Genomic DNA, 144,179 nt, shown 5'->3' with positions numbered 1-144,179 from the left:
TTTCAAGGATTATGCACTCGGGGGAAGATTTCTGCTTAGCATGTATTGGAGGATATTTGAGTGTATAGTGTGTTATCATATTGTTCATCTCCAGCAGCACAATACACAAACAAAATAAATCTATCCTTTTTTCACAGGAACTGTCTCTCTGCATCTTTCATACTCTGTTTTTATGTTGTTTTCTCAGTCTTTCTCTTCTACCCCTGATCTTTTTCTTATTTCTCTATTTATGTGGCTAACACACACTGCTCTCATTACAATATCCATATTACTTCTCTCATTGTAATGTCCATAGTACTACAATTCTTGTTCTCATTCATTCTATTTCAACTCCCCACACCACAAAATTGTCTTTTTTCTGTGTCTCTCCAATGCTTGTGCTGCTCTTGTACAATAATTTTTATCGATACTTTATTGATACTCAACACAAATTTCTACTTTTACTGAAGTCTGTGATACACAGAAAATTGAGGCAACGAATGCTAGTTTGGAGGTACTGCAACATAAGTAATAGAGAACAGGCCGAATATGATGGAGGGACAGTGCTGTGGCCAGAAGAAAGCAATGGGTTCAAGTTGGAGTGTGCAAGGTAGCAGAAAGAGGGGTATCACTTAGTGGGGAAATGCGGCGTTGGAAGCAATGATAGTATGTGGTGGCAGCTACATATTGGCAGCCCAAGTATTGGCCCAAGTCCTGAGTACCTGCTTGAAAGTGGCCAGACCAAGAAAAGAAGAGGCAGCAGCTTTCAGTTTAATGGTGGTGCTGTATTAGAACACAGCAGTGGTATAAGACAGAAGGCACAGGGCAGCGGGCAAGATGCACCACAAAGACAGCACAGTTGAAGAGGACAGTGAAATACTTTTAGCTAGGAAGCAGGCCAGACATGCCTAAGGAGAGTGAGCACAAGTAAAGTGTGGCCACTACATCTCTAGGCAGGGTTAGGTACATCTAAATTAATTGTATTCCCAGCACGGAGCCGGAGGTAAGTTTTTAAGGAGGTTCTCCCTGTGTCCTGTTCAACATTAATCCCTCAACTAACATCACCTAAACAAGTTATCTGGTCATTTATTTCATTGCTGTTCTATTCTATTATGGCAAAAGGTTGACACCTGAAACAATAACATCGCAAAACAAACCAGTCTGGCAAATCCATTTGAATTTTTATTCCAGAACTAAAGGTGCCGAACTTCTCAGAAGGAAATAAGCGGGCTTGTTCCATGGTGATAATAAAATCAAGAAATGCTGGAAATACTCAACAGGTCTGGCAGCATCTGTGGAGAGAGAAGCAGAGTTAAGGTCAGTGACCTTTCCTCAGTATTTTGCTTTTATTATTGTTCCAGAGTGACATCAGAATACAGACTTGTATGAGCTGCATAAGCATACATGCACTCCTGTGCAGCACAGCATATAAACCTAAACTGAGTCATAGTTGGCAGTTCTGTAAAGTTTACGCCCAGCATTCCACTGTAATCTAAAAACAGTTTCCTAGTAGGTAATTCTCAGCACCCCATCCTGATTAGATTACAGGATGAAAACATTACTTACAAAACAATCCAAAAAGGCAACAAGGTACAATCTTTGAACAATTGTTGAGTGACTCATATTACTAATTAACAAAGAAACTTTTGATAACTGCAACCAAACTTAAGATAGATTTTTTGTTAGACGGGTATTATGGGATATGGAAACAAGGGGTAAATGGAGTTAAGATACAGATTAGCCATGAACTAACCAAATGACAGAACAGTCTCGCAGGTTTGAATGGCCTCCTCCTGATCCTATGCCAAAATATTTTGTTTCCCATACATACAAGGGAAAAATATGTAAGTGAAACTGATGGAAAAAATATTTTTTATTTTAATTGTAAAATTCTCTGTTAGATACAGAAAAACAAGTAAACATACTAGATGATAAATTCAATTGCCCTTGAAAATGGGCGTGGGAATCGCAATGCAGGATTAACCTGTACCTGTTGTTCCCAACGATTGCAGCATGCAGCCATCACTAAACATATTGTTGAGTGACTACATGCCTCAGCTGGAGGGGCCAAGATGGTTGGAGGCTAGTATCAGTTAAAGCTAGCCTACATCTCTTAAAGGGGAGGTGCACTGTGGCTGGAGCAGATGCTGGAAGTCATTCTGAAACTGATTCAGAGGGGAAAGACACAAGAATGGCACAACATGGGAGAGCAGGCTCCAAAATTTTCTGATGCTGCACTGGAGGCCTTGGTCGAGGAAGTGCAGAGGAGGAGCGATGTGCTCTATCAACAGGAGACCAGGAACCCCTCCAGACACATGCTCAGTAGGGAAAGGGACCGGAAAGCTGTGGTGGTCAACGGCAGAGGTTTAGCCCTGAGGACCTGGATGCAGTGCCACAAAAAGATCAATGACCTTACACAGTGGTCAAGGTCAGTGAATGTATCTTCAAATGCCATATCCCATCAACTACACCACGAACCCACACACTGCACAATGCAACACACCCCCTACATTCACCTACTAACAATCTCTATCAATACAACTCACACCGAATATTCATAGCTAAACCTCAGCCTTACACATGTAGCACTGCAGCGTCAACCCACATCTCTCAGCCTACATATGCTGCCAGCTATTCAGCCATGGCAGCCACATCACTGACATACCTCCCTCTACCTTCCAGGACAAGGTAGTGTTGCATGTTGTAGTAGAAGTAGCATAGCTAGAGTATTATTCAGAAAGTCTCGGAGTCTGGATAAGGTCAACTAATAACTTATTATTTACACATCTCTATTTACACTCTCCACAAACCTCTCTAGCTAGCATCCTTTGTGCCGCTACTCTCTTCTTCCAAAGCCCATTACCATGTGACTGTTACATGATCATCGCTACAGTGGGAGGGTTTGCTCTCACTGTCTCCAACATTATCCCTTTCAGGTCCTTATACTACATCTCCCCCAAGTCTTCAACCATACATTTTCTTTAAGCTATATACATTCTTGACTTTACCCACTAGCCTTTCACCCCACAAGTCTCTGACTTCACAGATTTAGTCTGTTAGTAGGTTTCACGACTCTCCCTGATATTGTCCTAGTCTGACTGGGATGATCAGTAGTCTTCCTTGTAAGTCTGGATTGTTGACTTGGTTGATTTTTACTAACAGTTGTTGCATTCTGTTTGCTTTGGGTTTCTTAGTTATCATCTGGTTCTTCAAAATAAATGATTGCCTGTTGCTTCTGGGGCAGAAGGATAATGTTTCTCCTATTTCTACATACGTTCCCTTCAGTTGTGTGTACCACATACGATCGCTGGTAGTTTTCATCTCTGGATTACAGTACTTTCCCTTTCTAGGTCCCATATCCATACTCTCTGGCCTTCATTCAGTTTCGGTAAGGCTCTGACACAAAACCTTTTGTTGTAATTTCGAGTTTGTTGCCTTCTATAAGAGCTTTCCTGGTCTCTTACTCCCTCGTAGTCCCAGACATCCAATCCTGGAAGCAATTTTTTAGGCAACATAGGAAATTGCGTTCTTATCTTCCTGCCCAGCAGTAACTCTGCAGGTTATAAACCACACATAAACGGTGTAGATCGATAAATTAGAAGTGACGTTGGAAGGTCTTCATTCTTCTTCAATAAGTACTTTATGGTTCTTACACCTCTTTCCACTTCACCATTCGACTGTGCATAATGTGGTGAACTTGAGATGTCAAAATCCCATTCTTGTCACAAAATGTGTGAAATGTTCATTTGCAAACTGTGGTCTGTTGTCTGACAGTACTTCGTCAAGGTTACCATGTGTGACAAAGATGTCTTGTAGAACTCTTATAACTGTTTCTGTTGTTGTTGAATATAACCTTCTCACTTCTATCCATCTTGAGAAGTAATCAATGATGAGTATGTAGGGCTTTCCGTTGAACATGAATAAATACACACCTAGACGTTCCCATGGTCTGGTCGGAAATTGAGTAGTTATCAGAGATTCATGCTGTGACGCCCTTTGTATTGCACAAATCTGGCAGTTCTGGATCACATTATCGATGCCTTTGGACACCACACTGATGATTGTGTCCTTGCTCCGCATTTCAATATTCCCATGTGGCCTTGATGTAGACCTTCCAAGATATCCAATCTCAGTGAACTGGGAATGACTAGTCTGTCATCATAAACTAGCAAATCGTCAATGATTGTGAAGTATTTTCTATATTCAGAGAAAGTTTTCATTGTCTTCTCACTTGGACATTCTTGTGGCCACCCGTGTGTGCAATACTGCCTTATAAGAATACATTCTAAAATCGCTTTTTTGGAGGTGACGAATTTCTTGCAGTTTCTGTATACTTGTCAGCCATTGTTCTGCAGTATACTGCGAATATGACTGTATCTCATCCACAAAGTTTATATCTTGTTGTGTCGGCTGGTCTACCATTGCTCTTAATAGTGCATCAGCAGATGTTTGCATTTAGCTCTGGACATATACGGTGTAGTACGTATATCTCATCAATCTTAAATGAAATCCTTGGATTCTTGGAGGCATTTATGTGATCTCCTTTTCATCCAACAAAAATACCAAAGGTTTATGGTCTGTCTCAATCCAACGACGTATTCAGAAAATTTCTCACATGCCCATGCGACGGCTAGTGCTACTTTTTCAATTATCAGATATCTTGGATGCGTAGTATATTGGTCTTCGAGAACCATTAGGTTGCTCCTGGAAAAGGACTGCCCTTAACCCCATGGAGGAGGCGTCTGCAGCTATCATTGTTGGTAATGTAGGGTCATAGTGTGCCAAGATGTTTGGCGATATGAGCATTTCCTTAATCTTGCAGAATGCTTGTTCTTGATGTAAACGCCAATACTACACTTGATCTTTTTTGAGAAGTTGTCTTCGCGGTTCTGTTGCCTGCGCTAAATGAGGTAGCAATTTGGCAAACTGATTCACCATTCCAAAGAATCTTTGGAGCTGCTGAACAGCAGGAATAGGGAATTCGGTAATGGCTTGTGTCTTCTCTGGGTCTGCCATTATAGCTTTACTGCTTACTATGTGTCCCAAGAAACGGATTGATGTCTTGGAGAATTTGCACTTCTCATTCAGTTAGCCCCTGCTTCTTGAAGTCGTTGTAAAACTGCTCGAACTCTTTGGTCATGTTCCCCTACTGACCACCATGAATCAGGATGTCATCCATGTGACAAATAATTCCCTTGAGCCCTTCTAAGATGTTAGACATAGACCTTTGGAAGATCCTTGGTGCGGAAGTTATCCCAAAAGTAACTGATTGAGACAAAACCTTCTGAATGGGGTTATAAATGTGGTTAGTAATCTAGAGGTCTTGTCTAAAGGAACCTGCCAAAACCCACTATTGGCATTGCATTTGGTAAACATTATGTTCTGAGACAATTTTACCAAGCTGTCATCCACTGTGGTCATTGGATGCATTTCCCAAGCCACTGCTTTGTTAAGCTGCATTAAATCCACACAGATACGAAAAGTACTATTTGTTTTGGACTGGAACCATAGCTGAATAGCCTTCTGTTGGTTTTGTAACAGGAGAAATGACTCCCAGCCTGGTCATCTCTTCCAGCTCGTCTTAAACTTGGTTCATCAACAGGTATGGTATCTTTCTGGGTGTAAAGATACACACTGGTCTGGCATCTTCTTTAAGTGTGATTCTATACTCTGTCTTCAGTCTTCCTAGACCCGAGAAAAGTTTTGGATAGTCTGCTTGAAAACGACTGTTTACCTGCGGCTGTTTGACTTCATCAATTTTCTGAATCAGATGCAGGTCTAAGCATGCTTTTCTGCTTAGGAGGGAAAATTCTTGGTTTTTCAAGATATATAGGGTTTCCATAATTTGTCTCCTCTATTGGAGAATTGCTTGAAGCTTATCCTTCACTTTCAGTTGGATCTCGCCTGGACTGTGTGTCCGCCAGTTTTAGGCAATGTCTCATAAACCATGGTTCTTGGTCTGACAGAACTGTGAATTAGCACCTGTGTCCAATTTGAAATTCGTTAGGTGTCCATTTATGTAAATATCTGTAGTGGAAGCTCAGACTGAAACTATGCAAGCTCAGGCTGCTGCAATCATGGATGCAGATACCTGTGACCAAACGCGCTTGCAGGGTCTCACAGCAGTCCAGCTATCTGTCCTCCTACTAGGATTGCTGAAGCACCACCCTGGGGAAGGGCAGTGCCTCCATGGAGCACAAACCTGCTGTCCTCTCAGGAGGACAGCTTTCACCCTTCCACCACTGCCTCCACCAGTGTCATGGCTGTTGCCTGTCAGTCAGCCCAGACTACTGCCCGTGTCGAGATGGTGCAGTCCAAAGCTGGGCCTTCTATGCCCAGAGCTGCTCGAGGTCATCCTGCAAGACCATGTGCAATCTCCCCCATAGAAAATCAGCAGTCTTCCACCAGATATGCTGCAGTCACTGGTGTAGCATTGTGTAGAAGCACAAGGACAGGCAAAGGCACATGGAAGACAGGCACTAAGGGAATGCACAAGGGTGACTTTTGTATGGAATATGAAATGATTGGATTTATAAATCTGGTTTGGAACGTTTATTTTTGGGTTTTTTTTTTGCATTGTAGCCAAATCAACACTGTGATGGTCAGTAACAGAGGGAAGGTAAAGTTTGACGAATGGAGAGTTGGGGTTATGTTTATGGGTATCACAGTCGAATGATTTGATCACGGACAACCCGGCAAGCAAGTGACTGCCTAGGTTGCCTCCTCCTTTCCTGCTCCTGCTCCTCAACTGCTCATTCTACAGCTGGTGGCAAGGGCTGTGCTCTCATGATGGTGAGGTACAGCATACAGCAGACCACCAAGAATCTTGACACCCAGGCTGCTAAATACTGCAACGCTCCTCCAGAGCAGTCCAGGCAACAGAAGCATTGTTTTAGCACGCGAATGGTCTGCTCTATCACATTTCATGTTGTGGCATGGCTTTCATTGTATGCCTGGTGCCCACGTGTGTGGGTTGCATACTGGAGTTATCAGCTATGTGGTCAGCAGCTAGCCCTTGTTGTCCAGTAGCCCCCCTTTGTTTTGTTATGGTACTTCTCAGAGTTGACATGTAGAGCCCAGAAAGCAATGTGCATGCTGTCAATGGCACTCTGCACCATAAAGATGTCTGCAGTCCTAGAAAAGCCAGGTGCTCACTCTTCCTGCCACTCTCGGGCAAGAGAGAATGAAATGTAGGTAGCTCTCTCTTAATAGAGAGCATCAGAGACCTACGTTAAGCAACAGCAGACAGTAAATTGCGAGATGCTGTAACTACCTCTAACTCCCATCTAGAAAGAGTCAGATCCATAAAAGTTCATTGCCATGGTCACCTTCACGGCCACTGGCAATGCTGTCCTTGCCCTGTTCTGAGATTGCAGTCATGGCTGCAACCAGTGGCAGATTTCAGTAAGGACTTCCTTGGTGAAGCGCAGACATCTTGCACATTGCTCTTTGCTGAGGTTCAGGTAGGGAAATTGCTCCCTGAACACTCTGGGTGGAAAAGGCCTCCTGGTGAGAGCCCTTCTCTCCACATTCCCCCAGCAGCTTGCCCTGCTCTGCATGACCTCTGTTCATTCGCCCAGTTATGCTGTATTCCAAGGTGAATGCCTACTAGTGCACCCAGGTCTGGGAGCAACTAGTTTTGCAGAAGCCTTGAAGTCAGAACTAACACCTTCAACACCTGCCAAACCACACCCTGTAGACTTTAACAGGTTTAAAGAAATCTAGAAAGCACCAAACACCTGTACAATCGTAGCAGCAGCCAGCAGAAATCAATCAGCAATTGATCTAAAAGTACTAGATGATACCTTTAAATAGTGCTGGTGTCGGGTTATGGTGGGGTCCTTCCTGCTGCTGCTGTATATTCAGCACTACACACTGATTGATGCCTTGTTCTGGCCACTCTGCATACTTCTGGCAGACATTCGCTGTGCATGCACTAACACCTTCACCAATATGTCATCCATCGCAACACACACCAAAAGCGTGCATGCATCCCAATAATGTCATTTTGGGCCTCATCCGTATTTTGTGCTGACTAGCCCCTCAAGATATATGTGAATTTCTGTGCAAGTCAGAATGGTGCAACAAGAAGTTAACTCTAATATGTAACAAAAAGAGTTACCTAATAGTGCTTGGAACAAGCCACTGTTGAAGATATTGGTAACTTTTCCAATCGCCACTCGGAGCTGCTCCTCCTCTGGTTCTGGAAGATTCCTGCAGTACTTTGCAAGTAACTGCACTGCACGTTCAGTATCTACAAAGAAAAATATAAACAAGATGCTCTATCACAGAATCACAGAATAATACAATGCAGAAGAGGCCCTTCGGCCCATCGAGTCTGCACCGATGCATTAAAACACCTGACCTGTCTACCTAATCCCATTTGCCAGCACTTGGCCCATAGCCTTGAATGTTATGATGTGCCAAGTGCTCATCCAGGTACTTTTTAAAGGATGTGAGGCAACCTGCCTCTACCACCCTCCCAGGCAGGGCATTCCAGACTGTCACGACCCTCTGGGTAAAAAAGTTCTTCCTCAAATCCCCCTTAAACCTCCCGCCCCTCACCATAAACTTGTGGCCCCTCGTAACTGACCCTTCAACTAAGGGGAACAGCTGCTCCCTATCCACCCTGTCCATGCCCCTCTAGTTCATTCCATTTGTCCTGTATATTCACAGGATTTTAGGTAGTGGCGAAATGTTCAGAAACAAATCATTATGAGCCAGTCTGGCTCAATTTATCCCAAAAATTCTTTCTGCAACCACTTACTGTGGCAAATTCAGATTTTATCACACATAATTGGAAGACTTTTTTAAAACAGGTTTACAATAATCCTCATTAACAGAATATTGAGCATTGCAATATCAATAGCAGCATCCTTAATCCACAGTCCACTTTTTAAGAAAAGAAACATGTTTGCAGAAATTGTAAAATGAGATTGATTTTTTGGGGAAATTGACTCCAGGTTTGTCAGGGTCTGAAAAGAGAAAAGATGAGTAATCTTGTAACCAGGATGAAGAGCTTGACAAGTTAGGACAAGGGGCAACATGATAGAGGCCTTCAAGATTATACCGTAAATAGTAATAAATTGTTTCCACTGGTCATTGAGACAAATGTAAGAGAAACTAAATGTAAGATAATTACAAGAAGAAATAAATGAGAGTGTAGGAAAAAAATCTTTCTACAGAGACTTACTGGGATGTGGAATGTTGGATCACAAATTGTTATTGAAAGAGAATCCTTAAATTGTTTAAAGGGAATTTAGCCAATTGCTTTAAAAAGGAATATTAGAGGGTATGGAGTCTGAGCAGGAGGAGAATGGGATTAGACGAGGTGGCTTATGTGGAGAAAACTACCAGAACAGGCTTGCTCAGCAAAATGACCTGATCCTGCTTTGTAATGCTCTATTTTCTTTTAAGCGGAAACTGCAGCTCTGATAAAACATCTGCAAGAGAAACGTGTGACGACCTGTTTTCTTTTCAGATACAAACGAACCTGGTGCATTTTTTTTTTGTTTTATTTGGACGCAGTATAATGTCTACAGACTGGATTTAGCCGTGGTTACATTTGGAAAGACATAGGGCTGAATTTTACTGGCCCCTCAACACTGCAGGTCACGGCGTGGCGGCCATTAAAACTTTGTGGGGAGAGGCCTTTCTCGACCCCCAACATCGAGAAGGGCCCGCTGCATATTATCGGCGGCGGGGGGACCTCAGTGCGGTCCCCCTGCCGCCTGGCAGCAGGCCCATCAACTCCATATGAAGATTGCCATTAAATATATTCAAATGAATTTACCTTTTTTTTTATTCATTCACGGGATGTGGGCGTCGCTGGCTAGGCCAGCATTTATTGCCCATCCCTAATTGCCCTTGAGAAGGTGGTGGTGAGCTGCCTTCTTGAACCGCTGCAGTCCATTTGGGGTAGGTACACCCACAGTGCTGTTAGGAAGGGAGTTCCAGGATTTTGACCCAGCGACAGTGAAGGAACGGTGATATAGTTCCAAGTCAGGGTGGTGTGTGACTTGGAGGGGAACTTGCAGGTGGTGGTGTTCCCATGTATTTGCTGCCCTTGTCCTTCTAGTTGGTAGAGGTCGCGGGTTTGGAAGATGCTGTCGAAGGAGCCTTGGTGCATTGCTGCAGTGCATCTTGTAGATGGTACACACTGCTGCCACTGTGCGTCGGTGGTGGAGGGAGTGAATGTTTGTAGATGGGGTGCCAATCAAGCGGGCCGCTTTGTCCTGGATGGTGTCGAGCTTCTTGAGTGTTGTTGGAGCTTCACCCATCCAGGCAAGTGGAGAGTATTCCATCACACTCCTGACTTGTGCCTTGTAGATGGTGGACAGGCTTTGGGGAGGCAGGAGGTGAGTTACTCGCCTCAAAATTCCTAGCCTCTGACCTGCTCTTGTAGCCACGGTATTTATATGGCTACTCCAGTTCAGTTTTCGGTCAATGGTAGCCCCTAGGATGTTGATAGTGGGGGATTCAGCGATGGTAATGCCGTTGAATGTCAAGGGGAGATGGTTAGATTCTCTCTTGTTGGAGATGGTCATTGCCTGGCACTTGTGTGGCGCGAATGTTACTTGCCACTTATCAGCCCAAGCCTGCATATTGTCCAGGTCTTGCTGCATTTCTACACAGACTGCTTCAGTATCTGAGGAGTTGCGAATGGTGCTGAACATTGTGCAATCATCAGCGAACATCCCGACTTCTGACCTTATGATTGAAGGAAGGTCATTGATGAAGCAGCTGAAGATGGTTGGGCCGAGGACACTACCCTGAGATACTCCTGCAGTGATGTCCTGGAGCTCAGATGATTGACCTCCAACAACCACAACTATCTTCCTTTGCGCTAGGTATGACTCCAGCCAGCAGAGGGTTTTCCCCGATTCCCATTGACCTCAGTTTTGCTAGGGCTCCTTGATGCCATACTCGGTCAAATGCTGCCTTGATGTCAAGGGCAGTCACTCTCACATCACCTCTTGAGTTCAGCTCTTTTGTCCATGTTTGAACCAAGGCTGTAATGAGGTCAGGAGCTGAGTGGCCCTGGCGGAACCCAAACTGAGCATCACTGAGCAGGTTGTTGCTAAGCAAGTGCCGCTTGATGGCACTGTTGATGACACCTTCCAACACTTTACTGATGATTGAGAGTAGGCTAATGGGGCGGTAGTTGGCCGGGTTGGATTTGTACTGCTTTTTGTGTACAGGACATACCTGGGCAATTTTCCACATTGCAAGGTGGATGCCAGTGTTGTAGCTGTACTGGAACAGCTTGGCTAGGGGCGCGGCAAGTTCTGGAGCACAGGTCTTCAGTACTATTGCCGGAATATTGTCAGGGCCCATAGCTTTTGCAGTATCTAGTGCCTTCAGTCGTTTCTTGATATCACGTGGAGTGAATCGAATTGGCTGAAGTTTGGCATCTGTGATGCTGGGGACTTCAGGAGGAGGCCGAGATGGATCATCAACTCGGCACTTCTGGCTGAAGATTGTTGCAAATGCTTCAGCCTTATCTTTCGCACTGATGTGCTGGGCTCCCCCATCATTGAGGATGGGGATATTTGTGGAGCCACCTCCTCCTGTTAGTTGTTTAATTGTCCACCACCATTCACGGCTGGATGTGGCAGGACTGCAGAGCTTGGATCTGATCCATTGGTTATGGGATCGCTTAGCTCTGTCTATCGCATGCTGCTTACGCAGTTTGGCATGCAAGTAGTCCTGGGTTGTAGCTTCACCAGGTTGACACCTCATTTTGAAGTATGCCTGGTGCTGCTCCTGGCATGCCCTCCTGCACTCTTCATTGAACCAGGGTTGGTCTCCTGGCTTGATGGTAATGGTCGAGTGGGGGATATGCCAGGCCATGAGGTTACAGATTGTGGTTGAGTACAATACTGCTGCTGCTGATGGCCCACAGCGCCTCATGGATGCCCAGTTTTGCATTGCTAGATCCGTTCAAAATCTATCCCATTCAGCATGGTGATAGTGCCACACAACACGATGGACGGTATCCTCAATGTGAAGGCAGGACTTCGTCTCCACAAGGACTGTGCGGTGGTCACTCCTACCAATACTGTCATGGACAGATGCATCCGCGGCAGGCAGATTGGTGAGGACGAGGTCGAGTATGTTCTTCCGTCGTGTTGGTTCCCCCACCACCTGCCGCAGACTCAGTCTGGCAGCCATGTCCTTTAGGACTCGGCCAGCTCGGTCAGTCGTGGTGCTACCGAGCCACTCATGGTGATGGACATTGAAGTCCCCCACCCAGAGTACATTTTGTGCCCTTGCCACCCTCAGTGCTTCCTCCAAGTGGTGTTCAACGCCGATTTTACGGCCTCTATTCGGCCTTTGCGAGCCTTTGGAACTCTACACGATGTTCTGAGGCGAGAATCTGGTGGGGAGGGGGGAGTTATAAAAATTTCGGGGCAGGAGGGGTGGAGGAACGGGGAAATCAATTTTTATTAGATGTGGGGATGGTGGGAAGGGGTTGAAGGGCAAAAGTTTGATGGTTTGGGGGGGAAGTTCGGGTATTTGAAAAATCAATGGATGGTCATTTCGGGCAATGAAATGACCATTGTGGGATCGGGGAAGGGCCTCCATCACTTAATTTTATATTTAATAAAATCAATAATGTTTTCCTTTAAAAAATAAACTTAATTGTAAGGGCTTAAAGCCCTTTAAAAATGGCGCCTGCGCAGTGGTGCCGGATGCCGTTGCCGGGGACACAGAAGCCGCCCCTACATGTCATCAGAGGTGGGCTCTCCACCCCCACTATTTAAATCAGCCGCCACGCGAAATATCGTAGGGCCTCCTCGGTGGCCGCTGAATGCAGGCATCCTGCTGAGTTCAAAGGGTGCCGCTGCGGAGCGCAGTGTCCAAATAAAATTCAGCCCATAGTAACTGTAATATCACATACTTGGTTTACAAATCAGAACACAGTCATGACAGGTTGTAGACAAAAACTTTCAAAATGGTACATCAGATACATATGCAGGAAATTAAATTCCACCTCAGTAGTTCAATGGGTTGGATTTTGTTGAGCTCCCGGCATCAGGCTCGGTGGTCGAAAGATTGGAGTGGCAGCAGCCCATCATGGAGCCCAATGCCGGGCCCAATCTTCCTGGTGGCGGGGCAGCTCCAAGGCGGGACCCAGATTTCAATATTAAAATCAGCTATTTAAATCATTTAAACGGAAGCCAATCTCTGCAATTGTAGTGAAGTGGGGGTGGGGAAAGGGGTCAACTGTCCATTGTCAGTGTAATTGTGGGGGGGGGGGGGGCGGGGAGGGAAGGGTTGAACTCTGCAATTAGGTCAGTTGTGGGTGGGAGGGGTGAAAGGGGTCAACTCTGCACTTAGTGCTGTTGGGACGGAAAAGGGGTATCCAGGCTTTTCTGTTGGTAGTTGGGGGGTGGGTCAAACTTTATTTTTTTGTTGCAATTGTGGGGGGGAAATGGGGAACGGGATCAACTTTCATCTGTCAATGCACGTCTGGCAGCCCTTCAAAAACGGCACCAGCGCCTGCGCAGAAACAGGCGACGCGTTAATAGCATTGCTGAGGCCACCCTGAAAATTATAACGAGCCGCCGCAAGCTAGATCGTGGCAGCAAGGCAGCGCGTGGTTTTCACAGCGGGAAAATAAAATCCAGCCTAATGTGTGTGCTCGACAATTGTAGAAAGTCACTGGTATATTTGTAGACATACACGAAAGAAAGAGGCGAGGGCAAGTACAGGTGTGGACTTTGGATTGATGAATTAATTCTGCCCACTAGGGAGGCCCCTATGACAAAATGTTTACCTACTGTCACATAGAAGATTAATAGGGGTTGGGGGTAATATATTAGCATGGATAGAGGACTGGTTAACGGACAGGAAGCAACAAGTGAGTATTAAACAGAGCATTTTCAAGTTGGCAGGCAATGGTTAGTGGGGTGCGACAAGGATCAGTGCTGGGGCCTCAGCTATTTACAATTTATAATGACTTAGATGAAGAGATAGAGAGTAATGTATCTAAGTTTGCTGATGATACAAAGGTAAGCTGTGGGGAGGACACAGAGAGGCTGCAAAGAAATACAGACAGGTTAAGTGAGTGGGAAACAAGATGGCAGATGGAATTTAAGGTATGGAAGTTATTCACTTTGGCCGTAAGAATAAAAAGGCAGAATATTTTTTTAAAGGTGTGCAACTTATAGGTGTTGATGTTCAAAGAGACTTGGGTGTGCTTGTACAAGGAACACAGAAAGTTAGCATGCAGGTACAGCAAGCAGTTAGGAAGACAAATGGTATGTTGGCCTTTATTGCAAAGGGATTGGAGTACAGGAATAAAGAAGTCTTGCTACAATCGTGCAGCATTTTGGTGAGACTGGAGTACTGTGTGCAGTTTTGGTCTCCACATTTAAGAAAGAATATACTTGCGGCACAGCGAAGGTTCACTAAATTGGTCCCTGGGATGAGGGGGTTGTGCTATGATGAATGGATGAGTAAATTGGGCCTATATTCTCTGGAGTTTATATGAATGAGAGGCGATTTCATTGAAACATACAAGATTCTGAAGGGGCTGGATAGGATTGATGTTGAGAGATTGTTTCTGCTGGTCGGGAAATCTAAAACACAGGGGCACAGTCTCTGGATAAGGGCCAATCATTTAGGACTGAGATGAGGAGAAATTACTTTACTCAAAGGGTTGTGAATCTTTGGAATTCTCGACCCCAGAGGGTTGTGGATGCTCCATCATTGAATACATTTAAGGCTGGGATAGAGCGATTTTTGGTCTCTTGGGGAATCAAGGGATATGGCGAACAAGCAGGAAAGTGGAATTGAAGCCTAAGATTAACCATGATCGTACTGAATGGCGGGGCAGGATTGATGGGCTATATGGTCTACTCCTGCTCCTATTTCTTGTTTACTGGAAAATTGTCTATGATGATGTCCTGTCAATTCACAGAAAGAGTACTCATATTTGATGAAATTTCAACTGATTCAATTAGACCGTGTGCAAAATTTTCCTTGACTGAACTATTCTTGAACTGTGTGTTTTAATAGTGGATTGTTTACTATTTTTAAAAAACATACATATTCACGAAACAATGCAATACATTATAAAATACATTATAATTTACAATTGAACAAATAATGTCACAATTGTACAGAACTTATCTGCAAGTCCCAAGCAATTTGTAATGCAATTTTCATTCCATAACGCACCATGACCATGGTGTTCCATCCACTTTGATAAATTTCTACTTCCCAGCCCAATGTCCATTCCCTCCAATCCGTCACTCCCATCGCAAATCCAACTCCTTTGGTGGATAGAATTGAACAATTTGCATAACAACACCATCTTGTGGCTAATTGCCTGCACTTACAGCAGGACAGCCAAATGATAATGGAAGGTTTCTCCAGTATAAAATCCTGAGACATGGGGTTTTACTATTAAAAATATTGAAATGAAATGCATGATTCAAAAATCATGGTTCAGGAATTTAGGTCAAAATGGACAGGAAGTGTATGTAAGAATTTCAATATATAACAGATAGATATAGATATATGAATTGTTACATTTGTGTTGCTTCCTAACAGTATTCCATTATTTTCTTTTGGTGCAGAGTGAGCAATACTGAATCCTGGTACTAACACCTGATCCAGGGTATGATTTAGTTGATCTTTTATTTTATTTCCTATCAACAATTTAACCACAATAATAACTATTGTTATTCACTAATGTTTTTCTGTAAGGCGTTTGTAACAGTAAAGTTCATTTATATAATTTCATCACTTGCCTAAAACAAAAGCGTCAAGAATTCAGTCTCCAATTTCATTCAAAGTGTATTGGAAAAAGCAAAGAAACACTTAAATGCTCCCTGGTTTAGTGGACATATCCTTCCATCTTTCTGTTGATAAACAGATTGCATGCTGGAATATTTTGCAAACAATTCATATTCACAATGTGCAGATTGCATGCCGGTAAACTCTGCAAAGCTTTCTCTTAACTATGGTGAACTGAAAACATCGAGTTGAAGCTCAGGCTTTTGAGGCTGGCTTTTTGAAAAAAAAAATTGCTTAAAAAGCTATTTTGGACATTAGAAATTTCAGTTCCTGAGAAAAATGGCAGTGAGAAAATTTTTGGAAAAAAAATTAAGTGATTTAATTGATTCATTAACAAACCATAAAAACTGAATCAGAACTGTAGACATCAAAATGTATTCATACACTTTCCCCAGGTACAATACAAAAAAAACTTGTAGAATGGGCGTGTAATTGCCAAATCAATTTCAATATAACTGTGAGGTGCTGCAATTTGGCAGGAGGAATAAGGGGGCCACATATTCCTTGGAAGGTAAGAATATAAATGGGGTAGAGGAACAAAGGGATCTGGAGGTACAGATACACAAATTAGTAATGTAGAAACATAAGGCCATAAAAAAGCAAACAACTCATTAGAATTCATTTCTAGGGGGATAGAATTGAGAAACAGAATAATGTTAAATGTGTATAGACCTTGGTTATATCATACATTGAGTACTGTCAATAGTCCTGGTCTCCAAATTATAGAAGGATATATAGGCACTGATGAAGGTGCAATGGATGATACCAGAATTGAAAGGTTACACATATCAGGAAAGATTGAATAGGCTGGGGCTTTTTTCTCCAGATGAGAGAAGGCTGAGGTGAGATCTAATAGAAGTCTGTAAGATTATGCAGGGGTTTAATGGGGGTAGACATAAAGATATTTCCACTTGTGGGGGAAACCAAAACTAGAAACCATAAATGTAAAATAGTCACTAATCAATACAATAGGAAATTTCAGAGAAACTTCTTTATCCAGAGAGTGGTTAGAACATGAAACTCATTATCACAAGGAATAGTTGAGGTGAGAAGGCTCGTGTGGAGTACAACACAGGCATGGACTAATTGGGCTGAATGGTCGGTTTCTGTGCTGTACATTCTGTGTAATGCTATGTACCTTGGTTATCGTGCCCATGGAGTCAGTGTGGCTGATCATAGCAGGTATAGAGGTGACTATAGTTGGAATAGAGTTGTCAATATATTGAGCTATCAAGACAAGGGAACTAGCTTTTCTTCTTTAGAAGACTACAGGACTGGAAAGGGAGCTGGGCAGGTGCGTGGCAAGGCTGCACTTCTTGCAGAATGAACAGGTGGACTGGAAGAAAACATCAGTTCAGCACCATAAGACAAGTAAGATGCACAGCACCATCACCGTCAGGATAGTATGATTGCAGTGTGACATTTATATAGTCAATCTCCTATTGTCTGTCAGCAATGAGAACATCAAGGCTTGAGCCTGACAGTATTTGGGAGGGAGGGGTGGAGAGAGGGATTTGGGGAATTCTATGTGTGACAACAATGGTTTGTGACTCAACACTGTATTTGCTATTTTGTGATTCATCCTTCATACATATCCATGTCTGTGTTCATCTGTCTCTCTCTACATTCTGTCTGTTGCTCTCATCATTAAAAGACAATATATATTAAAGTTCTAACTTCTCACAACAAAACACAGGTGACATTTAGAGATTTCAAAATTCCACTTTTTGTTTAATTTAAACCAAATCCAAAGAGAAAAGACATTGTGTTTCACACCTGTTAATAATTAGAATGTTTACATTTTCTCTCAACATACCAGGTGATAACCAGTTAAGATAATTAGAGGCTGTTTGCTTCAAGTGAATTCAATTATGATGAGGAAAAACACCATCTGTCTTTGAGCTTAATGCAGTTTCTGAAGTTTATAGACCAGAAAACAAAAATGAAAACAGCTATGTAATCAGTAGTCTGACTTTCCTCATAAAAATGCTGCTTTAACAAATAAATCAATAGAATTTTTACCTGAATAAAGATTCTTAAATTTGTCCTCTAGCTTTTCTTTACATAATTTGAAGAACAGTTGGGGAGAAACTGCTGGAAAGTTGCTGACTGAATGGAACTGATGCATTCTGGGAAATTAGATAAACTACACATGCCCAGATTGCATAATCCAAATTCAGAACAGGCTTTGGGCAAAAATATCAGTCTAAACCCAAACGTTTGGCTGAAGCTTAGGCTTTCAAGTGAAACCTTTAATGAAGGCAATAAAACCTCTTACATCTATATAGTACCTTCAAAATCAAAAAAACATCCCAGGGCACTGCATAGTAGCAATGACAAAAAGCAACTGAGACAAACGAAGGAGATATTGCAATAAATGACTTTTAAAAATGATCAAAGAGGTGCAACAGGGGAGATGGAGAGGCAGATAGTTTTAGGCAGGGAATTCTAGAACATAGGCTCCAGACAACAGAAGGTACAGCCATCAATGATGGGGTTAAAGGACTAAGTGATGCACAAGACAATTCTCAAAGGTTATACAGCTGCAGAAGGTTACATAAATAGGCAGAGGTGAGGCCATAAAGGGTTTTAAATATGAGGATTGGAATTTTATATTTGAGGCCTTGGGGGTATGGGAACCAATATAAATCAGTGAGTACAGGGCAGATGGGTGAGCAAGATAGGATATGGGCAACAAAGCTTTGGATAAGCTACAATTTATGGAGGGTGAAGAATGGAATGGTGGGCAAGAGAACTTGGAATAGAGAATCTGGAAGTGACAAAGGCATGGATGAGAGTTTCAGCAGCAAATGAGGTGTGGCAGGGCCAGAAACAGGGAATGCAATGAAGTTAGAAAAAGGTAGTCATTATGTTGTTCAAGAATCTTCATTAAATTTATCAAACACAACTTGCCTTTAACAAATCCACGTTGGTTGTCCTTAATTAATCCCTGCATTCCCAATTGCTCATTAATTTTATCTTGAATTATATATTCTGGGAGTTTGCCCAAAATTGATATTAGATTAATCTGCCTTCTTGTACAAAGATGTTAAATTAACGGCCTTCGAATCCCAACAGTGGAATTTGCACATTTAAGGTGGGTTGAAAAATAGTGGCCAGAGAGTCTCATGTGCAGGTTTTCCGGGCCCAGAGACTTGCCCACCTCAATTTCTACACTTCTTTGAAACAAAGAACAAAGAACAGTACAGCACAGCACAGGAACAGGCCATTCGGCCCTCCAAGCCTGCACCGATCTTGATGCCTGCCGAAACTAACACCTTCTGCACTTCCGGGGCCCATAACCCTCTATTCCATACCTATTCATGTATTTGTCAAGATGTCTCTTAAACGTCGCTATCGTATCTGCTTCCACCACCTCCCCTGGCAGCAAGTTCCAGGCACTCACCACCCTCTGTGTAAAAAACTTGCCTCGCACATCCCCTCTAAACTTTGCCCCTCGCACCTTAAACCTATGTCCCCTAGTAACTGACTCTTTCACCCTGGGAAAAAGCTTCTGACTATCCACTCTGTCCATGCCGCTCATAACTTTGTAAACCTCTATCATGTCGCCCCTCCGCCTCCGCCTCCGTCGTTCCAGTGAAAACAATCCGAATTTTTCCAACCTCTCCTCATAGCTAAATTACTTATCTAGTTTTCTCCAACAACAGTTCCAAATCCCTCTCCAGTACACCTAGTCTCACTTCAACCATCAGTTGGAAGAACAGATGCTAAATATTTAATATCTTCACTATACCTTCATCATCTAAAATTAGACATCTCACTGAACAATCCTACTCTCTATCTTTTACTTATATTTTTGTAAAAGCCCCTTTTGTGTTCTTCATATTATCTACAATTTTTTTTCATATTCCTTTTTAACCCTTCCAATGATTTTTTCACCTCCACACTCCACTTTCTATATCCCTATAATTTCCCTTAGTATTGTGAGCCAGTGCATGGTGTAGTGTGTCCTTTTTTTTATGCTTTCATGGGATGTGGGCATTGATGGCAAGGCCTGCATTTGTTGCCCTTCCCTAGTTGCCCTTGACAACTGAGTGGCTTGCTGGGCCATGTCAGACAGCAGTTAAGAGGCAACCACATTGTTGTGGGTCTGGAGTCACATGTAGGCCAGAACAGGTAAGGACAACAGATTTCCTTCTCTAAAGGACATCACTAGTCCAGTAGCATTACCACTACGTCACCGGCTCCCAAATAATCCAACCGGATTGATTTCTGCTGGTAGTTTCCATAACCATTTATACCATTTATAGCACCTTATATTTATTGGGGAGGTCAAACAAGGCAAAGGAATACACGATTAATGGGAAAATACTGAGAGGTGTTGAGGAAGTGAGAGACCTTGGAGTGAATGTTCATCGATCCCTGATGGTAGCAGGACAGGTCGATAAGGTGGTTAAAAAGGCTTATGGAATCCTTTCCTTTATTAGCCGAGGTATAGAATATAAGAGCAGGGAGGTTATGCTGGAACTGTATAACTCATTGGTTAGTCCACAAATTGAGTACTGTGTGCAGTTCTGGTCACCTCATTACGGAAAGGATGTAATTGCACTAGAGAGAGGTCAGAGGAGATTTACGGGGATGTTGCCAAGACTGGAAAAATGCAGCTGTGAGGAAAGATTGGACAGGCTGGGGTTGTTCTCCTTGGAACAGAGAAGGCTGAGGGAGATCTGATTGAAATGTACAAAATTTTGAGGGGCCTGGACAGAGTGGAGGTGAAGGGCCTATTCATCATAGCAGAGAGGTCAGTGACTAGGCGGCATATATTTAAAGTGATTGGTAGAAAAATTAGAGGGGAGATGAGGAAAAACATTTTCACCCAGAGGGTGGTGGGGGTCTGGAACTCACTGTCTGAAAGGGTAGTTGAGGTAGAAACCCTCAACTCATTCAAAAGGAGTCTGGATATGTACTTCAAGTTCCATAATCTGCAGGGCTATGGAACAAATGCTGGAAGGTGGGATTAGAACAGGTGGATCGTTTTTCGGCCAGCACAGACACAATGGGCAAAGTGGCCTCTTTCTGTGCCTTAAACTTTCTATGATTCAATGATCTGATTGGATGCTAAAATAAAAGCAAAATACTGTGGATGCTGGAAATCTGAAATAAAAACAAGAAATGCTGGAACCACTCAGCAGGTCTGGCAGCATCTGTGGAAAGAGAAGCAGTGTTAACGTTTCAGCACTCCCCCTGCTCTCATGCTCACATCTCTGTCCTGGGATTTCTGCAGTGTCCCAGTGAACATCAAAGCAAGCTCGAGGAACAGCATCTCATTTACCGATTAGGCACACTACAGCCTGCCGGACTGAACATTGAGTTCAATCATTTCAGAGCATTACGGGCCCCCCATTTTACTTTTATTTTTAGTTTTTTCTTTCTTTTTTTCTTCTTTACATTTTTTACAATTTTTTTAAATGTTTATTTCATTTCATCTTAGTTTGTTCAGTTTGCTTACCCACTGTTTTTTTTTCATATTTGTACTTGCTGCTGTTCAATCTTCAGTCCGTTAACACCCTATCTGTACTAATGCTTTGTCTTTCAACACACCATTAACATTTTGTTTGCCTTTGCTCCATGACCTTTTGGTCAGCTATGTGGCCTTGTCCAATCTACACCTTCTCCTTTGTTATCTCTTGCCCCACCCCCGCCTCACTTGCTTATAACCTTTGACATTTGTAATATTTGCCAGTTCCGAAGAAGGGTCACTGACCCGAAACGTTAACTCTGCTTCTCTTTCCACAGATGCTGCCAGACCTGAGTGGTTCCAGCATTTCTTGTTTTTATATCTGATTGGATGGTTGGCTGTATGCGGCAGACAGGTTTAGAAGTCCTGTAACCCGTTGTACTGATGAGAACAATTACAGAATTGGCCATTTAGGCCTTCTCCGTATACTCCAACAAACCAGTACGCCATTTCATGTCAGCGATCACCTACTTTGGGCCTGTCCACCTTGGTTGAACCTGCATAGCATAGCTCTGTGTTGGTCATATCCCATTCTGCACTGCGAGGAGGTGTGACCAGTTATCCTACCTGAAAATACAGGTGAAACACCAGCACCCAGTATCATTCCAGCTACCTTCATAATAGATGATGATCCATTCAGTGGATTCAGTCCAACAATACCCTTACTTAGGTATTGTTACAAAAAGTTTTATTTTTGTACTAAAAAATCTTAGACTTCTGTGTGTTTTTAAAAAAAACTGAAAAAAGGATTTTCAGTAGACTTGAACAACTGCAAAGAGCTGGAATTTTTCTGAATGTTGACTTTGTATGCAAGAATATGAGAAGCGAGCAGTTTCAAGGAAATAGAAAGGGATTTGACCTCCCCTTAAGTGACAGAGAAGACACTGTGTCTGGGCATGTGACCATGTTCAGGAAGTGTTTTTTTTCACTTTGGACACTTTTAAAAACCAGAGAGTTGGACAAAGTCATTTTGAAAACTTTGCTTTGACTTGCCTGGAGCAAGAGAGGACCCCCCAGAAAAATGTTACCTCTCTCTGTAAAGGAATCATACATCTCTTGAGAAGAAACCCTGCATTTGAAAGGTGGCACATTCCTATTGCCTCCAGTCTCTGAAGAATTCCTGCCTCAAGTGTGGTTCCTGTTGCCCCCTGTGTTTTGGGAGATTCTGAAATCTCAAGAAAGCTTCTATTACTAGACTGCTGTTTTTAAAAACCCAAGCAGACTGGTTGCTGCATCCCTGTTGAAAGACCTGTGTGATGCCTGCTGCAGACAAATTGCCTTGAATGCCTACTTATCAAAGACTGTTCATCAAACTTGCTTGGAGAGACTTCGAATGGCATCCAACTATTTGACTCTGGGACACCAAAACATCCTACCAGAACGTGATAAACTCTATCATTTTATTTTTTCCTTGTTATTCCTACAACACAGCTGTAAACCAAAAATCCTTTTCTCTGGTTAACCGTTTTTTTTAATGTATTGGTGTGTGCATGAGGGCTAAGGAACTAAGGAGCTTTTCATATATATTGATTTATCTCATTAGTAGTTTTTTTTATTCATTCATGGGTTGTGGCTGTTGCTGGCCAGGCCAACATTTATTGCCCATCCCTAATTACAATTGAATAGCTGTATTCCTTGGGGTGTATGTATACCAACAGTGCTGTTAGGAAGGGAGTTCCAGGATTTTAGCCCAGCAAAAGTGAAGGAATGGCAATATAGTTCCAAGTCAGGACGGTGTGTGGCTTGGAGGAGAACTTGCAGTTGGTGGTGTTTCCATGCTCTGCTGCCCTTGCCCTTCTAGGTAGTAGAGGTCGCGGATTTGGAAGATGCTGTTTAAGGAGCCTTGGTACACTGCTGCAGTGCATCTTGTAGATGGTACACACTGCTGCCACTGTGCGTTAGTAGTGGAGGGAGTGAATGAGTGTCATTGGCAGTATGAAGGAGTTTTATGTTGTCATGCCATCTTGTTTTGGGGTCTGCTTCGTGGTCTGTGTCATGTTGGTGATGAATGCCCTGGCAGGGTCAGACTCAGGATGGCGTATACAATGTCCATATCAGAGGAGGTAGTAATGATCTATTAATCAGGACAGTGGGGGTCGATTAATCAGGTTGTGGTGTCTCAGTTAACATCTTGTCCTGAGTGATCTAGAATCAAACCCATCCATTTGTCAATTCCTTTCTTTGGTGTGGACAAGGTCAACTAATAATGGTGTGTGCCCATGTTTCTGAGTTATATTTAAATATCAATGTTACAAATGTGTGTACAGCTGCACTTTGTGATTGTGACTTATGTTCAATCTCCATATATCTGATAGTTCGCTGCAGAACTCACAAATTTAATGTGCTGACACCAGTCAAAAAAACAATCCCCAATGGAGGAAATCACAATACTGTTATGACCAAGGCGGGAGTAATGCACTACTGCACAGGTCATAGCATATCAAATAAAGTTTCCCACCTAGTGAAGAATAGCCAAATTAAATACTGTATTTGTCCCACAGAATAAAGCAAACCAAACTAGGTTTCTTTAAACAACAACATTAACTACTTATTAGAAAATAAATAATAAGGCTATGGTCCCTGGCAACATTCCAGCAATAGTACTGAAGACCTGTGCTCCAGATCTTGCCGCACTCCTAGCCAAGCTGTTCCAGTACAGCTACATCACAGGCATCTACCTGGCAATGTGCAACATGTGAAAAAACACACTAAGGGATTTGCACACAGCAAAACTTGGGCCACTGCTCCCAATCTTTTATTTGCTTATTGTTTCTCCGCCCTACTATATATTTGCAGCAAGTAGAGACTTACAACATCAACAATCCTACGTTGAAGTATTATGCAGCACGTGTGCACACATCTTTGATAAAGTCTCAAACAGCAAATTTAAAAATCCACAACCATTGTCTGGGTAACTAGCAGCCTCTGTGTATTCCCAGTTGGCTCCCCTTGTGCGTTAAAATGCATCGATAATCACGGCACTAAATACAAGGCGCCCTGCAAAGAATTGACGCAGCGATTTCAGTCCACAAAGTGCAACAAACTCATCAGTTACTCCAAAGGAATACATTTTATCGCAAACTCACAAAGCACACGTGGCACGGAGATCTTTAGAGAACATGCACGACAGGTATTATATAAAAGATGCTGTACTGCACCTTGTCTGTGAACCATTGTTGAATCGCAAACCCCTCCTTTACACTCGACGTTCCGGCTACCCCATTATACCAAGGAGTGACTGCGACCAGCAATCGTAGGGTTTGTGAAAGTGTTCCCTGTTGGTGCTTTGCTGTCGTATCCTCCCTGCTCCGAATGGCGCTGCTACTCCTCTGCTGTTCTGATATTATTCAGTGATTTGGCGAACCCGCAAATGCTGCATTCAGGAGCTCCAGCAAAAACAGAATCAGACTCAGATTGGCATCGCGGAAGTCAGCGATAGTTGGGCAGAGTAAGAAGCAGCGAGAAGCAGAGAGAAGCATTGGGTAAAAGAAAGAGAATCAAGATAGGGAGCAGCAAGCAAGACAAAGAGAGCGGAAAGTGAGGGAAGAACATACTGACAGGTAGAAACAAATGAGACATAACGGACTTAGAAGTGAATTAGGTATAGAGGGCGGTAGCGATAATGAGAAAGAAATAGGAAGAGCAAGAAAGAGATCGAGAGATTGGAAAAGTGAGAACGAAAGACCGATAAAAAGCAAAAGCGTAAAAAGTCAGAGAGAAATAGCCAGGAGAGATAAACAGGCAAGGGGACACAAATGGAGAGACAGAATAGTGAGGGAAAGAAACAGGCACAGACAGGATAAATGAAAAAAAAAACTATGTGCAAAGTGTGAGAAGCAGGAACAGTGAGACAAAGTGAGTGAGAGAGACCATGTGGAACTCGCTACCAGCTGAAGTAGTTGAAGCCAAGAGCATATATGCATTTAAGAGGAAGATACATAAGTACATGAAGGAGAAAGGAATAGAAGGAACAGGAGTAGGCCATTCAGCCCCTTGAGCCTGTTCCGCCATGTCAACTGCATTTGTCTGTCTTTGTTCCATATCCCTTGACACAATTACCTAACAAAAATCTGTTGAAGATCTGATGAAGGGTCACTGACCTGAAACGTTAACTCTGCTTCTCTCTCCGCAGATGCTGCGAGACCTGTTGACTATTTCCGGCATTTCTTCTTATTATTTCAAATTTCCAGCATCTGCAGTGGTACTATACCTGTAAGTTAACACTCGTAGGTGTTTTCAATGTTAAGCTGCCAGTCACAGAGTCACTCACAATGGTGTCACACACAGGTACTGTTTATTCAGTTATACAACATACTTTTACTGAAAGTTTTTCTTTTAAAAGATTCGTTTAAGAATTTTTAATGTTTTCAACCATTTTTGAAAAAAAAATACTAAATTGAATTATCTATCGCAGCTTCAATGAAATCTTGTTTTTCTTCTCCTCCAATTACTGTTCAGGTCAATAGCACTCCCGATCGAGGTTTCAGTCCCCCTACTGCTTCAGGCTATAAAAAAATACAGCAACCAATAGCTGCACATGCCGGATTTGTCTTCCGACAATCAATAATAACTGCACATGCTGGATTTTCCTTGACAACCCATGAGCCGGTCTTGCCTTTCCTTTATTTCATCCAGGAGAGACACCCTCCGCATAATTGTAGGCTCTCTTCCGGCCAACTTTGGACTTGATTTCAGTGGTCAGACACTAGAAAGTCACTGGAAAGGTTTTTGTTATAAGATAGGGAACAACCTGTCTGCCACCTTGAACGCCCACCCCTGGCTGAAGAAAGCGAGTTGGTTATGCTGGAATCACACTGGATAATTTTATTGATTCTTTTGCGATACACAAATGAAGTACATGCAAGCTGGGTGACTCAGATACTCATTTTGATGTAAATTCCCGTCGGCAGGATCGGCCCCAAAACGGGAGTAAATCTTGGCATAACTTGCCTGTTATGCAGTTTCAGGAAATTCTCCCTTCTCTATCCGTTTTGCCTCCCTCCAACTGCTTCTCCACAAATAACTTTCATTTTCTAACTAGTCATTTAATCATTGAAATTTTCAAATTACTTACTATATTTATTCATTTAATATCTTGAAATATACATTTAACATTTCAATTTACACCCTAATTTACATTACCATAAATTTAAAACATTTTAATATGCTTAGTTTCGTTATTATTATATTTTCCTATAACATTTCATAAACCATTTCCCTACTTTACTCAGTAAAATATTAAAAATAATAATGATATTGAATCAGATTGTTAATAGCACAGAAACAGGCAATTCAGCTGAGATAGGCCTGTGCTGCTGTTTATGCTCCATACAACATCCTCCCACCCTTCTTCTTCAAACCTCATCAACATATCCTCCATTCCATTCTCCCTCATGTTTATCTAGCTTCCCCTTAAATACATCTATGCCTGTTATCTCAGCTGCTCCTGTGGTAGTGAGTTCCACATTCTAACCACTCTCTGGGTAAAGTGGTCTCTTTATTGGATTTATTAGGGACCATATAAATTTTATGGCTCCTGGTTCTGGTTTCTCCTACAAATGGAAACATCCTCTCTAGGTTTACCTTATCAAACCCCTTCATAATCTTGAAGATCTCTAGCAGGTCAACCCTCAAATAGGAAGGCAAGAGGAACTATGAAATTAAATTATTAAGGAACAGAAAACAAAAGAATCCTAGGAAGAGATAGCAGAGACATTACTACACATGTTTCTGTATTCGTTCATGGGAGGTGGGCGTCGCTAGCCAGCATTTATTGCCCATCCCTAATTGCCCTTGAGAAAGTGGTGGTGAGCTGCCTTTTGAACCGCTGCAGTCCTTGGGGTGTAGGTACACCCACAGTGCTGTTAGGATGGGAGTTCTAGGATTTTGACCCAGTGACAGTGAAGGAATGGCGATATAGTTCCAAGTCAGGATGGTGTGTGGCTTGGAGGGGAACTTGCAGTTGGTGGTGTTCCCCATTGATTCTTTTCAAATGCTTAGAAGCAATCCATCTGAACCAGGGGTTTTATCCTCTATTAGTTTATTCAATTCTTCTCCTTGTTTATTTTAAACACAATTATCTCATTCCTCATCTCATCACTCTACGTCATGTCTACCTGTTCTATCATCCTGGTAAATACCAAAGCAAAATAATTATTTAATATTTCTGCCATGCATCTACTGCCCTTGTCCATCTAGTTGGTAGAGGCTGTGGGAGCCTTGGTGAGCTGCTGCAGTGCTACTTGTAGATGGTACACACTGCTGCCATTGTGCGTTGGTGGTGGAGGGACCAAATGTTGAAGGTGGTGGATGGGGTACCAATCAAGTGGGCTGCTTTGTCCTGGATGGTGTCAAGCTTCTTGAGTGTTGTTGGAGCTGTACCCATCCAGGCAAGTGGAAAGTATTCCCTCACACTCCTGACTTGTGCCTTGTCGATTGTAGACAGGCACTGGGGAGTCAGGAGGTGAGTTACTCACTGCAGAATTCCCAGCCTCTGACCTGCTCTTCTTGCCACAGTATTTATGTGGCTGCTCCTGTTAATCTGTTAATTATGTATCAATTGTTTCATCATATGCAGGTGGAGGGTGTTAATTGGGTCTTACCTGAGCACTTATAAGCAGGCACTTACAGAGACTGGTGGAGGGGTTTGAATGAGGAGCTACATGTTTGTAATCTTTTACTCTGTACAATAAATGTGAAACTGAGCAAAGATAGGCTCCAGCATTATCCTTCCATAACAAGCTTTCTGGAGTTTAACATGGTAGCAGAGGATGGTTGCCTAAAGCTGAAGATTGGAAACTAGGATTTATTTTTACATAGAAAACTAAAATCTCACAGACTACTGTGGAAAATATGGCAGAATACAAGTGTAAATTGTCAGAGTATGATTACCCTCCGATATTCTCTGAGTCTGAACCATATGACCAGCGGAAGAATGAAGTGGATATGTGCACATGGGTTGCATCTCTACCAAAGAGGAAACAAGATATAGCCTTGGCGTTGTCACTTACTACCAAAAGTAAAATCAGAAGTAAAGTGTTTTGTGAACTGTCAGTTGGATACTGATGAAGGGTTGGATCTTCTGTTAGAATTTTTGGATGAAATTTACATGAAAGTTGACCTGTTGAATGCGTATGAGGCATAGCCAGACTTTGATAGATTTCAGAAAACAGATAGTTATTCAATGGAGGAATATATCATGGGCTGGCCATGTTTGTGTAATAGTCCCCATCTGTGTAGCGGAGCCTGGTGTCCAATCGTTTTGGCCATCCCTGCCATTGGACAAAGACTTTGCTTCGCTCGGACTGTGTGGTAGTCAGTGTGCAATGGCCACCCCACTTTAAAAGAACCCATGCACAGGCATCTTCCACCCCCTCAAAATGATCTTAGGGACCTGGAATATCAGGATTGGACTATTCGGTCACCTAAGGACCTACAACTCTGGAGTGGAAGAAGGTCATCCTCGTTCCCAAGGGACTGCCTAAGAAGAAGATATCATGGACATTAACAGACTGTATAGAAGATTTGGAGATCCTTGGTTCAGTGCTAGCATTTAAATTGCTAGATTATGCTATATCCATATCGCATATGGATAGGCTCTTGGTTCTAACTCGGGTTTGGTTCTTGGACAAAGACTCCTTGTTGGATCAAATAGAGTCATAGAGTTATACAGAACAGAAACAGGCCCTTCGGCCCATCATGTACATGACAGCCATCAAGCACCTATCTATTCTAATCCCATTTTCCACCACTTGGCCCGTAGCCTTGTATGCTTTGGTGTTTCAAGTGCTCATCTAAATACTTCTTAAATGTTGTGAGGTTCCTGCCTCTACCACCCCTTCAGGCAGTGTGTTCCAGATTCCAACCACCTTCTGGTTGAATTTTTTTTCCTTCAAATCCCCTCTAAACTTTCTGCCCCTTATCTTAAATCTATGCCCCCAGGTTATTGACACTTCGGCTAAGGGAAAAAGTTTCTTCCTATCTACCCTATCAATGCCCCTCATAATTTTGTATAGCTCAATCAGGTCCCCCCTCAGCCTTCTCTGCTCCAAGGAAAACAACCCTAGCCTATCCAGTCTCTCTTCATAACTGAAATGTCCAGCCCAGGCAACATCCTGGTGAATCTCCACTGCACCCTCTCCAGTGCAATCAAATCCTTCCTATAGTGTGGCGACCAGAACTGTACACAGTACTCCAGCTGTGGCCAAAAGAAATTCCTAGGGATCTTTCCTGAGGAAACAGTCATTTCCTGTGGCCCTGGTAGAACAAACAGGTGTTCTGCGATGACACAAAGAATGGAGGACTCAATGTTTACTAGATTTCAAAATGGTCCAGATACTGGAAGCAGACATAAGTATAATGGAAGAGTTAAAGACTGGAGGAAAGAGGATGAAAGCACCTGTAGCAGGTCTGACCATTACAGTGGAAGACAGGATTGGAACAGCAATCATAGGTGAATGAATCCCAGGAATGCCCAAGGAACAGTTAATAGGTGCTTCAGATGTGACTCAAAATATCATTATGCAATGAACTGCCCTAAGTAGAGGGGCAGATTCCTCGAAATAACACATGATGCAGAGAATTCAGAGGCAGAAGAGGAAGATACTGATGAATCTGAATGAATTGTACTAGTCACAAGGAGTTTTAGTCCTGTGATGAATATGTTAGTTGCAGATTTGTTCAACTGTGCTGTATTGGATAGTGCTTGCGCACCAACAGTATGTGGAACTACTGGTTACAATGCTATCTGGATTCCCTTAATAGTGAGGATTGATGCAAGGTTAAGGAGTATAAAAGTACTACCAGCTTTAGGTTTGGTGATGCCAACACATTGAAGTCACTGAAGAGAGTGGTAATTCCATGTAAAATCGCTGGAGTAAGCCACTTATAAGTACTGATGTAGTCTCTAGTGAGATATCTTTATTGTTGAGTATGTCTTCAAAGAAAAAGGCACAAATGAAACTTGATATGGAGCATGATAAGGCAATTGTTTTTGGAAAGTCAATGAATTTGCAGTTTACCCAGTCAGGGCGTTATTGTATACCCTTAACTGAACCTGATCTTTCCAGTCAGAGTGTTATAACAGTATAATGCATCAGGTGTTAAGAATCAGAGAGATAAAAAGGAAATTGTCTTAAAATTATCCAGACAATTTGCTCATACTTCTTGTAGAAATTAAAAACCCCACTAAAAGATGCAGGTGTGATTGATGAAGAGTATATGAGGATAATAGAAGAGATTAGTGAAATGTGTGAAATCTGTAAAAAGTATCAGAGGCCACCTTCGCATCCTATTGTCAGCCTTCCATTGGCAGTGACTTTAACAAGGTAGTTGCCATGAATTTAAAGGTGTGGGACAAAGACAAGAATATTTTCATTCTACATTTTATAGCAACTAGATTTAGTCTTTCTACAATAATAAATAGCGAGGACAAAAGGGTGATTATAGACAAAATTATGGAGAAATGGATAGGGCCTGGACTTGGGGCACCAGCTAAGTTTCTGACTGATAATAGAGGGGAATTTGCCAATGATGAGTTCAGAGACATGTGTGAAAACATGTACATTATGGATTATGAATACTGCAGCAGAAAGTCCTTTCAGGAATGGGCTCTGTGAAGGGAATCAGGCAGTTGATGAAATGCTGCATAAAATTTTAGCTGACCAGCCAAACTGCAAGTTGACAACTGCCCTGGATGGGCGGATATAGTCATAGAGAGATACAGCACGGAAACAGGCCCTTCGGCCCACTGAGTCTGTGCCAACCATCAACTTATATTAATCCTACATTAATCCCATATTCCCTACCGCATCCCCACAATTCTCCTACCACCTACCTATACAAGGGGAAATTTACAATGGCCAATTTACCTATCAACCTGCCAGTCTTTGGCTGTGGGAGGAAACCGGAGCACCCGGCCGAAACCCACGCGGTCACAGGGAAAACTTGCAAACTCCACACAGGCAGTACCCAGAACTGAACCCAGGTCGCTGGAGCTGTGAGGCTGCGGTGCTAACCACTGCGCCACTGTGCCATTTCATGCAAAGAATTCACTTCAGGTGGTTGGAGGATATAGTCCCTATCAATTGGTCTATGGGTGGAATCCCAAACTGTCTTCTGTACTGTGCGACAGTCCTTTTGTTCTAGAAGGTACTATAATTGGTTCAATTTTTTCTGCATATTTGAATGCTTTACATGCATGGAGACATGCTTTCATCAAGGATGTGGTCTCTGGGAAAATCCGGAGAGGTCTGAGGCAGAATTTAATTCAGGAGATTTGGTGTATTCTAAAAGCGAGGGTCACAGGGAATGGAAGGGCCCTGGTAAGGTAATAGGTCGTGATCCCAGACTCCTTAAGGAAGTGGCCCTAGAAATAATGAATGCACTGGTGGTCATCTTCCAAGATTCTATAGACTCTGGAACAGTTCCAACAGATTGGAGGGTAGCTAATGTAACCCCACTATTTAAAAAGGGAGGTAGAGAGAAAGCAGGGAATTATAGACCAGTCAGCCTGACTTCGGTAGTGGGGAAAATTCTAGAGTTCATTATCAAAGATTTTGTAGCAGAGCACTTGGAGAACAGTGGTAGAATCGGACAGAGTCAGCATGGATTTACGAAAGGGAAATCATGCTTGACAAATCTACTAGACTTCTTCGAGGATGTAACTAGTAGAGTTGATGAGGGGGAGCCACTAGATGTGGTTTATTTGGACTTTGGGAAGGCTCACGACAAAGTCCCACATAAGAGTTTACACACAGAAAGCAATTGAGGTCAAAACATTGTATGTTTTCAAGAAGGAGCTAGATATAGCTCTTGGATTTAAAGGGATTAAAGGATATGGGGGGGAAAGTGGGAACAGGTTACTGAGTTGGATGATCAGCCATGATCATAATGAATGGCGGAGCAGGCTTGAAGGGCTGAATGGCCTACTCCTGCTCCTATTTTCTATGTTTCTATGATGATAAGACAATATTTATCAAGCATGGAAATCAAACTGTTAAGATTCATTCCTTGCGATTGATCGGGGTTAATTACAAAATCTCAGAATCTGAGCAGTTTATAGAGGGAAACAATGCACCTTGTACCCGAAATACTCATGTGTTTTGTGATGAAGGTCCTGAGGAGCAGAATGAGGTAGAAAATTGGATGTGTTCAACTAAAAGCAGATCTTGCAATGTTTTATTGGTTTCATAAAGGGAAACATTGAGGTTGATGAATTTTTATGGGGTGGTACTGTGGATTTTGAGAAATATGTTATTAAGATTAGGGCAGAATTTAAGATTGGGAGTCAGGTTAGTGGGGCCTTTAAATATTTTTTGTATTCGTTCCTGGGATGTGGGCATCACTGGCTAGGCCAGCATTTATTGCCCAACCCTAATTGCCCTTGAGAAGGTGGTGGTGAGCTTCTTGAACCGCTGAAGTCCCTGTGTGGTAGGTACACCCACAGTGCTGTTAGGAAGGGAGTTCCAGGATTTTGACCCAGTGACGGTGAAGGAATGGTGATATAGTTCCAAGTCACGATGGTGTGTGGCTTGGAGGGGAACCTGCAGGTGGTGATGTTCCCATGCTCTGCTGCCCTTGTCCTTCTAGGTGGTAGAGGTCGCGGGTTTGGAAGGTGTTGTCTAAGGAGCCTTGGTATGTTGCTGCAGTGCTTCTTGTAGATGGTACACACTGCTGCCACTGTGCATCAGTGGTGGAGGGAATGAATGTTGTAGATGGGGTGCCAATCAAGTGGGCTGCTTTGTCCTGGATGGTGTCGAGCTTCTTGAGTGTTGTTGGAGTTGCACCCATCCAGGCAAGTGGAGAGTATTTGATCACACTCCTGACTTGTTCTTTGTAGACGGTGTACAGGCTTTGGGGAGTCAGGAGGTGAGTTACTTGCCGCAGGATTCCTAGCTTCTGACCTGCTATTGTATCCACGGTATTTATACTCCAGTTCAGTTTGAGATGGTCATTGCCTGGCACATATGTGGCACAAATGTTACTTGCCACTTATCAGCCCAAGCCTAGATATTGTCCAGGTCTTGCTGCACTTCTACATAGACTGCTCAGTATCTGAAGAGTCACAAATGGTGCTGACCATTGTGCAATCATCAGCGAACATCCCCACTTATGACCTTATGATTGAAACAGCTGAAGATGGTTGGGCCTAGGACTGAGAAACTCCTTCTGTGATGTCCTGGGACTGAAATGATTGACCTCTAACAACCACAATCATCTTCCTTTGCGCTAGGTATGACTGCAACCAGCGGAGAGTTTTCCCCTTGATTCCCATTAACTCCAGTTTTGCTAGGGCTCCTTGATGCCATACTCGGTCTAACGCTGCCTTACTGTCAAGCGCAGTCACTCTCACCTCATCTCTTGAGTTCAGCTCTTTTGTCCATGTTTGGACAAAGGCTGTAATGAGGTCAAGAGCTGAGTGGCCCTGACGGAATCCAAACTGAGCGACACTGAGCAGGTTATTGCTACGCTATGCCGCTTGATGGCACTGTCAATGGCCCTTTCCATCACTTTCCTGATGATCGAGTGTAGACTGATAGGGTGGTAATTGGCCAAGTTGGATTTGTCCCTTTATTTTGTGTACAGGACATACTTGGGCAATTTTCCACATTGCCGGATAGATGCCAGTGTTGTAGCTGTACTGGAACAGCTTGGTGAGGGGTACAGCTAGTTCTGGAGCACAAGACTTGAGTACTATTGCCAGATTGTTGTCAGGGCCCATAGCCTTTGCAGTATCCAGTGCCTTCTGCTATTTCTTGATATCATGTGGAGTGAATCGGATATGCTGAAAACTGGCATCTGTGATGCTGGGGACCTCGGGATGAGGCCAAGATGGATCATCCACTCAGCTCTTCTGGCTGAAGATGGATGCAAATGCTTCAGCCTCGTCTTTTTCACTGATATCCTGGGCTCCTCGATCGTTGAGGCTGGTGATATTTGTGGAGACTGCTCCTCCTGTTAGTTGTTTAATTGTCCACCACCATTCACGACTGGATGTGGCAGGACTGCAGAGCTTAGATCTGATCCGTTGGTTGTGGATTGCTTAGCTCTCTATCGCATGCTGCTTCCCTAGCTTCAAGTAGTCCTGTGTTGTAGCTTCGCCAGGCTGACACCTCATTTTTAGGTATGCCTGGTGCTGCTCCTGGCATGCCCTCCTGCAGTCTTCATTTAACCAGGGTTAGTCCCCCGGCTTGATGGTAATGGTAGAGTGGGGGATATACCAGGCCATGAGGTTACAGATTGTGGTTGATTACAATTGTGATGCTGCTTTTGGCCCACAGCGCCTCATGGATGCCCAATTTTGATTTGCTAGATCTGTTCGAAATCTATTCCATTTAGCACGGTGGTAGTGCCACACAACACAATGGTGGGTATCCTCAATGTGAAGAAGGGACTTCGTCTCCACAAGGACTGTGCAGTGGTCACTCCTACCAGTACTGTCATGGACAGATGCACCTGCGACAGGTAGCTTTGTGAGGATGAGGTCAAGTATGTTTTTCCCTCTTGTTGGTTCCCTCACCACCTGCTACTGACCCAGTCTAGCAGCTACGCCCTTTATTACTCACCCAGCTCAGTCAGTAGTGGTGCTCCTGAGCCACTCTTGGTGATAGACATTGAAGTCCCCCGCCCAGAGTACATTCTGTGCCCTTGCTATCTTTAGTGCTTCTTCCAATTGGTGTTCAACATGGAGAAGCACTGATTCATCAGCCAAGGGGAGGGGGGGGGGGGTGGTAGTGTTGGCAGTAGGTGGTAATTAGCAGGAGGTTTCGTTGCCCATGTTTGATCTGATGCCCTGAAACTTCGTGCGGTCTGGTGTCATGTTGAGGACTCCCAGGGCAACTCTCTCCCGACCATATACCACTATGCCACTACTTCTGGTGGGTCTGTCCTGCTGGTGGGACAGGACATACCCAGGGATGGTGATGATGATGTCAGGGACATTGTTTGTAAGGTATGATTCCGTGAGTAGAACTGTGTCAGGCTGTTGCTTGACTAGTCTGTGGGACAGCTCTCCCAATTTTGGCACAAGCCCCCAGATGTTAGTAAGGAGGACTTTGCAGGGTCGACAGGGCTGGGTTTGCCATTGTCATTTCCAGTGTCTAGGTTGATGCTGAGTGGTCCATCTGGTTTCATTCCTTTTCTTACACTTTATAGCAGTTTGATACAACTGAGTGGCTTGATAGGCCATTTCAGAGGGCAGTTAACCACATTGATGTGGGTCTGGAGTCACACGTAGGCCAGACCAGGTAAGGATGGCAGATTTCCTTCCCTAAAAGACATTTGTGAACCAGATGGGTTTTATAACAATCGCCAGTGGTTTCATGGTCACCATTAGACTAGCTTTTAATTCCAGATTTATTAACTGAATTCAAATTTCACCATCTGCCGTTGTGGGAGTCGAATCCATGTCCCCAGAGCATTAGTCTAGGTCTCTGGATTATGTCACTGCCTCCCCGATATGTTTAATAATTCATTAGAAAAAGATGTACTGCCAGAGGACTGGTGGATAGCTTACATAATTCTTATATTTAAGATGGGGGACAGAACATGCCCAGGGAATTATAGACCAGTCAGCTTAACGTCGGAGGTAGGAAAAGTAATGGAATCCCTCTAAAGGAGAGAATAGAGAACATCTAGAAAAGAAATATATACATAAGAATGAATAGTCAGCATGAATTTCAAAAGGGAAATTTTTTTTACCAAGTTTATTGAATTTTTTGAGGAGGTACAGAGAGAGTAGACAATGGTAAGGTAATTTATCTGGATTTTCAAAAGACAATAAGGTGCCCAATTATAGACACTCTCTCTCTCTGTCTCTGTCTCTCTCAGCCTTGTACTGGAATTCAAGATAGCTTTTGGGGTTGACCGTGTGGTTGGATAGAGACCAAGCTGATGTTGATGACTTGATGGCTGAGCTGGAAAGACTCCTTTGTTCTTCAAAATGATTACCTTTAAAGGTAAACTCATTAAGTGTTTGTTTTGCCCATGTGACTTTAGGTCTCAGTTCTTGATGGGCTGGTACAATGGCTTTTGATGGCCCCATGTTGATAATATGAGGGCTGTTCACACTCTATTGTGGTGACGGATAGTTGGAGACGTAGAATCTGGGAGTGTCTTTGTTTTAGCTCATTTTGTGTGATATGATGTCTCATTTCCATGTAGACAGGGTTCATTGTCTTTAGTTCTATTGTATACGGATTTATATTGTAGTGCTGGAGGTGGTATTTGTCATGTGATTGTGTCCTCTATTTTGTTGAAAGCAAATGTACCATTCTTCTAAAATGGTTCTAATATTTTAAATCTTCAGTTTATTTTTTGTATTTTCATTGCTGCACTTCTCATGATCATGACAGGATGAACCGACTGGGTCTCTTTTTAAAAAAAAGGCTGAGAGGTGACCTAATAGAAGTCTTTTAAATTATGAAAGGTTTTGATCAAGTGGATACTGAGAAAATGTTTCCACTTGTGAGGAAGAGCATAACTAGAGGCTTTCAAGATAAGATTTTCACTAAGAAATCCAATAGGGAATTCAGAAGAAACTTCTTTACCCAACGAGAAAATGTGGAACTTGCTACCAGAGGGGGCAGTTGAAGCCGGAATGGACGATTTGGGCCGAAGGGCCTGTTTCTGTGCCATATATTCTAAGTATAGAATAAGAAATTTCTATGATTCTATGATCCTATGTAATTCTCTTTTCTAGAGAAAAGAGCTCCATCCTGTGCAATCTTTCCTGATAGGTATAACTTCTTAGTCCTGATTTCATCTAGTAAATCTTTTTGCATCTTCTCCAGTATCTCTATATCCTTTACATAATATGGAGACCCAGAACTGTTCACGTACTGCAAATGTGGTTTAACCAACATTCTATACAAGTTTAACATAACTTCTCTGCTTTTTCATTCCATCCCTCTAGAAATGAATTCCAGTGCTTTGTTCGTTTTTATGAGCTGTTTCACAAGGAACATGGGAACAGGAGTAGGTCATTTAGCCCCTCCAAGCCAGTTCTGCCATTCAATAACATCTTGGCTGCTCTGTGACCCAACTCCATATACCCACCTTTGCCTATGTCCCTTCATACCTTTGGTTTACAAAAATCTATCAATCTCCGTTTTAAAATTGACTGCATCAAATGCCGTTTGCGGAAGAGTTTTCCAGATTTCTACTAACCTTTGAGTAAAGAAATGTTTCTTAATCTCACTTCTGAAAGGTCTGACTCTAATTTTTAGACTGTGCCACCTAATTCTAGACTCCCCAACTAGTGGAAATAGTTTCTCTCTGTCTGCACTATCTGTTTCCTTTAATATTTTGAAAATTTCAGGGAATACATCCCTGGTTTCTTTAATCTCTCATCGTAGCTTAAACTGTGGAGTCCAGGTTTCATTCTGGTAAATCTACACTGCACTTCCTCCAAGGCTAATATAACCTTCCTAAGGTGTGATGCCCAGAACACTCTCAGTTTTCCAGGTGTGGTCTGAACAGGACTTTGGAGAGCTGAGTCATAGAGTTATACAGCACAGAAACAGGCCCTTCAGCCCATCATGTCTGTGCTGGCCATCAAGCACCTATCTATTCTAATCCCATTTTCCAGCATTTGACCCGTAGCCTTGTATGCTATGGCGTTTCAAGTGCTCTTCTAAATACTTCTTAAATGTCGTGAGGGTTCCTGCCTCTCCCATCCCTTCAGGTAGTGTGTTCCAGATGCCAGCCACCCTCTGGGTGAAATTATTTTTCCTCAAATTCCCTCTAACACTCCTGCCCCTCACCTTAAATCTATGCCCCCTGGTTATTTATCCCTCCGCTAAGGGAAAAAGTTTCTTCCTATCTACCCTATCTATGCCTCTCATAATTTTGTATACCTCAATCAGGTCCCCCCTCAGCCTTCTCTGCTCTAAGGAAAACAACCCTAGCCTCTCCAATCTGTCTTCACAGCTGAAATGCTCCAGCCCATGCAAAATCATGGTGAAACAAAAAAGAAATGCTGGAGTCACTCAGCAGGTCTGGCAGCATCTGTGGAAAGAGAAGCAGAGTTAACGTTTCGGGTCAGTGACCCTTCTTCGGAACTGACAAATATTAGAAAAGTCACAGATTATAAGCAAGTGAGGTGGGGGTGGGGCAAGAGATAACAAAGGAGAAGGTGCAGATTGGACCAGGCCACATAGCTGACCAAAAGGTCACGGAGCAAAGGCAAACTATGTGGCCTGGTCCAATCTGCACCTTCTCCTTTGTTATCTCTTGCCCCACCCCCACCTCACTTGCTTATAATCTGTGACATTTCTAATATTTGTCAGTTCCGAAGAAGGGTCACTGACCCGAAACGTTAACTCTGCTTCTCTTTCCACAGATGCTGCCAGACCTGCTGAGTGATTCCAGCATTTCTTGTTTTTGTTTCAGATTTCCAGCATCCGCAGTATTTTGCTTTTAAAATCATGGTGAATCTCCTCTGCACCCTCTACAATGCAATCAAATCCTTTCTATAGTGTGGTGACCAGAACCGTACACAGTACTCCAGCTGCAGTGTTTTATACAGCTCCATCAGAACCTCCCTGCTCTTATATTCTATGCCTCGGCTAATAAAGGCAAGTATCCCATATGCTTTCCTAACCACTACCTGTGCTGTTGCCTTCAGTGATTTATGGACAAGTACACCAAGGTCGCTCTGACCTTCTGTACTTCCTAGGGTCCTACCATCTACTGTATAGGAAGGCGGTGGCGTAGTGGTATTGCCACTGGACTAGTAATCCAGAGACCCAGGGTTTTGCTCTGAGGACAGGGGTTCAAATCCCATCATAGCAGAAGGTGGAATTTGAATTCAATTAATAAATCTGGAATTAAAAAACTAGTCTAATGAAGGCCATGAAACCATTGTCGATTGTTGTAAAAAAACATCCGGTTCACGAATGTCCTTTAGGGATGGAAATCTGCTGTCCTGACCTGGTCTGGCCTACATGTGACTCCAGACCCACAGCAATATGGTTGACTCTTACATGCCCTCTGAAATGGCCTAGCAAACCACTCAGTTGTATCTAACCGCTACAAAGTCAATAAAAAAGAATGAAATTGGACGGACCACCCGGCATCGACCTAGGCACCAGAAACAACAACAGCAAACCCAGCCCTGTCGACCCTGCAACGTCCTCCTTACTAACATCTGGGGGCTTGTGCCAAAGTTGGGAGAGCTGTCCCACAGACTACTCAAGCAACAGCCTGACATACTCATACTCACGGAATAATACCTGACAGACATTGTCCCAGACACTGCCATCACCATCCCCGGGTATGTCCTGCCCAACGGCAGGACAGACCCAGCAGAGGTGGCGGCGGCACAGTGGTATACAGTCGGGAGGGAGTTGCCCTGGGAGTCCTCAACATCGACTCCGAACCCCATGATGTCTCATGGCATCAGGTCAAACATGGACAAGGAAACCTCCTGCTGATTACCACCTACTGCCCCCCCTCAGCTGATGAGTCACTACTCCTCCATGTTGAACAGCACTTGCAGGAAGCACTGATGGGTGGCAAGGGCACAGCATGTACTCTGGGTGGGGGACTTCAATGTCCATCACCAAGAGTGGCTCAGGAGCACCACTACTGACTGAGCTGGGTGAGTAATAAAGGGCATAGCTGCTAGACTGGGAATGTGACAGGTGGTGAGGGAACCAACAAGAGGGAAAAACATACTTGACCTCGTCCTCACCAATCTGCCTGCTGCAGATGCATCTGTCCATGACAGTATTGGTAGGAGTGACCACCGCACAGTCCTTGTGCAGACGAAGTCCCGCCTTCACATTGAGGATACACTCCATCGTGTTGTGTGGCACTACCACCGTGCTAAATGGGATAGATTTCGAACAAATCTAGCAATGCAAAACTGGGCATCCATGAGGCGCTGTGGGGCATCAGCAGCAGCAGAATTGTACTCAACCACAATCTGTAACCTCATGGCCCGGCATATCCACCACTCGACCATTACCATCAAGCCAGGAGACCAACCCTGGTTCAATGAAGAGTGCAGGAGGGCATGTCAGGAGCAGCACCAGGCATATCTCAAAATGAGGTGTCAACCTGGTGAAGCTACAACACAGGACTATCTGCGTATCAAACAGCGTAAGCAGCATCCGATAGACAGAGCTAAGCGATCCATAACCAACGGATCAGATCAAAGCTCTGCAGTCCTGCCACATCCAGCTGTGAATGGTGGTGGACAATTAAACAACTAACTGGAGGAGGTGGCTCCAGAAATATTCCCATCCTCAATGATGGGGGAGCCCAGCACATCAGTGCGAAAGGTAACGCTGAAGCATTTGCAATAATCTTCAGCCAGAAGTGCCGAGTTGATGATCCATCTCGGCCTCCTGCTGAAGTCCCCAGCATCTCAGATGCTAGACTTCAGCCAATTCGATTCACTCCATGTGATATCAAGAAACGACTGAGGGCTCTGGATACTGCAAAGGCTATGGGCCCTGACAATATTCTAGCAATAGTACTGAAGACCTGTGCTCCAGAACTTGCCGCGGCCCGAGCCAAGCTGTTCCAGTACAGCTACAACGCTGGCATCTACCCTGCAATGTGGTAAATTGCCCAATTATGTGCTGTACACAAAAAGCAGGACAAGACCAACCCGGCCAATTACCGCCCCATCAGCCTGCTCTCAATCATCAGTAAAGTGATGGAAGGTGTCATCAACAGTGCCATCAAGCAGCACTTGCTTAGCAATAACCTGCTTAGTGATGCTCAGTTTGGGTTCCGCCAGGGCCACTCAGCTCCTGACCTCATTACAGCCTTGGTTCAAACATGGACAAAAGAGCTGAACTCAAGAGGTGAGGTGAGAGTGACTGCCCTTGACATCAAGGCAGCATTTGACTGAGTATGGCATCAAGGAGCCCTAGCAAAACTGGAGTCAATGGGAATCAGGGGGAAAACTCTCCGCTGGTTGGAGTCATACCTAGCGCAAAGGAAGATGGTTGTGGTTGTTGGAGGTCAATCATCTCAGCTCCAGGATATCATTGCAGGAGTTCCTCAGGGTAGTGTCCTCGGCCCAACCATCTTCAGCTGCTTCATCAATGACCTTCCTTCAATCATAAGGTCAGAAGTGGGGATGTTTGCTGATGATTGCACAATGTTCAGCACCATTTGTGACTCCTCAGATACTGAAGCAGTCCGTGTAGAAATGCAGCAAGACTTGGACAATACCCAGCCTTGGGCTGATAAGTGGCAAGTAACATTCGCGTCACACAAGTGCCAGGCAATGACCATCTCCAACAAGGGAGAATCTAACCATCTCCCCTTGACATTCAACGGCACTACCATTGTTGAATCCCCCACTATCAACATCCTAGGGGCTACCATTGACCAGAAACTGAACTGAAGTAGCCATATAAATACTGTGGGTACAAGAGCAGGTCAGAGGCTAGGAATCCTGAGGCGAGTAACTCACCTCCTGACTCCCCAAAGCCTGTCCACCATCTACAAGGCACAAGTCAGGAGTGTGATGGAATACTCTCCACTTGCATGCATGGGTGCAGCTCCAACAACACTCAAGAAGCTTGACACCAACCAGGACAAAGCAGCCTGCTTGATTGGCATCCCATCCAAAAACATTCACTCCCTCCAGCACCGATGCACAGTTGCAGCAGTGTGTACCATCTACAAGATGCACTGTAGCAACGCACCAAGGCTCCTTCGACCACACATTCCAAACCCGCGACCTCTACCACCTAGAAGGACAAGGGCAGCAAATGCATGGGAACACCACCACCTGCAAGTTCCCCTCCAAGTCACACACCATCCTGACTTGGAACTATATCACCATTCCTTCACTGTCGCTGGTTCAAAATCCTGGAACTCCCTTCCTAACAGCACTGTGGGTGTACCTACCCCACATGGACTGCAGAGTTTCAAGAAGGCAGCTCACCACCATCTTCTTAAGGGCAATTAGGGATGGGCAATAAATGCTGGCCTGCCAGCGACGCCCTCATCCCATGAATGAACTAAAAAAAATATATTTCCTTGCCTTGTTAGTCCTCCCAAAATGCATCATCTCACACTTCTCAGGATTAAATTCCATTTGCCACTGCTCTGTCCATCTTACCAGCCCATCTATATCGTCCTGTAATGTAAGGCTTTCCTCCTCACTATTTACGAAACCACCATTTTTCGTGTCATCTCTGAACAAGGGCTTCTACCCTTGTATTCTAGTCTAGATATAAAGGCCAGCATTCCATTAACCTTTTTGATTAAAATATCATGAACAGGTACAGAAAATAATGATTGAGACCTTTAGGTCTCTTTGGACCTTCACTGTTTCTCGCTTATCACCATTTAGAAAGTACCCTGTTCTATCCTTTTTAGGTCTAAAGTGGATGACCTCAAATTTTTCTACATTGAAATTCATTTGCCACAGTTTGCCCATTCACTTACTTTGTAGTGTTACACTTTCATTTATATTGCTTACTATGCCACCTAAGTTCTGTCTTTGCAAATTTGGATATGTGGCTTTCTATCCCAACATCTAAGTTGTTAATAAATAAGGTGAATAGTTGAGGCCCCAACCACATGGGAAACTACAAGTCACATCCTGCCAATTAGATTACCTGCCATTATCCCTAATCTCTGTCTCCTGCTGCTCAGCTAATTTCCAAACCAACTCAATACTTTGTCTTCAATTCCATGAATTGCAACTTTAGTTAACAGTCTATCTTGAGGGACTTTATCAAATACCTTCTGGAAGTCCATATAAATAATATCCATGGATAATCCCCAGCCCACTTTAGTCATTTCTTAAAAAAATTAAATCAGCTTTGTCAGACATGATCAACTTTTACATGTCCAAAAGAAAAACAGAAAATGCTGGAAATGCTCAGCAGGTCAGACAACATGTGTGGAGAGAAAATGAAAATTAATGTTTCAGGTCTGTGTGACCTTTCATCAGAACTTGGCAAAATTTAAACATGTAATAGAATTTGAGCAAGTGAAAGGGTGGGGTGGGAGGGAAGAGGAACAAAAGGGAAGGTCTGTGATAGGGTGGAGGGCAGGAGAGATTAAATGACAAAAGATATAATGCTACAAAGTCAAATTGGGCAGTAATGGGACAACTGAAGAAACAAGATTCCCCCCGACTGTGGTTGACAGGGGCCTCGACCGTGTCCGACCCTTTTCCTGCACTTCTGCCCTCACCCCTTCCCCTCCCTCCCAGGACCGTGACAGGGTTTCTCTTGTCCTAATTTTCGGCCGCACCAGCCTCCACATCCAAAGGATGATCCTTGGCTATTTCCAGCACCTCCAGCATGATGCCACCACTGAACGCATCTTCCCCTCCTCTGGCAGCATTCCGAAAGGACTGTTCCCTCCAGGCCACCCTGGCCCCCTCCTCCCCGAACACCTCATCCCCTTCCCACAGCACCTTCCCATGCAATTGCAGGAGGTGTAACACCTGCCCTTTTACCTCCTCTCTCCTCACTATCAAAGGCCCCAAAGACTCCTTCCAGGTGAAGCAGCGATTTACTTGTACTTCTTTCAATTTAGTCTGGTGTATTCGCTGCTCACTATGTGGTCTCCTCTACAGTGGGGAGACCAAATGCTGCTTGGGTGACTGCTTTGCAGAACATTTCCACTCAGTCTGCAAGCATGCCCCCGAGCTTCCGGTTGCTTGCCATTTTAATACAGCACCCTGCTCTCATGCTCACATTTCTGTCCTCGGTCTGCTGCAGTGTTCCAGTAAAGCTCAACGTAAGCTCGAGGAACAGCACCAAATCTTCCAATTAGGCACTCTACAGCCCTCTGGACTCAACATTGAGTTCAACAACTTCAGACCATGACTGTCATTTTGATTGTTTTTTTTTAACCAGTCTTAAACTTATTTTTCACGTTTTTGCTTTCAGACAGAGCTGTTCGTTATTCTGCCATTAACACTCTCTCTGGACAAATGCTTTGCCTTCTGTTCCATGACATCTTTGTCATTTAATCTCTTCTGCCCTCCACCCTGTCACACACCTTCCCTTTTGTTCTTCTCCCCCCACCTCTCCCTTCACTTGCTCAAAGCCTATTATATTTCTAACCTTTGCCAGTTCTGATGAAAGGTCAGACCTGAAATGTTAACTCTGTTTCTCTCTCCAGATGCTGCAAGACCTGCTGTGTATTTCCAGCACTTTCTGTTTTATTTCAGATTTCCAGCGTCCACAGTATTTTGCTATTATACAAACAAAAGATGTGTCTGGGTGATGTGTAAATGACAGGATAGCAGCTGTCTGAACACAAAGGGATTAAGAAACAAGGGGTGGGGGAAGAAACAACTAACCAGCAAAAAAAAAACACTAAAAAAAGAGGGAAAAATGGGGCACAGGTTAAGATCTAAAATTATTGAACTCAATGTTGAGTCTGGAAGGCTGTAAAATGCCCAGTCGAAAAATTAGCTTCTGTTCCTCAAGCCTGTGTTGAGCTTCATTGGAACACTGCAGCAGACCAAGGACAAAAAGGTCAGAGTCAGAGCAAGGTGGAGAATTGAAATGACAGGAAGCTCGGGGTTACGCTTGCGGATTGAATGGAGGTGTTATGCAAAGTGGTCACCCAGTCTGTGTTGTGAGCAATGAATACAGTATACTAAATTGAAAGAAGTACAAGTAAATCAATGTTCCACTTGGAAGGAGTGTTTCGGGCCCTGGATTGTGAAAAGGGAGGAGGTAAAACGGCAGTTGTTGCATTGCCTGCGTTTGCATGGAAAGGTGCTGTAGGAAATGGGGAGGTGTTGGGGGTGACTGAGGAGTGGACCAGGGTGTTGCAGAGAGAACAGTCCCTTTGGAATGTTGAAAGGGGAGGGGAAGATGTGTTTGGTGGTGGCATCACGGTGGAAGTGGCAGAAATGACAGAGGATGATCCGTTGAATATGGAGGCTGGTGGGGTAGAAGGTGAGAAGGGGAACCCTATCATGGGAGGGAAAGGGGTGAGAGGAGGTGTGTAAAATAGAACAGAAACAGTCAAGGGCTGTGCCAATCACAGTGGGGGGAAGCATTGGTTGAGGGAAAAAGGAAGACATATTGGAAGCACTAGTATGGAAAGTTGCATCATTCGAACAGATACAATAGAGATGGAGAAATTGGGAAAATGAGAGTCCTTGCAGGAAGTGAGTTGTGAGGAAGTGTAGTCAAGGTAGCTGTGGGGGCTCATGGTCTTAAATTGAATATTGGTAGATAGCCTATCACCAGAAATGGAGAGAGAAGTAGAAGAAGGGAAGGGAAGAGTCAGCGATGGACCATGTGAAGGTGAGAGGAAGGTGGAAATGGGAAACAAAGTCTATGAAATTTTCCAGTTCAGGGCGAGAGGAGGAAGTGGCACCAATGCAGTCATCAATGCACCAGAAGATGGGGTGAGGGAGGGGGCCTGAGCAGGACTGGAATAAGGAATGTTGCACATATCCCACAAAAAGCAGGCATAGCTAGGACCCGTCCGGGTACCCATAGCAACAACTTTTATTTGGAGGAAGTGAGAGGAGTTTGAGAAGTTGTTTAATACATGACCCAGCCAGAGTCCCTTCAATGTCCCCCCCGAGCCCAACCCGACCATCCCTTTACTTACCTTCCAACTGGGAAGCTCCACGAAGCTGCAGTGCATGCATGATGACGTCATAGCGATGTCACTCACTCACTGCACACTCAGTTTCATCCCAGACTCCCAGCTCAGCTAAGTTTTTTTATTTTTAATACTTAACGGCAAAGCGCTCACCGTGTCTGTCCAGCCCGACCCGATCCGAGCACGACCTGGACTTGGCCCGACCCGAGCCCGAAAGCCAGACCCTGAAGAGGGGCCCGAACCAACCCCGACATGTCGTCAGGTCCCGTTGGGTTTGTGTCGGGTAGCAGGCCTTTAGACAGGTTTGCCTATTTTACTGTGGCCAGTCTCTGTCTCATCCCATTGAAGTCAGCCTTGCATAAATTTAGAGTCTTAGTAGGAGTTTCCCATTTCTTCCCTTCAAACTCAATCATATTGTGATTGCTAATAGATAAATGTTCATGCACTGTTAGGCTACTAACTATACGTGGCTCATCACTCATTACTAAATCCAATAATGGCTTGCCCCCTTTTTGGCTCTAGAACATATTGCTGCAGAAAATCCCAGTCACACAAGAAATTCACTACCTTTCTGACGTGTTAGTCAGTTTATCCCGAGCAATATGAAAGTTAAAATATCATTCTTAATCATGATGGCTATTCTTCCCCCTCTACCATGTCATACCCTTCAAGTTGATTTTGCACCTGCAATTCATCCAATTTGTTCCTTTTACTCCGTATATTTATATAAAAGAACGCTTATTTGGGTCACAGACCCGAACCTATGCTTCTGCTCTAGATTTTTACTCTCACATTTCTTATTTCTCTCTCCTGGTTTAAATACTTTACTAAAAATGTTAGTTTTCCCTTTACCTATAATGCCTGCTCTCGTCCCTTTCATTTGTTTTTTAAATATTTAGACTACCTTTTCTATCTGATTCACCACCACCACCACCCCCACCCCTTTACTAATTTAAAGTCCTTGTAACTGCCCTTTGCATCCTTTCTGCTAGGACTCTGGTTCCAGCCTGGTTCAGGAGCAGCCTGTTCCAATGGTACAGTTCCTTCCTGTCCCAATAATGGTGCCAGTGCCCCATGAAATAGAACCCCTCTTTCCCAAAGCACTTCTTCAGCCACATGCTCAACTTCTTAATCTGCTTATTCCTACACCAATCATTATAACCCTCGAGATCCGGTTCTTTAATTTAGCTCCAAGTTCCTGGTACTCTCCAAATAGTACTTCTTCACTACTCTTTCCTATACTGTTGGTCCCAACATTTATCACAGCAACTGAATCCTCCACCTTTCTCCAATATCCTTTCAAAGCAGTTTGAGACATCCATCACCCTGGCACCAGGAAGGCAATGTACCAGGTAGAACTCTTGATTCTTCTTACAGAGGATGTTTGTCTCCTAATTATTGAATCCCCTACAAAATTAAGCTTCTCCTCCTCCTCATTTTGGCTGTCTATCTGACAGTCTTTATCCTTATCCTCACAGATAGCAAGTACATCGTTTGTACATGTTGGATAGGATCAGTTTTTGTGGTCCATTGTTCTGGGTTCCCTTTACTCTCCACACTATCGGTCTTACCAACCCCATTCTGAATCGGCACCTCTGCGAGGGTGGCCAAAGTCTGGAGCAAACTGTCTAGATACTGCTCCCCCTTCTCTTATGTATTGGAATGTCTCCAATTCACACTCCAGCTCATTTACTCTAAGCCAGAGAGATTTGAAACAGAAACATCTACTGCAGATGTGTTTGCTTGGGCTAGTCTCCACACTCTCCCACATACTGCAGTCCAGACACACAACCTTCTCTGCTATATCTTAGTCTAGTTTATTTCTATTATTTATATGTAGTTTGTTGTACGTTTTGTTTTCTTATTCTACACATTAACTTGCACTAAACACTGGCCAAAAATTTTAAATACTTATTGTTTCAAGCTTACGTAAACCGATCAAAGTATTGGAGGCAAAAAAGTAGCACCACCTTCCCTCTCTGCACTCTATTGATGCTGCATTCTTTTCACGGCCACTGTGTGTTAATAGATATTGCTTACTTTATAGAAAAGCAAAATACAGCGGATGCTGGAAGTCTTCTGAAGGGTCATCAACCTGAAACGTTAACTCTGTTTCTCTGTCCACGTTTGCTGCCAAACCTAAGTATTTTCTTCATTTTCTGTTTTTTTCTGCTTACTTTATGCACCTTTTTGAGCCACACCCAAGTTACAAGTACTGACTCAGATTCCTGCACCCAGTAATTAGCACTTATTCAATCACTTATAGCTGATTGACAGTTAATTGCCACTAACAGGCAGTTTCTATTAATCAGTTTCCAGGTTTTAAAGTTTTAAGTTAAATTCAAAATGTTAAACTAAATTTCCAATTTGAGAAGTACTCACCTACACTTATCAGGGAATCCCCACTCTCATTAAATTCCTGACCTTTGCACTCTATTCACACTGCATTCTTTTCACAACCACTGTGTGACCACATTCATTTTAGTGATTTACATCTTTGTGCACTTCTTTCTATGGAACCCAACTTGCTATTGTCATGCTTTTATCACTCTTTATAAGTCAACTTTTGTATTACAAATTCCTATGTCCACTGTTATAACAGAAAATGGCTATGTAAACTTATCACTTTGGCATCCTGACGACTATGCTCCCACAATTCTCAAAATTTCATTGAATGATTGACCTATACTGTAAGATTCTTTCAGTCCATCATGCCAGCGCAGTTCTTTGAAAGAGCTATCCAATAAGCTCCTCTCCTTTTTCTCCATAGCCTCTGCAAACATTTCATTTCAAATATATATCCAATCCCTTTCTCCTTCTTTGCTTGCATCGCGTCACAGACAACACAATTGTGTAACTTTATTTTTTAGAAACTTTGAGAATCTGGGAGTTGTGAAGGGTTTTTATTTACTTCTCAAGCACATCAGAATAAGGCCACTGAGTTTATGGCTTTTCTTCCACCATGTTTTCCTTTCTTTAATATCCAATTAAGTGTTTAAGCAAAATTGAAAATTCATGAAAATTAAATTTAATCACGTTATTGTGCAAAATGTATCTTGAATTGGACCTTTGCAATGTTTAATTTGCAGTTGTGATGCCTTGGATTTATTCAGTAGTGAATTTGGATTGTGCAGTGAGAGCATGAGCAGTGTACCCAATTTCAGGATTTTGAAAAAGGGTCTACATGTTATTACCTTACCCTTTCTTCTAATAGGTTATATTTGTATGTCCTCTTTAGCTCCAATAGATGTTGCCATTTGGGCAGAGGCTACAAAATGACAAATCCCTTGAGAGATATGTTGTTATATGTCTGCCACGAAAGCATTTGTTCAGTTTCTTTTTCAGGCAAGTCCCCCCACCTGCTAAGAATGAGGAAAATTAATTTTGCCACGTGAACATTGATTCTGGACTGTTGAAGAAAGAACTTGCTTTAAAAAACAATTGGAGACTGTGGCTGGAGATACATTAGCATATCAACAGACAGTACTTCAAAGGACAAAGGGGCTATTCCCTGCTCCAATTTAATCCACAATGGACTTTTGATTATCAGACATTGAAGGTGGAAAGGCTAGCATTCCAGGTTAACTGCTAAAATGACCGAATAAACAAACAGATGTGGTCAGACTGGTTTGGGTCACATGACTAACAGAGTTTTTTAAAATTTGAACTCCCAACAAGGAATTTGAAATGAGAAAGCGGTTTTCTCCTGGACTGAGAACACCTCTCTCCTGTCTGCTCTCACCAGCTTTGGAAACCATTGAAGACACATGAACCCCAAGAGAGAAAAATCTCCTACAGTGAACAAAGTTTAAGAATACTGGGCCCCAACGAAAGCAAGACTACTTACAAAAGGACTACAGAGCTCGAAGCACAGTAAACAAGAAACTCTTCTAATATTGCCTCAAACCTCTCCATTTTATTTTTCTTCTCATTTCTGTCCCTATTTGCACGTGTGTATCACGCGTGCATGCTAACATGGGCGTATTAACCATGCTAGAGTTTAAGTTTTAATAAATTTCACTTTTCTTCTTTAAACCTAAGAAAGCCTGTTTGTGCTCATTTCTTTGCCTTATAATTGGAAAGTGGTGAACAAGGATTCACCAAAGGGGGAGCTCAAAACAGTGTTTAAAAATAAAACTCTGCTACAAGACCAGATGAAGACAGTAAAAGACCCCTAGACTCCTTTCTCACCTGGTCGTAACAGAAATTACTCTTCTCATTTTCATTAGTTCCCCCTTATTTTGTCCCCCTACCTAGTTGACTAATTTTTTGCCCTTGAACAGAAGTTTTGGTTGAACAATGTAATGGAGAGCTCCTAGTTCCTGCCTAAAGACGATCTCACATAACCGTTTGTTTTGTCATTGACGCAGTTGAATATTTTGAAAAGGAAAAGCTGAAAATGTGAAGTAATATAAATTACTGGAAGCAAGTCTAATAGCAAGAGAAATGACAGGCTAAAGTTTAAGGTAGCAACCCTTTGTTAGAGCATTAAATTGCATTTTGCTTTACAGAAGTTGGCTGACGTGCTGTGTTTTATCAGCGTTTTCTGCTTAAATTTCAGATTTCCACCATTTGCAGTTTTGTTCTTATTAGATCTGATCCAAGGATACTCAGTGGAATCCAGAGGGCACAAGCACTCCACATCCAGCTTGACTGGCCCTCACTTTGACATGCTGGTGAACACACACGTGACAAACCCATCACAAAATGGCTAAGTGGTGAAATGGCTCATTTTATTGTGTGATACAAGGATGTGACTTTACAACAGGAGGTGGTACCTTAACACAAATATTCTAATAACTAGCTGTAATGACACCATTTTAATTATTGGAATATGAAGACATAAGTATTTTCTTTATTAAATAGTTGATGTGTCAGTGAACAGTTTAGGTGACAGGACATTTATCTTTGCAAAAGACTTTAGACACAGGTACACAGGCTGAGCTAATCTAAGTTGATTAAGGTTACAAACTTCAGTACAGGAGAGTTGGTTAGTGTCTTACTGCCTTTCCAAAGATCTTAATCTAGCAAATGCATACACAGACATGAGGACATTACAACTGTTAAGTATTTACAACAAAAAGACAACTTTTCTAAATATTCAAAAAGAAAAACACACACCACTGATGGAGGAGGCTCCAGTACTTGTCTGCAGATATTTCCATTGTAACAGGCTGTTTTTGAATTATTCAACAGAGTATCCTTCATTACTGGCCTCCACAGGCTGCATTAAAATACCAACAATTATTGTAATCACAAACAGGAAAGTCACACTTGGTATCAGTTGCAACTTCAACCTTGCACACTCATCCTCAAATGAAGCTGATTAGACATGGCAAAGTTCAAATGGAGTACTTCACTGAGCGAAAAACTTGACCCCCCTCACTCATGTTGCTATTCTTCTGAACAAGGGTAAACTGTTTATTTAAAAAGCATGATTAAGTATGCAGGGCATGTTTCAAGTGAGCCACAGTGAATCCTTTTTTAAAAAATTCATTCATGGGATGTGGGCGTCACTGGCTATGCCAGCATTTATTGCCCATCCCTAATTGCCCTTGAGAAGGTGGTGGTGAGCTGCCTTTAGGGATGGGCAATAAATGCTGGCATAGCCAGTGACGCCCACATCCCATGAATGAACAAAAAAAAAATCCCTGCTAGATTTTAGTGAGATTGGTATTGTTTCTGAGAGGACCCAGTAAGAATGTCTTAAAACAGAGCAGTACTTCTCTTAGAACCCTACGCTCCAACCATTTATGCTCAGTTTCTCCATTCTAATCAATTCCCAAATGGAAGAAAAATGACTTTTATGGCATCAAGTAGCCCTGCTTTATCAGTTCTATTAATTGTAGGCTTTTCCAAAAAGGTACAGTGAAATCACATGTACTGAAATTATAGGTACAAGTATACTGCTGAATAAAGAGTTAATTTTAATTTTAAGTCTGCAGAAGAGTTAGCACCAACCATCAAGTTTATTTTAATACCTCCCCATGTGTTTAAAATGTTCACACTAAATGGCAGTTTAAATGACAAACAATATTGCCCAGAGTCTGCTTAATCTGCATCTCTGGGCAGATCTCTGGTACAAAAATACTACCTTAAAGCTTCTACAATCAGCAGTAACACAGCAAATCAATGTGTACTGATGTAATTATGCACATCACATGAACATTTATTCTGTCAGGAATAAGGTCACATCAATTTTTTTTTACAGCAAACACAATTTTATAGCCAATAACTGGTTTAAGCTGTCAGTTCAAAATTGTAAATACATCAAAATGCTGTTCCCAACAAATCCATTTAAGATTTTACGTATTCCATTAAAACAAAAGGGTTCACATATGTTGCTGTGAATTAAGCTTGCTAATGAACACAGATCGGGTGTTCACGAAGCAACAACAAACTTCAATCCCTGCTAAATCCAAAGCACCAGTTACACATCACAGCCTTTATGTAATTGCAAATACAGAGACTATGCAGAGCAGCACAATACCCAGAGGCTTTGAAACGAACTGTGGCTCACCTACAGGACAGTTTCCTGTAAACTGCTAGCTCACGAAGGAGCCTGGTGTAACAAGCTCTAACTACTAGTAATACAAACTCTGTTTATTCACAGATCTAGCACTGCAACTTACTTTTAGCTGCATCAAAATTATTCAGAAACACTCCATTTAGCCTGAAACATAAAGCAATGTGGCTAAATGCACAAAATTGAAATCAAGCATTCCCCAGTTACATGGACATCCTGACCAATGAATAAAATTCTAATGAACTCCTTCACAGTGGTCCCAAACAAAAGATATTCCTCGGCATTTACTGCTGTTTACCAAGACTAACCAGGAAATTACTATTACTTTTCTCATGAGAGTCTGAAAAGGGCCAGCATTTTACAGAATGTAAAAGCACCAATTAATTTTGAACCTGAAGCCTATGGGGACCATATGAAAGGGATACTCTTCTCTGGGATATTGGCCAAACTGACTCAGTAAACAACAACCACCAAAACATGACACTGTACTTATCAGCCATCACATCCTGCACCACAGACTTAAATTACAAAACATGATTCAGTTATTTCAGGGGTATTAACGTTAGATGCTATCTACTCGTGCAAAACCATAATCACTGTCTACTTGGGAAGGAGACTCTGAGGGCTATTCAGAGGAAAATCTTTAGTTACTTTCCCCAATGATGATCAACTGACTTCCAACTTTAAATAAACAGATATTACACCGCTGCACTTGAACTCCACATGGCTGTGCACATGAGTTGAGACACACATCCAGAGAAGGCAAAAGTAATGCAGCTTTAGGAGTTTTCTTCAATGGCAGAAAATCAATCCTGTTCTAGCACCACACAGTAGCAAGAAGGTTTCCCCACCTCATCACAGGCCACCCAAGACAGCGCATTAGGACATCACGCAGAGACACCAGGAGTCTTGTTGGATACATAAGTTGCTTCCCCTTCCTCCCATCATAAAAACATTCTGGTCAAAGCAGCATCAGCACCTCAGCTCATACCCACATAGGACCCATTATAGACAATTTTTCCTGTTTTGAAAATCTGACAGAGCAACATCTTTGCATATTCACACAAACATTTTACATCGTGCACACATTTCTGTACAATGTGGAGGACTGCATCGCTCAGTGTGAGTGCAATACATAACATAATTAAATCAAACTTGATCTGATCTTAAATAAACCATGCAGCTGAAGGAAATGAAATTGAATTTTCTGAATGAAGAAGCTCCTGGTGTAACTGACACCTCAGACAGCAGCACGTTCACACATTACCGAGCCAGCAACCCACCAAGCAGGAGCAAGGTGGCTAGTCAATGACTGTAATGCAGTTGGTGATGCTGGTCAATAGGGAACAGTTTGATTGTGCCAGTATTAGCAGGAGCAGCCACCCTCATTGATTGGTGGTTCTGGTGGTTTCTCCAGCTTGATATCAATCACTGTGCAAATGGAGTTAAGGAAATTTCACCATTTTGAAAGAAAAAGACTTGCATTTAGATAGCATCTTTCATGACATCTCAAAGCGCTTTACAGCCAATTAAGTACTTCTGAAGTGTAGTCACTGTTACAGCCAATTTGTGCACAACAATTTCCCACAAACAGCCATGTGATGATGACCAGATAATCGTTTTTTTATGATGTTGACGGAGGGATAAATATTGGCCAGGGCACCAGGGATGATTCACCCATTGTTCTTCAAACAGTGCCATGGGATCTTTTGACCTGAGAGGTACATGGGGCCTCAGTTTAACGTCTCACATGGCACTCAACTGGACAGAAAACTGCTGCCTGTTTCAAATCTGTCAGTTCACCCATCATCCCTGTAATAGAAAGCTGAGATAAATGGGCATTTTCACATTGGCAAACTGTAACTAGTGGAGTGCCACAGGGATCAGTGCTGGGGCCTCAACTATTTACAATCTATATTAATGACTCAGATGAAGGGGCCGAGTGTATTGTAGCCAAATTTGCAGACGATACAAAGATAGGTAGGAAAACAAGTTGTGAGGAGGACACAATGTGTCTCCAAAAAAATAGATAGGTTAAGTGAGTGGGCAAAAAATTGCCAGATGGAGTACTAAGTGGGAAAATGAGAGGTTGTCCATTTTGGCAGAAAGAACAGAAAAGCAAATTATTTAAAATGAGAGAGACTGCAGAATGCTGTGGTACAAAGGGATCTGGGCGTCCTCCTACATGAATCACAAAAAGTTAGCATGCAGGTACAGCATGGAATTAGTAAGGCAAATGGAATGTTGGCCTTTATTGCGAGGGGAATGGAATATAAAAGTAGGGAAGTCTTGCTACAGCTGTATAGGGTGTTGGTGAGACCGCACCTAAAGTACAGTGTACAGTTTTGGTCTCCTTACTCAAGTAGGGATATTTTTATTTTATTTATTTTTATTTAGAGATACAGCACTGAAACAGGCCCTTCGGCCCACCGAGTCTGTGCCGACCAACAACCACCCATATATACTAACCCTAAAGTAATCCCATATTCCCTACCAGCTACCTATACTAGGGGCAATTTTTAATGGCCAATTTACCTATCATCTGCAAGTCTTTGGCTGTGGGAGGAAACCGGAGCACCCGGCGAAAACCCACGTGGTCACGGGGAGAACTTGCAGAATTGAACTGGAGCTGTGAGGCTGCGGTGCTAACCACTGCGCCGCCCCATTTATATATACTTGCATTGGAAGCAGTTCAGAGAAGGTTCACTAGGCTGATTCCTGGGATGAAGGGGTTGTCTTTACGAGGAAAGGCTGAGCAGGTTGGGCCTTTATTCAATGGAGTTTAGAAGAATGAGAGGTAATCTTATGAAACATATACGATCTGAGGGGGCATGGCAAGATAGATGCCAAGAGGGTGTTTTCCCTCATGAGGGAAACGAGAACTAGGGAGCACAGTTTCAAAATAAGGGATCTCCCTTTTAAGACAGAGATGAGGAGGAATTTCTTCTCTGAGGGTCATTAATCTTTGGAATTCTCTTCCCCAGAGAGCAGTGGAGGCTGGCCATTGAATAGAGTCAAGGCAGAGTTAGACAAACTTTTGATCTACAAGGGAGTCAAGGGTTATGGGAGGCAGACAGGAAAGTGGAGTTAAGGCCACAATCAGATCAGATATGGCGGAGCAGGCTCAAGGGGAGAATGGCCTACTTCTGCTCCTATTTCTTTATGATCTTTGTTTCTACCTTTCGACCTCTATTTCTCTCCCCCCATCCACACTCACACCTTTAATTACTGGTGTCTCAAGTCTCCTCTAAATATCCCAAGGCAACAGGACAGGAAAGGAGAATTGCTTAATTGCTTATTTAGCCCCATCTTCCCCCAAGTAACAGGAATGGGATTGTTGTGCCCATCCTAAATGACAGAATTAATATTGCATGTCTTGGCCCTTTCCCAAATGAGATTAATTTTCCCAAAACTGGGAAGGGAATGGCCCACAATCATTCCCTGCACAGCTCTAATACTTTATGAACATGCAGAAATTACATCACCCCAGTCCAGTTAATCCCAGAACTGTACATGTAAAGGCAACTGCACCTATGTAACATCGTTAACTTGGTAAAATATTCTAATTTTCTTCACAGAAGAATCAAATAACTGAGCAACAAGTCAATATATTGTTTGGAATAAAAAAAACCTAGTCATTCATATACTGTGATGTTTGTTGAATATTTAAATTCGCACTCCACTTGCTCAAATCATGCAAAGGTGGTTATTATGGAGTGTATCCTGACAGATAGTAAAAAGCAAAATTAACAATTTTACCATGACTCTGTGTTGGCTTTACTCTGACTTACAGCTAGATATCTTTAAAAAGCCATAGGGAAGTACAGTGAAGGATACTGTCTTCTTTACTTTTTTCAGGTGCATTGTCCATACCAGGGAGAGCAGCCGCTACACGTCGGAAAAGCTGAAAGAGATGAATTAGAAGCTGGCGACTCAAGACTGACTAGTTCAACAGCAACAGAAGACTAGCTATCAAAACAGAACAGACTCGCTGTGGATAACATATCCGTGTAGGGTTTACAATCTAGACTTGTGCTAATCTGTTATGCAGAGTGCAACAGCAGTAAGAAGGCATTGAAAAAAAAAAGTCTGAAGCTACCAAAGGCATGGATAGTAGTCGTGGGAGTAATGGGGGGCAGCGATCGGCAATGTAGTGGAGGTGGAGTAAACTGTCTTCTTGTTGGATAGGATTATGGGGGTTGAAGCTCATCTCTGGATCAAAAGAACAATGAGGCTATACGCAGATTAACTGAGCAGCTGGGGGTAGAGGAATGAATTTGATGGTACGGGTACAGAGTTTTTGTCAGGAGTTTGAAACTATGGCTTTGGTCTTTCCTATGTTCAATTGGAAGAAATTTTGTGGTTGATGATTAGACACATTATGCTATTTGATAGCAGAGAATAAAATGGTAAATGTTGGTCATAAGAGACTTGCTCTGCTTGTTGAAACAGCAGTCTAGCTGTGAACAGATGTAATTTTGAGAAAAAGCCCAAACTTTAAACAGTGAATTCAATGTCATGAAATTCCAACAAACTTGAGTTCAGAGGAACATTCCAACACACTTGCAAAGAGAGATCTTTGAGAAGTATACTTACACCAACCACCTCCAATCTGCTCAGCATTATTGAAGGTCAGGTCACATAATGACTAACCCAATTGGCATGACAAGAATAGTCACTTCATGATTTTTTTTTTCTACTAAGATTACTCAACTGGTTAAAAAGTCTGGTTAAAAGGTCTGTGAACTGAAACGTTAACTTTTCTTCTCTTTCCACAGATGCTGCCAGACCTGCTGAGTATTTCCAGCACTTTCTGTTTTTGTTTCAGATTTCCAGCATCTGCAGTATTTTGCTTTGTCAAACAAGAATATTCTGGCCAACATTCCTTCCTCACCAAAAATAGGTCATTCATTCATTTGCTGTCTGTGGAACCTCAATGTATGGAAATTGGCAGCAAAGTTTACCCACTTAAAATAACTTTGGGACATCCTTAGGACCTGATGAGCTGCCCAATGTAAGCTCAATTGTTAGTTCAATGAAGATGTGGAAAGCCCCATGGAAAAAAGGCAGTATCGCAATATTTTTCAAGATATGAAGAGTAACATTTTCTTTGCTTGCTATCGTCAAAGAAATTGCTAAAGAAAACGAGAAAATATTTAAAAATTTGAGAATTGTTTAATATTAGTTTTTGTAGGAACATAGGAACAGGAGTAGGCCATTCAGTCTCTTCTACTGTTCCACCAATTAATTAGATCATAGCTGATCTGTATCAACTCCATCTATCCACCTTGGTTCCGTATCCCTTAATACCCTTATCTAACAAAAATCTATCAATCTCAGTATTTAAATTTTCAGTTGACCTAGCCTCAGCTTTTTGGGGGAAGAACAATCCCAATTTCCACACCTTCGTATAAAGAAGTGCTTCCTAACATTATCCCTGAATGGCCTAGCTCTAATTTTAAGGTTATGCACCCTTGTTCCGGACTCCCCCACCAGAGAAAATAGTTTCTTTTCATCTACCCCATCAAATCCTTTAAATCATCTTAAACACTTTAATTAGTTCACCCCTTAATATTGTATACTCAAGGAAATACAAGCCTAGTCTATGTAATCTGTCCTCATAATTTAACCCTTAGCTGAAATCATTTTGGTGCATCTGTGCTGCAGCCCCTCTAAGTCCAATATGTCCTTCCAGAGATGCAGTGCCCTGAACTGAACGCTGTACTCTAAATGGGGGATAACCAGAATTTTAGACAAATGTAATATAACTCCTACCACTTTGTATTTCAGCCCCTTTGGATAAATACCAACATTCTACTAACCTTTTCTATTATTTTTGTGCTTGTCCACTAGCTTTTAGTGATGTGCGGAGTGCAGCTTGGGTACAGTGTATGAAGCTAGGAGTTTGGCGAGTGAGAGAGTTCAGTGAACAGAAGAAGCTGCTTCTTTTAACTTTTTCAGCCTCCAGTAGTTGGTGAGTTTTCTTCCTTTGTCTCCAAGCTAAGGAGTGCAAATTAACTCATAAACTGATTGGTCAATGAGTATCCACTGCAAGGGACTGTGTGTAAATAGCTGAATAGAAAAATGTAAATGTTTTTAAATAACCCTTAACTAACTACAAGAGAAGGAACTGACTGGTGAGTGAGGGTCTGCAAGTCTACATTCTACAAGCAACTAGTTTAGAAGTAAGGTTAAGGCAAGGCAGGACAGCTCAGCCGAGTGGAATGTGCCTCCTGTGGTATTTGGGAAGTCGTGAACACTTCAAGTAACCTTGACAAACATGTCTGCAGGAAATGTACCAGCTGCAGAAACTTAAGCTCTGGGTTTCAGAACTTGAGTGGAGGCTGGAGTCACTGTGGGGCATTTGCGAGGCTGAGAAATATGTGGATAGCACGTTTAGGAAGGTGGTCACACCACAGGTTACGAGTGTGCAGGCAGACAGGAAATGGATGACTACCACAAAGTCTAGAAGGACCAGGCAGGTAGTGCAGGAGTGCTCTGAGTCTATCTTGCTTACTAACTGGTTTTCCATTTTGGACACTGGTGAGGGCGATGGTTCCTCAGAGATGTGTTGCAAGAGCCAAGTTCAGGGCACCATGGGTGGCTCAGCTGCACAGGCGGGAAGGAAGAAGAGTGGAAAAAAAGTCGTGGTAGGGCATTCGATAGTTAGGGGAACAGACAGGCATTTTTAAAAAATTTCATTCATGGGATGTGGGCGTCACTGACCAGGCCAGCATTTATTGCCCATCCTTAATTGCCCTTGAGAAGTTGGTGGTGAGTTGCCTTCTTGAACCGCTGCAGTCTATGTGGGGTAGGTACACACACAGTGCTGTTAGGAAGGGAGTTCCAGGATTTTGACCCAGCGACAGTGAAGGAACAGCGATATAGTTCCAAGTCAGGATGGCGTGTGACTTGCAGGGGAACTAGCAGGTGGTGGTGTTCCCATGTATTTGCTGCCCTTGTCCTTCTAGCCATAGATATGACTCCAAAATGGTATATTGCCTCCCTAGTACTATGGCCAAGGACGTCACAGAGTGGCTGCAGGACATTTTTAAGGGGGACGGTGAACAGCCAGAGTTCATGGTTCACATTGGTACCAACGACATCGGTAAAAAGAGGGATGAGGTCCTGAAAGCAGATTTTAGGGATCTAGGTAAGATATTAAAAATCAGGACCTCAGAGGTAGTAATCTACTGATTACTCCCAGTTTCATGCGTTAGTGAGCATAGAAATAGGTTAGTGCTGATGAATGCGTGGCTGGAGAGATGGTGCTCGTGCACTGCTCGTGCAGTTGGGCAGGGTTTAAACTAGTTTGGCAGGGGGACGGGAACCTGAGTGTAGACTCAGGTGGGGTAAAATCAGAAATGGAAAAGGAAGGCAAGAAGAAACGAAGGATAGAAAATAAAAAAAAGTTAGGCAGTGCTCAAGGGTATCTACTTCAATGCAAGGAGTATAGCAAATAAAGCAGACAAGCTGAGGGGACATTTAGAAATGTGACAGTATGATATAGCTATTACAGAAACAAGACTTAAAGAAGGACAGGAATGGCAGTTCAATGTTTCTGGGTACAGAGTTTTCAGATGGGATACAGAGGGAGATAAAAAAGGGGATGGGGCAATTTTGGTTAGAGAAGCAATTACAGCTGTGAGGAGGGATGATATGTTAGAAGGATCAATCAATTGAGACCATATGGATTGAGCTTAGCAACAAGAAAAAGGGGCAGTCACACCACTTGGGAGTGTACTACAGACTCATGAACAATCATAGGGAGATAGAGGAACAAATGTGTAGGCAAATCTCTGAGAAGTACAAAAAATAGGGCAGTAATAGTAGGGGATTTTAGCTACCCCAATATTAACTGGGATGGAGGGAACAGAATTCTTGAGGTGCATTCAGGAGAATTTTTTGGCCAATGTGTAGCAAGTTCAACAAGAGAGGGTGCAGTTCTGGACTTGGTTTTAGGTAATGAAGCTGAGCAGGTGGAAGGAGTGGCAGTGGCAGAGCATTTTGATGGTAGTGATCATAATTCAGTTGGTTTTAAGATAATTATGGAAAATGACAGAGATAGAACAGGAGTTAAAGTTCTAAATTGGGGTAAGGCCAATTTTACTAAGCTGAGGAATGATTTAGTGAAAGTGAACTGGAAACAACTACTTGAAGGAAAATCAGTGTCAGAGCAGTGGAAGGCATCCAAAGGAGAGATTCAGGGTGTTCAGCGTAAACATGTTCCCACAAAGAGAAAGGCTGGGATGGCCAAATCTAGAGCCTCCTGGACGTCAAGGAGCTTACAGAAAAGGAAAGCTAATATCAGATACCGAGAACTTAATACTACAGAAAGCAGAGAGAATATAGAAAGTGGAGGGATGAAATCAAAAAGGAAAATAGGAAAGCAAAGATAGGGCATGAAAGAATATGGGCAAGTAAAATCAAGGCGAACCCAAAGATGTTTTATCAATACATTAAGATAAGGCTGAAGCATTTGCAACAATCTTCAACTAGAAGTGCCGAGTTGATAATCCATCTCGGCCTCCTCCTGAAGTCCCCAGCATCACAGATGCCACACTCAAGCCAATTCGATTCACTCCGCGTGATATCAAGAAAAGACTGAAAGCACTGGATACTGCAAAGGCTATGGGCCCTGACAATATTCCGGCAACAGTACTGAAGACCTGTGCTCCAGAACTTGCCGCACCCCGAGCCAAGCTGTTCCAGTACACTCACTGCATCTACCTGGCAATGTGGAAAATTGCCCAGGTATGTCCTGTACTCAAAAAGCAGGACAAGTCCAACCCGGCCAATTACTGCCCCATCAGTCTACTCTCAATCATCAGTAAAGTGATGGAAGGTGTCATCAACAGTGCCATCAAGTGGCACTTGCTTAGCAATAACCTGCTCAGTGACGCTCAGTTTGGGTTCCGCCAGAGCCACTCAGCTCCTGACCTCGTTACAGCCTTGGTTCAAACATGGACAAAAGAGCTGAACTCAAGAGGTGAGGTGAGGTGAAAGTGACTGCCCTTGACATCAAGGCAGCATTAGACCGAGTTTGGCATCAAGGAGCCCTAGCAAAACTGAAGTCAATGGAAATCAGGGGGAAAACTCTTCGCTGGTTGGAGCCATACCTAAAACAAAGGAAGACAGTTGTGGTTGTTGGAGGTCAAACATCAGAGCTCCAGGACAGCACTGCAGGAGTTCCTCAGGGTAGTGTCCTAGGCCCAACCATCTTCAGCTGCTTCATCAATGACCTTCCTTCAACCATAAGGTCAGAAGTGGGGATGTTCGTTGATGATTGCACATTGTTCAGCACCATTCGTGACTCCTCAGATACTGAAGCAGTCCGTGCAGAAATGCAGCAAGACCTGGACAATATGCAGGCTTGGGCTGCTAAGTGGCAAGTAACATTCGCGCCACACAAGTGCCAGGCAATGACCATCTCCAACAAGAGAGAACCTAACCATCTCCCTCTAACATTCAATGGCATTACCATTGCCGAATCCCCCACAATCAACATCCTAGGTGCTACCATTGACCAGAAACTGAACTGGAGTAGCCAGTAGACATAAATACTGTGGCTACAAGAGCAGGTTAGAGGCTAGGAATCCTGCGGCGAGTAACTCACCTCCTGACTTCCCAAAGCCTGTCCACCATCTACAAGGCACAAGTCAGGAGTGTGATGGAATACTCTCCACTTGCCCGGATGGGTGCAGCTCCAACAACACTCAAGAAGCTCGACACCATCCAGGAAATAGCAGCCAGCTTGATTGGCGCCCCATCCACAAACATTCACTCCCTCCACCACCGTCGCACAGTGGCAGCAGTGTGTACCATCTACAAGATGCACTGCAGCAATGCACCAAGGCTCCTTAGACAGCAGCTTCCAAACCTGCGACCTCTACCACCTAAAAGGACAAGGGCAGCAAATGCATGGGAACACCACCACCTGCAAGTTCCCCTCCAAGTCACACACCATCCTGACTTGGAACTATCACTGCTCCTTCACTGTCGCTGGGTCAAAATCCTGGAACTCCCTTCCTAACAGCACTGTGGGTGTATCTACCCCACATGGACTGCAGCAGTTCAAGAAGGCAGCTCGCCACCACCTTCTCAAGGGCAATTAAGGATGGGCAATAAATGCTGGCCTTGCCAGCGACGCCCAAATCCCATGAAAGGATGAATAAAAATAAAATTATGAGAAAGGATAACTAAAGAAAGAGTAGGGCCCATAAAAGAGCTATATGTGGAGGCAGAAGATGTCGGTATGGTTCTTAATGAATACTTTGCATCAGTCTTCACAAAAGAAGGGGATGATGCAGACATTGTAGTTAAGGAGGAGGAGTGTGAAGTATTGGATGTGATAAACATAGGGAGAGAGAAAGTATTAAGGGAATTAGCTTCCTTTAAATGGATAAATCACCAGAGTTAGATGAAATGTACCCCCGGCTGTTAAAAGAAGCCAGGGAGGAAATAGCAGAAGGTCTGACCATCATTTCCCAATCCTCACTGGATGCAAAAATAGGCTCAGTGGTAGGAAACAAAGGGCAATTGTTGACAGGTGTTTTTGCAACTAGAAGGCTGTTTCCAGTCGGGTTCTGCAGGGCTCAGTACTAGGTCACCTGCGTTTTGTGGTATACATTAATGATTTGGATGTAAATGTAGCGGGAAGGAAAGGATTAAGAAGTTTGCAGATGGCACAAAAATTGGTTTGATAGTCAGGAGGATAGCTGTAAACTGCAGGAAGATCTCAATGGACTGGTCAGGTGGGCAGATAAGTGGCAAATGGAATTTAATCCAGAGAAATGAGAGGTGATGCATTTGGGGAGATCAAACAAGGCAAAAGAATGCACAATAAATGGGAAGGGAGGGACTTTGGAGTGTATGTCCACAGATCCCTGAAAGTAGCAGGACAGGTTGATAAGGTAGTTGAGAAAGCATATGGAATTCTTTAATAAAAACAAGAAATGCTGGCAATACTCAGCAGGTCTGGCAGCATCTGTGGAGAGAGAAGCAGAGTTAACGTTTCAGGTCAGAAACCCTTCATCAGAACTGCAGCATTTTGCTTTTATTATATGGAATTATTTCCTTTATTAGCCAAGGCATAGAATATAAGAGTAGGGAGGAGATGATGAAACTATATAAAACATTAGTTAGGCCACAACTTGAGTACTGTGTGCAGTTCTCCTCACCTCATTACAGAAGGGATGTAAGGTGGAGGGTGAACAGTCAGTGGTCGTGGTACACATTGGTACTAACGACGTAGGTAAAGGATGAGGTCCTAAAAGCAGAATATCGGGAGTTAGGAAGTAAGTTGAAAAGTAGGACCTCAAAGGTGATCTCAGGATTACTACCAGGGCCACATGCTAGTCAGAGTAGAAATAGCAGGATATATTGGATGAATACGTGGCTGAAGAGATGGTGTGAGGGGGAGGGTTTTAGATTCCTGGGACATTGGGACCGGTTCTGGGGAGGTGGGACCAGTACAAACTGGATGGGTTACACCTGGGCAGGACTGGGACTGATACCCTAGGGGGAGTATTTGCTAGAGTGGTTGGGGAGGGTTTTAAACTAAAATGGCAGGGGGATGGGAACTTTTGCAAGGAGTCAGAGGAGGGGGTGATCAAAGACAAGAACTAAAGACAGTAAGGGGAATAAGAAAATTGATAGGCAAAAAAAATCAAGGGCCAGAATCAAACAGGGCCACAATGAAAAATAGTGGGAAGGGGACAAGTAATGTTAAAAAGACAAGCCTTAAAGCCTTGTGCCTTAACGCACGGGGCATTCGCAATAAAGTGGATGAATTAATCGCGCAAATAGATGTAAACAGGTATGATATCGTCGGGATTACAGAGACATGGCTGCAGGGTGGCCAGGGATGGGAAATGAACATCCAGGGGTATTCAGTATTTAGGAAGGACAGACAAAAAGTAAAAGGCAGTGGAGTTGCATTGCTGGTTAAAGGGGAAATTAACACAATAGTGAGGAAGGATATTAGCTCTGATGATGTGGAATCTGTATGGGTAGAGCTGAGAAACACTAAGGGGCAGAAAATGTTAGCGGGGGTTGTATATAGACCCCCAAACTGTAGTGGTGATGTTGGGAATGGCATTAAACAGGAAATTAGAGATGCATACGATAAAGGAACCTCTGTAATTATGGGTGAATTTAATCAGCATATAGATTGGGCAAATCAAATTAGTCACAATACCGTAGAGGAGGAATTCATGGAGTGTATACGGGATGCTTTTCTGGACCAATACGTTGAGGAACCAAATAGAGAACAGGCCATCCTAGACAGGGTATTGTGTAATGATAGAGGAATAATTGACAATCTAGTTGTGTGAGACCCCTTGGGGACGAGCGACCATAATATGATAGAATTCTTCATCAAGATGGAGAGTGACGTAGCTGATTAAGATTCAGGACCCTAGTCTCAATCAAGGAAACTACGAAGGTATGAGGCGCGAGTTGGCTATGATGGATTGGGAAACGTTACTTAAAGGGATGATGGTGGATAGGCAATGGCAAACATTCAAAGAACGCATGGATGAACTGCAACAATTGTTTATTCCCGTCTGGCGCAAAAGTAAAACGGGAAAGGTAGCCAAACCATGGCTTACAAGGAAAATTAGAGATAGCATTAGATCCAAGGAAGAGGGATATAAATTTGCCAGAAAAAACACCAGGCCTGCGGATTGGGAGCAGTTTAGAATTCAGCAAAGGAGAACCAAGGGATTGATTAAGAAGGGGAAAATAGAGTACGAGAGTAAGCTTGCGGGGAACATAAAAACTGACTGTATAAGTTTCTATAGGTAGAGAAAAAAATTGGTGAAGACAAATGTAGGTCCCTTACAGTCAGAAACAGGGGAATTTATTATGGGGAACAAAGAAATGGCTGACCAAATAAATGCATACTTTGGTTCTGTCTTCACAAAGGAGGACACAAAGATACCAGAAATTTTGGGGAACACAGGGTTTAGTGAGAGGGACGAACTGAAGAAAATCAGTATTAGTAGAGAAATGGTGTTGGGGAAATTGATGGGATTGAAGGCTGATCAATCCCCAGGGCCTGATAATCTAAAGAGTACTTAAGGAAGTGGCCCTGGAAATAGTGGATGCACTGGTGGTCATCTTCCAAGATTCTATAGACTCTGGAACAGTTCCTACAGATTGGAGGGTAGCTAATGTAACCCCACTATTTAAAAAGGGTGGTAGAGAGAAAACAGGGAATTCTAGACCAGTCAGCCTGACGTCGGTAGTGGGGAAAATTCTACAGTCCATTATCAAAGATTTTATAGCAGAGCACTTGGAGAACAGTGGTAGAATCGGACAGAGTCAGCATGGATTTACAAAAGGGAAATAATGTTGGACAAATCTACTAGAATTCTTCGAGGATGTAACTAGTAGAGTTGATGAGGGGGAGCCAGTGAATGTGGTTTATTTGGACTTTCGACAAAGTCCCACATAAGAGATCAGTGTGTAAAATTAAAGCACATGGGAGTTGGCAGACAGGAAACAAAGAGCAAGAATAAATGGGTCTTTTTCTGAATGGCAGGCAGTGACTAGTGGGATACCGCAGGGATCGGTGCTAGGACCCCAGCTATTCACAATATATATTAATGATTTAGATGAGGGAACTAAATGTAATAACTCCAAATTTGCAGATGACACAAAACTGGGTGGGAGGGTGAGTTGTGAAAAGGATGCAAAGAGGCTTCAGGGTGATATGGACAAGTTGAGTGAGTTGGCAAATGCATGGCAGATGCAGCATAATGTGGATAAATGTGAGGTTATCCACTTTGGTGGCAAAAACAGGAAGGCAGATTATCTCAATGGCTATAAACTGAGAGAGGGGAATATGCAACGAGACCTGGGTGTTCTTGGACACCAGTCGCTGAAGGTAAGCATGCAGGTGCAACAGGCAGTAAAAAAGGCAAATGGTATGTTGGCCTTCATAGTGAGAGGATTCTAGTACAGGAGCAGGGATGTCTTGCTGCAATTATACAGGGCCTTGGTGAGGCCACACCTGGAATATTGTGTGCAGCTTTGGTCTCCTTATCTGAGGAAGGATGTTCTTGCTATAGAGGGAGCGCAGCAAAGGTTTACCAGACTGATTCCTGGGATGGCAGGACTGATGTATGAGGAGAAATTGAGTGGGTTGGGATTATGTTCGCTGTAGTGCAGGAGAGTGAGGGGGGAATCTATAAAATTCTAACAGGACTTGACAGGGTAGATGCAGGAAGCATGTTCCCGATGGTGGGGGAGTCCAGAACAAGGGGTCATAGTCTAAGGATACGGGGTAAACCTTTCAGGACTGAGATGAGGAGAAATGTCTTCACCCAGAGAGTGGTGAGCCTGTGTAATTCACTGCCACAGAAAGCATTTGAGGCCAAAAGAGTGTATGTTTTCAAGAAGGAGTTAATTATAGCTCTTGGGGCGAAAGGGATCAAAGGATATGGGGGAAAAGCAGGAACAGGATACTCAGTTGGATGATCAGCCATGATCATAATGAATGGCGGAGAAGGCTCGAAGGGCCTACTCCTGCTCCTATTTTCTATGTTTCTATGTAATTGCACTGGAGAGGGTATAAAGGAGATTTACGAGGATGTTGCCAGGACTGGAAAATTGCAGCTATGAGGAAAGATTGAACAGGTTGGGGTTGTTCTCCTTGGAACAGAGGAGGCTGAGGGGGGATCTGAATGAAATGTACAAAATTGTGAGGGGCCTGGATACAGTGGAGGTGAAGGGCCTGTTTACCTTAGCAGAGGGGTCAGTGGCTAGGGGGCATAGATTTAAAGTGATTGGTAGAAGCATTAAAGGGAAAATAAGGAAAGATTTTTTAATCCAGAGCGTGGTGGGGGCCTGGAACTCACTGCCTGTAAGGGTGATAGAGGCAGAAACCCTCATCTCATTTAAAAGGTCCCTGGATGTGCACCTGACATGCCCTAACCTGCAGGGCTACGGACCAAATGCTGGGAAGTGGGATTAGGCTGGTTGGCTCTTTTTTTCCGGCCGGCGCAGACATAATGAGCCAAGTGGCCTCTTTCTATGCCATAAACTTTCAATGATTTCTGTATTTGGACTTCTAAATCTCTCTGCTCCTTCACAGTTCCTAGTTCTCACCATTTAGAAAATACTCTGATCTATTTTTCTCAGGTCAAAATGGATTTCATGCTTTTCTACATTGAACTCCATCTGCTACAGTTTTGCCCACTCACTTAATCTACCAATAGCCCTTTGCAACTTTCTGCTTCCATCCACAGAATTTATTGTGCCACTCAACTTGGTGTCGTCAGCAAACTTGGATATACGGTTCTCTATTCCTTCATCTAAGTCATTTATAAATATAGTGAAAAGCTGAGGTCCCCGGTACTCTACATTTATATGCACAAAGCGTATGACAGCAGTGTTAAACCATATGGAGAACACACTGTATTTATTCTGCTGCTAAAATGTATTTGTTGAGTCTGTCCCTTTAAACCACAAAATCTAATTGCTTCAAATCTGAAGTCAAAGGCTGTTTTAGTGAGAGAAGTTTGTAGATTGAAAGGTCCTTTAAGTTTTTACTTCAAGGTCAAGACAAGTCATGAACTGACTGCTTTTATTTCTCTTTTTTTATACTGACACTTCAAAGTATACTGTATGAACCACAGAAAGGTTACGACACAGAAAGAGGCCATTCAGCCCATTGTGTCTACGCCAGCTGAAAAAACTAGCTTCTTATCCCACTGTCCAGCACCTGCTCCGTAGCCTTGCAGGTACTGGATAAGGTACCTTTTAAATGAGTTGAGGGGTTCTGCTTCCACGACTGATCCGGGCAGTGAATTAAAAGACACTTGCCACCCTCTGGGTTAAAAAGTCTTCCCTCATGTCCCGTCTAATCCTCTCCCCATCACCTTAAATCTGTGTCCCCTTGTAATTGACCTCTCCGCTAGGGCAAACAGGTCCTTCCTGTCTACTCTAACTAGGCCCCTCAATTTTGTGCACATCAATTAAATCACACCTCAGCCTCCTCTGTACTAAGGAAAACAACCTTAGAAGTATGATGAATGCTCAAAATTTTAACATATAACATCTGATTTATGGCAGGAGATCTACTAGTACACAGATAAAGCTCAGCAGTAATTTAAGTTGTATACAGTGGGCTAGAGATGTAAATATTTTCTGTCGTCTGAACCAATTAGACATAGGTCATAGGATTGAGATGTGGATAACTGTTGGAACTTTTAATTATATCTTTATTAAAATTCATAGAACAGAACAGATTAGAGGCCCATGGAATTGTCAGACCAGGTAGCTGTTGCCAATTGACAACTTAGTATGGCAGGTCAGACAAGGTGAGTATTTGTACAAACTGCAAGATATGGGAGTGCCTGGAAGTACAAATGCAAGAAATATCTCTTGGTGGACTTGCTTCAACACAAAGTCAACTGGGAACAATCAGCAATATACATGGAGAATATCTTCTGCAGAAATCCCATCATACAGATTTAGGATAAGGACATGCTAGATTGGAGACTTTTTAAATATGCAATGAGATCTGATTTCATGTATTATCTTTGCCTCATGGATGCTGGTCCAAAGTAAGAGCTACATCTGGGATCTACAAGAAATTTGGGATAGTTAATTGTTTCAAAACAGATTTTGAGTTAAGTGAATCAGTGTGATTTATATTTCTTCTAATTTCATTTTTTAAATATGCAATGAGATCTGATTTCATGTATTATCTTTGCCTCATGGATGCTGGTCCAAAGTAAGAGCTACATCTGGGATCTACAAGAAATTTGGGATAGTTAATTGTTTCAAAACAGATTTTGAGTTAAGTGAATCAGTGTGATTTATATTTCTTCTAATTTCATTTTTTAATAAATCTGATTCATAGCTGTAGTCTGAGATATATGACCTTATTATTATCTGTCCAGGGTTACTATTTCTAATATATCTATCAATGGTAAATGGGTTTATTGTTTTACAGGAACACACTATGCCAAGATTTTGTCATAAATAATGTCACATTTTTGGTTCATAGGATGCATGGGCTTGTCTGTCTAAGTGGTCCTTTTGCTGGGCACTAGAAAAACTATTTGGAGTACGTCAAAATCAAAACTGGGATAAGGTAAACTTGAGTTATAACTCTGCCAATGAAGAGATTAAGGAGTGATTGGATTGAGGTTTTTAAAATAATGAAGGGAATAATTTCCTTCTAATAGGATCCAGAAGTAAGGAGACTCTTAAAATGAGAAGTATACTGGCTGAAAGTGAAGCAGAGAGAAAAAGGCATCTTTACACAAAAGGGCTGTGAGCAAGTGGACAGCATTGTCTTAGAAGTCCATAAATGTAGGATAATTGAGGTGTTTAAAAATACTTTGGAAAGTAAGGGTATTAATGAAATTGAAGAAAGGCCCAGGAATCTAGATGAAAAAGATAAAGAACTAAACAAATGGCACAGGAGCCAGGCCTCTCTCCTTCCTATTATCTTCTTTCCTGTCCCCTCTGCTCTCCAATAAGGATCTCTGCTGGGCCACGACACTGATGTTTATAAACACACATACACACATTTTCTCTTCTCCCTCTCTCTCTCACCTCCCCTCAACCCCACAGCAGTCTGTGCTGCAGTTCAACTCCTGCTTCTGGAGAGGAAAAAGCAACAGCCTCAGTAAACCACTTGCAGAAACTGGAAGATACATCTCCCTGCATGTCGTGCCTCAGTTTTCACACTACTCCAAATATGACTAAAATAGAATCTGAGAGAAATAAACACTGCTCTCAGATTCACAACCAAAAGAGTCTCCCTTTGTTTATTACTCACCTGTATTTAGAAACTAAGGGACCTATTCTCATTTTGCATACCCGGGCTCTCTGTTTAATTCTTTGGTTTCACGTTGATTACCCAGATATTGGATAGGTAAGACACACTATGGTGTGATGTGAGGTCCACTTATAGGAACGATCAATGACTGAACCCATGGAGACATATAGCACAGAACTCAAAAACGTAACCATTGAATTGGCAATGAAAGACACAGCATCGCGAACGTACAGTTGACCATGGGGTGGAATAGTTTTGTTAAATCCAGTTCTATTTTAAAGAGGGAGACGATGTAGATGGATTTTTTTTTGGGGAGGAGGGCATCTGAATTATTTTTGATCCACCATATTTGAAAGAATGTGGGGCTGCTTGATCAGGATTGCAAAACAATGAAGTGGTTAAGTGAATGCTTGAGTCATTTTTTGGCCTCTCCAGTGCCGACAAAACCATCATGGGGTGGTGGGGGAGGGGGCGGGCATCTGATGCCCCTGCATCATCTGAGTGGCAAACCAGCCGTTCGATCTTCCTGCTAGGAGCCCGAGTTGATACAGTGAGGCAGAACACAAAAGAGTGAAGTCAGAGAGATTGAGTGCCTATGGCCCACATGGGAAAATACAACATTCGCTACACAGAACAAAAGGTATCACTGTTCTGACCTCCAGGTCACACTACTGCATGACTAGGAAGAAAGGTAAAGGTAAACTCCTAGTGTAGAGGATTCGGGGTTTACTTATGAAAATGTCTAGTGACATCGAACACATGATTACTCCTGCGGAAGTGAAATTTGGAACGTACATTAAATAAATTGTGTTTGTGTGTAACTAGAGTCTGTCTAATAGAATGCAAGTTGTCGCACAAGGTGCACCCCAGTAGGCCACCATGCAATGGCAAAAATTCTCTGCTTGATCTGTGAATCTCGCTGTCATTTGCTTAAATACTGGACAGGTAAAGGCAAACTCCAGATCTGAGGGGACACAAGATATATTAACAGAAACTTTGAATGACAATGAACCCTAGTAGAATGTCTAGCATAAAACTAAAGAAAAAAGTAATATCTTTCCTCATCTCATTCGTCATTTAGCATCTAAAGGAGCTTTTCTCACTGATGATTTATCATCTCTCACTGCTAACCTATTTTACAATAAAAATAGATTTTTTATCATTGTTTTTTTTCTGCGGACAAAAGATAAAGTGTTCTGGAGAATGCTTTTCTTCTCTGATGCTATGCAACAATGAACTTTACTTAATGTTTCCCCAATTTCTAGATAATGAAATAAAAACAAGAAATGCTGGAACCACTCAGCAGGTCTGGCAGCATCTGTGGAAAGAGAAGCAGAGTTAACGTTTCGGGTCAGTGACCCTTCATCGGAACTGACAAATATTAGAAAAGTCACAGGTTATAAGCAAGTGAGGTGGGGGTGGGGCAAGACATAACAAAGGAGGTCTAGACTGGACCAGGCCACATAGCTGACCAAAAGGTCACAGAGCAAAGGCAAACAATATGTTAATGATGTGTTGAAAGACAAAGCATTAGTACAGATTAGCTGTTAATACACTGAATATTGAACAGCAGCAAGTGCAAACCTGAAAAAAAACAGTGGGTAAGCAAACTGAACAAACTAAGATGAAATGAAAAAAATTCAAAAAAAAAAGATTGTAAAAAAGAATGTAAAAAAAAAAGAGAAAGAAAAAAATAACTAAAAATGAAAGTAAAATGGGGGGCTGTCATGCTCTGAAATTATTGAACTCAATGTTCAGTCCAGCAGGCTGTAGTGTGCCTAATCGGTAGATGAGATGCTGTTCCTCGAGCCATTTCCGCCACCTCCAGCGTGATGCCACTACCAGTCGCATCTTCCCCTCCCTTCCCGTCAGCATTCCGAAGGGATCGTTCCCTCCGCGACACCCTGGTCCACTCCTCCATTACCCCCACCACCTCGTCCCTGTCCCATGGCACCTTCCCCTGCAATCGCAGGAGGTGTAATACCTGCCCATTTACCTCCTCTCTCCTCACTATCCCAGGCCCCAAACACTCCTTTCAGGTGAAGCTGCGATTTACTTGTACTTCTTTCAATGTAGTATACTGTATTCGCTGCTCACAGTGTGGTCTCCTCTACATTGGGGAGACCAAGCGCAGACTGGGTGACCGCTTTGCGGAACATCTCCGCTCAGTCCGCAAGCAGGACCCTGAGCTTCCAGTTGCTTGCCATTTCAACACTCCCCCCTGCTCTCATGCTCACATCTCTGTCCTGGGATTGCTGCAGTGTTCCAGTGAACATCAACGCAAGCTCGAGGAACAGCATCTCATCTACCGATTAGGCACACTACAGCCTGCCGGACTGAACATTGAATTCAATAATTTCAGGGCACGACAGCCCCCCCATTTTACTTTCATTTTTTGTTATTTTTTTCTTTCTCTTTTTTTTTTACAATCTTTTTTTTTTGAATTATTTTCATTTCATCTTAGTTTGTTCAGTTTGCTTACCCACTGTTTTTTTTTCAGGTTTGCACTTGCTGCTGTTCAACATTCAGTGTATTAACAGCTAATCTGTACTAATGCTTTGTCTTTCAACACATCATTAACATATTGTTTGCCTTTGCTCCGTGACCTTTTGGTCAGCTATGTGGCCTGGTCCAATCTAGACCTCCTTTGTTATGTCTTGCCCCACCCCCACCTCACTTGCTTACAACCTGTGACTTTTCTAATATGTGTCAGTTCCGATGAAGGGTCACTGACCCGAAACGTTAACTCTGCTTCTCTTTCCACAGATGCTGCCAGACCTGCTGAGTGGTTCCAGCATTTCTTGTTTTTATTTCAGATTTCCAGCATCCGCAGTATTTTGTTTTTATTCTAGATAATGAACTTGCTCAGAGTTGAGTGAATGGAATTTCTGCCTGTCCCACCTCTGCACAAGAAACAGGAAAGCAGTAATTAAATCAGGAAGGCCCCTCCCCTTTCCAAAGTACCTGATATGTCCCTAACTCTAGGAGGTAGATTGGATACAGCACTGTTCCAGTAAATACCAGTCCCATCATCAATGAAAAAACAGCAATTTTAAAAGAAGTTGAGCGAAAAGTCTCCGAATTGGGTCTCTGATTGTTAAAATATAAACCCCTTTCACACTGAAAACTAAATGCAGGAGGTTCCAAAAGCTTGGAAAGTTCTAACTGTATCTTATTTAAACGCAATTAAAGGAGTCTCCAAAAGGCTTAGTTCACTAGCCCTGATAAGGGTACTTTAGAAAGGGGGCATCCCTGCATGATTACTACCTTCCTGCAGTGGGACAGAGAAGAATGTTCACTGATGCCGTGGGGGAGGATTTCAACTAATTCGGCAGAGGGATAGGAACCAGGATGTAGCATTAGAAAGCAGAAACAAGGTGCACAAAGGATTGGGAGAGACAGGCAGCATTAGAGTAAGAAATAGTACATTATTAGGTGAGATCAGACCATGAGAGAACACAAAAAGGGCCAAGATAGGTTTGCAGTGTGTGTGTAAATGACCAAAGCATGAAAAATAAAGTTGGCCAGCTGCAGGTGCAAATAGCCACATGGCAATATGACGCTGTGGTGATGACGGAGACCTGGTTCTAAAAAGGGCAGGATTTGATCTTAAATATTCCTGGATATAAGACACTGGATTTTAAAGCTCCTTCACCGTCAGGAGTGTTGGCAGAGGGGGGGCAATGAAGATAGGTGCGGTGATGGCCCGCCACCGACCCCAACGGCGACAGGCAATCTCGATGGCAGTGTGGCCTCATGGCAGCCACCCCACCGCTTGGCGACGGGACCCCCATTTAAATATGCAATCTAATTTACATACCGGATTTAATGAAAGCCCCGTCGCCTCCTTAATCACTGCACCGATCTTCATCCGGGCGGCTGACAATGCCGTGTCTTCGAATCCCCATTCGGGGAAACGTGGCACGACACCTGTCGCCGGGTGGGGGGGTGGAAAGAGTGGGCTTAAAATGCTGCGGATTGGTTGGGGGGGGGGGGGGGGGTTGTTGGGAAGGGGTAAAGGGCAATGGTGCTGAACTTTTTGGAAGGAAGAGAAGGTCAAGTTTTAAATATCTGTATTTTTGGAGGGGAAAGAGCTGGAATGTTGTGATTTGCCACTGGGGGTGGGAGAGTGCATGGTACATTTATTTTATTTGGTTTCCGGAAACATCAACTTAAATTGTAAATGTACATTGAGGTCTGTAAGCCCTTTAAAAATGGTGCCAGACGCCGTTGCCTGCAGTGGTTCGCTCGCCCCCTCCACGTCATCGCGGCCATGCTAATGAACCACCCCGTTTGAAATCGCAGTGGCTCTGTGACATGGCACGCGGGTGGGCGGGCTGAATCTCTTTACGTCCACCACCTACTTCGGCAGCAGACTCTTAAAATGCAGTCCAAGGTGTTCAGGAAAGAAAGGTGGGGGCAGGGGGGTGGTGGTACTGGCAATATTGTAATATATTGTAGCATATTACAATACTGGAGAGAGAGGACGTCCTAAAGGGGTCAAGGGCAGAATACATTTGGTTAGAGTTAAGAAACAACAGATGCCATTACACTACTGGGCATATTCTATAGGCCACTAAGTAGTGGGAAGGACTTCAATTAGACCAATACAGACTGGTAGTGTAAGGGGCAGAGAGGAGGAAGAATTTCTGAAGTTCAGGAGAACTTGCTTGATCAGTACACTTCTGGTCCAAAGAATAAGGTGGCTTCAAGGTTCAAGGGATTGAGGCGAGTCACATGGATCAAGTGTCATTCGGGAAACATTTAGAGGATAGTGATCATAGTATCATAAGGTTTAGATTACCTATAGAATAAGACAACGAGCAATCTAGAGTAAAAATACTAAATTGGAGGAGGGTCAATTTCAGCAGGTTGAGAACAGATCTGGCCTGGGCAACTATGTAACTGAACAATGAGTGACCTTTAAACAGTAAATGGTTTGGGTACAGTCTAGGTACAATCCTACTAAGGGGAAAGGTGGGGCAAACAAAACCAGAACTCCCTGGGTGGCAAAAAAGATAGAAAGATGAGCAGAAAAAGGGGGCATATGACAGATATCAGGTTGATAATATGGGTGAGAACCAGGCTGAATATAGAAAGTTCAGAGGGGAAGTGAAAAGGGAATTAGAGGGGTAGATAAAGAGTATGAGAAAAGGCCAGCATACAAAATAAAAGGGAATCCAAAAGTTTTCTATAGGCATACAAATATTAGACGAGTAGAAAGAAGGGTGAGGCTGATTAGGAACCAAAAAGGAGGCCTACTTCTGCAGGCAGAGGGCATGACTGAGGTAAGACTAAACTGCAGTATTGTGTCCAATTCTGGGTGCTACATTTTAGGAAGGATGTGAAGGTATTAGAAAGGATTTACTAGAAGGGTTCCAGGGATGAGAATTCAGTTACAAAGATAGATTGGAGAGGATGGGGTTGTTCTCCTTAGAGCAGAGCAGGTTGAGAGAAGATTTGATAATGTTGTCAAAATCATGAGGGGTCTGGATAGAGTAGATTGGGAGAAACTATTCCCACTGGCAGAAGGGTCTAGAACCAGAGGACATGGATTTAAAGTAATTGGCAAAAGAACCAAAGGCAACATGAGGAATTGTATTTTAATGCAGCAAGTGATTATGATCTGGAATGCAGTGCCTGAAAGGATGGTGGAGGCAGATTCAATCATGGCTTTCAAAAGGGAATTAGATAAGTACTTGAAGGGAAATAATATGCAGGGCTACAGGAAAAGGGTAGGAGAGTAGGACTAGTTGGATTGCTCTTACAGCCAGCCAGCATGGACTCGAGGGATGAATGGTCTCCTTCTATGATGTAACCATTCTATGATTAGTTACAATAGCTAATTCTACATTAGAGAACCAAATCATTTAACTTTCTTAGTTAATGCTAAATATACATGCAATTCTAATTTCACAGGAACACATGCTCCAGGACCATGACAGAGACACAGATAGAAAAGTAGGGTAAGCTGGACCAGGGATGTCCAAACTACAACCTTCAAGCCCCATAATTCAGTACAAACCCCAGGTGACATTTCATTTCCTTCTTTAAAACAGATGTACATACCTGCTTAACATTATAGCCCGCTTTAGCGCTGGTTTCAATATACATTACGTTCAGTTCCCTGGCTTTCCTTTCGCCCTCCTCCATAGAAACCTGCCTACAATAATGAAAATGCAACATAATACCAGTGCATGATCAAAAGGAAACTAAAAACTGTGCCACTGTAACAAATTCTAGCTTAGAAATAATAAAAGGAACAGCAAATATTTTGGCCTATTAACAGTTCCAAAGAAACTAAATAACCCTTTTTCTACTTCACTCAAACCACACAATTCTGGATTGTCACTCAGCTCCTTCAACCTATTCCATTCGAAAGACTAAATACAGTTTGTTTGATCTTGAGGTAGCTCAGAGGACTAAAGAAAATCAGACTAAGGTATCTTCTTCCTCATCATATGGTAGGTGGAAAATATTTTGCAGCAAAATTTGACTTTCAAGAAATGCTAAATATACTTGCAATTCTAATCCACAAGAGCATAAAATCACACAGGGAAGGAAAGAATCTCATTATTGCTGGAGACTTGTCTTTGGCTGTAGACTCGCTTACTATTCCTGGTATCTCACCCTAGAGAGCAGAATCACTCACCATTCTTGGAGACTCACCCTGCAGGGCAGAATCTCTCACTTCACTGTTCTTGAAGGCTCACACTACAATGCAGGATATCGCAATATTCCTGCAGTCTCATTCTGGGGTACAGGATCTTTCATTATTCTAAATCAGTCCATGCTCTAACGTTTACCTATCATCCCTGTGCTCACTGAGCTACATTGGCTTCCAGTCGAGCAACGCCTTGATTTTAAAATTCTCATCCTTGTTTTCAAATCACTCCATTGCCTCGCCCCCTCCCCATCTCTAATCTGCAGCAGCCCCAAAACCCTGCGCTCATCTAATTCTTGCTTCTTGAGCATCCCTGATTTTCACTGCTTCACCGTCATTGGTGGTCGTGCATTCAGCTGCCTAGGCCCTAAGCTCTAGAATTCCCTCCCTAAACCTCTCCACCTCGCCGTCTTTCTTTAAGACACTCCTTAAAACCTATCTCTTTGACCAAGCTTTTGGCCATCTACCCTGATATCGCCTAATATGACTCGGTGCCTAATTTTGTTTTTTAATGCTTCGGTGAAGCATCTTGGAACACTTTACAATGGCCCAGAGTTTGTGGTCAGCATTGAAGGAAAGGTGCTGAACTAACCACAAAGTAAATCTCTAGCAATCTCTCTGGCAGGAATTTCACCTCTATCACTGTGCAGTGATACTCAAACTTACTGCAGTGTTCTTTACTGAGCATTCACAGCATGCAGGAGTAGTGATGTTATCACATTAAGGATTTCACAGACACAGAAACACGAAACAAAAAGCACAAAAATAAAATTACTTCCGATTTTCTTTTTACCTAGAGCAATTAGAAGATTGGGACATACACATGGCATGAAGGTAAAAGCTAAAATATTCTGAAAAGCTTGTTTTAAAATAATAGCTTAAAAATCTGATTATTTAACAGCACATGATAATATTTTTTCTGGGCCTGTTCTGTTGTTCATAGAATTTAATTAATCACATTGCCATGAATAACCGAGCTACACCTGACTGAAAAAGGTATAGCTTTCTAAGGGGTTTCAAACGTAACGTGGAAGCAAGAAAGTTGAAATTCTTGCTGATTTCAATGGCTGGCTGGTTTTGGGCAAGGGAATCCACCATGCAGCCCGAGTTAGAAGCCCAAGAGACAGACTGTAATGTCAGGAATTCTGCAATAATCTGTGCAGCCTGACATCCTGATGTTGATGTCAGTTTCAGAGGGGTAATGACCAACATTCCCTTTAAGCCATGTGACCACCTGGCAACCTAAAAATCCCTGCACAGGCCATGCACAAGACAGCTTTTTACACATGTGCAGCCACTCAAAAAATTTAAAGGGGCCGCGCACTTAAAGAACCACCAGAGCACACAAAAAAAATTACTTGGAATTTTGGTAACGACAGCAAATGCCGACAAGCCCACCCCAACCCCATCACAAAATCCGGCCCTTTATTGTTCTTGCGTTTATCCCCAAGATGTGAATTCTCACAAATTAGGCCCCAAAATTAGAGACACATCAGACATTTGGTGCATAACTCATGAGAAGCATATCTGTGATACCCAGGTTATAATTAATTAATCGCCGGGTTTAACAGAAGAATAGGAAATTTACTAAAACACAGTTTACATCAAATAAAGTTATCACTAACATCATTAAATAAAAAAAGGTAAAATATACAACCAAAGAAAAAGATGGTGAAAAAAACTTATTTAGACATGTTACCTTTTGTCTGCCAGATCAGTTTTATTCCCAACCAGCATAATGATGACATCACTTCCTCTTTCTGTCCGTACATCATCAATCCATTTTGAAGTCTGTTGGAAAGAGTTCAAATCTGGAGGTAGTGGGGAAGAGGTGAAGAGAAACAGAGAGTCTACGAATACAGCAATGCAACTTAGTTATTTTCAATGCAACAGGCTGTTAGTGTAAATTAACAGCAGATACAATGTCTGTGTAGCTTTATGTAGGATCATTTCCACTCTGTCCAAATTCCATGCAGTGATGTTTACTTTCTGCCTTAGATGGATTAAACATCATAAACAAATTTAAAGATTTTATTGAAGAAATGAGTTTCCCCAAATGATCAAGCAGTAATAGGCATAAGAAATCCAGCAGCGATAGGTATCTCAGATAGGCTTCAGAGACCGATATAATCATTGCTGTTTTAGATCCAGCAGTTACTTACAGCCACCTTGGTGGTTAAAGTGGGTTTCCAATCATTTCTGATTATTTTTGAGGACTTCAATTTCCATGTAAAAAGTGTTAAGCAGCTACTGATTTGATTTCAAAGACTGCTTTTACAATTAGTGCCCCCTGACTTCAGATACATTTGCCAATGCATTGGGCAAAATGTGACCAAAAATCACTGCTACAACAGGAAAAGATATAGTCATCGTTTTCACTCCACATTTCCTTCTCTTTTGCTCTTCCCTTCATGTCCGACTCTTTCCTCCACTGCTTGTCGTCATCTCAAGTGTCAGCTCGGTCAGTAGCGGAATTTTTGAGTCAGAAGATTGTAGGTTCAAGTCCTACTCCAAGATTGCAACACAATCTAGGCTGACACTCCAGTGCCATTCAGGGAGCATCACATTGGGCTGCATTTTATTATGGTGATGGGGGCAGCGGGCCAGAAGGTGGGGGTGGGGGGGAATGCCGCCTCAGCCCTCTGTCAGACCCCCAAAGCTATTTGGCGGCGGGCAGACAATTAACTGCCCGCCATTGTGGATGCCCTCCCTTAAAGGGACAAGCTCCCGCCTCCGGAGCTGCCAGCCAATTGGAAGGCTGGCAGTGTCACTGGAAGCAGTGGCAACTGCCGGTACTGCATGAGGCCCTGCAGTACGAAGATGTCCGGAGACCCCAGGAAAGGTGAGTGAGATTGAAGTCACCGGGGTTAGTCAGGAAGGCCCTGGTAATAGAGCTGGGGGCAGAACGATCGCTGCTGGGGGGCCCTCCGGGGGCCAAGCATTTTCCCCAAAAGAGGGACCTCACTACCTCGCTAGGAGGCCGCCAGGCTCTGCCTGGCAGCGTCTGGCCCCTCCGCCTTCTGCAAAATTGTGGTGGAGACGCGAGAAGGACCTTAAGTGGCCGTTTGGCTACTTAATGGTCTCAAGTGACCTGGGATGGCAGCCCCTGACATTGTTTGCCTTCCACCTGTGCCCACCTCCAAGGGAGGAACAAAATTTTGCCCGTTGTCAGAGATGCCATCGTTTGATGAGATGCTAAATGAAGCTTAGTCTACCTTTTCAGGTGGATGTAAAGATCCCATGGCACTTTTCAAAGATGAGAAGGGAGTTTTCTTAGGTGTCCTGACAATGATTTCTCAACAAAAACCACCAGAATTTTGATTCGTCACTCATTTAATTGCCATTTGAGGCCAGTACACAAATTGGCTGCATATATTTGCCTATAACACTGACGACTCTTAATTGGTTATGAAGGCCTCTGGAACATCACAAGGGCATGAAGATATTAATTTCTTTTCTTCTCTGTTCTGTGCCCTCTCATGCACTTCTCGCTTCTCTTTCTCCATTTCTCTGTCCTTCTCAATTCCCCCTCATTTATGCATCGCCCCCTTCTTCACTTCTCTCCCTTTTACCCTTGCCTTTAGCTATCTCCCGCTCAGTTCTTCCCAACCTTCATTTCTAAGCCCCACCTTCCTCTTCACTCTTCCCCTCTAGTCCTTTTCACTGTCTCTTCAACTTTCTTAGATTTCTGTTTTTTCTGTTTATAAATTGTTTCTGGAACCACGGATGAGATGAGGCATTGGAACTGGTCAAATTAGAAACAGTGGCATCTGGACTCAGGTAGCCAGGCACGAGGCAGCAGAATGGTGCGCACTGAGAAGGACTGCTCAAAATGCTGTGTATTTGGGTGGGAGATATAGGCTTAGTGTCCTGGTTGCTGACTTTTCATATTCTACTGGGGTCTCTCAGGCTTAACAGTCCTGTATCCCTTTTCAGGAGCTGCATGGACTTACCAAGCTGACTGTAACCATCCCTCCCATTTAAGTAAAATGCCACATTGATATGGTGAATGATACGCATTAAAAAAACTCATCTCAAAAAGGGAGAAGCTAGAAACAACCAATCTGCAGGAGGGAATGAATTAACCAGGAATTAGTTCATCAGTTTGTCTGCTCCATTTTCTGCACTTCTGCTCTCACTCCCTCCCAGATCCACAATAAGATTCCCCTTGTCCTCACCTGCCTCAACATTCAACAGATCATCCTCTGCCATCTCCAGCATCATGCTACCACATCTTCCCCTCTCCTTTCAGCATTCTGAAGGGATCATTCTCTCCGGGACACCCTAGTCCACTCTTGAATCACCCCCAACACCTCCTCCCTTTCCCACAGCACCTTTCCACACAAGCAAAGGGGATGCAACACCTGCCCTTTTACCTGGTCCCTCTCACCGTCCAAGGTCCTAAACACTCCTTCCAGGTGAAACAGCGATTTACTTGCACTTATTTCAATTTAGTATCCTGTATTCGCCGCTCACCATATGGTCTCTTCTACATCAGGGAGACCAAATGTAGATTGGGTGACTGCTGTGCAGAACACCTCTGCTCAGTTCACAAGTGAGACCACGAGCTTCCGATCCCCTCATTTTAATTCTCCATCCCACTCCACTTTGACCTCTGCCTCCTACACAAGAGAAAGGAAACTTGTTTTTTGGGTGTGGCAAGTTGCTATTGCCTCCAGTCAAGAGTCCCTGCCTCGAGAGCGAGTTTTGTAGTGCCCCTCTCTGTGGTGAAGTCTCCTTTGCTGAGTGTAAGTCCTGTTGACATTTGCGTTTTGGAAGTTCCTGAGCTCTTAAGAAAGTTTCTACTGTTAGACTGTTACTTTAAATTTTAAATAGACCTCTTGCTACAACCTGTTGCTGAAAGAACTGTGTGATGCCTGCTGCAGACTAACTACCTTGAATGCCTACGCATCACAGTCTGTTCATTAATTTCACCTGGAGAGACATCGAGTGGCATCTGAGTATTTGATTCTGGGACACCTCACCGATCCAGAAAAATACTAACAGAAGATACAATTCAGTTATTTTATCCCTACGAAACTGTTATAAAATCAATATAACCATTTCCCCTGGTTAACCATTGGTAATTGAATGTGCGTGTGTGTGCATGAAATTTAGAAAGATTAAGGAGTTATAAAATCTTTCATACATAGAGATTCATCTCATTATTGTTTAAAACTTGGTTTATTAATAAATAATTTTTTTGTTGTTTAAAGAAACCTGGTTTGGCGTGCTTTATTCTGGGGATAAAGTGATTAACTTGGCAATTTTTATGGTAGGGAGGAAACTTTGCTAATATGCTGTGACCTGCGGAGTAGTGGGACTGAATTAACAGTGCACTACTCCCACCTTGGTCGTAACAGTAATGATTCTGCTTTTCCCATTTACACCTCCTCTAGACGCATTTTTTGTTTCTTTACTTGTCCTATTACCATCTTGTTATGAAAGTACTTCCACTTTTTAATATTTTGTGAAGACTGGTGCTTTAAAATTGTGGAAATGGATTCCTTTGGAGGACTGAAGAGATTACATAGATGCTGGATTTTAGTTTTTTTTTAAAAAGAGGTCACTGGAAGGACTTTGGGACTTGGTTTAGAAACACACTTACTGGAAAACACATGTCTTCAGCTAAGTAAACAGCAACAGCCTTGGTGACTAGAGGAGTTGTTTACAGAAAAGTAGTTTACAGAAAAGCAACATGTGTCACGGTCTTACTTTTTTTTCTCCTCAGAAATATTGTGTGTGCTCTTTAAGACTGTAAAAAGATCAGTGCACCTTTAAAACAGAAGGTTCTGGAGACTCAGTCTGCCAGATTGCATTCTGGTTGCCAAGCAACAGTCGCAAGAAAGAGGTCAGGTGATTCAATGTTTCAGTTTTGACTTTAAACTAGCTGGCTGAGACTAGTTTGAACAGAGAGAATTCTGAGATTCGAACTGAAGAAGCTGCGTCTTCTCTCTCAAAATTCTACCAAGCAACAAGCCGAATTAATTCCATAAGAAAAGCTTTGCTTTTGCAACAAATTATTGGTATTTGGCTGTGTTCATCACTGCAGGGACAGTTTAATCCTACAACAGATGAACTGTTGAATTCCTATCTTTGAAGGACTTTTTTTCCCCCCATTGGACCAGTGTGAAGATTTCAAGCGACCTTTGACTGTTTCTACATGGGAAAACTCCATTTGTCAGGAACGTAACTTGCAAAGACTTTTTTTTTTAAATTTTTATTCTCAACGGTCAGCTAATTAAAAACCGAATTACCGTTAGCTTGAGTATATGTATGTGAATGCGGTAGTTAGATTTTAAAATAAATTATAAGGTCTTTAGGCATAGGTTTATCTTAGTGGTATTTAAGATTTTAGTTTCTTTTAATAAATAGTTAATTTGTTGTTGTCTAAAGATAGCTAGCTGGTTTGGTCCGTTTCATACGGAGGACACTAGGGTGTTCAATTTGGCTGCTTTTTTTACTGATTTGGAAAGCTTAAAGAAATATGCTGAGACCTGTGTAGTGACAGGATTGAATTAACAGAGCATTGCTCCCACCATGGTCGTAACATGTCAAGACAGAAGGTAACAGTTCATCCTTTCTCCACCTCTCTGAGAAACCCTGAAAATCCAGTGTGTGATAGCTGAAACCCGAGGCCGCATTTCTCCTGGAAAGCTTGCCAGGCTAATCCTCTGTCGCCTGACGAGAACTGCTCCAGAAGATCCTGGTGACAGCCATCTATACGTATTTGGGACGCCAGAATAAAGGGGCAACTGATATCATTCCATATCCTCTCATTTTCCTTCCAGAATTAACAGGTCGCCAAAATATTTTTTTGTCTTTTTTGTAGAGATCTCTGCAGAGAAAACTTACTTATTTTTTCTTTAACTGGTGTGTGTGTGTTGGGCTAAGTTAGAAGGGAACTTTCATATCTCGATTTGTGTGTTAATGCTTTGCATCTTTACTGAATAAGTCTTATTTTATAATAAATTGATAATTTTATTCTTTATTAAAGAAGCCTGGTTGGTGGATTTTATTCTGAAATAAAATAAAGTATATAATTGGCCATATCAGTAACCAGGTAAACATTTAAATATATGTTGTGACTCATGGGGAAGTGCAACTAGATAAAGACAGTGCACTCCTCCAGCTTGGTCGTAACAATCTCCTTTTGCCTTGCACCATCATCACTTTAGTCATTTAATCTCTCCTGCCCTCCACCCTATCACAGACCTTCCCTTGTGTACTTCCTCTGCCTGCCTTTCCCTGCCTCTGTACTTGCTTAAAACCTGTTGCATCTTAAACCTTTTCTATTTCTGAAACAACCTGAAATGTTAACTCTGTTTTGGTCTCCACAGATGCTATCCAACTTTCTGAGTATTTCCAGTATTTTCTACTTTCATTATTAAACCATCAGGACCTGCCTCAGCAATCTACAACACTGGAAGAAAGCAGCAATAATGGAGTTGAAAGGTGAATGGAAACCTGCTATACTCCCCAATGAGACTAGCATCAGCAGCATTATTTTCTTCTTTTCCTGCTGGCAGACCAACATTTCTACTTGTGGGTTTTTCCAGAGCAATATTTTTTTAAGTTGGGATCTCCTTAGTACCAATCTCTTCCATTTCCTTGCTTCCAATACCAGATCAATTACTCTCTCCAGTCCTCCACAATTAAGAATGTGTGGGTCTCTTTCTCCCCCAACCAGTCCTATTTCACCTTCTCTACCTGTTAACAGCAGAATGTGAAAGTCAATCAGAAAATGCTTTCATGTTTTGAATCTAGTTTTGAAACACCTCTTAAACTCCATAACTGAACAATATAGTCCCTGCCAGATAAATCGGCACTGGTAGCTTGAAATCAGTGTGCAGCGATGACTTGGTAGTAGCATCTGGATGGCAAAGGAAGCATTCAAAATTAGGAAGAAAGCAACACTAACCAAGGCACATTTTTTACCATGGTGAATGGTTCCCATATGGGGGATGTAGTTTAACAGTTAGGAGTAAGATGGCAAGTTGGTAGAACTTTTTCACCAAAAGAGTCATAAGCATTGTAGAACGTTACGAGGGAAGGCACTGAAATAGACACCAAATGGTTTCAAGAGGCAATTAGACATGTTTCCTGAGAGATGGGGTTCAGGTGCAGATTAGGATAGCATCAAAAAGGAACGGCTCGTCGGATGTGAAGGCATTTATTTGTTGGTTCTTAATTCTTGGTCCCAAGCAACAAATCAGACATCCATGAAATGTAAAATAATATTTCTGATTTGGGATCAAGGGCACATAATCGACCGAAGTAAGGTAAATGCACAATTAAAATCTGTTTATAATAGGCTTGGAACAATCTGTACTGTAACACGCCCCGTTTTATTTTCAGGAAGCCAGCTTTCAAACATTGACCTCCTTTGGTATAGGGGGTAGAACAAATAGCATTGCTTGCAAAAACTGCCACATTTTAGAAGGGACACTGCAAGGTCACTGATCATTGTATTTAGGGATAAAGAAGGAAGGGGAAGTTGCACTCTGAAGGCACTGCCATACTTGGCACTGTGACATCATTTTCAGTAACTGCATCACATTACAGGGGACACGGTTGAGTTACCAGCTACTATGGATATCAACAAAGATTATACCAGCTGTGTGATAAACAAAAGTGTGTCATGCACAGGAACATAATGGAGTAACAGAAAGAATTAGCAGGAATTTGCACTCACTTGTAATATCATAGACTACAACAGCAATAGTGGAGTCACGGATGTAGCTGGGAATCAGACTGCGGAATCGCTCCTGGCCGGCTGTATCCCAGAGCTGCAGTCGAACCTGCAGAGACCAGGTCCAGGACAGCAGAGAAAGAGAAAAGGCAAGGGGAAAACGACAGGATCAAGGACCAATCTCAATCAGCACAGCAGAATGCCACTCACTGGGAGCAGGTCAGAGTCTCCACTATTGTGTTTCATGATAATTGGGTTTAGTTGCAAATTAGAACAGTTAGAAAGACTGAAAAGCTCAACAAGCATTCAACATCAACCTCATCTCAGGCCTGCAGAATGAAACTTGTGTCTGCATCCCATGACAATTCGGTAAAGCTTTGTAAGTTCGTTGATAACTTTCCTGAAATACAAGGAATTGACTTATCAGGTGTCAAGAGAATATATAAGAAATCTTCGTTCTGTTTGCACCCTTGTGTCACTAGCCAGAAAATTTAATACACTTAAGTCGTTGTACTTGATTGATATAGTAAACAGAACTTGAAACTCCTACAGTCATAGCTGTGGATTATACAAAGGTGCAGAAAGTGCAGGCAAAGTAACGGTCACAAGCTAGTTCAATACACATTACACATTTTGAAGGCTCAGATACGCCACTATTTGAACCTCTCAATTGTGTAAGTGTTGTGAAACTCCCTTGTATATGTCTGTTACTATATGCTTTAAATGATTCACCTGATAAGATCACTTTCCTGTCATCTTCTTTAGGATGACTGAAATTCATCCTATTCGGGTTGCATTATATGAAATATTTTCTATGTTAGTGACCCTTTGCACAGCTATCATTTGGTAACTCAAGTAAGATAATCTCAGCTTCAACCCTTTCTAGCCCGGACCTCAAAGATCGCAGAATTAAAACAGTTCTGGATGTAACTACAAGAAAAAGATGAAAAATAGCAGTCCTCCAAAAAGCAGCTGATACATGAGACAGGGGAATTAGATGCAAGTGCTAGAGCTGTCTCCTTTTTCTTTCGTAGCTGTTAAGAGTTGTTTGAGTAATAGATTAGGGCTCCGCAATTCTAGAACACAGTGGAACCAAATCCCTAAGTACACAAATAATCTTTAATTCAGGATAAATTCAACAATCTTACTCAGCGGTTCGCAGATGAAGATATGCCATTTATACGAGAGAACGAGATCTCTTAGCTGCTGCATTAGGCATATTACCAGGGGTATACAGGAGTGAGTGGCAGGTAAATCTACATCTAACTAGACCCAGCCCCCGAAGGAATTCAGAGAAAGCTTTGTACTGATGTGTACTATGGGCTATTGGGGGGGTTCCTGATGTCAATGGGAGTACGTGAAACATGTTCCATTCCCAGTTGCATTAACCTTCACCTTAATAACAGAGGAAAAGTTTGTTCGGTAAGTTACACCAATATGTAGCCCCAGCAAAAAGGCATTTTATTTTGTTGCTTCAAAACCTTTGAAACTGAGTAGTTATTTTGAACAGAATAGTGCGTTAATTGCCAGATACTCCATAAATTGTTTTATAAAGCGTACTGATTGCACTGGAATCGAAACGCACATACACCGAATACCTACTTGTAATATCAAACACTACAACAGCAGCAGCTGAGTCACGGATGTAGCTGGGAATGAGGCTGCGGAATCGCTCCTGGCCTGCGGTGTCCCACAGTTGGAGTCTGATCTGGGGGTGGAGGAGCAGAGGGGAAAAACCAAATGGGAAAACAACACAGGAAAAATACACTGAATGGCAAAGTAAACAAAATGAAGAATGCAGGGAACCTAAAAACCTGAAAGGCAGATTGGTATCTTATAAACCCACCAGAAGCTTCACAACCATTGCACTAATCCTAGTTCTCAGACGCAGATATAAACCATATATAATGAATAAAATGAATGTCCTCCTTAGTCATCTCATGAATGTACTGAAGCAGAATTAGATACCATTCTGCCACATACACTCAGTCAATGAGTCTCATAGATAAACCTCAGCTCATGCATTCAGTCATTCAATAAAAGAATCACTGGTGTATTAGGAGTTTTCTGGTATCCTCTCCTGAAGATGCCGAAACATGCTGGGTTACGATTCCACAGATGCTGTCTACTCTTTGGTATCTCACCCAAGTTACATTCTTAGTACGTGATCCTACATAGTGAATGCCAACACACTATTCAATCATAAAGGCATCACAGCTGAGCCCAATCCTGTCCTCACTCGATCTCCACACAGGCATTTTCCAGCAAGGATCACCAGATAGTAACCAGGAGCAGGAATCGTGGCAGATTTAAACCCTCCTGTCAAGGAACAATTTGTATGGAATTCATTGGAAGAGACCAATATCAAGGCTTCTACTTTGCTCTTCATGTCACAAATGAGCCTCAAGGCAGAAAAACATAGGAGAGTGTACAGGCCAATGAGGAGCACTCATCTCCAGTTATTCTTCCCCGGATATATTTAAACAGCCCTGTAAGCTACAAAACAGCTTCCAGACATCTGCTAATACCCTCTTTTCCTATTGCTCACAGTCTAGTGGTTGGCAACATAGCAAAGATGTATTGCTAATAGCCTCTCACCTATTATTTTCTTTTCTGGCATGGCTCAGATTGGGAACTAAAATGGAAGAAGTCAAATCTATATCCTACCATCCGTGGTGCTAAACATCAGCAGTGTAACAAGCAACATTACCACACCACTTGCTTAAACTGCTTATTCCCAGTTTAGCTCATTTGTTTAAAATAAATGGTGCTAAGACAGTTACTATAATTAGTAACCACTAGTAACACCTCAAACACTGGACCTTGGAGAAGATCACAAAATTACTTTATGCCACTTAAAACAGTCTTGTTGCTAGGCTCCTATTCTTGGGCAGGGAGGATGTTCGTGTAATGGACCTATATTACGAACCCAGCTAGAAGGCTCTAAACTCTGGAAGGCTGCGTGCAAGACCAATCGCTCTCATCTACGAAAATTCAACTGCTGCGGCCTGCCACAGATGAGAAGCTGCTCATGTATCATTAAATGGGTGAAAAACTTTAGCTGAGTCAGGGATAGCAAACTGTGCTTGGTGGTTGGGGGGGGTGGTGGTGCCAGTTTCAATTACAGCCTATGCTGGCTTTTGCACTCATGGTTCTCTTGGATAGGGATCTTGAGTACAATGTGGAAATTAGATGTCCCATCTGTCGTAACAGGGAATTAAGTTTCCCTGGATTACACCTTGGGTCACCGTTGCAGATTTTGCTAGCTGGCTGCACAGCAGTATACATCCACGCAACCATACCTGCCTCCTGAGCTCTATATCTGCACATCTGGCCCAGAGACTGCAAAGGGCAATATCAAAAGTCTACATTGACATAAAAGAAAAACTGTGATAAAGCCAAAGCAACTAATATTGAATATAATGCTACGGTGAGGTTACTGATAGTCTGCAAAATGTACCTCCAACGGTTAATGTAATAGATGGCTGAAAAATCATAGGCCATCTAGGTGGATTCACATTTCTCAATGCAGGCCACATTCATGACAGTCCTATCCTAAGAGCTATCCGAAAATTAATGGGAGGGTAATATTAACTTACTAGAGAAGGGTGTCGAATTTCACTGTAAATAGCAGGCCCTCTAAATCCAAACACCACAATGAATTTTGTACAACGTGTGGAAGGGTGTGTGACATTGGCAAGTTTTTTTTTTACTAACTTTTGGGATTACACTCTTCTAGGCAGTTTTTAAGTCTGCCATTGTGTGAGATACTTAGCCACAGGTCAGAAATCCACTGCGAGTCAGGTATTTGAATTCTGAGACCAAAAACAGTTGGGCCAACAGCATTCCCCACTCCCGCCACCCCAGGAATTTTAAATTTTTAAATGGAAAACTTATCTGTACATCGTAGGAACTTGATTAAGCAATCTAAAAAAAATTATTCAGAAACTAAAAACAAAATGATCTATCGATTTCCATTGGAGTGATGGGATGGTAAGGTTTCGCCCTTTCATTATGGTAGATAATTGAGGTTCCATTGTACTGCATGCAGCATTGAATCATTGGACAGACATGAAGTCAGCTCAGAACACATTGTCACCTAAGCAGAAAATTTCAAGTGCACCAGCAAAGGGCTTCCCTTATTCTCCTCCAACCTGAGCTACCAATGAGGTCATATGTGCAGATTAATAAATACATTTTAAATATGGCCTGGAATGATAGAAGTGAATGGACCTGCTTTAACCAAATACTCAGCTTCCATATGAGTTACCAACTCCAGTCTCACATGTAGACATTTGCGTTCATAAAAAATGATCGGGAACAAAATTACTAATCATTTTAATACGTCTTACCTACTTGCATATTTACACTAGTTTCTCTGACTTCAGAGAATATCTGGTATCATGGAGAAAAGTAACAAGACTGGAGCATTCTCAGTGCAGTTCCTAACATTTCACAGCTATCTGCTGGTCACTATTAAAAATAAGAAAAGTAAAAAGAATGTTTTGGAGACTTTGCTTAGTCGATAGACACACCACGTGGTATGTTAGAGGTCACTGACCAAAGTTAACCAATCTCAACCAGGACCATGGCAGATATTACACAATTAGCCTCAGTGATTAGTACTCAGAGACTGGGAGAGTAGTGAAGGGGGAAACATATCAAATAAGCTGGAGCCCATGTTCCCAATTCCTATAAGCCTGCAATTCCTATATTCCTGTGCTGGAAAGTATGTCTCAAATTAGGTGACGACACAATCAGACTCTTAGGATTTCTACTTTGGATCAATAGCCTATTTAGGCTCACATATGAAACATGACTAATTGGACAAGAAACTGGAAGGAACTAACGCTAATGAAATCACATACCAGTATGAAATAACATCTTCAGGAGAAAAAAAAACAGGTTATAGTTTTGTGACACATGGGCAGTCTGCAAAATTAATAACTCAGTAATTGCAGCACAGTTTCTACTGCTCAAATAACTAAAAACCGAACAGAGGACTTTGAAACACAATTCCTCTTCAGTTCTCAGCATAATTATTCTGAAGAATTAACCCCATTCATGCGGTACTTCGACAACCAAATCGCAATTCAGCAAGAAAAACTCACTTGCACCGAACATCAGCTCACAACCTGTAAATGATTTCAATTTATTATTTTGAGTTTTTTTCAATACAGGTTCTGGAATAATTCAGCACTAGTTTATAGGACAGTCAAAAAGAAAATCTGCATGCCTCAACTCAGGTGGAGATTCAGGTTGAGGCAGTTGCTATAATGTGCAAGATAATATCACACTCATTTTAATTTTATTTTTCACTGACTGATTGTGCTGAATAACAAATCCAGAATCTTCTGATGAGCATCCCCCAAACAGCAATGCCTTTCAACCAAACTTAAACAAGGCTAAAGTGGATGCACACAAGATGAAAGCACTGGTTTGAGACACAAGAATTCGTACTAGCTGTAAATTAGATCATACTCACCGTCCGATCTTCCAAATACATTGTTTTCGACAGGAAATCAATTCCAATTGTTGCCTGGGAACGAAACACCACATTAGAAGAAGCAAAAAACATCTACACCAAATATAGGACAAGCTGTCATAAATACAAAATTCATAATGCTCAAGAATAGTTAGTTTTCAAAAAACAATTCCTCAGGACAAACTCCCAGTGAAAGTATTTGATTAAGTCAATTGGCGCATATAAAGGGAGCTGGATGGCCATCTGTTAAAAGTCAGCTTGAGAACACAGAAACATTAATAGCACCGTTTGATTCTTTTCCCTCCAGAAAAGAAACTTAGGGTAAGAAATTGGGATCTTGTGTACCTGTTTATTGGACACTATGACTGCCCCTGGAACTCCAAAATGGCATTCTTGGTGCTTATGCACAACTTTAAGGCAAATTGCACTGGGCCTTAACAGGCTGCCAAAGATATGCAGAACAGATAGATCACATCACGAATGCTAATTTGATGCCAGTACTGTTATTGTGGAGCATCCAGCTAATGCTCTCTCAACCTTACACAGCTGGACATGCATTCAGCACCAGGAAGGATCCCCACCAATGCTATTTAAAGGGATTATCAGCTACTTACAGGTCAGCTGCTGGTTGAATTTTTTTGGCTGTTGCTTTGATTTTACGAGTCTTTGCTGCTTTGTAAAGTTATTTAAAGTGGCAAAAGTCTACAGGGAGTTGCATGGCAGGTGCTGGAGGAATTGGTCCTGACATCATGGCATCTACAGAGACGAATTGCTCAAACACACGTGTGCAGTAGAAGGAATTCTGCTTCGATTACAGCATGGCATAGAGAATGAACAGAGGACACACAGAGCAGGACAAGTTGCTAGAAGGAGAAGGAGGAGGAGGAGAAGGAAAGCGAGAAAGCTCTCAGTAGGAGGTCATATCCATCCAGGTGTTCAGGGAGCAATCCACCTACCTGAAACTCAGCAAGGAGCAATGTGTAAGATGCTTGCACTTCAGTAGAAACAACTTCAATGAAATCTGCCACCTGCTGCAGCCACAACTGCAACCTCAGAGCAGGGCAAGGACCGCATTCCAAGTAGCTGAGAAGCTGACTAATGCAACAAACTTTTATGCACCTGGCAGCAGTTGGAGATATTTGCAGCATCTCGCAGTTTGCCATCCACTGTTGCATAAGATCGCTGAGGATCTCTGCTCAATAAGAACTAAATATGTTTTATTCAGTCTTGCCAGAGTGATGCAGGTCTGAAAAAGAAAACCTGTAAAATGTACTATATTTATAAAAAGTCAGGATCATCCAGAAAATGGCCTTCTAGTATCCAGTTATGGACTGGAAGGTGTCAGACATAGTCTCTCAATTTAAACTGTTCTGACAGCAAATAGAACAGCGTTTCTTGGATCAAGAAGTGAGCGAACCAGAGAAACAAGCTACCAAAGTTAAGATCCGACCAGGCAACGAGGGCCTCCACTGGATCAATACATCAGGATTGTCAGCTGAGGATCAGAAGGATCCTAACAAGCTATGGACTTTCCTGGAGCAGCAACTGAAGGTGAAGGTAAAGTTCTGAGTACACAGGCTTGAGCTTATGACTTACCGGCAAAGGCAAGATGAGTCCATTGACCAGTTTGTTGCAAAGTGCCGAGACAAAGCTCAAGAATGTGACTTTGCAGATAATGAAATGGCAGAACAGATTATAAAGCCAGTAATCTTGTATACCCCATTACAGGACTTTCAAAAAGACCTGTTGGAAAAGAAGAAAGGGCACACTATAGATGTACTATTTAATGATGGAAGGAAATTTGAAGCCATCCTGGCTGGACGCCAATAGTTACAAGCGCTGGGGGCTGTTACAACAATTGGTATGGTAACCAAAGCTCAGAAGTTGGCTAAGCCTTGTGGCAAATGAGGCTTGACTCACCCAATTCACAGTTGTTTGGAGTGCCAGGACCAGTGCAAAGCTTGTGGTATGCGAGGACATTGGGCAAGGCAGTGCAGATGGCCGAGCTCAGATACTGCACACAGGAATGGTGGCAGATCACAGGCAGAGAACATCTGCAAGGACAGGATGGCAAACACAACAAAAGGAATGCCAACATGCAAATAAAGCTCAAGCAGGTACATCAGGTCATCAGAAAGATAGGTTCTCAGGAAGTCATGGATGAAGAATGTACTTGCGCGAAAAGAGAACAAGCATTCCACATAGTTAATTTGGATCAACATGTGAATGCTATCACACAATCTGAGGCATTCACGTGATCGGAATTACATGTCCACAGAAGAGTGGGAAGCATAAACTCAAGAGTAAAAACTAACACCGGAGCATGTGCAAATATTCTGCCCATCTGTATACTGAAGGACATGTACTTAAAGAAATGGGAATCTATGGTGCAATCCACCACAGCGAGGGTGACTGCCCACAATGGTTCTCCAATCAAGTGCATTGGAACAATAACCTTACAGTACAGCTATGGGAGCTCTGAATGGCTACCACAAATCTTTTATATTGTAGACAAAACTGGATCAGCACTCGCAGGACTCCCACTATGCCAAAACTTATGAATTGTCACAATACATGAATTCAGTAACATGCCGAAGATGGGTAGGAAATACCCAGGTCAAATGTATTGGGTCGATCCACGTAATGGACGACACAAAAGGCTGGGAGTCTTGACATAAAGAGGCGATATGACCGAAAGTCTCTCCTTGGACTTCAGCTCGTTGCAGCAAGTACCCGGAGGCCAGAGGGATTGGCAGTGATTGGTGATGTTGCCAATTATATATGTTTTAAGCTTTCCAAACAAGGGAAGAGGTTTATGAAAACAAGATCGGGGCGACTAAGCAAAACCCCTCTATGTTTTAGAGTGTTAAACTTACTAACTTGTAAATTTTGTTTTAATCATGTATAGTTAGTCCGAACTGTATCATTGTATATTGTACATATGTTTTTATCGTTGGAAAAAAGGAGATGTTGTAGGATGACTGAGAGAGGACCATCTCGAGAGCTCTATGTGAAGGTCACCGGAGGAAGTGATGTTGCATCATACATGACCAGGGAGTTGTGGGTGGAGCCCGACAGGGTGAGAGGTGCTTTAGTGTGGCTTGTGCAATAGCTGTATGTATATACATGTTCTAGTTAAAGTATGATAAAACTCTTTTTTTTTGGATATTACCTGTAGTCCTGTGAGTCTTACGAAGAACAAGTAATGTTACACCTCCAGAGTCAAATACCTCCAAAAATTCAGCAATCCCCCCCAAACTTCCATCAGTCCCAAAGTTGCCAACTTTTCCAACCATTCACATCTCCCTCAAACAGGGACTGACCGATAAATTGTGTTATGAACCAATACTTACTTGGAAATAGAGAAAACATCGACCCAGAACCTAATCTATTTCAAAACAGGAAATTTTAGGACTAGGCTCAGGTTAACAAGCTCACCCCTCTTTTGGTTGACCTCAATTCCATCTACGCATTTTTGATTATATCCATGAATACTCTGCAGAAATGTTTGCAATTAAAAAAATAAAGTTTTCATAAAGTCTATGAACAATTAACTCCAGAGCACCGAGATTAGAGAACATGCCAACTGCTTCAAAACAGTTTACAGTCCAGGAACGAAGAAGAATTTAGGCACTTAAAGCAGTTGATTTTATTTTTGATCGTAAATTACTTTAGAGATTTGTGTTGTACCAACTGGCTCATGGCACCTATGCCCAAGGGAAATCATGCAAACAGTTGACCATCACAGGACCTATACCATACATACATTGATAAGCCAACAGGGAGCTGTTTAAGCTCCAAGCGAACACCTCGCCCGGTCTCAACAGCCCTGTGGTAAATTCTCATTGTTAATCAAGATAGGTCTAGCAAAGAATGTGTTTACCCCTCCCCATCTCTAACCACCTCTAGAACTCTGCTTTCCTCCAATTCTGGACTCTTGTGCATCCTAATTTTCTTCATCCCACCATTGGCAGTCACGTATCCTGCTGTCTAGCCCCAAGCTCCGGAATTTCCTCCCTAAACCACTTCATCTTTCTCTTCCTTCAAGACAGTCCTTAAACCTACCCCTTTGAAGAAGCTTTTGTTCACCTGTCCCAAAATCTCCTCAGGCATTTGTTGCGAAATTTTATTTGATAACACTTTTTTTGAATATTCATTTGTGGGATGTGGGCGTCACTGGCTAGGACAACATTTATTGCCTATCCCTAATTGAGCTTGAGAAGGTGGTGGTGATCTGCCTTCTTGAACCGCTGCAGTCCTTGGGGCCTAAGTACACCCCAGTGCTGTTAGGAAGGGAGTTCCAGGATTTGACCCAGCGACAGTGAAGGAATGGCAATATAGTTCCACGTCAGGATGGTGTGTGGCTTGGAGGGGAACTTGCAGTGATGCTGGTCCCATGTATCTGCTGCTCTTATCGTTCTAGGTGGTAGAGGTCCCAGTTTGGAAGATGTGTCGAAGATGGTACACACTGCTGCCACTGTGCATCGGTGGTGGAGGAGTGAATGTTGAAGGTGGTGGATGAGGTGCCAATCAAGCGGGCTGCTTTGTCCTGGAAGGTATCGAGCTTCTTGAGTGTTGTTGGAGATGCATCCACCCAGGCAATTGGAGAGTATTCCATCACATTCCTGACTTGTGCCTTGTAGATGGTGGACAGGCATTGGGGAGACAGATGGTGAGTCACTCACCGCAGAATTCCCAGCCTCTGACCAGCTCTTGTAGCCACAACATTTATGTGGCTGGTCCAGTTCAGTTTCTGGTCAATGGCGACCCCCAATATGTTGATAGTGGGACATTCAGCGATGGTTAATGCCACTGAACTTCAAGGGGAAATGGTTAGATTCTCTCTTGTTGGAAATGGTCATTGCCTGACACTTGTGTGGCACAAATGTTACTTGCCACTTATCAGCCGAAGCTTTGATGTTGTCCAGGTCTTGCTGCATATGGACAAAGGCTGTTTCAGTATCTCAGGATTTGCGAATAGTGCATAGTATAGTCATTGTATAGTCATCAGTGAGCATCTTCACTTCTGACCTTATGAAGGCGGGAAGGTCATGATGAAGCAGCTGAAGATGGTTGGGCCTAGGACACTACCCTGAGGAACTCCTGCAGTAATATCCTGGCACTGAGATGATAGATCTCCAATAACCACAACCATCTTGCTTTGTGCTAGGTATGACTCCAACCAGTGGAGAATTTCCCCCCGATTCCCACTGACTCCAGCTTTGCTAGGACTCCTTGATTCCATACTCGGTCAAATGCTGCCTTGATGACAAGGGCGGTCAATCTCACCTCACCTCTGGAGTTCAGCTCGAGTCCATGTTTGGACTGGGGCTGTAATGAGGTCAGGAGCTGAGTGGCCTTGGCAGAACTCAAACTGAGCATCAGTGAGCAGGTTATTGTTGAGTCAGTGCCGCTTGATAGCACTGTCCAATACTCCTTCCATCACTTAGCTGCTGATCAGGAGTAAACTAACAGGGCGGTAATTGGCCATGTTGGATCTGTCCTGCTTTTTGTGTACAGGACATGTCTGGGCAATTTTCCACATTGTCGGGTAGATACCAGTGTTGTAGCTGTACTGGCTAGTTCTGGAGCACAAGTCTTCAGTACTGTTGTTGGAATGATGTCAGGGCCCATAGCCTTTGCAGTATCCAGTGCCTTCAGTCATTTCTTGATATCAGATGGATTGGCTGAAGAATGACATTGGTGATGCTGGGGACCTCAGGAGGAGGCCGAGACGGATGATCCACTTGGCACCTCTGGCTGAAAATGGATGCAAATGCTTCAGCCTTGTCTTTTGCACTTACGTGCTGGGCTCCCCCATCATTGTGGATAGGGAAATTTGTGGAGCCTCCTCCTCCTGTCAGTTGTTTAATTGTCCACCATCATTCATGACTGGATGTGGCAGAACTGCAGCCATTAGACCTGATCCATTGGTTGAGGGATCACTTAGCCCTGTCTACTGCATGCTGTTTGGCATGCAAGTAAACCTGTGTTGTAGCTTCACCAAGCTGACACCTCATTTTTAGGTATGCCTGGTGCTGCTCCTGACATGCTCTCCTATACTCTTCGTTGAACTAGGATTAGTCCCCCAGCTTGATAGTAATGGTAGAGTAGGAGATATGCCAGGCCATGAGGTTACAGATTGTGGTTGAATACAATTCTGCTGCTGCTGATGGCCCACAGCGCCTCATTGATGCCCAATTTTTAGTTTCTAGATCTGTTTGAAATCTATCCCATTTAGCACGGTGGTAATGCCACACAACACAATGGTGGGTACCCTCAATGTGAAGACGGACTTTGTCTCCACAAGGACTCTGCGATGGTCACTCCTACCAATACTGTCATGGACAGATGCATCTGCAACAGGTAGATTGGTGAGGACGAGATCAAGTCTGCTGCAGACCCAGTCTAGCAGCTATATCCTTTAGGACTCGGCCAGCTCGGTCAGTAGCTGTTCTACTGAGTTACTCTTGGTGATGGACATTAAAGTTCCCCACCCAGAGTACATTTTGTGTCCTTGCTGCCCTCAGTACTTCTTCCAATTGGTGTTCAACATGGAGAAGCACTGATTCATCAGCCGAGGAGGGGACAGCAGGTGTTATCAGCAGAGGGTTCCTTGTCCATGTTTGACCTGATGCCATGAGACTTCATGCAGTCCAGAGTCAATGCTAACGACTCCCAGGGCAACTCTCTCCCGACTGTATACCACTGTACCGCCACCTCTGGTGGGTCTGTCCTGCCGGTGGGACAGGACATACCCAGGGATGGTGATGGTGGTGTCAGGGACATTGTCTGTAAGGTCTGATTTGGTAAGTATGATTATGTCAGGCTGTTGCTTGACTAGTCTGTGGAATAGCTCTCCCAATTTTAGCACAAGCCCCCAGATGTTAGCAAGGAGGACATTGCAGGGTCGACAGGGCTGGGGTTGCCGTTGTCGTTTCCAGTGCCTAGTTTGATACCGGGTGATCCGTCCGGTTTCATTCCTTTTCTAGACTTAGTAGCAGTTTGATACAACTGAGTGGATTGCTAGGGCATTTAAGAGTCAACCGCATTGCTATGGGTCTGCAGTCACAAATAGGTCAGACCAGGTAAGGATGGCAGATTTCCTTCCCTAAAAGGACATTAGTGAACAAGATGGGTTCTGTAACAATTGACAATGGTTTCATGGTCACCATTAGACTAGCTTTTAATTCCAGATTTATTCATCGAATTCAAATTTCAGCAACTGCACTGGTGGGTTTCAAACCCATTAACTTGCGGCTCTGGGTTACTAGTCTAGTGACATTACAACTACACCACCGCCTCTGCCTTTGAAGTGCCTTGGAATGTTTTGTTGCATTAAAGGCACTATATAAATCCAAGGTGCTATTGTTGCCCAATTTTTTAACCCTTTGTTAGTGTAGTCAAGTCTTTAGATTAACTAATAACACTGTGCTTTTCACAGTTTAAGTTTCACCTTTTTTTTTTAAACAAAGAGGATCAGTAAACAACTATCACCACAAATGCTTGGATTGTTCACACTAGCTAACACCAGTGACTACTTCCCAATCCACTGGAGATAATTCTCTCTCTCTAGCCCCCAACTCAACGGGTTAAATCTCTGTGGCACAAGTCTCTTAACATAAACGAATCTCATTAAATTTTGGAAAATGGAAACAAGAATATCCTGAAGATGGCACAAGCACTGTTCTCCAGCTGAGGCGTGAAACTTGCTCAGCCCTTTGCTAATATCACACAGTAGAAACCATCTCAGCTGCAAGGGACAATACATCCTCCAATATCCTAATGGCCTGTTCATAAAGGATTTGGACTTTGACATGCCTGTTCCCTAGTCCCTGTGGCTAATAACAGGAATTCAGCATATGGGCAGAGAAGCATTGCAAAGCATAGACCTCAGACACTTCAAACGTTTTTGTGTTTAGAGGTACTGGCCTACTGTGTCACTCACCTGGTAAGTGTTGTCAAAACTGTCATACATAAACCTGGTTATCAGCGACGTCTTTCCAACTGCAAAAGAAACATTTCTCAAATTACCAAACATACTTTTATAGACTAAGGGAATATAATTCACAAGAGAAGAGACACAATGATCATGCACAATTAAGGAAAACAAAGACAGCTCTTAGAACAACCAAGAGATTAATGGAGAAGAAAGCAGATAATTTCAATTGCAATGCAAAGGTTTTTTTTAGCTACATTAGGAGTAAGAGGACCATTGAAGATTGCATTGGGCCAGTGAAAACACCTTAAGAGTAGAGTCATATGGACACCCAAAGCATGGCAACTTTGGATTGCATGGATTACTTTGCATCAGTCTTTTCACTACTGTGGGCAATGCTCAACAACCAGTTGTAAGGAAATGGTTAATAAGACTGACCATGGTAAAACCACTACTAATTTGTCTTCATATTGTAGTAATGTTTGCTTTCAGCTTTTGTTGGGTAGGAAAGTATGAATTTAAATTGTGATGTTTTCAAAAAGTCTCAAATGTACAACAGTTATCAGGTCTCAGTGTAATGCTCCCCCATTCTGTTGCATACACAATGCTTTAAGTATACCTTTTCTGTGTTAGGCTACCTTGCCCCTTGCCTAGGAGAGCAACTGGCCTAAGCTGAATTCAAACCCAGGCCCCAAGATGAAACATTATTGTGATGACTGTCAAGTTGAGTTTACACAGTATTCAGACTCAGTTCAACCAACAGGCATGATGAACAACTAAATGCACTATCCTACATTTTCCACAAGGAATGAAGGAACACTCCAGCAGAGGTATTTGCAAGAAGTGACATTAGGAAAAGGAAAAAAAAACTGAGCTGCATAGATTTTGTTTTTAAACAAATACTTAGACCTTAATTTAGATCAAAAAGCCTTAAGATAAAACTGATGCATATTGATCCTTTAGATAATTACAGAAAAGTCTGAGCCTCATTAATGATACTCCCTAACCTGTAGAGTACATCAGTGTGGAGCATGTTAGCAAATAATCACCTATGAAAGAATCTGCTACAATCATGATGTCTGACCGGAAGATCTGGAATGGAGGTAAAATTACACTGAACAAGGGGACATGCATCTCGGAAAAAACTCTGCCTGCCAGGTCAATAAATTTTAGTACAATTAATGTGGTGAAAGAAGGGTTTCGTACTATGACCACTTGAACTATGAAAAAATCAATTATCGATTTGGGGTTGTCTTTGGACAGAGGATTTGGACTTTAACGCTAGGGTAAAGTATTGGTCATGGCAAGAAGAATATCATGTATGCATTTTACACAACATTAAAAATTTAAAAGGGATTTTTCCAATAGCAATTTGATAACTGAATTAGCCCACTGACAGCACTGATGATGCTACTCAACTGTTTGGAAAATGTTCAGAAAGACAAAATTATCGATTAGCAGGAAATATTACATTTAAGTCAATAACTAACAAATAGGAAGTTAGCAATAGGCAGCACTGACCTCTGACTACACAGTGCTATCATGCGCTGGCAGACCAGAATTTAATCTCATAGCCCATTTTAGTGACCGTCTGATCAAACTATTAAAATTATATTACCGATTCAAAGCACCATAGGCAGCAAGTCTTGTTCTCTAAGACTTCAAAGTATTTCCAGGAACCATTTACAAATCTACAAATTAAAATAAATGATATGGGCTTGGACATAGGGGCACAATACCAAATTTACAGGCAACTTAAAAATAGGTAGTGTGATTAACTGTAAAAAAGACTGAACGTAAGAACATAAAAAAATTATTTCAGACAAACAAATTAGTATACTAGGTAGATGCATGTTAAATAAAATGTAATGCAGAAAAAGATGAGATTATACATTTTGGGAGGAAGAATAAGCAGAGAAAATATACAGTAAATGGTTAAATGTTTTTAAAAAAAAAGTATTAGAGCAGACACTAAGGGATTCAGATATGCAAATCCTTAAAAGACAAGGACAATTTGATAAAGCTGTTTAAAAAGTACATAGGACCCTTCAGTTTTAATAAATAGCATTGATAGCTCCAATATAAAAACAGAAAATGCTGGAAATACTCAGAAGGTCTGGCAGCACCTGCTGAGAGAAAAACAGAATTAACGTATCAGGTCAATGACCTTTCATCATTGCTGGCTCTAATCCAGTTCTACCTTTGTAGCATTAACCAGATACATGCAAGTACAGCAAGTAATTAAGAATGCAAATGAATGTTGGCCTTTATTGCAAGGGGGATGGAGCATAAACGTAGGGAAGTCTTGCTACAACTGTACAGGTCACTGGCGAGACTGCACCTACAGTACAGTGTACAGTTTTGGTCTCCTTACTTAAGGAACGATATACTTGCATTGGAAGCAGTTCAGAGAAGGTTCAATACGCTGATTCCTGGGATGAAGGAGTTGTCTAAAGTCTGTGAAGACTGGACACAAGCACACTACCCCCATTCTGCAACTGATATCACAGTGCAAATATGAGGAAGTTTTATTACCTCAATCAAGATTTCCACAACAAATTAATTAATTGAGATATCAAAAAGTACCTATTTAAAATATTACTTCCACAAAAATAAAGCAAATCTTTCCAGGAACACACCACTAAAAATCAGGCCTCTTTAATTCCCCCAAGCATCATTTAAATACTCCACCATTGTCTCCTCCCCAAACCAGGGCCAAGTGACAGGAGCAGAAATTGGGTGGGAGCCCGATAGCACCCGCGACACAGAAAAGCCCCCTTCTAGTACTGCAGAGGGGGTTTCTGGAGGTGTTGTGCTGGTGCTGGGGGAGGGGAGGGGGTACAGGAGGGGTGAACACAGAGATTCACACAACCCCCTGCCCACAGCATTCCAGGCAGGCAGGCAGGGCTAATAGTCTGAAGGACTAAATATAACTTCAGATTTGTGCTCAATAGGGGGAAAGAATCTAATCAAAATATGTCTCTGCAGTCCGGGACAGAGAAAATCCCATAGATTCAGTCTAGAGCCTCAAAACACATGTTTGGATATTGTGAGCCATACAGCCCACAGTGTCTGTGATAACTCTTTGCTAAAACAATTGTTATGAAAGTGCTTCTATATTCTTTTTTCAGAATATTTTTGAGGACTTGTATTTAAATTTTGAAGATGGAGTCATTGAAAGGCTGACTATTTCATAGAAGCTGGACTTTGCTTTGCTGTTGACAGTTCATTGAGACGTTGTTTAAAAACAGCCTTGCTGGAAGTCATGTGCTTTAAGCAATAAACAACAGAAACCTTGGTGACCTGGGAAAGATGTTTACAGAGAAATGACAGGTCAAGATTTATAGGGGTCAGGAGGCTTGACCCTTGAGATATTGTCTTTGGTTTCGCTTTGGACAGCGTGTTGGGGTGTGAACTGTTTTGAAGACAGCTGGAGAAATCCAGCCAAGAGAGCAGCCAGCACCAGCTCATCCTCTTCCATCTGAGAACTTCTTGAGAATCAAGTCTAAGAAATAGAGAAACTGATGCTGCATTTCTCCTGAAAAGCCTGCCAAACTGATTCTCAACATCGCCTGAAAAGAACTGCTCTAGAAAGATCCCAGTGACAGACGTCTATGCATATTTGGGTCGTCAGACCAAAAAAGGGACAACTGACATCTTTCCATATCTTCTCTATTTTCTTTAAGAATTAGCAAGTATTTGCCCAAAGTTTTTTTTTGTAACAGACCTTTGCAGAGAGAATTTTTTTCAGCGTGTGAGATTGTGTGAGGTAATTAAAAAGAAAAACTTTAATATTTCAATCTGTGTATTAATGTTTTGCTTTGTTACTGGTTAAATCTTCTTTTATAATAAACTGATAATTTTGTTGTTTATTAAAGAAACCTGGTTGGTGTATTTTATTCTGGGATAAAGAGTAGAGTGTATGATTGACTGCGTCCGTAACTGAGTAAACATTTAAAAAAATATATGCTGTGACCTGTGGAGAAATGGAACTTAGAAGAGACAGTGCATTCCTCCCACCTCGGTTGTAACACAATGCAAAACTAATTGCATTGCCCTGTTCTCCCTTCATAGTCCTGCATCATCTTCTGTTTTCACCACTGGTCCCTTAAAAGATGCAAGAAAGAAGATTGGCACATTGGAGGGACGACATGGATGCTCTTGGAGCAGTGCAAAGGTGAGTCCTTTGTTGAGACCATCAGTACGAGACCTTACAGAAAGCAAACGAAGCAAAGCAGCTACTGAAGTCTAAATCCAACAGGCATTAAGCTTCTTCTGAACATGTGAGGCCTTGGTCCAGTCAAAAATAATGGCGATGGGCAGCAATCAGCCACACCAAAGAAAATGGCAAGCTTGAAGTTCTGCAAGAAGTAAATGAAGCAATACCTAACAGCACTGTGGGTGTAACTACATCACATGGACTGCAGCAGTTCAAGAAGGCAGCTCACCACCACCACCTTCTCAAGGGCAATTAGGGATGGGCAATAAATGTTGGCCTAGCAAGTGATGCCCACATCCCACGAATGAATTAAAAAAATCCAAAAATCAACTGTAATCCTCCATCCTGGAAGTAAAGGCTTCTCCATAAAGAAAATCAAGAATGGGCAATCCCCAGCATATCAAGAATATCTGCTGAAAAGTGGTGGACAGGCATGCACTGAAGCCCTACATAGAGTCATAGAGTCGTACAGCATAGAAACAGGCCCTTCGGCCCACTGCATCCATGCCGACCATAATGCCTATCTATACTAATCCCACCTGCCTGCATTAATTCCACATCCCTCTATGCCCTGCTCATTCAACTACCTGTCCAGCCTCCCTCTCACCTTAAATTTATGCCCTCTAGTTTTAGTCACCCCTACCACGGGAAACAGACTCTGGCTATCTACCCTATCTATGCCTCTCATAATTTTATATACCTCTATCATGTCCCCTCTCAGCCTCCTTCGCTCCAGGGAAAACAGACCCAGCCTATCCAATCTCTTTATAACTCAAGCCCTCCAAACCAGGCAACATCATTGTGAATCTTTTCTGCACCCTCTCTAGCTTAATCACATGTTTCCTGTAGTGCAGCAACCAGAACTGCACACAGTACTCCAAATGTGGCCTAACCAACATTATGTACAACTGTAACATGACATCCCAACTCTTGTACTCAATGCCTCGGCCGATGAAGGCAAGCATGCCATACGCCTTCTTCACCAACCTGAGTTAATACTCGATGCCTATGAGCAAGAGATCATACCCAAAGACTGGAAGGGTGGATTAATAATCCCAATCTAGAAAGGCAAAGGCAGCAAAACTATGTGGAAGCGACAAGAGAAATGCCCTCCTATCAAGTAAGGGACAACTGCAGCTAAGTGGTTCATACTCAGTAGGTCCACCAATGGAAGATTGCAACTCATCATAGCTCAGGCATTCAGAACACCAAAACACTATGCACAGATCAAGTGTATACCTTAGAAGACAGAGATATTCATGTTTAGAATTCCCAGGCTTGCAATAGATCAAATGAGATCCAGGGTCTAGCTGTGAGGTGGATTTGTGGCATATATCAGATTAAAGGCAGCATTTGATTTGGCACATAGGAACTCAATTTGGTTACTTCTAAAGGAAGCAGGTGTTTCTGTCCAACTCAATTCATTCAACTCCTATACGAAAGGATAAATTGAATGTGCATAAGCAATGATACCAGCAGCTTACTCAAAACTGGATCTGGAGTTTGAAAAGGTACATTCATCAGCCCTGATCTGTTTTGCTACCAGTGACTGCATCTTGGAGTATTCTGCTAGTCAAAACATGAATGGCACTGAACGAGACTTAGAAATTTTCACTGACTTTAAGACAAAATTGCCATTCTTTTGGTAATGCTAGAAATAGCGAACTTGGCACTGAATATCCTCAAAGATGATGTTGCACCATTAGGTTTTGAGCTTATCTGGCAGAAAACCAAAGAACATTACATTGGCGATGCAAATCTTTTTGCCACTCTAAACAACAAAACCAGAGCTGTCTGTAATATAGTTTTATTTAAGTTTTATACCTAATACGTCAGCTGTCTTGTGAATGCTCAATGAATGCTGCCTGACCTAAGTATTTGACATCTTCTGTGTGTGAGTCAGTTCTTCATCCAGATTGGAGGGGATACTGGAGGGCTACTGGTATCCAAGGGACTATACCTCAGTATAATTAACCAACAGGGAAAATGTTTTCAGACAGATCAGTTAACTATATAAAATAATAAACCAGTGCAACACATTGAAAATGAACTTCACATACAGGATTCCAAACTAATGCAAGCTTACATACCAGTGTAAGATCCTAATAAGTCAGCAATAAGGGCTGTCTCTAAACACACAAAGGATTCTTGCCAAGGCATAAGGAAGAGGAAACAAACTAAAAGAGCAAGAGACATTCCTACAATGACAAAGGAGGTGCCCCAATGACTGAGGAAGAGGAGAGGGAACGTAATAGCTGGGAGAGGGATTTACAGGCGCAACCCAGAATGAAATAACAAAGATGAGTTTCCAAACTTCAGGACAGGAAACAAACATCCAGTTTTTCCCAACGTGGAGGATGCTAGGCAAGCCAGATTGGAATTTTCCAGTCGCTTTGATATTATAGACATAAAATTCCAATCCTACATATTTACTAGGTAGAAACTGCTTAAATCACATTATTTTGGAAGGACTTTTGGCAGAGATGTGTGCTGTGAAGCTAACTCCCCTTCCATAGTACTAAGTCAGTGTATGTCAGCCATCCCTACAACTTTTTCCCTCAGCCACAAATCCATTTGACATCTGGGTCCTGGATTTCATGTATGAACTATTGCAAGCCTGGAACCTCTAAAAATGAAGATCTTTAGATGCGGCTTATAAGGCATACACTTGACCATCTTTGGGACTTTGCATTCATTGAAGAAAATTTTAAAAATACTAAAGCGCCCTTTTTCTCTGAAGCCCTTAAGGATGAAAGGCGGAAGATTGCGAACAACTGGAAGAGGAGACTGAGGGCGGATACTAGTTAATGAAAAATAAGCATCGAATGGGAGGGAAAGGAACCAAGTGAGTGAGATGGGGTAAGCACTCCAGACATCTCTCAATCAGGTCTCTAAGTGGGCGGAGGGTGGGGGCGAAAGAGTCTCCTTCAACGAGGTCATTGCTCTCAGATCCGAGGCTGAATGGGGTGGGTTCCCTGGTCTCAGTGCAGACTAGCTCAGTGGGAATAACAGGGCCTTACAGTCACAGCAAAGACTGCGGCCTCAGGGCTGGTCTGAAACCAAACGAAAGGCCCGGATGCTCCCGCCGCGCTGCCCTCGCTTGCGGCAAGTCTGCATTGCTTACGACAGTCCGAGGCTCATCTCTGGGCCCTACGCTGCTCACTCACCGCTCTGTTCGCCCAGGAAGACGAGCTTAAATTTGCGCAAGGGATTTCCGAACTCTCCGCCACCACCGGACATAATGATCGTGCTAAAAGCGAAAGGAGGCGAGCGAAACCGTCCGACCACCAAGGCAAGCCCGTCACCAGAGCAACAAGTGCGTCACTTCCGCCTGCGCCGCCGAGCCCCACCCTGCACGCTCGCGGAGAAGGGGTGGCTGCCGCCTCGTTACTATGACGATTACAATAGGTCACGCTACCAACTTGACTCACCGCTTTCAGGAATGGCCATGGGTTGGGTATGGTGTTGAAAAGCAACGCAAGAGGAGGGAAGGCATTTTTGTGTGGTTACAATTCTGTGAAGCGTTTTGGAACATCTTTGTGCAATCAGGACGCTATATTGATGAAAGTTATTTTGTTTTTGGAGTGAGGAAGTGATACGAGGAAAGAGTGACCAATGTAGTTGAACAAGGAACCCGTACTTTGGTTTATTGGAATGGACCCTACATAAACCTGAGCGCTTCCAAAACTCTGCTGTCTGTATCCTAATTGTGCCAAGTCCAGTTAACCCCTGTGCTTGCTGACCTAGCTCCTAGCCCAGGAATAGGGAAACACATGTTTCTCAGTCCACAGACTTGAATCCAAGTTGGTATGTTGCCTCCCTGGTGCCATGGTCAAGGATGGAGAATACTTTGAGGAGGGAGGGTGAACAGCCAGCAGTCATGGTCCATATTGGTACCACTGATGTAGGTAGAAAGAGGGATGAGGTCCTGCAGGCAGAGTTTAAGGAGCTAGGAAAGAAGCTAGCGAGTAGAACCTCAAAGGTAGTAATCTCTGGGTGACTTCCAGTACCACATGCAATTGATTATTGAAATGGGAGGATCAAGCAGATAAATGTGTGGCTGGTGGAAGGGCTTTAGATTCCTGTGACATTGGGACCACCTCTGAGGGAGCTGGGACCTGTACAGGTTGGCTGGGTTGCACCTGAATAGAACCGGGACCAATGTCCTTGCAGGGCAATTTGCTAGTGCTATTGGGGATGGTTTAAACTAACTTGGCAGGAATGTGGGAACCAGGAGGTAATATTAGAGAGGAAAACCAAAGTGCAATGAGAATTGGGAGAAACAGCACTAGAGTAGGAAATAGAAAAGTATTAGGTGGGGTCAGAGTAAGATGGAATGTTCGTTTGTTCGTTGGTGTCATCTTCTTCCCAGAAGGTTGACTGGCATGGGTCTCCACCTCAGTTTGTCCTGTGCTGTCCTTACGTATTCTGCATTGGTCAACTGCATCCAGTCCATTATATTTGTCATCTATTTTCTTCTCTGCTTCTGTCGATCTTTCCTTCCAATAATTATCTCTGTCTAACTTCCTCTAATAATGTGACCAAAGTATTGTATCTTCCCCTCTTTGATGTTATGCACTAATTTCCTCTTTTCTCCAGTCATTTCCAGCACTTCCTCATTAGTCTTTCTGTCTATGTGGGATATGTGGAACGTCCTCCTATATGTCCACATTGCTAATGCATTCAGCTTATCAATAGTCTCTTGTTTGTTTGTTGTCTGTGTCTCCAAGGCATATAACATAGATGACAAAATGTAGCACCTCAGCATTCTTTTCCTAAGATTAAGGGTCAGGTTCTTTGATGTTAACAAGTCCTTCATTCTGACAAAGCTGGTCTTGGTTATCTCAATTCTCCTTCAGATCTCAGAATCAGATCTGCCATCATCTGTGATAAGCTGGCCAAGGTATGTAAACCTTTTCACTTGTTCCAGTACAAGTAAATTACTGTTTTAAACTTCTCATCTTTGTTTTCATCCCTCAATGACCTTACCCCCTCCCTTTCCCTGTCACCTCCCCCAACCCTTCTCTGCACTCTGCCAATTTTGACCTTTTGCGCACCTCCAATTTTAATTGCCTCACCATTACCAACCATGCCTTCAGCTGCTGAGAGCCTAAGCTCTGGAATTTCCTCCCTAAACTCTCTCCCTCTCTCCTCATTTAAGATCCTCCTTAAAAACCTATCCCTTTGACCAAGATTTTGGTCACCTGCCCTAATATCTTCTTATATGGCTCAGTGCCAAATTTTGTTTGATAACGCTCTTGTGAAGTGTATTGGGATATTTTATTATGTTAAAGACGCTATATAAATGCAAATTGTAACATGTATTGCCACATGATCTTTGGTAGGTATAAGGTTACTGTGAGTAGCTCAGGCTTTAAACTAGTAGATGAATTTGTGAAATATTGTCACGAAAGTGTGCTGTGTTGAATTATGATTTTTTTTAATCCGCCAGCTGGAAACCTGAATTAAACTTCAAAGAAACAGATAAAAGGTGACTCCACTAGCAGCTAAGATGGCCATCCCAATTTGTATCACTATACTCCACATTCCAAGGCATCAAGGTGGAGATGAGTTGTCTGCCCAGTTCCAACAAGAACAATGACCTGGAGAATCTGAGTGAACTACCTGTCCTGCTGCCATTAGCAGGACAATAAATTGGTGGAGATGAACCACTCAAACCTAATCACTTAAACAATGGGCCCCTGGTTGAGAGAAAGGAATCTGTATACATGAACTGATTAAGTTGCTAGATGGAGTTTACACTGATAACCATCATGATTAATCACTGGTCATGTGACAGGCCCACCATCTATGTGCATTAGCTGGTGTTTTCTCTGCAGCATTCAGACAAGCAGCTAGAGACTGACAAGACCTCCAAGTGGGGTCCTTCTTCCCTCTCTGTCTCTCTGCAGTCCACCTTGCAAGCTTCGAACACTGCCTGCTGGCTGTAACCACTTAGGCCTGTCATTGCTGCAGGCAGAGACCCCGTGAAGGAAATCACCGCATCGCTGTTTCCAGAAGAACCACCAAATCAGCTGTCCACATTTGCAAACTGGAAGCCTCAGGACCACCGAATTCAGCCTGAAGCCAGCTGAGTCACCAATCTCCATAGCATGTATCCCCCTTTTTATTGCTCCGGACTCTAATCCAACCAATCTATCCTTCCCCACTCTGTGATCTATTTGTATTTGTGTGTGTGTGAAAGTTGGAGAGTAGTTTATTATTTTACATGTATCGGTTTAAGTACAATAAAGCTAACCTCTTTGTTAAACGCAAGAAAACTTGGCTGTTTGTTCTTTTTAATGATCGCAGCACATAAACAGTTAAGCACATGCTGAATTGGCAAGTATATTGGCTTTAAAAAAAGAAATAACCGGTTGTGGTCAAACAAGTAGAGGGAAAAGAGGGGGGAACCCTTTGATCCATCCTCACCTGATCATAATATAAAGTGAAAGAACAGTACTGAGTGCTAGCACATTTACAATAATTACAAATGTTTACTGATCTTCTCAAAATGCTAATAAGGCACATCTGTATTAGTCTTCAATATAAGATTGTCAATCAAAACTTGCACACCTACTCTTCATTGACATCATATCTTTTAATTATTCAAAGTATATTTTTTACTTTTTTAAGCAAAATGAACCACTTACTGACATTAAATCCTCTCATCCACTTTTTTTTCAATTCCACCACTTATCAAGATCTGCTTGCCACTTTTTTGATCAGAATTATTTACTATGCCTCATATTAATTATTGTCTGCAATTTGGACACTAGTTCTTGTTCAAATAAATTTGACATACAAAAAAATATTCAAAAGCTTGACTGAGGTGAAAATTATATTTTTCCAAAAAGAAACTCTGTCTACGTGTGAGGGTCTGGGGAAAAATAACAATATATTATTTACATATGTTGCTTTTGCTTTGTGTTCTATAAACTTTAGAAAGTGTGTTAAACTGATGAAGCGAGAGGAACAGACTCATTAAAGAGGATAAGAAAGGGGATCAGATTGAGTGTGCCTTTGTTCTTGCTAATGTTAGTTCAGTTACCAAAAATAGTTGAAGTTTGAAGCCAACTGAACATCTCTAAAGCAAAATGCTGTGGATGCTGGAAATCTGAAATAAAAACAGAAAATGCTGGAAATATTCAGCAGGTCTGGCAACATCTATGGAGAGAGAAACATTTGACGTTTCATGTCAGTATGTGATGGTAATCTTCCCAAGGGCAGGTCCTTTGCTCATTTCTCCATTCCTCACGGTCCTGCACTTTCCTCATAAGTTGATTGTAAGAGCCTCCCTTTTTTTTTTACTTCCATTAGAAATGAGAAATATGACCAGGGAAAAAGTACATGAGTTGCTTTCCCGGTGCCTTTTTCATGTGTGCTTTAAAGGGGAAACAAGTTCTCTTCCTGAAGGATCCTCTGCCTGTAAGCAGCCCTGTCCCTCGAGGTTCTAGCTCTTCTACTATCACCACCGAAAATTCACTAGTTACGCCATTGGCCATAGCTCATAACCCTGAGCATGGCACCCTTACCATTGTATTGTTCAAAATACCAATTAATTTGGTATGAGAAAGAAATGTAATGTGTACACAGTAAATATTTAGTAACTTGTAATTAGTGTACAGTGGGATATTTAGTAGAATGCAGAGTGGGTATTTTGTAGAATTCATGGGGTATTTAGTACAGTGGCTAGTTGGTATACTTGTGGAAGTTTATTGTTCAATGAACAATATTTAATAGTGTACTTGCAGAGGGATATTTAGTGGAATGTACACGAGGAGTATTTAATATAGTAAACAGTGGGCATTTAATAGAATGTACATGAGATGCATTTTGTGCACTGTACATTGGGGAATTTAATGCAATATCTGCACAATTTGCTGGCTATTTATTGGACAGCTTGTGAGTGTATTTAGGACAATGTTTGTCCGGAGTGGGCTCTTTTTATTTCCTGATAAGTTCCTATAAATCTATTTCTGTCAAATGCTGAACCAGTAACAGAAAACAAAAAAAAGAGTTTATTAAACAGATGGAAATAAAAATGAAGGCCCCAATATTAACTGAGTGAGGGGGTGGGTAGGTGGGGGGGAGGGGTCCAATATCACCTGGGAAACCTGGAAGTAAGTTCAAAATGGCTGTGTGTGGCATTTTAAGGCAGGCACCACATTATCATTTAACTTCTCGGTTTGGTGTTGATTGTGCGGCAGTGGGCAGAGGACCCGCATTACACAATTCAACTCGTATTTAAAGGGGCAATCCAGTGGAGTTTGGAGGAGTTGGGAGTTGGACATCAGAGGAAGAACATTGACGGAACAAGGAGCTGAAGAGAGATACTCTTGCCCCAGCATCGGGAGGAAGAAACCTGCTGCTGCCACAAAGAAGGCATGGCTGGAGGTAGCCCTGAAGGTCAGCAGCAAGAGCATTGTGCCATGCTCCTGGAATCTGTGCAGGAAGCACTTTATTAGCCTAACCAAGTCAGGAAAGGTGTGTACCATTGCACATTCACCTACATCCTGCTGTGCGCATCACCCCAACCCCACTCTGGCTTGTCATACCTGCTCCATCACGTCACATCACTCTCACACCCACCTAACCTTGAAAATGCACTCATCCTTCTCTTTCCATGCACTTCCTCGCATCCCCATCTATCAATCCACCACTGCCATTCACCCTCATCCTTATGCAATTTGATGCCTCTCCCTTGTAGTCACCCTCAGCAAATGTACTCCATCCATTAGGTGAACACGTGCCATTACACTCACTCATGGATCTGCTGTTTCCACCATTGCGGGAAAACAGAGTGAAAAAAGGAGAGGGACAGAACTAGAGATAGGCCTTCACAGATCTCAACTGACAACTGCAGAGGAAGAATTGCTGGAGATCAGTGGCATCTCAATGTTCTTGCCCATCAGAGATGGGGAACTCTCAACTACCTGCTGACAAAATGAAACATAATGCACACATATCATACAACACTCAGTCATGTTGACTTGATTTCAGCAGCGAGAGAAAAATCATTTTCATAATTGTAAGTTGCAGCATTTTTAGTTTGCCAATACTGATTCATCCTTTCTGAAAGGACCTCCATGTGTGCGGGAGGAAGTCAATGGACCTTGTGGCCGATGAATCCTCAGAGGAGTTGATTCCTTCTGAGGGAGCACCGGCACAGGACTCATACCATACACCAGCACAGATACTTGCACTTTGATGGGACCAGCTGGACAGAAGTAGGGTTTTCACCTGGTGACTCACTTCACTAGTGAGCAAGAGCATACAGTGGCACGGAGGGCACAGTGGACTCTGGAACATAATTGCAGCCATCAAATGAGTCCTTGCATGCCTTGACCATGGCTGTGCACACTCTGAATCCCAATGTGTCTGGCACCTTAAGCAGGAAGATAGATACCTTAACCTTGGCCTTGCAGCACCTCACTAATTTGCATCAAGATGCTCTACAGTGCGGTTGGCTCATGAGAGTGATAATGGCGAAAGAGGACTTGGAAATGGGGACTCAAAGCACTTCCACTTCTCACCTGTTGCACCGCTTCCCCGTAACCACCACCCTCCCCCCCGCCCCCGCCCACCCCTGCCTGTTAGTACCTGACATGCAGCCTTATCTCAGTTGGCCAAGTCTGTCCCTGCACAAGTGCGAGTGGATCACTGTTTGGTGTTTGCAAACCTGACACCAGACTCCTGAAGCAGCTATTCTACTTTGAACTTGGTCGCGACAGGAGACTCCCAGGAAGTCAGCGGAAATGCTTTTGAGATGCCCTGAAAGCAATCCTGAAGAAATTAAACATCCTCGTTGACTCATGGGAGTCCCCGGCTCATGACCGTCCTAGATATAGAAAGCTCATTCAGGAAGGCATCATACACCTCGAGGGTCTTCGTCAGGAACATACAAGGGCGAAGTCGAGACATTGGAGGGAGTAAAAAACCTCCAAACTACTCAGCAACTAGACCCTTCACCTGCCCCTCATGTGGCAGAATCTACAGATCACGCATTGGACTTATCAGCCATTTCAGAACCCATCGAACTGGAGTGGAAGCAAGTCATCCTTGATCCCGAGGGACTGCTAAGAAGAAGAAATTTGGCGGAGGCCCTCATGGGCTCAAAAACCCAGAGGTCATTGGCCAAAAGCATCTCAGCAATCAGACAAGAAATCTTGGTTGCTGGCTTGCTTGATGATAAACAGGAAGGCATGAATTGATGGGGGTGAAATGGGTGGGATGTGTAATGGGTGGTTTGTTCTTTGCAGTACTGCTTTGTGTCAGTGGCATTGTGGGAGGGGAGAAGAGTGCAACTTGCATTTGGTTGTGACATTGGTCCAGTAGTGATAACTAATTGAACCTTGTATTAATAAGGGCATCCCTGGCATCCTGGGCAATATGAGTAGCTGGTGCTGTATTGGCGTTTCCACCTTCCTCCACCTTGTCTTAATCCTCTTCCTCCTGCTTTTCCTTTGATTTGTCTAGAGACGATGTGCATTCTGCGCTTTGTTCCTCCTGTAGCTCCAAACCTCACTGCTGCACACTGTTGAGCAGAGCACAGCACATCACAACCATTCTGGACACTGTGGCTGGTACGTACTGATGAGCATCTCCAGATCCGTCCAAGCACCTGAAGTACATTTGAGTATGCTGATGGCTTGCTGAATGATGTATCTGGTGGCCATTTGGCTTGTATTGTAATGTTCTTAGTCTTCATTGGTTGGATTTCTCAGAGGTGTCATCAGACAAGCTTGAATGGAGTATCCTTTGTCTCCTAGCAGCCACCCCTTAAGCTGCTTCCAAGTCCAAAGATGCCAAGGTGTTTGGACTGCTTCAGGCTGAAAGCATCATGGCAGCTCCCTGGAAGTCTTCCACACACCTGCATAAATATCTTTTTGTAGCTGCCCACCAGCTATTGATAGAGTGGAAGTACTTGTGGTTCACGAATAGTCCTGGTTGATCTGTGGATGTACAGATTGTGTGCAGTCCATGACGCCCTGTACTTGTGTGCAGCCGGCCAGAGATGCAAACAGAAGCACCTAATCATTCTGACTGATGTTATCAGAGGCGAATTTCGCATAATTTTCAGCCCTGGCAAACAACCCATCAGTCACCTGCCTTATGCATTTGTATGCCAAGCACGGGGAGATCCTGGATATGTCTCCAGCAAAGTTGTGCGAAGGTCCAGAGGCAAAAGAGTTGAGGTCAGCGGTCACTTGGAGAGCCACCTGGTGACGCATGGGCACCAGGTCCGGCAGGGAGCAGGTCTTCTTCTAGGAGGCTGTAGATGTCTTCCATCATTTGACACGGCAACCTGAGCGTCTGGAAGCAATGCTGTTCCAACAGGTCAAGGAAACTCAACCTCTGCCTGTACACCCTATTTTGAATATAGTACCCCCTTGTGAACTGCACCCGTCTGCTGTCTCCTCCCTGCTGTCCACCTGTAGGTTTATCAACAACAAGCTGGAGATGAACTTGGAGTGGGAGGGGGAGATCCATTAGTTGTGGTCCACGAAGGAACCAACGACATAGGTAGAACTAGGAATGATGTTCTGTTGAGAGAGTTTGAGGAGTTAGGGTCCAAACCTCAAAGGTAATAATCTCTGGATTGTTACCAGAGCCATTTGTCATTTGGCATAGGGTCAAGCAGATTAGAGAATTAAATGTGTGGCTCAAAGAGTGGTGTGGAAAGAAGGCGTTTCAGTTCTATGGGGCACTGTCACCAGTACTCGGAAAAGATGAACTGTTCTGTTGGGATGGACTCCACTTAAAGTGGGCTGGGATCAGTGTCCTGACAAATCGTATAACTAGGGCTATGGATAGGGCTTTAAACTAAAAGGGGAGGGGGGTAAATAGGGGAGTGGTCAGGCGAGGGGACATTTAGACAAAAGTTGAGGCAATAGAGCAGTGTAGCGATTTGGGTAAAGACAAGAAGAGTGGGACAGGAAGGGACAGAAAGTTTAACAGTAATAGTGCAGCTGTGAATATGGTTCATGCAAATAATAGTAGTAAAATAAATTAAAGACTCTTTACCTGAATGCACAAAGCATTCACAATAAGGTAGATGAACTCGTGGAACAAATAGAGAGAAATGGTTTTGATTTAATTGCCATTACAGAGACATGATTACAAGGTGACCAAGGTTGGGAAATAAATATTCCAGGGTACACAACATTTTGAAAAGACAGGCAGAATGGTAAAGGATGACATACGGACAATAGATTAGATTAGAGATACAGCACTGAAACAGGCCCTTCAGCCCACCGAGTCTGTGCCGAACATCAACCACCCATTTATACTAATCCTACACTAATCCCATCTTCCTACCAAACATCCCCACCTGTCTCTACATTTCCCTACCACCTACCTATACTAGTGACAATTTATAATGGCCAATTCACCTACCAACCTGCAAGTCTTTTGGCTTGTGGGAGGAAACCGGAGCACCCGGAGAAAACCCACGCAGACACAGGGAGAACTTGCAAACTCCACACAGGCAGTACCCGGAATCGAACCCGGGTCCCTGGAGCTGTGAGGCTGCGGTGCTAACCACTGCGCCACTGTGCTGCCCTAGTGAGAAAGGATCTTGGTTCAGAAGATCTGGCTGTAGAATCAGTATGGGTGGAGATTAGGAATAAAAAGGGTCAAAAAACACTGGTGGGAGTAGCTTATAGGCCTCCTCAGAGTAGTTATACCATTGGATAGAGCATTAAGCAAGAAATAATTGGAGCTTGTAAGAAAGGCAATGCAGTAATTGTGGGGGACTTTAATCTTCGTATGAACTGGACAAATCAAGTTGACAAAGGTAGTCTGGAAGATGAATTTGTAGAATGCTTTTCTGACAGTTTCCTGGAACAATACATTGTTGAACAAACTTGGGTTTAAACTATTTTAGATCTAGTATTGTGCAGTGCAGCAGGCATAGTAAAAAGTCCTCTGCGATAAAGTAATCATAGTACAAATGAAAAGGAAAATGTGTTTGACAAATTTATTGAAGTTTTTTGAGGATGTAACTAGTAGTGTCGATAAAGGGATGTAGTATACTTGAATTTCCAAAAGGCAATCAATAAGGTGCAAAATAAAAGGCTAATTTGCGAGACTAGGCCATATGAAGGTGGGATAATATATTAAGCATGGATAGAGAATTGGTCAACGGACAGGAAGTAAAGAGTAGGGATAAACGGGCATTTTCAAGTTGGCAGTGGAGTGCCATAAGGATCAGTGGATGGACCTCAGCTATTTGCAATCTCTATTAATGACTAAGATGAAGAGACCAAGAGTAATGTATCTAGGTTTACTGACAATACAAAGCTAGGTGGGAATGTAAGCTATGAGGAGGACACAAAGAGGCTGCAAAGAGATGTTGACAGGTTAAGTGAATTGGTTACAAGATGGCAGATGGAGTATAATGTAGGGAAGTGTGAGGTAATTCACTTTGGTAGTAAGAACAGAAAAGCAGAATATTTTTTAAAGGGTGTGAAACTTCTCAGTGGTAATGCTCAGAGAGACTTGGGTGTGATCGTACAAGGAACACAGAAAGTTAGCATGCAGGTATAGCAAGCAATTAGGAAGGCAAATGGCATGTTGGCCTTTATTGGAAGGGGATTGTAGTACATAAGAACATAAGAACTAGGAGCAGGAGTAGGCAATTCAGCCCCTCGAGCCTGCTCCGCCATTCAATACGGTCATGGCTGATCTCCTCTCGGCCTCAACTCGACTTTCCTGCCCGTTCTCCATGACCCTTCAACCCTTTACTAATTAGAAATCTGTCTATCTCCTCCTTAAATTTGCTCAGTGTCCCGACATCCACCTCACACTGGGGTAGTGAATTCCAAAGACTCACGACCTTTTGAGAGAAGTAATTTCTCCTCATCTCTGTTTTAAATCTGCTACCCCTTATCCTAAAACTATGACCTGTTCTAGATTGCCCCACCAGAGGAAACATCCTCTCTATGTCTACTTTCTCAATGCCCTTAATCATCTTATATACCTCAATTAGATCTCCTCTCATTCTTATAAACTCTAGTGAGTAAAGGCCTAAACTGCTCAATCTGTCTTCATAAGACAAACCCCTCATCTCTGGAATCAATCTAGTGAACCTCCTCTGAACTGCCTCCAATGCAACTACATCCCTCCTCAAGTAAGGGGACCAAAACTGTACACAATACTCCAGGTACGGTCTCACTAATGCCTTGTATAGTTGCAGCAACACTTCCCTACTTTTATAATCTATTCCTTTAGCAATAAATGCCAAAATTCAGTTTGCCTTCCTTATTATCTGCTGCACCTGCATACTAGTTTTCTGCCATTCATGCACAAGAACACCCAGATCCCTCTGCACTGAAGCATTCTGAAGTTTCTCTCAATTTAGATAGTAATTTGCCTTTCCATTCTTCTGACCAAAATGGATAACCTCACACTTATGTACGTTAAACTTCATCTGCCAAATTTTGGCCCATTCACCTAACCTATCCATATTCATTTGTAAATTTCTTACTTCTTTATTGCAACTTGCTATCCCACCTATTTTAGTGTCATCTGCAAATTTGGCTGTAGTACCTTCTATCCCTGCATCCAAGTCATCAATATAGATTGTAAATAGTTGGGGGCCGAGGACCAAACCCTGTGGCACCCCACTAGTTACATCTTGCCAACCAGAGACTGATAAGGAAGCTTAAGGCTCTTTGAATAGTTGATCCATTTGTGTGAATTTTAATTCTCAGGTGGGAATGCAACCTATTAAGCATCCTGCCTGTCTTGGAGTGGCAGCGGGAAGCCCAGCCAATTTTAATGGCCAGGCCTCATCAACTTGCTGCTGGTCAACTACAGTGCAAAGTCGGGTGGCCCAGAGGCTACCCCCTACGTCCAAGGTACCTGTGGGGACAGGGGCTCTGGGGTGGTGAGCAGTTCGGGAAGGGGATGCCTACACTTCTTTTGCTGGCAGGGAGGAGCACTCCTGCTTGTCTCGCTCTACAAAGTAAAGTTTTAAACTTACCTTACAGGGCCTGTTCAGTGATCTGACCAGATTGTTGATTTTGGGGTGGCCGCTGCAGATATCCCACTGACATCCTGGTTAAGTTGTCTTAGAGGTCCTAATCGGCATGGATTGGGGACGGAGTGTGCAATTCGCCACATTTTAGCTGCCTCTATGTCCACTTTCTGCTGAGTTAACATTCTCTCATTGTCTAAATGGGTTGAGTATTGGCTTGGCAAGAGGGTGGTGATCAATGGAAAATATTTTGTTTGGGAAGGAGAGTTCTACAGGGATCTGTTATGGGACCTTTGATTTTTACACTATTTGTGAAAGATATGGAACACGGTGTCCATTATCATTAAATTTGCTGATGTTACAAAGCTCTGTGAATGTGTAATAAGTAGAAAGCAAATTGGTTATCTTCAAAGTATCTTAGACACATTGGGGGTCAGTCTCACCCCCCCAAAATGGGTGGTGTTTTGGTCAGATGGGAAGTTAAAATATAAAAAAAATGTAAACCCGGACTCAACACACCTCGAAACCCCCTTCCGCCCCCCCCCCCCACTTATTTTAAGGAAGGCAGAAAGGGGCAGATGACCAAACCGTTCTCAGGAGGTGATTTGATAATTTTAAGGAGGCTGCGTGTCTCTGGCTTTCCTTGGCTTTGGTGAAAGGAGGCGAGATGGGCTGGATCCATAAAGTGCAGTGAGCCGAGGAGCAGGCGTGATTCCCCATGGCAAAACAAGCTACTCTGTAACCACTACCTGCATCCGCCCCCCTCCCCCTGATGTCTGGCCAAACATCCAACCTCCTTAATCTCTGACCCCAACGGTTTCAACACCCCCCCCCACCCCCGTGTTCAGTGACCCTAACCGCAAACTCACTCCCTGCCCCCAGGTGTTCAGTGACCCTGTTTCGTCTTTGTGTTGTTTTTGGTTCCTTGATGTTGGAAAGAATCATACTTTAAGCTTGGAAAAGGCTGGAGTCAGTCTTGTTTAATTTAACACCATGCTTTATGCTGTAGAACCTGTTTCCACTGGTTCTTGTGTTATATATAACATGATGCACCAGTGCAGCCGTGAATGTGGCCCCCTACTGGAACACTTACACATAACAACTGGTTCCTAGCTAATAGTTCCTAACACTTTACAGATAGTATAACACGATATACATATATAACATCCCTCTTTCTTTAAAATATAATGCCCCTATATCAATATAACTCTCAATATAAATTTTTAAAAATCATCATCTGACTTGTAATAATCTGAACCCCTTTTTTTACAGTCTTTGAGAGCATGTATCTTTTTAAAATATTATTCATGGTATCACTTGGGTGGTAAGATGTTGTGCCTCCATCTTGTAGATTTGGCATTTGTTGCTCTTGGTGGTGAGTTGGCATGCTGTACAGGTAATGTTGTGTCACTTGCTGGTGATGTTGTTAATGTTGTCTCGCTGGATAGTGATGTTTCTGGTGTTGCTGATGGTCTTTTCTGTTGTTCCAGCTCAGGTGTAGGTCGAATATGGATTCTGTTCCTTCTCATTTGGTTACCGGTTTCGGTCTCAACGATATATGACCTTGAAGTCTCAGCTTCAATAACAACATTTGCTGGGCTGCAGGTTTTCATGATTGGATCCTTTACATGTACAATTTGTCCTTTCAACAGCTCGGGTAGGGATTTAGCATATCTGTTGAAGTGTTGCTCTCCTCTTACCTGTGCTTCAGTGAGTTGTTGTCTCACTTCCTCCTGGTTACTTGAAGGATGTATTTTGCTTCGGTAAGATCTTTGGGATCTAGGCAAATTCTTAGCCGTCCATTTGGCTTCTCTCTCACCACGGTGGAATTTACCCAATCTGTAGGCTCTGTGACTCTGGCAATCACCTTTTCTTCCAATTCTCGCAGCTCTCTTTCAAGCTTTCCTTTTAGTTCTACTGGTACTTTATGTAGGGGATGAATCACTGGTTTCATCGCTGGGTCAATAGTGATGTGATGCTCAAAATTGTTGAAGCTTCCAACCGTCTCATCAAAACACTCTGGGTACATTTATACCAGATTTATTTTGCTTCTTATCGGAGGGTGCTTTTCAATGGGTGTACTATCTTCAACCCTCAGTGCCGCCTCCTTCACCTCATGGTTTACTGAGATAATCTGCAGCTCTTCACAACTGCTCAACCCCAGGATAGCTGGACCATCTGTTTCTGTGACATAGAACATACAGTTAACATCTTGTCCTTTGTGTGGCCCTCTAATTTGGGTTGTTCCTAGCTGTCGAATCTCAGTTCCCCGTATGCTGTTAGCATGACGTTGTTTGGTTTTGGAGCACTTTCCCTTGGATAACCATTTTTCTCCAAATTTTCAGGAAAGATCTGCTGGTATAGTCTGAGCAGGATGATGTTACTCTGTGCTCCAGTATCAATCTTCACCTTCAGATTTATCGTTGTGGGTTTATTTCTCAGCCTCTTCCTGATCTGAATGGTGGTGTGAATTTCTTTTCTCTGGGAACTGTCACATCCAGGCATTTTGTGCAATTCTATGGTTCCTATGTCTATCATGTTCTCAAACCCATTGCCATTTTCCAGCATATGGATGTCTTGGTTTCTTCCACTATTCCTTCGCCCCATTACTTTGGCTCTGATAACTCGTCTACCACCTTCTTGCCTTGTTCTGCACATCTTTTCCCAGTGATTCCCCAGTCTTTTCCCAGTCTTTCCACAAGCTCTGCAGATTGATCCATATGTGGGACATTTCCTTCTATCTGTCAGTTCATGTGGTCATCCACAGCTCCTGCATGTCTTTCTCTCTGGTGTACATTCTTTAGTTGTTGTTTCACTGCATCGACCCTGCTGCCTGTCTCTTGGCTTAACTGAAGGCTAGCCATTTGGGAGGTCAGAGTCTTCATCTGTCTGCTTGTGGCTTCATGTGCTCTGGCAGTGTCTACAGCCTGCGATATTGTGAGCTTGTCCTGTCCGATTAGAGCTTTCTGTACTCCAGGATGTGCAGAACCCCAAATGAGCTGATCTATCAGCCGTTCATCTGTGTCCTTAAATTTAAATTTTTTGGCTGTAATTTCAATCGTGCTACAAAATTGTCAATAGGCTCATCTAGTTCCTGTCTGAGGCCTTGAAAACATATCGGTGTACCCGATGATTTAATTTTGGCTGGAGATGGGTGCTGAATCTTTCAAAAGATTTTGTCTGGGTTTCTGCTGTCCTCTTTGCTTAGGTCCCAGCTGTTAAATAAATGTAATCCTTTATCTCCAGCCCACAGAAGGATATAACTGACCCTCTCCTCTTCATTAGTGCCTTTTAGGAAACTACTGAATGCCAATTTGCAGTTTTGTTTAAACTTCTCAAATGCCTCTACGACATCATCGGCTCCCCAATTCATGATGGGTGGTAGCAGTGCATTCATTCCTGTCCCAGCTGACATTTGATCTATTTTTTTTAAGCATTTTCGCACGAGTCATTCAGTTTTTCTGTCTCTCTCTCTCCGGCACTAATTTGGGTCACTTTTCTCAAATCTGATGCTTTTAAAAATGCTGTAGGTTTATTCACAGACACTCGCTGCCACCATGTTTCGTCTTTGTGTTGTTTCTGGTTCCCAGATGTTGGAAAGAATCACACTTTAAACTTGGAAAAGGTGGAGTCAGTCTTGTTTAATTCAGCACCATGCTTTGTGCTGTAGAACCTGATTCCACTTGTGTTACATATAACATGACTCCCCAGTGCAGCTGTGATTGTGGCCCCCTACTGGAACACTTACACATAACAACTAGTTCCTAGCTAATTAGTTCCTACACTTTATAGATAGTATAACAATATATACATATATAACAGACCCTAACCGCAAATGCTTCCCCGCCCCCCCATGACCACGCTGTACTCCCCGCGACTGCCTTCTCATCCCCCAACGACATTCTACCCCAATGCAACCACTATCTTGCTACCCACCCCCACGCCCCCCCACGACCACACTACCCCCACCCGGCCCGCCTGAGACCACCATCTCAGCCCATCGACCACACACTTCAGCTCCCAAGATCTTTCCTCTTCCTCCTAACAGGAGATCTGCCTGATCTTCCACTGACGGCATCCTTGTGCTGCAGGCTTTCCTGCCTACCAGGCAATCAGACTAGGTATCCACAAGGAAACCTGGTGAAAAAAAAAGAATCCTGCAGTTTTATGTTCAGGAAACCCATACTTTCATGTTTCCCATCCATAACTCTTCCATCTGCCTCTCTGTTCCAAACACGGGGCTCAATAAATGTCAGGGCCATTATATATGGACATATGGAAGACAGATTTTATTGTGGACAAATGTAAGTCAATGCATACGCAAACAATTAACATATAACAAGTTATTAATTTCACATTAATCATTGGAGTTATGCGATTAAGCAAAATTCAGTCCCACTGGGATTCAGTTGGTGCTGCCCCTTAATGGAATGTTATCGTTAAAATTCCAGGGGGCATGACTAACCCAAACTGTTTTCAAGCATAACAAATAACAATGGTTACTAAAGTAACATCATAACATGAAATGAAAGGATCCTTTATTAAGGTAGGCCCATATGCATTTACTGGGATTGTGCCAAATCCAATTTCACTTAGATTCAATTGGCTGCTTCCCCAAAGAGGCAGTACCATTTGAAATTTCACCCAAACTAGTTATAAACCAAAGAAACTAACTAAAATGACTAAAATCCCCTTGAAAAAGTCTGATCTTAGGTAGTTCAGTTCCATTATAGGGCAGGCAATCCTATTTCTTCTGGAATATAATTAAGTACCTCCCCAAAAGAGCAAAGTGACTCTTCAGATTTCAAGAAGGGTTGGACCACCTGAACTAATCTAAAATATAGGAAATTGTGTGGCCAGGCAAGATAATCCCAAAGCTTTGCCAAGCTGAAAAATATCTTATGCATAATCATTGCTCGTTCTTTGAAATCATCTGATCAATGGAGGCAACTATTAATAAGGCAAACTGGGCTACACCCAGAGGGCGCTGCACTATAAATTATATTGACATTGTGTGGATCAAAAGTGAGGCCAATTCTGCTTTATGGCAACCATACTTCAGAAAGGATATAGATTCATTGGAAAAGATTCAGAAGAGAGTAGCCAGGATAATTCCAGGCTTTAGGAGTTACGTTAAGAAGGGCTCAAGCACTAAACTTTATTGTTGCTCGGCAAAAGACTGAGGGGAAACATAGTACAGATCTTCAAAATATTAGAAGATAAAAAATATGAGGTTGAAATAAGCAAGCTATTTAACTTGGACTGTGAGTATAGATTAGAGAACACAAATACAAAATTAACAATCATAAAGTAAGTGTTATGACCAGGTGAGAAAGGTGTCTAGGGGTCTTTTACTGTCTTCACCTGGTCTTATTGTAACAGGGTTTAATTTTTAAACACACTGTGTTTTGAGTCCCCCTTGGTGAATCCTTGTTCACCACTTTCCAATTATAAGGCAAAGAAATGAGCACACCAGGTTTTCTTAAGTTTAAAGAAGAAAAGTGAAATTTATTAAATCTTAAACTTAAACTCTAATATGGTTAACGGCTATGGATATACGGCGCGCCCACGCTAGCATGCTCATGTGATGCACACATGCAAATAGGGACAAAAAAGAGCAGTAGAAAAACAAAGCAGAGAGGTTTGAGGCAGTCTCTGAAGGGGATTTCTTGTTTACTGTGCTTTGAGCTCACTGTAGTCCTTTTGTAAATAGTCTTGCTTTTCGTTGGGGCCCTGTATCCTTCTTAAACCTTGTTCACGTAGGAGACTTTTCTCTCTTTGAGTTCACGTGACTTCAATGGGTCTTCAGTTTCATGAGAGAGAGATGGGAGCAGACAGGAGAGAGATGTTCTCATGCCAGGAGCAGGCAGCTTTCTGAATTTAAATTCTCTGGCAAGATCAAATTCAAAAAGCCCAACAGCCAGTTAGTCATGTAACTAAACTGGTCTGACCACTTCTGTATATTGGGGAAGCAAGGACTGGGTCCCTTGTTCCAACACTTTCTACTAGCTTGCAAAAAAGGTCTTTCTGGTGAGGGGCCTGGGAAGGCTCTCTTTTCTTCCCAGCACAAATTTTATGTTTTAATGTTCATGTGGCGAAATATGTATCTCATTCTTGGCAGGTGGGGGGCTTGCCTGACATAAGACCATGACAAATAGGAGGAGGAGTAAGCCATTCGGCCCCTCAAGCCTGCCCCACCATCCAATAAGATCATGGCTGATCTGCCCCAGACCTCAACTCCTCTTTCGTGCCAGCTCCTCATAGCCCTCAACTCCCCAATATTTCAAATATCTATCTTCCTTTTCTTTAAATACTTTCAGTAATCTAGCCTCTCCAACTCTCTGGGGTAGAGAATTCCAGACATTCACTACCCTCTGAGAGGAGAAATTCCTTCACATCTCAACTTTAAATGAGTGTCCCCTTATTCTGACCTATATCCGCTAGTTTGAGATTCCCCCACTAGTGGAAACATCTTCTCAACATCTACCCTGTTAAGACCCCTCAGAATCTTGTACGTTTCAATAAGATCACTGCTCATTCTTCTAAACTGTAATGAATAAAGGCCTAACCTGCTTAGCCATTCTTCATAATTCAACCCCTTCATCCCAGGAATTAGCCTAGTGAATCTCTTTTGAACAGCTTCCAATGCCAGTATATCCTTTCTTACATATTTATTATATTTATTTCGAGATACAGCACTGAAACAGGCCCTTTGGCCCACCGAGTCTGTGCTGACCATCGACCATCCATTTATACTAATCCTACATTAATCCCATATTCCTACCACATCCCCACCTTCCCTCAATTCCCCTACCTATACTAAGGGCAATTTATAATGGCCAATTTACCTATCAACCTGCAAGTTTTTGTCTGTGGGAGGAAACCGGAGCACCCAGTGAAAACCCACGCAGTCACAGGGAGAACTTGCAAGCTCCGCACAGGCGGTACCCAGAATTGAACCTGGGTCTCTGGAGCTGTGAGGCTGCAGTGCTAACCACTGCGCCACTGTGCCTATGGGGCCCAAAACTGTACACAGTACTCCAGGTGCGGCCTCACAACACCCTGTACAGTTGTAACAAGACTTCTTTATTTTTAAACTCCAACCCCCTAGTAATAAAGGCCAAAATTCCATTTGCCTTCTTAATTACTTGCTGCACCTGCATGCTAACTTTTTGTGTTTCCTGCACAAGAACACCCAGATCCCTCTGTGCTGCACTTTTTGGAGTCTTTCTCCATTTGAATAATAGTCTGCCTTTTGATTCTTCCTACCAAAGTGCATGACCTCACGCTTTCCTACATTAAACTCCATCTGCCAAGTTTTTGACCATTCACTCAACCTATCTATCCCCTTGCAGATTCCTTATGTCCTCATCACAACATGCTTTCCCACCTATTTTTGTATTGTCAGCAAATCTGGGTATATTACACTCTGCCCCCTCCTCCAAGTCATTAATATAGATAGTAAATAATTGAGGCCCTAGGACTGATCCTTGTGACACTCCATTAATTACGTCTTTCCAACCTGAAAAAGACCCATTAATCCCGACTCTCTCTCTTCTGTGAGTTAACCAATCCTCAATCCATGTTAATACATTACCCCCAATACCGTGAGCTCCTGTCTTGTGCAATAATCTTTTATGTGGCACCTTATCGAATGCCTTCTGGAAATCCAAGTACACTACATCTATTGGTTCCCCTTTATCAACTCTGCTTGTTATATCCTCAAAGAACTCGAGCAAATTTGTCAAAAATGATTTCCCTTTCACAAAACCATGTTGACTCTGTTTGATTGCATTAAGCTTTTCTAAATGTCCTGCTATTTCTTCCTTAATAATGCACTCTAGCATTTTCCCAACGACTGATGTTAGGCTGACTGGCCTATAGTTTCCTGCTTTTTGTCTCACTCCCTTCTTGAAAAGGGGCGTCACATTAGCAGTTTTCCAATACGCTGGACCCTCCCGAAATCCAGTGAATTCTGGAATATTTAGACCAATGCCTCCACTATCTCTGTAGCCACTTCCTTTAAATCCCTTGGATGCAGGCCATCAGGTCCTGGTGACTTGTCTACCTTTAGTCCCATTAGTTTGTCAAATACTTTGTCCCTTGTGATAGAGACTGTTACAAGATCTTTCCTCCCATTAGCTCTCATTAGTTAAAGATTAGAAAAATCTGTTTTCTTCTGTTGGGAAAGGGGAAATTCACGCTCCAAAGATCGCTAGATGTTCTTGGGCAGCGAGTGCTGTCGCTTAGCTTCCATGATAGAGAAACCCCAGAGACTCCTCTTTATACCTATGTATCTATATATGTGTACTCCAGCTATCTAAATAGATTCTGAATATATGTGCACATATAATGGAAAATATTAACACGTACATACGGATATATATGTCAGTGTATACATAAATGTAATTCTCTTTTAACCTTTATTTAATGCCGGGTGTCAAATGGAACTTCATTAATTAGTTTACATTCCATACAACCCTGCTGTCTTACAACTCCACAGACTCTGCACATTTCTCCTTTACTGTCCTGTCGGTAATCATGGGTGGATTGCGTTGCATTATGTAGTAAACGATGAGAAAGCACATGAAAGTGACAACCAAGAAAATAATCTGGAAACCCATGAACCTGTGAAAGGACAGAGAGAACATTAAATCAACTAAGATTCACTTGGTTTAACCTCCTGCTCTATCATAATGATTTACATGAAAAGTAGGAGGTAACAGCAGGAAATCTGTTTTAGAGGTTTACTCCAGGGAATGTAATTATGCAAATAAATCATACTAAATATACTTGCCGAAATAAAAGAGACTGCAGGGTTATGGACAAATATAGTTGAATAAATGTACAGACAGTATATTTCCCTGCAGTATTAATAAAATTGTAAGATTTTTGTGGGGGAATGTACTCATATATGCATTAAACAGTGAAGGACTACAGGAATATGTACTGATGTAAATATGCTAAGTATTGCAGGAGTTCAGTAGAGAAATGTATTACTAAACATGCAGTAAGGAATACAGTAAGGAAATGAGTTCAGTTAAACATACGACACCACAGTATTACTGCAGGGAAATGTACCCATGTAGGTATACGAAAGAGTACAGGCTTATGAGGGAAATATGCTTATGTAAATATAATAGTACGGCATTTTTGTGGGGGATGTGTACTTGTGAAAACGCACAAAATCATGCAGGTTTACAGTGGGACATGTACCGAACAATAGACTTAAAAGTAGAAGATTACATTGCAGAGATGTACCCATGTAGATATGTTGATGTTTTGCTTTCCTAATTTAAAAAGGAGTAGCCTAAATATTCCAGTGTAAGCATTGCATGTCCCAAATGGTTAGAAACTGGGTTTTCACTGATGCAAATGGAAGTGTGCTATTTACACCTAATTTTCCAAGGTCAGTTCATTATCATAATTATCCACAGCACCAGGTACAGATTTGGATGAGTTCAGGTTGCGCCCTAATAGTGGGAGTAGATAACTGCATATAAGTAAAATTTAAACAAACTAAAAGGGACTGTTGCAAAAGGATGACAAACACTCTGAAAACCTTTGGAAAGGCTCTAAAGGCCTTTCAGTCCATGAACGTCCTTTGCCAAAGCTGAAGGAAAGACAACTTAAAAAGTGACCAACAGAAATAAAGGGAAAGGAAGCCCAAGATGCAAGAATGAACCTGCAGGTGAGTAACTGAGCAGCACAGCATTTTGTATGATGGCTGCTAAGGTGTACGTTGTGGTGCATAAAGTAGTTGGGAGGAGAAGTTGTCCTCTGCGTCATTAAATGGTTCCATCCTCATAAGTCAGTAATATAGCATGCCTACAGGAGGTGCAGCCAAGTTTCAGGCTAAGCTTACTGTTACTGTTATTGGAAGTGCCAACTTTATCCTGCATGGTAAGTGCAAATGTCTTTGCAGGATATGACATGGCTCTGCATCTGGCTGTCTTATGACCTGAATTCTGGGACATTTTTCTATGTTAAATGCACTAAATAAATGCAGGTAATAGTTGTTGTTAAGACTGTTCTCCATAATCAAACTCTGCCTCTACAAGAAAGCCCTGGACATCTTGAGGCAACAGTTCACCATCCCTGTTTCATGACCTATGTGTTTAGGAAAATGAGCATCACCTATCTGCAGTAGTTAGGAAAAGCTTGGTGGTATCTTGGCAAGAACAGATGAATAGGCATTGCTGACTTTTGATCACCCTAGAATGTCTTTATTCATAAAGTGCCACAGAAAACATGGCATTTTGTAATTGGGTTGCTTCCGAGAAGACATTCAGCATTGCAGTTAGTCAGGCATCCACATATCTCAGTGGTTACACTGGCTCTACTGTCATGCTTTCTTTGGAAAAGGACCTTTCACATTCTTCAGTCATCTCCCAAAATGATGCGTGTTCACCTTTGCCTGTGGATGCAGGTGTGTGGGTAGCAGCAATTGGGCATAGAGTATCTTTTGTGCAGTATAACATGGCTGGCGTCCCTCTGTAGGTCCTCCTATTCTTTCAAAGATGTCAGAGACTGTATTCTCTTTGCAAATCTCAGTGGTACCAGTCATGTTACTGGAGCAAAAATGAACAAGCAGAACAATTGGCAGAAAAGCTCAAGAGAGCCGAAAGGGACAGCTTGCTTCATTGCCGTCAATGGGGGTTGGAAGATGGTTTGGTGACCTCCAGCAGTAACTGTGGACACCATAAGTAGCCACCCACCTTTGTGCAGGCATATTTTAGTGAAGGTGTAATGACATTCTGATGTTATTTACCACAGTTTTCTACATTACTGCTTGCCATATTTGATACCTGTATAACGCAGGCATATACCATCCCTCGGTGTAATGGGAAAGGCTGAGGTAATTTGAAAATGACATTGAAACCAACTGACAAGTTGCTGCCAAATTTCTATCCAGCAACCATTAATGACTGTTATTTTTGTTTCCTTCTGCGTATATGTCGTAAAGTGAGCAAAGATCCAGTATTACAGATTCCACCCACTTTTACAATTGTGATTGCCTGATTTAAACATATAAATTGAATATTCCCAATTGGAAAATCTGGGTGAACAAGTCTGGTTTGTGAATGGTTTATTTTGTGAAAAGGTCCTGTATTCTTTTATTCCGCGTCTTTTTTGTTGTTGGTCAGATGTGATTTGGACAGTGAGATGATCCAGTATAAAAAAGAATATCTTTTCTCAATACCTTTTCCGGAAAAGGTCATTGTTATAATATTGGCAAGAGGCCATGTGCCCACATTTGTACTCCCACTGGGTACAGGTGCTGTCAATAATAACTCCAAACAGGATAGGACCAGGAAGCCAACCTGGAAAATAGCAGAGACTTAAACATTAGCTGAACAATCATAGGTTGTGGAATAAAGATGAGCCATTGAAGGTTTTTCCTCCCCTCTTTATATTCACATCTTCTCACTCAACCAAGTAAAAGGACAGACCAGCTACTCTCTAGTGGAGCTCCGCAGGGGATCCCTACAAGCAGAGGAGTATCAGCAGAAGAACCCTGCAGTTAGGAAGGGGTCAGAAAAGAAGCCCCTCAGTCCAGCGATGGTTATCTGGGTGTGGTGAGGGCTTTTTCTGTCCAGTGATATCAAATAGAGATGAATAATGGCAAAAGTAAACAGCATTTAAAAATGAAACTCAACAATTCTGGTGTGAAATCTCTCTTTTAATAAAATTGGAAGATTGCTTGTTTACTCTGTAATTATCAACTTATTAACAAAATTATTGAAATGTCTGTTTCAAAGTTGCGCGTTTCTGCAATTTGATTAGTTCGTTGTCAATTATGGAGAGAAAAAGGCATTCTCCTGTTCTTCATTAAAAGAAGTATTTGACTGCCAGAATGTGTCTAAATATCGAGGATGAGAGTTAAAGCATAGCTACCCGACCCGAATCCGACCAGACCCGACGACATATGTCGGGTACGGGTCTGGTCTCTCTTCCAGGATCAGCATTCGGGCTCGAGTCGGATCAGGCTGGACATAGACACAGTGCTGCCTTGCTGAAGGAGGGAAGTAATCTTCAAAATTTGAACAGTCAGCCAGGACGTCAAGGCAGGAAACGTGCTGCCGAAATGGAGGATCACAACATTTGGACAAGGGAGAGCACAATAACCTGTTTGATATAATTAACTTTATTACGGTAGTCAGGTTGGGTCGGGCGCGGGAAAAAAAATTAAAGGACTCGGGCCCGGGTCGGGTTCAGGTTGGATGTGGTCGGGTCGGGTTTCAATTTCATACCTGAGCAGGCCTTTAATGAGAGTAAGTCAAAACAACGATAAAAAGAGGATGCAAGAGGGAGTGAAGCTTCAGTGGAAAATGCTGTACTACTTCCCATCCCAGTAAGATTCTGAACAGATGGATAAATAAACAATGGTTACCCAGTACTTGGAGTAAGACAGTTTGAATTCCGATGGCAAATGATGTGGTTTCCTTGGACACTGTCCTAAAGTTGATGAGAAAAAAGATGATGTTGAAGTAATAGGTCCTTTCAGCACTTAATCATAAGGTTTAAAGTCCAATAATGTTTGTTATTTAGCATTGCGATATTTCCTATCTTTCACTGATTATTATTAATTGAATAGCACTGCATGTACAGTGAAGAGTCACACAGGACTGACTCTTAAAGTTCCTAACATGATGCATTGTAAAGGTATTTGTATTTTGCAGTGGAGATAATGGCCAGGATGATAAGAGCTGGAGGTGGTTGTGGGGTGTGGTTGGGTGGTGGTAGAGAAGGATTTATGGCCATCCTGAAGATACTGACAAATTTAATGGCAGCACCTATTTTAAATCTTTTCAACAGGTTTCTTGGCCGCAGAGTGACAATATGACCTCCTGTCAGCCAGAGAGAGGAGCAGAATATGATGTGACAGCAGGGGAGTCAAAGAGCATGAGATGGCAGGGTGGGAGGGGTGGGTGGGTGGGGTGGAGGGGAGTGGCGCATGTCCACCATCAGCCCTGTGCCTATTGACCTAAATTGGGCTCTCGTCCACCAATGCCTCCAAATTAAAATTCTCATCTTCGTGTTTAAATCCCTCCATGGCCTCATCCCTCCCTATCTCAGTAGTCAACTCCAGCTCTACAACCCTCCGAGAAGTCTGTGTTGCTCCAACTCTGGCCTCTTATCCATCTCCACTTCCTTTGCCCCACAATTGGCAGTTATGTCTTCAGCTGACTGAAATTCCCTCCCTAAACCCCACTGACTCTCAACCTCTCTTTTTCTTTAAGAATGTCTTTGAAACCTACCTCTTTGACTAAACTTTTGGTTACCTGTCCTAATGTCGCCTTCTTTAGCTGAGTGTCAATTTGTCTGATTACGCTCCTGTGAAGTGCCTTGGGATGTTTTACTATGTTAAAGGTGCTATAAAAATGCAAGTTGTTGTTGCTTTGGAACCGAAGGTCATGCAGCGAAACTCCAGAACATCATTGTAACACTAGCTGACCTCTCACAGAACTGCCTTTCTGCTCATATGCCCAGCTCTAGTTATATCTCCCGCTATCTGTTTCTACCCTTTCTGGATTTTTTTTTTCTTTCTGTCTGTCTGTCTATCTCAGGGTTGCCCAATCTTTTCATGTGGGGGGGCCACATTACAATTTTTGTCTTACATGTGGGGCCGGTGAGACAATTTCAGAAAGATAAAGGCACTAAAAATTTATTTTACTATTAATCAAAACAACAACAAATGCGCATTTTTGAAGCAGCTTTAAATGAGGATTAATTTATGAACTTACTTTCTCATAACTATGTTGGACAATGACCTAGTGAGATATCTGACATTTCCCCTTCTCTGTTGTTTCCCCCCATGTCATTCTCATTCTCTGTGTCTCCCCTTTCATTCTTTGTCCCCCCTTATTCTCTTTGTCCCCCCTTACTCTCTTTGTCCCCCCTTTCTCTCTTTGTCCCCCTTTCCCTCTTTGTCCCCCTTTCTCTCTTTGTCTCCCCTTTCTCTCTTTGTCCCCCCTTTCTCTCTTTGACCCCCCTTTCTCTGTCCCCCTTTCTCTGCGCCCCCTCTTTCTCTGCACCCTCTCTCTGTCCCCCTCGCTCTCTGTGTTCCCCCCTCTCTGTGTTTGTCCCCTTCTCTGTCCCCTCTCTCTCTGTCCCCTCTCTCTCTCTCGCCCCCTCCCCCCCCCCCCCCCCCGCCTCGCGCTTTCTCTTTTTCTGACCGCCTCTCTTTTTCTGACCGCCTCTCTCTCTGTCCCCCCCTCTCTCTCTCTCCATTTCTCTCTGTTCCCCCCCTTTGTCCCCCTCTCTGTTCCCGTCTCTCTGTCCCTGTCTCTCTCTGTCCCCCTCTCTCTCTGTCCCACACCGTCTGTCCCTCTCTTTCTGTTCCCCCCTCTCTGATCCCCTCTCTCTCTATGCCTCTCTCTCTTTGTGACCCCCTCTCTCTAGCTCTCCGCCCACCCTCTCTGAAAGTTGTAGGGAGCGCTCAGCACAGAAGCTTTGTGGTTGTTCAGTTTTAAAAAAAAATCAAACTGAGTTTCACAGCTGTCAGCCGCTGACATCAGAAACAGCAGTTTCCCATCTACATACAGACTCGGGGTTTTCCGGCAGCCTTTTAAAAAAAAATGTCGGAAAACCCCAAAATGACTGAAGTTGGGAAACTGCTGTTACCGCTCTCATGCAGCACCTGTCAGCTGTGAAACTGACAGTGTGATGTTTTAGAAAGCCGGTTTGAAAGAAGAAAACAAAGGGAAATTTCTCATCTCTGCAATACATCTGCGGGACAGATTGAAACCTTTGGCGGCCTGGATCGTGGCCCGCGGGCCGTATGTTGGACAACCCTGATCTATCTGATTATTTCTCTCTCTCTCTATTCAGTTCTGCGACAGTAACATGGAAAACCAGAGTACTCTGAGGAGCCACAGGTCAAACTGATTTGAAACTGGATGATGGCACATAAACCCTTTGCAACTGCACCATGGTTAGCATCAGTGCACAAAAAATGTTAGTAGTCTGTTCCTAATTTGAGCAGGAGAAGTAACACAAAATAACAGATGGGCAAAAAGGATACTTTTTAACAATATAGATTACAATTTACACTATTCAAACCTACTAAAACAAGTGCAGCAGTAACAGAACAATATTCATAGAGTTCCTTAGTGTATTTGATTTTTTTCTATTAGTCCTGCCTTTAGCCTTGTTCCTAGCTCGATATTTTTCCAGCTCCTTTTGGAAAGTATCCACAAATATGGCAGAAAATATAGAAACACTAACACTATGAAGCAGCATCACTCATAATAGGTTGCAGTATTAGATAATACAGGATGCTGTAACAAGAATAGTGGGTTTCATAAGGTACCTGAGAACTAGTATCAATGATGGAGTGTAACACAGACAGCAAATCAGCATAAGGACTCCAAGGAGGAAGAGGAATAAAATTAAACGATGTAAGCACGGAATGTGGCACGGTCCTGGCACTGCAGTGTTGCTGCATGCACAGTCTGCATAATTCTGTTGAGGAGCAGAGAGACATATTAGAACGTTAATGCTGATTGCTTCTGTTACACCTGGGGCAGGTGCTGTTAAAACTTCTGTAATCATGTTGCTTATTTATGTAGTAGTCACTTACAATATTGAATGAAATGTAGATAATAGAACTGCACATACTATATTCTGCAAGTACTCCCACATAAAATCCATATTTCATAAAAAAGACTCCCAATTTCCCTGAAAAAAGTTCAAAGTTCTTTCAGTGGTCATGTTGATTCCCCACCCAATTCCCAAAATAAAAGTTACTATACTAGCCTATCTTCAATGATGTTGCACATGGGAAATCAAGACCAAATGTAATCTTTAGGCAAACTGTGTTAGAGGGCAGAGGATAGTTGGACCAAAGCATGCAGATGTCAAATTTTTAATAAAATACTAGTGGCTCTCTTGCAGTTTCTCATAAGTAGTTTGTAATTTGCACTATGGTTGTGATGTTTAGATGGGGAAATTGGGATGTATTGGTAAGTATTTAGTGTGAGTAGTGGTTATTGAGAATTTGGTGGGTGACAGAATTTGAGGGGAATGAGGGAGGTTCGGAATTGGGAGAAATCATAGAGGCCTGTGTTGGGCTGAACATTATTAAGTAAAATAATTTGTTTTGTTTGTTTGGTTTTATTAGGAATTGTTATTAAAGAGAATCAAATTAATACTGTATATCATGCCAATTAAGATCAAGTTTGTGTAAGATAGGTCACCCCATATATAAAGGAGAGTTTAGTGTTTCTCTGACTGAAACACGATTGTGGAGTCATGTAAGTTGATTTTCTTTTTGAAAAAGTACTAATTTGAACTAGCAGAGACCCACAAAACATTGGAAGTCAAATTAACATACTCAACAAGTTCCATCATCTCATCTACCCCTTCCCATGACATCCCCTCCCTCCCATGCCATCCCCATCCCATGCCATTCCAACCTTCCCATGCCATCCTGTCCATCCCATGCCATCCCCTCCCTGCCACTCCTCCTATGCCAAACCAATTCCATGCCATTCAACCTTCCCATCCCATCCCTCCCATGCCTTCTCCATCCAGTGCCATTCCATCCTTCCCATGCCAACTCTCCCGTGCCATTCCACATCCCATCCCAAGCCATTCCATCCTTCCTGTGCCATACCTCTGCTGCCAGAGGCACAACAGGCTGTAGCAGAAATAGTGCGGCAACTGATGGATAGCGGGGTGATTCGTCCCATCATCTCTACGACCAACGCACCCACCTGGCCAGTGAGGAAGCCGGATGGGACATAGCAACTTATCATAGATTACACCGCCCTTAATGAAGTCACCCCACGGGAATGCTCAAAAGTGGCAATCCCTGTCACTATTTTTAATGGACTAAAACCAGAATATCAGGTCTTTACAGTATTAGACATAGCTAATGGTTTTTGGCGATACCCCTACCACAAGAGTCACAGGAGAAGTTCGCCTTTACAGTGGGTAGCCGAGAGTACACCTGGACTAGGTTACTCCAGGGTTTCCACAATAGCCCTGCAATATTCCGTGCCTGGAGCCTTTGGACTTGGAAAGATTTAACAGCATGGTGCTGCAATATGTGGACGATCTCCTCATTGCATCGGAGACGGTGAAGGGACATATAGGGGAAGTGTTAACCGTTCTGGAGGCATTGAGTGAGGCAGGATTTAAAGCCAATCCAAGAAAGGCCCAGATTGGACAGCGGAAGGTGCAGTACCAGTCGCTGTAGAGAAGGGGAGCTGGGCCATGCTGTTCGATAGGAAGCTATTAGTAAAATAAGAGACTGAGACCGCCCTCAATGCAGCCTAGTCTCTGCCAGTCATGGATGAGCTGGACGTACAGCCAACAAAATCAGAACTCTGCGATGCCATTGATTCTCTAGCCAGCGGAAAAGCCCCTGGGAAGGACGGCATTACTCCTGAAATAATCAAGAGTGCCAAGCCTGCTATACTTTCAGCACTCTACGAACTGCTTTGCCTGTGCTGGGACGAGGGAGCAGTACCACAGTATTGCACAATGCCAATATCATCACCCTATACAAGAACAAGGGTGATTGCGGTGACTGCAACAACTACCGTGGAATCTCCCTGCTCAGCATAGTGGGGAAAATCTTCGCTCGAGTCGCTTTAAACTGGCTCCAGAAGCTGGCTGAGCATGTCTACCCTGAGGCACAGTGTAGCTTTTGAGCAGAGAGATCCACCATTAACATGCTGTTCTCCCTTTGCCAGCTACAGGAGAAATGCCGCGAAAAACAGATCCCCTCTACGTTGCTTTCATTGATCCCACCAAAACCTTTGATCTCGTCAGCAGACGTGGTCTCTTCAGACTACTAGCAAAGATCGGATGTCCACCAAAGCTACTAAGTATCATCACCTCATTCCATGACAATATGAAAGGCACAATTCAGCATAGCGGTGCCTCATCAGACCCCTTTCCTATCCTGAGTGGCGTGAAACAGGGCTGTGTTCTCGCACCTATGCTGTTTGGGATCTTCTTCTCCCTGCTGCTCTCACATGCATTCAAGTCTTCAGAAGAAGGAATTTTCCTCCACAAGAGATCAGGTGGCAGGTTGTTCAACCTTGCCTGTCTCAGAGCGAAGACCAAAGTATGGAAAGTCCTCATCAGGGAACCCCTCTTTGCTGATGATGTTGCATTAACATCTCACACTGAAGAGTGTCTGCAGAGACTCATCGACAGGATTGTGGCTGCCTGCAATGAATTTGGCCTAACCATCAGCCTCAAGAAAACGAACATCATGGGACAGGACGTCAGAAATGCTCCATCCATCAATATCGGCGACCACGCTCTGGAAGTGGTTCAAGAGTTCACCTACCTAGGCTCAACTATCACCAGTAACCTGTCTCTCGATGCAGAAATCAACAAGCGCATGGGAAAGACTTCCACTGCTATGTCCAGACTGGCCAAGAGAGTGTGGGAAAATGGCGCACTGACACAGAACGCAGAAGTCCGAGTGTATCAAGCCTGTGTCCTCAGTACCTTGCTCTATGGCAGCGAGGACTGGACAACGTATGTCAGCCAAGAGCGGCGTCCCAATTCATTCCATCTTCACTGCCTCCGGAGAATCCTTGGCATCAGGTGGCAGGACCGTATCTCTAACACAGAAGTCCTCGAGGCGGCCAACATCCCCAGCATATACACCCAACTGAGCCAGCGGCGCTTGAGATGGTTTGGCCATGTGAGCCGCATGGAAGATGGCAGGATCCCCAAGGACACATTGTACAGCGAGCTCGTCACTGCTATCAGACCCACCGGCTGTCCATGTCTCCGCTTTAAAGACATCTGCAAACGCGACATTGATCAGAAGTCGTGGGAGTCAGTTGCCAGTGATCGCCAGATTATGGCGGGCAGCCATAAAGGCAGCCATAAAGGCTGCTTCACAAACCACCGACCATTTCCAGGCGCTTACCCATTGTCTCTCGAGACAAGGAGGCCAAAGAAGAAGAATTAGTCAAATGCCTAGACCAACAAATGTGAGAGGAGTATGCAAAGTACTGGGGTTATTTATCTATCGAAATTTTGTGGAAGAGTTTGCACAAAAGGCAGCCCCTATACAACAGCTAGTGAAGGGGAGAAAGGCAGCTTTAGATCCAGTAGAATGGGGAGAGGAGCGAGAACAGGCTTACACCTGTCTGAAACAAGCCCTTACATCACCACCTGCTCTCGGGCTGCCAGACATGGGAAGGTCATTCCACATTTATACTAACAACAATGCTGGGTATTACAGCGCTGTGCTGGCAAAGACACACGGAGATCGAATGAGACCGGTGGCATACTTCTCTGCAAAACAAACCCCAGTGGCAATCGGGATGCCGCGATGTGTGGCGGCACTCGATTGCGCTGCTTGGGCAGTAAAAGTTAGCGAGCTCATCGTAATGACGGGGAAGATCGTGTTCGACACAAAGCACACCTTGGTAGAATTACTAAACACAGGCAGACTGAAAACAGTCTTGGATAGCCATCGGGCAACATGGGAGGCTGTCTTGTTGCCCAAAGATAGGTCAGTGCAGATAAGAGATATGGGAGGCAACCCCGCAGAAGGGATGCTGGATGAGGGGGAACCTCACGAATGTGCAGAGGGAATGGCAACCGAGGATAGTAGTGGACTTAGCGGCAAGCCCCTGACAGATGCTGATATTACCCTGTTTGTAGATGGGTCGAGGCGGTATGTGGACGGAGCCTCACATACAGGATGGGCCATGGTGAAAGGGGATGGTACAGTGGTTAAAGAAGGGAGTTTATCAGGAGGATTATGAGCGCAAATCGTGGAATTAACCGCAATAATTGAAGCTTTGAGGGTGGTGGAAGATCAGAGTGAATATATATACAAACAGCAGATATGCCTTTGGCGTGGTACATGATAATATGGCAGCTTGGAGAAGGCAGGGGTATGTAATTTCCAGTGGAGGACACATACAGCATGAGGATTTGGTGGAAGCCACCTACTTGCCACGAAAGGTAGCCGTTATCAAGATTGGAGCACATCAAAAGGTGCAGAGTGAGGTACAAAAGGGTAACCAATTAGCAGACGAGGCAGCAAAGCAGGCTGCGATGCACCCCACCAGGATGGCCATTTGCGCTATTGTTCCAGAGGAGGTGAATGTGCAGAAGCTTCACGCAGAATTCTCACAAGGGGAAAAGGAGGAATGGGAGCATGGAGGAGCTACAACAGATGGCAGAATGTATTAGGCAGAATTTACTCAAAGTCTATCACAGGGCCAACACATAGGGCACAACGCCATGTTAGGGCGGATGGAACGCTGTTGGTGGTGGCCCGGCATGGGCAGGGACATGGCTAAGCACTGTCAGCGGTGTAGTATATGTGCCCAATTTAACCCAGGCAAGACCATTCAGATCAAGATTTCCCATCAACCCAGGCCAAGGGGGCCATGGGAACATCTACAAATCAACTTCACGGGATCTCTATCCCAAGTAAAGGTAAAACCTACTGCCTGGCGATAATGGATCATTTCACCCGGTAGATAGAGGCACTTGCCACATGAGATTGCTCTGCCACCACAGTAGCAAGAATCCTGGCAGAAGAAGTAATACCACGCTGGTACCGGGGATGTGGTTATAGTAAAGGCCTTACCAGGAAAACCTGGTTGGGCACCACGCTGGCTGGGACCCCACGAGGTCCTTCTGACCAGTGACACATGTGCTTGCATGGATATGCAGGGCAGGGGCCTATGGAAACATTGGTCTCAATTACGGCCTTACACTTGCACTAGGAATAACTGAGACCGACCGGTGATGACCGGCGTCCATTATTTGTTTCCCCCTGCAGGATCATGAGGGTCGCAATGTTGTTCACGTGGATGGGGGTTGTCCTTCCCATCACTGAGGGAGCCAAGGCCATTACCCAACAGCAGCAGCAGACGGAACTGTGGTACACCACGAGTGACGCCGAGGTGACCAGGAGTGAGGAGCACTGACCATAACTGTGGGGAAGCAAATAGCCTTGAATTACAGCACAGGTGTACTCACGACAAGGAATGATGACGACGGGTTCGGGGGAAATTCAAACCGAGGCACATACATAACGCTCCCAAGCTCAAACTGTGTGTGCATTAAAAACAAGGGGGAGAGCTTTATTAGTTGCTCAAACGTAGGCTATATATGAGCATAGTGTGCGACGGATTACACCCAGTTCAATCATTCTCACTCCAAGGAGTCAGAGTGGGGTTTGTGCAACCCGAGGGGAGGTAGTAAGTGGATGTGGGATGTGCTCCCTAAGGAAAAGGTCCATACAACAATGACACCCAAAGCCACTACAGTAATGACCAGAACTGCAGGAGTTGCACAACTTGTAGTACCTTGCCCAGAGCTGAGCCTAGGCCCAGACAATGGGCTGGTGGTAATAAAAGAAGATAAGGCTCTGTATGACAATGTGTACCATGAGCTGGTACCCATGATATTGAATATATCGAATATAAGTTTACCCCTTTGGTGTTCCATTAAAACCCGAACATTGTACTCAGTCCTGTTGAGGCGAGTGTTGGAACAGGCCGCTCAGTTTAATGGTGGGAATGAGCAAAGTCCCCGCTCCCGAGGGAAGGGGTGGAGGAAGCGCAGCCGGGTAATTGACGCTGCCACATTGTTCAATGTTCAAAGCCGGGGTGGCGCAGTGGTTAGTACTGCAGCCTCACAGCTCCAGCGACCCGGGTTTAGTTCTGGATACTGCCTGTGCGGAGTTTGCAAGTTCTCCCTGTGACCGCGTGGGTTTCTGCTGGGTGCTCTGGTTTCCTCCCACAGCCAAAGACTTGCAGGTTGATAAGTAAATTGGCCATTGTAAATTGCCCCTAGTGTAGGTAGGTGGTGGGGATGTGGTGGGGAATATGGGATTAATTAGGATTCGTATAAATGGGTGGTTGTTGGTCAGCACAGACTCGGTGGGCCGAAGGGCCTGTTTCAGTGCTGTATCTCTCTATGACTCTAATACCGAGACCTCTGTAGTCAATTCCATTGATTTAGCCTCAATGGACTATAAGGTCCGCAGTCTGAGTGCCCAACTTAAAGTGATATTAAATAAAGAACAAGAAGTCCAGGCCAGACAACTTTGTACAGACCAGGATCTAACCCAAAAGGTGCAGGCCCTGGTAACTGTATTAGAGAGTCACGCACAGACTACAAACAAATTGATTAACGAAGGCCACAACGCCTCACGAAAGTTGGCCCAAAATGATGTCTGCAGTACTTATGGGTCATGGGTGCTCGAACAGGTACAGGAAAACCTGAGGCAAATTCACGAGGGGGAAGTACCCATGTGGATTACAAATGAACAGTTGACTGACTTTTTAGAATTAGAACATCACAGCGCAGTACAGGCCCTTCGGCCCTCGATGTTGCGCCGATCTGTGAAACCATCTGACCTACACTATTCCATTTTCATCCATATGTCTATCCAATGACCACTTAAATGCCCTTAAAGTTGGCGAGTCTACTACTGTTGCAGGCAGGGCGTTCCACGCCCCTACTACTCTCTGAGTAAAGAAACTACCTCCGACATCTGTCCTATATCTATAACCCCTCAACTTAAAGCTATGTCCCCTCGTGTTTGCCATCACCATCCGACTTGTCAAGGAAGGCAGGGTCAAACATCACTGGTTGCCAGCTCAGGGGTTTAATACATGTGTATTCAACTAAAGCTGATTGTATTATAAAAAACGGAATGTTGCTTGGCTTGGTCGTAGCACTTCCGGTCCTGAAAAAATTAACACCAGAAAGGATCTTGTATAAAGTAGAGAATATAGGAGTGATTAGAGGAGATTTTTATGTGAGGCACTGTGACGTGCTACCATATACAGTAAAGAAAGAAGGAAGTATGATAGGTACCACTTTGGATGGGTGTAGTGTAGGGACCTCCACAGTAGTGTGCCCCCACCCAATATAAGAGACAGAAGAGGCCAGATGTAGCTTTAAGACAATAGCTAACTGTACAGTGGAAGCCATTGCAGCCTGAATGGAACCAACACGTGTAACATACCTGGGCAAAAGGAGATATTGTTTCACCACATCACAACAGGAATATCAACATGGGAATCGCCTTTGTCCACTGACCAACCAAATCGTATGTCTGCACCCTGAGGTGCCAGCCCAGGTGGGGTAGGGCTGAACTAATAGACATCCGACTCTGGAGGTGTTTTTGGGTACCGGGGCAAGCCCTCCCCTTACACAATGTTATACAAATACAAGTTGTCATTATTTATGGGGCTTTCATCTATCACATATTCCACCACAGTGAGCCATATATCTTGAAGGCTATGCATTTATGAATATATGTATATGTCAGAAGATTTAATTTTTACCTGGATTTTATTCGCAGTGATGTTGAATAAACGTTTTTTACAGCCAGCATAACAAGGAGACACATATTCAACTCCATCTGCACCACACACTGGGTTGAAGGCTGTGGCTGAACACTGACAGTTCATGTTACAAGAGGAAACTAAACCTGAGGTAGTATTTCTGGAACATAGAAATGAGAGTTACATAAAATGACATAGAAATTACAATATGGAAACAATCCATGTCGTTTATCTTCTACATGAGTCGAAGTCCTAATCCCGTGTACTTGCCCTGTTCCCATAACCCTTTATTCCACTCATCGAACCCATGCTTAAGTGTTTTCATAGTTTCTGCTTTGACCAGTAACTCAGGTTATTCCACAGCCTAAAAATCCTGTGTAAAATAAAACTTTTTCTGCTCTCTGAATTTCCACGGGGATTGTCCCAATCTCCTGCCGTAACATCGGCAGGAGATTGATGGATCCTCCAGAGAAACAGTTATTATTTACTTTGTTTCTCTATGTGTACTGTCGATCTCTCACCAAAGTTATGTCAGGAGATAAGGACAACCTCTGTGGAAAATCACGGTTAGTAATCATTTTGTTTGTGTTAAAAATGTTAGAATCGATTGAAATAAACAGTGCGTTAACACTAAAATGTGATAAACAGAAGGTAGTATCCTACAGTAGGGGAATACGTGATATGAATATCATGTGATAATCGGTGTGGGATGTCCAGATTATATCTCTCATTCAGTGAGGATGATGTGCATATATTGTTATATACCATATAGGCTGCATGGATACCATGTCACAAATATTGCAGGATGTGTGGATATCATGTGATGTACAATGCAGGCTTAATTAATGTATGTGAGATATATTGCTGGTGGGATGATTACTGTGTAATGTGCATTGTGAGCTGTCTATGCTATGTGATCTAAATACATGCTAAGCAAATTCATCATATACATAGTTTGGGCAGTATTGTGTGATACTGCTTGATATACAGTGTGGGTTATCTAACTAGCATGTAATATATGGTGGTGGTATGGATAACTTAGAATGATGCATCACAGGAGGCAGCCATTTGGCCCATTGAATATCTGCCAGCTAACTTGTCACATACTGTATGGCCATACTGCATGGTTTATGACATGCAGCAATGATGATACTGATAATATGTGATATATAATAAAAACAAGAAATGCTGGAAATACTCAGCAGGTCTGGCAGCATCTGTGGAGAGAGAAGCAGAGTTAACGTTTAGTTTAGTTGTTACCAATATTATGCACAATATTACCTGTCAGTGGAGTTATCGTTGATGCCTGCAATTCTTGGCGTGGAACAGCCCAGAAACAATGTGGGGATATATATAATGATGGAAATGAAGACAACAACACAACAGAAGCAAGCTGAATTCTTATCTGAGGTCTTGAATTTCTTCACCATAACACTACCAAAGAGAATTCCAATCGTGGAAATAGGAATAATAAAGCTGCCTGGAAAACAGGAATAGGGATTCAAGTGAATATAATTAATTATCTTCACCAACCAACCAACATGCCAACCCTTTGTAAACAGTTATTCATTTTTAAGGGAAAAATTAACACATGAGCTTCTTTTGCTAGAAATCTGGTAATTTCTAAAAATAGTCAAGCCTCACGTTCTGATAATCTGTTCACATTCCAGGCTAAATTATATGCTTGCATCCTATCTATGCCTTTGATCATTCCCCCTGCCCCGCCCCACCTCCACCGCTCCCCCCCCCCCCCCACCCCCCCCCCCACGATCCTCCCAGTTTTTCTCTCCCCTTTTATGAGGATGATAACTCTTACTCGGTTGCATCCTAACTTCCAGGTTTAAAACTTAGGTTTGAAGATGGATCACTCATTAGTATCTTTGAATCCATTACAATAATTCAATCAACAAAAGGTGCAATTACTGATTTAAAGAACATTCTGCCAAAATGTTATTTTAACACCTAGTGCTGACTTCCCCACAGCATCTATGACACAAAGCAGAGAAATGTTTGGAGACTCCAAACCATCATGGATTTTATAATAGTTTTCAATCAAACAACATTATTCTTTATCATAGAAGCATAGAATGATTCAACAGAATGTGTGGCCATTTGGCCCATCATAGTTGTGCAGGCTCTTTGGTAGAGCTAGCCAGTTAGCCTCACTGCCCTGCTCTTCCCCACAGCCAGGTAAAATTTTCCTCTCAAGTATTTATCCAATTTCCTTTTCAGACAGTGTTTTCCCGATCACAACAATTGGCTGTGTAGCTTTTCTTCCTTATATCGTTTCTCGTTTTTTTGCCAATCACCTTAAATCTGTGTCCTTTGGTTACTCTATCAAAACTGTTCAGGATTTTGAACACCTCTATCAATTCTCTTAATCTTCTCTGCTTTAAGGAGAACAATCCAGCTTCTTCAGTTTCTCCACATAACTGAAATTCCTTATCCCTTCTGCACCCTCTCTAAGGCCTTGACATCTTCCTAAAGTGTGGTGCCTGGAATTGAACACTATATCCGGCTAAGTCCTGACCAATGTTTTATAAAGCTTTAGAAGAATGTTGCTTTTGTACTCTATGCCTTTATTTATACAGCTAAAGATCCCTTTGCTTTTTAACAACTTTCTCTACTTGACCTGCCACCTTCAATGATATGTGTATTTGTGTACAGCCATCCCCGGGTCTCTCTGTTCCTGAACCCACTTTAAAATTGCACCATTTAGTTTATATTGTCTCTCCTTAT

General features: G+C 42.9%; 1 protein-coding gene across 2 annotated transcripts; it reads right to left on the bottom strand.

Moving 5' to 3' along the window:
• Positions 1-50,541: 50,541 nt before the first annotated feature.
• rab41 (RAB41, member RAS oncogene family) lies at positions 50,542-106,476 on the bottom strand. Of its 2 annotated transcripts, none has more exons than XM_068047487.1 (8): positions 106,322-106,476; positions 98,945-99,003; positions 90,997-91,050; positions 87,114-87,219; positions 78,519-78,630; positions 76,225-76,318; positions 56,193-56,259; positions 50,542-53,786 (listed from the first exon to the last, which is right to left on the bottom strand). In XM_068047487.1, exons 1-8 carry the CDS (start codon positions 106,392-106,394, stop codon positions 53,722-53,724), a joined length of 630 nt encoding a protein of 209 aa, XP_067903588.1. In that variant the 5' UTR covers positions 106,395-106,476; the 3' UTR covers positions 50,542-53,721. The 2 variants fall into 2 exon arrangements, with proteins under 2 accessions (XP_067903588.1, XP_067903589.1); XM_068047488.1 differs by lacking the exon at positions 87,114-87,219 and adding an exon at positions 85,515-85,620.
• Positions 106,477-144,179: the final 37,703 nt, after the last annotated feature.

Source organism: Heterodontus francisci, chromosome 15 (genome assembly GCF_036365525.1).
Source record: "Heterodontus francisci isolate sHetFra1 chromosome 15, sHetFra1.hap1, whole genome shotgun sequence".
Lineage (NCBI taxonomy): Eukaryota > Metazoa > Chordata > Chondrichthyes > Heterodontiformes > Heterodontidae > Heterodontus > Heterodontus francisci.
This window is presented reverse-complemented; position numbering and strand designations above follow the sequence as displayed.

Excerpts from the sequence above, each read along its gene's own strand:
- rab41 (XM_068047487.1), bottom strand. The coding sequence starts at position 106,394 with ATGTCCGGTGGTGGCGGAGAGTTCGGAAATCCCTTGCGCAAATTTAAG. Across the intron at positions 87,220-90,996 it reads TGTATTTGGAAGATCGGACG|ATCAGACTCCAACTGTGGGA; the intron begins GTGAGTATGATC and ends CTCCACCCCCAG. Across the intron at positions 53,787-56,192 it reads TGAAAAAAGTAAAGAAGACA|TGATTGATATCAAGCTGGAG; the intron begins GTATCCTTCACT and ends CCATTTGCACAG.